We start from the raw sequence: 144,179 nt of genomic DNA on the forward strand, positions 1-144,179 counted from the left end.
CACACACACACACACACACACACACACACATTATATGTATTATTACACATTCAGAATTCCAAAAGAGTAGGAGTTGTCAACAGGATCATCACATTGGTGGTAAGTGGTGAAACATTTTTGTGGCTGAATACCTCCTTCTTGCTGTGCCACAATACCCCTTAGAGGTTGATAGTTGCATGATTTCTCTTTCTAGTATTATTTTTCTGAATGTTACTGTTGCTTAATAATTGTAATTTATTTTTGGAAAAAAACTTGATAAGAGAATAAATGTACTGTGACAACGTTGTCTGTACATGTATCTTTTTATAAAGTTCCCCATCAGAGGTTCTTGAGCAACTACAACACAATATTCTACTTACAGTCTTTTGTACAACAAAAACTTTCTTGCTGATTGAAGGGTTTCTTGAGAATATGATATCTTACAATATTTGTGAATAAGAATAGAAAATCCACTTTAAAATTTTCATTTGTAAAACCTAATATTATCTGCCATACATAACTTGTATGACCTATTCAGATTCTTATCAATATAAACACCCAAGAATTTAGAATATTTGATTTCATTGATTGATTTAATCTTATGCATTATTACAGTAGTGTGGCCAGGCCTCATGCAGTTTAAAGGTATTGGTGCTGTCATTTACCAAGCCTTGTGACAGTCCAGTTATTAATTTTTGAGAAAATTTCATTAACTTTTCAAATGTTGAAGTTCCTCCATTAAGAATGATGATTATCTATGTTTATAATAAGCAAAGGGTTTCTCTTCTTAGAGAGACTATCAATCAAAAGTATCCAGACACCTATTAGTGGACATTATTATTATGGGATGTGTCCACACTTTGCCTTTATTATGGCTTGAACTCCACTGGTGACACTTTCTCTTTGTCCTAATGTCTGTGGAGGAAGGTAGCCCATTGTTCTTCAAGAGCCAAAGCCAGAGATGGTAGTGATGTTGGATGTTGGGATCTGGAACAAAGTCTAAGTTATTTCCAAAGTGTTCTATTGGGTTCAGGTAGGGACTCTGAGCAGGCAAGTTAAAGTATGTAAGCTTACAGAACAAAACATTTCTTACAGATGCTGGTTTATGAAAAGGTGCATTGTTATGCTGATATGAACAATAATCACCTCCAAATTGTTCCTCTAGCACAGACTACAGAAATGTGTGACTTCTGAGGAGCCATTTGACCACTGAACCCCAACCCCTTATGCACAGTCATTGTACTAGATGAACTGCTGTAAGCACTTTGGAACTCACAAGTGATTCTTGCCACTGATTTCATGTGGTTTTTTACAGCTGCCCTCCACGGTGCTCGGCAGTCCTTGTTCATCAGTACATAAGGTCTACTTGGTCTTTGTTTAGCTGTGATTGTTCTTTCAGATTCCACTTACAGTCACATCACCAGCATCAGCTAGGGCAGCTTTAGAAGGGTTGAAATGTCTTCGTGGATGTGACACTCAGATTATAATCCCATGACTAGTCCACATTCAAAGTCATTGAGCTCTCCTGACCAATCAGTTCTGTTGTTACTGCTTCTCTGCAAGCAACATGATACTGTAATTGGATGCTCTCTTCTAATATTACCTTTTTTTTATATAGAAATAATACCATTTATACTATCAATTCTTGTATAGGTGGACATTATGTCAGTTGTTTAACTAAAAGAATTTAATTTGATTTTGTATACGACATATTATATTTCAGATTAAAATGTATAAAAAGAAATTAATTTGTTAGTACCCTGTACGTACAGTTAAAATTATTCTTTTTTAAAAAAATATTTGAAATTAAGAAATTGCTGGTACGCTTCAAATTCGTATTATTAATTGCACAATGTAACACTCATTATTAAATTTATTTTTGGACTAATTTGCAAAATAATGATATATTTTAGCTAAGATTGTACCCTTGTCTAGAAAGTATGTAAACTCTTTTTGCTTTGTAAACTCTTTGGAACATTGTGAGTACCACAGAATGTAAGTAGTAGAGTATGCTTCCAATGGAGACTGACGTATTTTTTTATGATCGACACTGCCAATGTAATTTGTAATATTAAGTGGAAATTGTAAATTTGGTGTGATTTAGAAGAATGGGACAAAATAAAAGAAAATAATAGTGACAGATATCACTTCATCAGTTATTAAGTCACCAAGGAACTCACAATGTTAAATGAAAATTTCAGCAGCAAGAATGTACCTCTAGGTGCACAACTTGGAGCCAGCAACAAGAGAAAATGAACATAAGTAAAAATATTTTCTTTTGTATATCTTACTTTAAGCTTTCAAAATTTGTGCAGAGAGAGAGAAATTTAATAGCGATGGGTGGGAGCGTAAGATTACAAGTGTGGGGGCTCGTCCAGGATCAGTTGACTGATAATGAAGTCTTGTCTGTTGTAGAGGAAGAAAGGACAGTGATTTGTATCATTTCCAGTTTTCATATACATAGGGAAACTCCAATCACTCGACGAAAGAGGATCCAAGAGCTGCCCAACAAAGGATCAACTGTGATGTGAGAATATCAACAACGAGGAACTAGATGTATTGAAAGAGGACTTTACAAATACAATGAGGGACATCAATAAGAAAAACAAGAGTACAAACCATTTTGTGAAATTAATTAAATAATTAATTAATTACTTTTATTTTTTTGACTCATGTAATTGCTAGGAAAATGAATAGAGACGATGGTAGTGGTGATGAAGTGAAAGCTATAGGGCATAGCCAAGACATGTTTGAACCAAATGAAAGTATAGTCAGCAAAGAAACAGTGAACTGATATTTAGCAGTTGATTTTAGTAAAATTAGAGGAAATGAAGATGGACAACTATAGCAAATTTAGTGCAGTTAATGATCAGTAACTGAAATACAAACTGAAAACATTGATAAAATGAACAGGGTACAAAAACAAATAGAACAACTTAGTAATCAAGGTTCGGAGCTAAAAATTGGGTTGTCAGATGGATTAAAAGAGTGAATGAAAAAGTCAATGTATTAGAAAATCAATTTATTGTTTTAAAAAATGAATTAGTTGCACAATCCGCAAGTCAGGAGAAGAATGTTAATGATGTCAGAGTTCAACAGGAGGCCGTAGAGGAAAAATCTGAAGAGAACTTCAGTAGTTTAGATCAAAAAATTGTAAATGTTGAAAATAGTATGCTAATGCAAACTTTTTAGATCAAAAAATTTCAGTGGTACAGAAAAATTGTATTCACAACAATATGTATTCAAACAATGGTATTGTGTGGTCCAACTATTCCAATAAAACGTTTTCCATCCAGTGGAATTTCTACACCACTGTAGAGATAGTTTTGTATCGGGTAAGAGTGATGACCGAAAGATCTAATTGGTTAAAAGATGTCTTGAAGGGGAAGCTCTGTCTTGGATAAATCTAAATTTAAGTCAGCGGGAAAAGTTTTTTTGAAATTTTGTTCAGAAGCTGAACAAGGGAGAATTAAAAGTGAATTTCTGAATGGTCCAAATCATAGGAATAGGGATGGTACACTGAAAGAATTTTGTAAGAATCAACTTAAGAAATTCTCACTCCTCGACAAGCCACTTGCTGAAATGACATTGATTGGTGCATTAAAAAGTAGATTACCAGAGAGGTTGCAGTGGGATTTAGCACATGGCCCTGACGATTGCCTTAAACAGTTTTTGTGATAGGTAGACAGGCTGGATAGGGCAGTAGAAAGGAACATGTACCATAACAATTGAAATGATAGAGATCACAATGGTAAAAACAACAGAAAAATTTCTATCCAGGTCAAAATGGTAATAGAGACAGAAATGTTGAACAACCCCAGCGGAATAGGAATTATGGGGGATAACCATGGGCAGTTTAATAGGAGAAATAATCACAGAGGTGGCCATTTGGGCAACTGTGATCTGCCTCAATGAAAGTCCACAGTTTTGGTGCGAGGAAACACAACAAGTACAATACCCCCAATTTATATTGGCGTTTAGACAATAACAACAGTATTAATAATGTGACACAGGTATATGAAGTTTGTCAGAAGAAACATCAGATTTCTCATTTCTGTTTTGATCAAATGTTTTGGAATACTATGTTTAATTATAGTGTTACATGTACTAATCACATGCCAGAATGTGAGATTAATGATTATTTTGAAGTAGTATGTACTAATGATTTCTTCTCTTTGTCAGAAACAGTGTTACTGAGGTATGTAAATCAGGCGATGACTGTATTGGATCTGAATTAGACAGTATTTTTTATTTAGATATGAATGAGAGCTGTGAAATCACTGACATTGGTAAGTGTGAGACGGGTAGCTTATTGCAAATGAATGTAGGTGAAGTGCTTGACTTTGACGGAAATGAAACTTGTGTTGTCAATGATGTTGTTGATTACATAATTTTGGAAGAATATGATGATAATATCAAGTATTTATGGAGTTTAAGAATAATGAAGTTTCAGAGTTATTTGTGAATACAGGTAAGTTAAGTGATGTTTGTGATGATGTAAGTGAGAGTCATAGAATACCCATCCAGTCAAAGCAGTTTTTCATTAACATCATGCAGAATAATGATCCAAACAGTAAAGGTGAGTAAGCTTAGAGAATAAAGTTGAAAACTTTTTGAAATTTGTTTGGGATCAAATTGATGATAACATGGATAAATTTGCATTCTGAAATAAGTAACCTGTGGTTAGTCAAAATTTGTATCCAAATTGGTCTAGTGAACTGAAAGTAGATCTAAGTAGGAAATGTAATTTTGACAGTGATATATTTGTGTTCCTTCTGTAATAAGTGATGTCAACTGTGCTATGGAATCCATTCGGTGTGTTCAATCTTTACCTGACAACATGTGTAACCAAAGTAATGCTATGATACCAGTAAAGTTGATAAAACCTTGCAAAAACAGTGTGGATGTAGCATTGGATGAAATTGAAAATGATCTCTTATGTGAAGTGTCTAATAATAGAGATGATGATTCAAATTTTGGATGTCCTCACATTAAGATTAAGATTTATCAGTGGGAAGACAACTGTTTGATTGATACATGTATCCAAATTTGTGGTACATCTGAACAATTTAGAGACAAAATCAGATATAGTAAGAACTTTGTGGAAATGCCCATTGTAGGTGTAAAGATAAGAGGAGCTACTTGTAAGCAAAGCAAGTATGTAAAATGTCAAGTACTGTTAACATTTAGTATAGAAGTCCACATATATAAACATGGATGGATAATGATACCTAGTCTAGAAGAAAACATACACTAGATTTGCAGATTAATAAGACTATGTAATTGTGTTTTGTTTGTCATGAATATAGTATGTAAAATCATGCAATTTCTAGAGTTCAGTCTTTTCTATTGACTAAGTTTCAATCTATTTGTAGATTTATATGACTGTATAATTGTGTTTGTTTGTCATGAATTTCGTATGTAATATGATGAGCACATGGTCATCGAAGGTGATGATCGACACATCGTCCATGCAGTGCTGTGGCACATTGCAGCAAATGTTGAATGTGGGAGAACAAGTCCCTGCAGGTAGTGAAGTGGTGGCAAAACCCGCATGTGGGGTGGATGGTGACATGCCTGGAAAACCTGCGAATGTGGGTTGGAGAAAACAGTGCCATGTGAAGAGACAAAGTATTTTCAGGATCCGTGGCAGAAAAGTCATCAGGAGGGTCCAACTGAGGTGGCAGAGGGGTGTTGGAGACCACGAAGGCAGGTTTGAGCCTGTGTAATGAAACAGTTTGAGGATCATCTTTAACCATCATGCTGAACGTTGCTTCGTCCCATTGGAGTGCTTTAAAGGGACTGAGGTAGGGTATTTACAGGGGCTGTCTAATGAAATCATCCCTGAGCATAACATGGGAGAAAGTGTTGAGTGTGATTGGCACGTAAGTGTCTGGTGGGGAATGCCTGATAGGCGGGTGTATGCATGAATATTTGAAGTGAGTGCGCATGTGACTAATGAAATCTAGGGAGGGGGAAAACCCTCAGGCACTTGAGGAAGTATAGGTTCCCCTGATAGGACTGGGTTCTCCCCAAAAATGAATTCAGAGATGGTTCCCTGTAAGTCTGGTTTAAAAATCGAACGGAGACCGAGTAACACCCATGGAAGTGCCTTGGACCAGAGGCATCATGGCACCTGAGAGAAGTATTGAGGAAATCCATGAGGGGGTGAAACACTTGGCCAAGGTTTCTATGGTGATGTTAGGTAAAGGAACAGCTTCCACCCTGCGAGACGTGTGGACAATTGTGGAGAGAATATATCTGTGGCCCTCCGACTGTGGTAGTACATGATGAAATCTTCCTTGCAGAATATCGAACTTGCCTAGTGGAGGGGAGGTGTGGTGGCTGATTTTGTTGTGTTGACAAGAGGCGCAGCTGTGTGCCCAGGTCTGACAGTCCCATTTTATATTTTTCCAAACAAAATGCTTGGATACAAGTCACATGGTGATGCGGATGCCAGGGTCAGTGAGGTGACGCAAAGTGTCGAAGGCTTGCCAGCGCAATGTGGGCAGGAGCATGGCTGCAGTCTGCCAGTAGAAGAATCAAATGTCACCTCTCTCAAAACGCCATTGAACTTGGCTTTGAGAAACACAACAGATGTTTGACAATCTGCGAGGGTCCCGTTTGACAGGAGATGCAGCTGTGCGCCCAGATCTGACAGTCCCATTTGATATTTTTTCAAACGAAACGCTTGAATACGTGCCATGTTGTGGTGCGGATGCCAGGGTGAGCAAGGGCATGCAAGGCATCAAAGGCTTGCTGGCGCAATGTGGGCGGGAGCAACACAAAGTCACTGCGCGTCCTTACCTGTTCTGCACTGCGTGCACAGCTGACCTCTCCGAACAAGCACACGTCACGTTCACATAAAAGGCATGTGACTTTCGTGCTTCCTTTTCCCATTCATGCTAACGGTTACACCTTATCGCACTCTACTTGTCCAAAAATTTCACGTCACGTTGTTGCTCAGTCTCATGTGCAATACTCAGTTTCTTCCATCACTGACAGAACGACACATAAGATACGTTACCACTGCCGGCCTCCTGTTAGGCACAAGTTTAGACAAATCAACCCCATTAAGTTGCACGTCGCCCGGCAGCAAATTGACGAACTTTTGGAGGCAGGTGTCCTGCAACCATCGAACAGCAACTGGTTTTCACCAAACACGACGGTTCTTCCTGAATGTGCAGTAACTACAGATGTTTAAACATTTGTCCCATCAAGGACAATTATCCAGTGCCGAACATACACAATTTCATTCATATTAAGTCAGGCGCCACAATCTTCAGAGTTATTGACTGTAAACATGCCTATCACCAGATTCCTGTAGCACCGGAAGACATTCCAAAGACAGCTATTATCACACTGCTCACTTTGTTCCAGTATAACTTCATGCTGTTTGGCCTGAAAAACGCGACACAAACATGGCAATGTTTCATCGACTCAATCTTATGACAGTTCGAGTTTTGCTTTGCATATCTGGATGACATACTTATTTTCAGCAACTTGTTTGAGGAACACGAAAATAATTTTTCCCAGGTCCTCCAGCCCTCAAACTCCAATGGCGTTGATGTTAACAAGGACAAATCCAATTGCACTAGTCTTATGTCACATTTTTGGGTTACAACGTATCCTCCAAAATCCCGCATGCAGGACATCACATCACTATCGCCTCCAGCTACTTACAAATAACTCCTACAATTCTTGGGTACAATAAATTACTACCATCAACATCTGCCTTCTTTCACCGCCATGGAGGCACCGCTGACAGACTCACTTTCGGGCAAACAGACTTCAGGCCTTAAACCACTTCGTTGGACTGATCCTATGCTGGAGGCCTTCAAGGCTCTAAAAAGTTCCTTAGCTCACGCCATGAGACTAGCCCATCCCCAACCGTCAGCCGAGTTGTTCATCACTATGGATGCCACCGACATCGTGGTGGGAGCAGTACTACAGCAAAGCAAAGGTGACATGGTTTCTCCCCTTCATTTCTTCTCTAAAACACTGTCCAAAGCTCAGAAGAAATATTCCGCTTTTGATAGGGAACTTCTGGTGGTCTATGAATCCATCAAATAACTTTAACCCCAATGTAGAGGGCCATTCTTTCTTCATCCTTACTGATCACAAACTTCCTGCAACCCTCCTGAGGACCCACCCCCTCATATTTACCACCACTTTGATTTAGTCTCTCAGTTCAGAACAGCATCAAAGGCACAGAAAACATGCCCTATGATTTTTCTCATGGATTAATACTGTCCCACATATCATCGACTTATTAATCCTGGCCACTCTCCAGGCCTCTGACAAGGAATCTCAAGCTCTCCTCGCAGATCATCAAACATCTCTTGTGTTTACCAAAGCCAAGTTCAATGACGTTTTGACAGAGGTATGGTTTGATTCTTCTACTGACAGACTGCGGCCGTTTCCCCCGCCCACATTGCACCAGCAAGCCTTCGACGCCTTGCATAACCTTGCTGACCCCGGCATCTGCATCACCACATGGCTCACATCTGAGTGTTTCATTTGGAAAAATAATCGAGACTGTCAGACCTTGACACGCAGCTGCATCCCCTGTCAACACAACAAAATCAGATGCCACACCTCCCCTCCAGTAGGCGAGTTCAACATTCCGCAAGCAAATTTCGTCATGTACGTATCAACCTTATCTGTCCACTACCACCATCGGAGGGCCACAGATATATTCTCTCCACAATCGACTGCTTGTCTCACAGGGTGGAAGCTGTTCCTTTACACAACATTACTGCTGAAACCGTGGCCAAGGGTTACATCTCCTCATGGATTGCCAGATTCGGTTGCCTTACCACCATCACCACCGACCAAAGTCGGCAGTTTGTGGCTGCCCTGTTCACCATTTTATGCAACATCTGTGGCTTTAAAAAAATTCATACAACAGCTTACCACCAGCAAAGCAACAGCTTAGTTGAACGGTGGCACTTCTCTCTCAAAACTGCCCTCAGGCACCATGACTGCCTGTGAACTGAGGTGCTTCCGTGGGTGTTACTCTGTCTCCATTCGATCTGTAAACCAGATTTGCAGGAAATCATCTCTGAATTCGTTTTCCCCCTTCCCAGACGTCATTAGTTGCATGCTCACTCACTTCAGACATGCACGGCTACACCTGCCTATCAGCCAGATTTACAGGAAATCATCTCTTAATTCGTTTTCGGGGAGAATCCAGTCCTACCAGGCTAACTTATCCTGCCTCAAGCACCTGAGGATTTTCCCCCATTCCCAGATGTTATTAGTCACAAGCTCACTCACTTCAATCATGCACGGCTACACCTGCCATCACCGCCGGACACTTACATGCCAGTCACACTCAACACTTGCTCCCACATTATGCTCAGGGATGATTCTGTTAGACAACCAGTGTAATCACCCTACCTCATCCCATTAAAGTACTCCAATGGGGTGAGATAATGTTTGACATGATGGTTATAGATCATCTTCAAAACATTTTATTGCACAGGTTCAGACCTGTTTCTGTGGTCTCCGACGTCCCCCTGCCATCTCAGTAGGACCCTCCTGACAACTTTGCCATCGCAGAGCCTGAAAATACTTTGTCTGATATCACGGCGCTGTTTTCCCCAACCCATGGTTGGTCGTCACCATTCACAGGTTTTTCAAGAACGTCCCCATCCACCTGCTGTGCGGGTTTCACCCCCACTTCACCAACTGTGGAGACTTGCTCCCCCACATTCAACCTGTGCAGCAACATTCCACCACACCACGTAGACGATGTGTCGATCATTACCTTCGATGACTGTGTGCTCGTGCTGCTAACAGACAACGTGCCATTGCCCTCCAACAGGCAGTTAAATGTCAGTGTAGTGCATAGCCTGTCCCTCCCCCGCATTGCGCATTCATCTCCTCGGTTGGGTCAACCTGCATTCAGGAGCTACACCACACCACAGGCTGTTGCACACATCTGCTCTTGGTCCGGCAGACCCATCGTCCGCCCCCGGTGATTGACTGACTACGGGATGGACCTACCGCCAATCACTCCTCCTCTGCACTCTGCCTCGACCGATATGGAAATCCAGGTTGTGTGTCTGCTGCCTCGACCAAAATGAACACCATCTTTGGATTCTTATTGCTCTCCCGAGCCTCCATGTTAGTTTTTAGTTATGTTCTGTATCTCAAGCTGTGTACTTCTTTATGACTGACTACGAAATATATCTGTATGTGGAATTTAATGGGGTTAGTTATTGCAATCGACTGACAATCGTATCCCTTTCCCTTACTGGTGACCCCGAAGTTTCTACGTCTTCCATAACTTCCACGCCGGGTGTTGTAAATCAACAGGTTATGCGTATGACACCATAGCTACCTCACCCAATGCTTTGTTCGAAGATTAGAAGCCCAACTACGACAACCAGGCCACTCCAATCCTTCACCAACAGCCAGCTCTCCACTAATCGACAGTAACTTGTGATCTCCAATCAAATTAACCTCAAACTTTGTTGTTCTACAATGGTCAAGTTCTACACCGTTAACTCAAACAATGGACTCAGGTTTCCTGTAGCCAGACTGTGCTTGCCAACACATGAAATGTGAAGCAGATAATTTTCAGAACTGTGTAACTACCAATCAATCATGTAATGTTCAAAGTGATCTACATTTGCACACATACTTTGACTCTCAATGGGCTGCAATGTTGGTTACAGTCATGCTGCATGCAGTGCCACCATTTGTGCAAAACGCACACGCTATTAACCACTATCAACCTATTGCGGTTTTGCCTCACTCACAAACTAACGATGGACATTTTCATGCACCCCCCCCCCCCCCTCTGCCCCCGCTCCCCCACACATAAGGCCGGGTGCTGATTCCGACTGTTCAGCCACTCGCCTCTCCCGCAGTTCCTCCTGTGCCTGCTGCGCCATCCATCCACATCATTTCCGAAGTGGACAATTTCAAATCTGTACCTCTAACCTCCAGTCCAGTTTATGGGACTGCAACACTTGTTGCCTGCTGCGCCATCCATCCACATCATTTCCGAGGTGAACAATTTCAAATCTGTACCTCTAACCTCCAGTCCAGTTTATGGGACTGCAACACTTGTTGCGCAACAGCTCATTCCTGTGGTACCGAACGTGCCAGCCGCGTCGTGTTTTTGCGGCCTGTCAAGGACAATGCAACCCTCCATTGCTTCAGATGTGCTTGCCAATAACACACTTATGCCTATGGTACTGGGGTGCAGTACAGACACTCCGACCATGGTCCATCAGACCTTCCAAGATACACGGAAGCCACCTTCACCCATCACCCTTGGCTGTATGTTGAAGCTGCCCCCTTTATACGAGGACAAACCTGTATCATGGTTTGCGTTTGTGGAGCATCTGTTTGAGTTACATGAGGTGTCCGCCGAGAGCTCTAAATTCCTATGTTTCATCATGCACCTCCATGATCACTCGGACTTAATTTGTGATCTACTCCTCTCGCCACTGCCCCCACCAAAGTATGAGTGCACAAAGAAAAGCATATTGGACCGACTCACCTGCTCACCACAAGTATTAATCATCAAGATATTGTACAAGGAGCACCTGGGGGACCGAACTCCATCACAACTCTGGCGCCGCCTTCGATTACTTCTGAGTGAACATACGGTGCTGGACTTTAGTCTGTGGGTGGTATGGTGTGCCAAGTTACCTAGCGACCTACGGATTCACCTGCTACCACACTCCTTCAATTCACTTGGCTCTCATATTTGTATCACAGACCAGCTGTATGCACTGCTCTGACAACACCAACCAGCACACCACTCACCACTGGTTGGCACAACTGCTCCTTTTTAATGGCCATCTGCGGACAGAGGCAGAGCTTGCTCCACCTCCATGTCGTCTACACTGCCTGGCAGTATCCATTCACTCTCTCCAATGTCCAAGCACTCAAGAATCGCCCACGCACCATTTGTGCCAGTATACATCTCGGAACAAATCAGTGAGGACAAGCCTTCACCTGCTGCCGCGGTCACCGCCACTACCACATCTGGCTCATCCGTAGTGTTGATATCACAAGATTTTTGGTGATGATGCCAAGAAGTGTCAATTACCTTGTCAGCACCCAAACGCTGACCGCAGGATCTAGAAGATGCTGAGTGCTGTGGAAAATCTTACAGGCATCCTCACACATTGCCCTCTGTCCACTCATCCACCTTGTCAAGCGGTTGTTTATACTTGACCAACATTTTGTCACGGCTCATCATCCTAGTCAACACAGCCACTGATCTGTCTATCATATCCACATTGTTGGCTCCTCCCTCTTTTCACTGATAGGATCACTTCTACGAGCTGTCAACGAATCAACATTACAAACCTCAGGCTCTGGCAAAGTTACGGTGCACCTATCTCCTTCTCTGTATTTTCCGTGGACTTCCTACATTGCCAACACCAATGAACCAATTCCCAGTATGGACTTTTTGTCACATTACAAACTCTCTTTGAACGTGGTTCAGGGCTCAGTGCTACATCATCTCACTAACACTCAGATACTGTGCTCCCGCACTTGTGTTCCATGTTCTGTTTCTCTTGCAACATGTGAATTAGTATGCAAGTGCTCTGCCCTCACAGGTGACACTGTGACCTGCGTCACTAACCTGCTGTCAGAATATGACTTGGTGGCACAACTCCATTGGGAAAATGATGAGCTGAAACACACTTACAACGAGCTCATCGCAGCTCATAACTCGCTGCTGAGACAGTAGTGCACAGTGCCACCACTTAATCATGTTTCTCCAGCAGACACCAGCTCATCTGGTAGACACTGCACCCCCGACACACTTGCCATATTCAGTGCCATGAGTTTCAAACAGTGCATCTAATGACAGTCACGCGCATGATACAACCATGTCCACCACACAGGCAGCCGCCCCAAGTGTTGATAAACATTCTACCAATCTCATGTGCCAGTCACGTGACTCAGCGGCCATCACTGTTCCCCGTGCAATGCCAGTGCCTCTGTCGGCCACACTGGTTACCCAAGGCACAGCTGCCAATGCTCTGAATACCATCTGTGATGCTTCAGTGGAGGTCATGTGGGCATCAGCATTGGTAGTAGTCATGCGAAGTGGCGGACGGGATTTCCATTATGGTTAAGGTGGCGAAACCTGCACAGGGGGTGGATGGCGACTTGCTTGAAAAACCTGCGAATGGTGATGACAAATCATGGGTTGGAGAAAACAACACTGTGGGATCAGACATAGTAGTTTCTGGCTCTGCAGCAAAAAAGACGTCAGGAGGATCCGACTGAGACGACAGAGGGGCGTCAGAGTCAACGAAAGTAGGTCTGAACGTGTGCAATGAAACAGTTTGAGGACAATCTTTAACCATTACATCAAACATAGTCTTGCCCCATTGGAGTACCTTAAAGGAACCAAGGTAGGGTGATTGCAGGGATTGTCTAATGGAATCATCTCTGAGCACAATATGGGAGCAAGTGTTGAGTGTGGTGGGGAATGGCTGATAGGTGGGTGTAACCATGCATGTTTGAAGTCAATGCTCATGCGACTAATGAAATCTGGGGAGGGGAGAAAATCCTCAGGTGCTTGAGGCAGGATAAGTTCCCCTGGCAGGAATGGGTTCTCCTCAAAAACGAATTTAGAGATGGTTCCCTGTAAGTCTGGTTTAAAGGTCGAACAGAGACTGAGTAACACTCATGGAAGCACCTCAGACCACAGGCAGTCATGGCACCTGAGAGCAGTTATGAGGGTGCAGTGCCACTGTTCAACTAACACGTTTCTTTGCGGGTGCTAGGCTGTTGTATGAATTTTTTAAAGCCGCATATGTTGCATAAAATGGTGAACAAGGCAGACTCAAAACGCCGACCTTGGTCGGTGGTGATGGTGGTCAGGCAACCAAACCTGGTAATCCATGAGGAGAAGAAATCCTTGGCCATGGTGTCAGCGGTGATGGTGTGTAAAGGAACTGCATTCGCCCAGCAAAACATGTGGTCAACTGTGGAAAGAATATATCTGTGGCCCCCTGACAGTGGTAGTGGACTGATAAGGTCGATATGTACAAGACGAAATCTTCCTTGCGGAATGTCGAATTTGCCTAGTGGAGGGGAGGTGTGGCGACTGGTTTTGTTGCATTTACAGGAGATGCAGCAGTGTGTCCAGGTCTGACAATCCCGATTAATATTTCTCCAAATGATATGCTCAGATGTGAGCCGTGTGGTGGCGTGGATGCCAGGATCAGCGAGGTTGCACAAGGCGTCGATGGCTTGGTGGCGGAACGTAGGCGGAGCAATGGCTGCAAAGTGCCAATAGAAGAATCACACCACACCTCATCCAAAACTCTGTTGAACTTGGCTTTGGTAAACACAAGAGATGTTTGATGATCTGCGAGGAGAGCTTGAGATTCCTTGTCAGAGGCCTGGAGAGCAGCCATGTTGGATAAGATGATGATGTATGAGACAGTATTGATTAGTGAGAAAAAATCAGTGGGAACATTTTCTGTGCCTTTGGTGTAGTGAGCGCCTGTTGTGAACTGAGAGACTGAATCAATGTGGCGCCAGATAACATATGAGTGAAGTCATTTATGTTCAGCGCTGGGTAATTGTCCTTGACGGTTTGAACATTTAAGTGTCTGTAGTCACCATACATTCAGAAAGAACTGTCGTGTTTGGTGATGAGGTGAATCGGTGAAGACCAGTTGCTGCCCAACAGTTGCATGATATCTGCCTCCAAAAGTTTGTTAATTTGCTGCTGGGCCACACACAATTTAATTGGGTTGAGGTGTCTAACCTTGTGCCTAATAGGAGGGCCAGCAGTGTTAAATATCATGTGTGTCATTCCGTCAGTGACAGAAGAAACTGAGAACTGCAAATGAGACTGAGCAATGTCCTGTCATGAAGTTTTTGGATGAGTGGGGCTCAAAGAGGCGTATCCGTTAGCACGATCGGGAAAAGGCAGCACTAAAGTCACATGCCTATTATGTGAGTGCGGCATGCACTTGCTTGGAGAGGTCAGCTGCATGGGCAGTGTGGAGCGGGTCAGAAAGTGCAGTGACTGTCTGTTGTCAGCCTTGCCTTGGGTAACTGGCGCGGGCGAGAGTGTCATTGACATCGCGTGATGAACAGTGATGGCCGTCGAGTCACGTGGCTGGTGAGTGAGAGAGGGGGGAATGTTTATCAACAAACGGGGTGGCTGCCTGCACAGTGGGCGCCGTCTTACCATGCATGCTACTGTCATTAGAAGCACTGTTTGAAACACATGCAATGAATGCGGTGAGAACGTCGGGGGTGCAGTGTCTACTGAACACAAATCGTCATACACAATTGATGTTTTTGGACTAACCTGCAGAGTGTCTGAACTGGTGTCTGCTGGAGAAACATGATTAGGTGGTGACACTGTGGTCTGCAGTTTGAACAGCAAGGTACGAGCTGTGACGAGCTCATTGTAAGTGTATGCTATTCTTTGTTTCAGCTGAAGATCCCATTGTTACAGTAAAATGTTCCTGGAAGGTGAGGCGCCGTAAGGTGTGCTGGAGCCCACATGGTTTAAAAACTGAGCAATAGGTCCAGTGGGTGAGAAAGGGGAATTTGGTGTATGAAAATGTCCATCATTAATTTGTGAGTAAGGCAAAACCGGAATAGGTTGATAGCAGTTGATAGCGTGTGCATTTTGCATGAATGGCAGTATTGTACATGGTACAACTGTAACCGACATTGCAGCCCATTGAGAGTCAAAGTACTTGTGCAAATGTAGATCACTTTGAACATTACACGATCGATTGGTAGTTACACAGTTCTGAAAATTATCTGCTTCACATTTCATGTGTTGGCGAGCACAGTCTGGCTACACAAAACCTGAGTCCATTGTTTGTGTTAACGGTGTAGCACTTGACCATTGTAGAACAACTAAGTTTGAGGTTAACTTCGTTGAAGATCACGAATCACTGTCAATTAGTGGTGAGCCGGCCGTTGGCAAAGGATTGGAGTTACTTGGTTGTCATAGTAAGCCTCCAAATATTTGAACAAAGCATTGGGTGAGGTAGCCATGGCGTCATGCACATAACCTGTTGATTTACAACATCCGGCACGGAAGTCGTGGAAGATGTAGAAACTTCGGGGTCACCTGTATGGGAACGCAATACAATTATTGGTCAAATGCAATAAATATCCCCATTAAATTTGACATATAGATATATTTCATAGTTAGTCATATGCGTGTACACAGCTTGAGATACAGAACAGAACAGAAAACTAACATGGAGACTCGGCACAGCAAATAAGAGTCCAAAGATGGTGTTAATCATCATCGATACAACCTATCAATGCCACAAATATTTTACGATGATGATGATGATGATGATGATGATGAGTATCAGGTATTTGTGGAGTTTAACAATAATGATTCACTGAAAAGTAAAAGCTCTTATGGAATTGATGGCATTTCCAGCAAGATACTTAAAGCTTGTTCCCCACAGATAAGTAGGATTCTCAGCCACGTATGTAATACCTCTTTGGAGCAGGGTGTTTTCCCCGATAGACTGAAATATGCCATTGTAAAACCATTGCATAAAAAGGGGGATATGTCGGATGTCAACAACTATCGCCCAATCTCTCTTCTGACAGCTCTATCAAAAATTTTTGAGAAAGTAATGTATTCAAGAGTAGCCTCCCATATATGTAAAAATAAAGTACTAACAAAATGTCAGTTTGGTTTTCAGAAAGGCTTTTCAACAGAAAATGCTATATACGCTTTCACTGATCAAATATTAAATGCTCTGAATAACCGGACATCACCCATTGGTATTTTTTGTGATCTCTCAAAGGCGTTTGACTGTGTAAATCATGGAATTCCTTTAGATAAGCTAAATCATTATGGTTTGAGGGGGGCAGTGCACAAATGGTTTAATTCATACTTAACTGGAAGAATGCAGAAAGTTGAAATAAGTGGTTCATGTAATGTTAATACAACAGCTGATTCCTCAAACTGGGGGGGCTATCAAGCACGGGGTCCCACAGGGTTCGGTCTTAGGTCCTTTACTGTTCTTGATATACATTAATGACTTACCATTCCATATTGATGAAGATGCAAAGTTAGTTCTTTTTGCTGATTATACAAGTATAGTAATAACATCCAAAAACCAAGAACTAAGTGATGTAATTGTAAATGATGTTTTTCACAAAATTATTAAGTGGTTCTCAGCAAACGGACTATCTTTTAATTTTGATAAAACACAGTACATACAGTTCTGTACAGTAAATGGCACAACTCCAGTAATAAATATAGACTTTGAACAGAAGTCTGTAGCTAAGGTAGAATTTTCAAAATTTTTAGGTGTATCCCTTGATGAGAGGTTAAACTGGAAGCAACACATTGATGGTCTGCTGAAACGTCTGAGTTCGGCTACGTATGCTATTAGGGTTATTGCAAATTTTGGTGATAAGAATCTCAGTAAATTAGCTTACTATGCCTACTTTCATTCACTGCTTTCGTATGGTATCATATTCTGGGGTAATTCATCGTTGAGTAGAAAAGTATTCATTGCTCAAAAACGTGTAATCAGAATAATTGCTGGAGCCCACCCAGTCATCTTGCAGACATCTATTTAAGGATCTAGGGATCCTCACAGTAACCTCACAGTATATATATTCACTTATGAAATTTGTTGTTAATAATCCAGCCCAATTCAAAAGTAATACCAGTGTGCATAGCTATAACACCAGGAGAAAGGATGATCTTCACTATGCAGTGTTAAATCTGACTTTGGCACAGAAGGGGGTAAATTATGCTGCCACAAAAGTCTTTGGTCACCTACCAAACAGCATCAAAAGCCTGACAGATAGTCAACCAACATTTAAAAATAAATTAAAGGAGTTTCTAGATGACAACTCCTTCTACGCATTGGCTGAATTTTTAGATATAAATTAAGGGAGGGAAAAAAACTAACTTAAGCATTAGTGTCATGCAATATTTTGTGTAATGGAATATCTTGTACAGACATCTTTCATTAACCTGACACGTTCCACATCATTACGAAATGTCGTATTCATGATCTATGGAACAAGTATTAATCTAATCTAATCTAATCTAATCTGATGTTTCAGATTTGTTTGTGAGATTGGTGATAACATAGATAAATGTGCATTGTATGTAAGTTAGCTGTGGTTAGTCAAAATTTGTATTTAAATTGGTGGAATGAAGTGAAAGAAGATCTAAGCAGGAAGTGTGATATTGACAGTAATATATTTTGTGTTCCTTTTGTAATAAGTGATGTTAGATGTGCTATGGAATCCATTCAGTCTGTTCAGTCTTTATCTGACAACATGTGTTACCAAAGTAATGCTATGATACCAGTAAAGTTGATAAAACCCTGCAAAAAGTGTGGATGTAGCATTTGACAAATTTGAAAGTGGTATCTTACATGAAGTGTCTAATAACAGAGATGATGATTCAGATTTTGGACGTCCTTACATTAAGATTGATCCTGGGAAGGGAACTGTTTTTTTCATTGCATTATTAATGTTTTATATGTGAACACTTTTTAATCTCACCTGACATAAATCCTACATAATTGCTTTTGGAACATGAATAAGGAGAGCATGTGCCATGTGATGTGAAGAAGGTATTGAACAGCATATTTAGTATTCAAAAGTGTTTCAGGATTTGAGGTGAATGCTAGACAGGAAGTTATCAATTCGTTGGAGCATGTGATGTCAACTCTATGAAGGAAACTGAAAGATGTGGGCAGATCCACTCTCCACACTGCTGTATGGCTGTTCCCTGCTGGATCAGTCGACTTACAAGAGATCATAGGTGGACTTACAAGAGATCATAGGTGGTGGGTAATGTACTCAAGCATCTGTCAACTATGTCAGTATTGTGACTGAAATTTGTAAATTGTTAGACTGCCAAAGACAGTGTTATTTCGCATAAATGTAAGTTTTTAACTTCCCAATACATTATGTACCTTGAAATCAGTACATATTTATAAATGAATCTTCTGGGTCTCTATGTATGTAGGTTAGTTTGTATGGACAATTAGCAAATATTGTGAAGACATATACTAATACAGACATTATAACAAGATGTACACATTTCTGCTCTCATACACTGATTTTGGTTTTCAAGCTACTGGATTATGTCATCATTCAAAGCTATTTATGTCTCTCTTTACCAGTATTTATCTTGATTTCTGCAATACTGTATCTGACTGGAACATAAGTTGTGGGCAGATTCACGCTTAACTCTGTTTTGGGTATCCCTAGTCATCGCAACTGTGTGTGTACTCAAGGAGAGTGTACAACCATTGATTGAGGCTAGATGATTCTTATAATTACTCTTTGCATCTAATTGAACTTATTGATATGATTATGAGCTTTACTCATTTTGTTGTGTCATTTTTTGATAGTTTGTACCAGGTGTCGTCTGGATTCATGGGTCGGTCCCCACATTGTAAGCTTAGGCCCTAACATTTTTAAAATTATTTTGTCCATTTATGAATCAGCATATCCTCAAATACTCTGGTTTATGTGGCTGATTGATTTTGTACTATAGTCCTGTACAAGATTAAATATATTCTTCTGGTCTGTACCCGTCGTCGTGAGTTTTTCAAGTTGGCTCACTAATCGTACACATAGGCTCTGAATTATTTTTTTTGTCTTCTCTTTTGAAGATCTTGAAGATATGTTTTTATGGAAGTAAACTTACAGTTTGTAATTCTAGTAATTTATCTTGTCTCTTTATTTATTTCTATAGTTTAGTGTTGCAGTATTGTGGTTTTGACTTTGTATCAATTGTCTTGTGACAAAATGTTCCACAGATCTGAAAATCTGAATGCTATATCCTGATATATGTATAGATTATGATTCGTATTTCTTTTCTTTTCTTTCTTTCTTTCTTTCTTCCTCTTTTTTTTTTTTTTTTTTTTTTTTTTTTTTTTTTTTTTTTTTTTTTTTAAAAGTATGTCATGTATCGGATACTCCTATACCTCTATATTATGTTTTTTTGGCATCACATTCTACACCGTATGGTAAACCTTATAGTCTGTCACAAAATATGGTTAACACACTGTTTCCAAATTTCGTGAGGGGGATATTGTAAAGGGACACCCTCCTCTAATATTACCTTTATTTAACAGAAGTAATCGACACCAAAAATATTTTTGAATCTTGTATAGGTTAATATTATCTCAGCTGTTATCCTAAGGGAATTTCATATGATTTTGTACACAATGTACTGAATTTCAGGCTAAAATGTATAAAAAGAAATTATTTCATTACTGTACTTTATTACAATCGATATGCATTAACTCTGTATGTAGGGCTAAAATTACTTTTCTTTTAGAAACATTTGAAATTATGAAATATCTGACATACTTAAAATCCCTTTTATTAATAGCAAAATCTAACATTGCAGAAATGCAGTAGAAAACAGATTTTTACTTTCAACCACCGGATGTTATAATATATGCTGTCAGTGTGATATTTCATCAGCTTGAAAGTGACCGTGAGCTTTTTGATTTTTTGTAAATTACTAAAATTAAGGACATGTCACCAGACATTCTAAGGGACAAGTGTTCCAAATTGTGTGACAGTTTTAGTAATGGATAGGCTAATGACACCAGTTTTGTCTATTTGAAAGGCAAACTTTAATTAGTCTCAGCATTGGGAAAGCCTGGCAGCACACCAAGTGAAACTTTGAAATGCATAGAAGAGTATTGCTTTGCACCCATTATAAGTGTAATCAAAAGAATTTTGCCAACACAGCCAGTGACAGTGGTAAGTGAGGAAAGAAGTTTTTTGAATGTTAAACTGATTAAAATATACTTGAGGTCAGCAATGGGCCAGATGTGACTGTGTGCTGACAACATTATTGACTGAACATGAGCTAACTAAATGCTTGGATTTCAATGAGGTCATATGGGAGGTTGCTGACATCAATGTAAGAGAAATATCTGCAACATAAGGTAAGTGTAAACATATGTTTATCATTAATTTCAGTTTTGATTTATTTATGAACGCTTTTGCATTCATTTACTTAATAACGATTTGTCACAGGGTAAGCCTGCATCTGTTTTTCTAATGGTGAAGTAGGTAGCCAAATGTCAGTTGCCTCTGCAAATGTGTTGTTGAAGGTGTTAGTTCACATACTATATGAGGTGTGATACAGAAGTAACAGGAACTTTTTAATTTCGCCAACTTTATAATCCAATTTTCAACTTTTTTATGTCTTTTTGGTACTCATGTTCCTGATGCATGTCTGCATTTTCAACTGCTTTTAATATGTAGTTTATTCTTAACAGTTGAAAAGTTTATACATGTTTTTTTGTGCCCAGTGAATGTTTATTTTCAAAAAAGATGAATAAAAGAATTTGCATGAAATTTTGCTCAAAAAATGGAATAAAGTGCAGCATCACATTCAAAACATTGACTGTGTCTTTTTTGGCAAATCTACTATGAGTAAGACAAGAGTTTACGAGTGATATAAATGTTTCAAAGAGGGTGGAGAATATGCTAAAGATGACGATCACAATGGACGCCCAGCACATCAGTTACTGATGACAATGTGAAAGAACCCAGGAAAATGATCCTAGAAAATTACAGAGGCTGCTGATGATGTTGGCATATCCTTTGGCTCAGGCCAAGCAATTTTTTTGGATGTTTTGCACATGAAATGTGCAGCATCATAGTTTGTTCCAAAATTGTTGAATTTTGACCAAAAACAACATTACTTAGACACTGTTCAGGAACTGCTGAATGAAGCTGACAATGATTCAGAACTTTTAAAGAAGATTATAACAGGTGACAAAACATAGGTATACAGTTATGACATAAAAAAAAAGACCCAATAGCCCCAATGGAAATTGTTCGAAGAGCCAGGACTGAAACAAATTCAACAAGTTTGACCACTGATGAAAGTTATTCTCACTGTTTTATCCAATTAACATGGGATAGTGCATATTACCCTTTGGTCATAAGGTCAATAAAGAATACTGCCCCAAAGTTATACAATGTTTTCATGAAACAATCCAAAGAAAACGACCAGAATTGTGAAAAAACAACTCATGGATATTGGATCATGAAAATGCTCCTGCTCACACATCAATGCTTGTTCACAACATTTTGACAAAACCAAACCTGTTATGTTGCCTCAGCCAGTATATTCACCAGATATGGCCCCTGCAACTTCTTTCTGTTCCTGAGGCTCAAGAGAACCATGAAAGGATGCTCTTTTGTTGCCATTAATGAGACAAAAACAGAATCATTGAAGGAGCTGAACACCATAATGAAAAGTGAGTTCCAGAAGTACTCCTGAGATTGGAAAAAGCACTGGCACAATTTTATTATATTGAGGGGGATTAGTTTAAATGGGAAAAAGTTGATGTTGATGAATAAATAAAGAGTCTTTAAGAAAAACAAAATCTTTTTGATCACACCTCATTTGTATCTGTTAAGTTCCTTGTTCCCAGAGACCCACATTTCTGCTCAGAACTCATTGACATAATCCAGAACTTTTTGTGCATTTTGCAATCCCTGCAAATGTATGTGATTAACGACTGTTCAGAACTGCAGTGAACAGTCATTTAGTGCACAGTGAGCAGGTGTGCCTTTGCTTCTCTGTCTTTGTGCTGTGCTATGAAAAAGTATCACAAGTGAAGATAAACACTTATGTAAATACATGCTTCCATAAAATGTGTCTCTCCTGTGCATCATTTACAACACAGTAAACAATCAATGCCATACACAAACTGTGGACTTCAGAAGTAACATAATAACTCTACTCGCCTCTGCGCCCAGCTTGTTACTTTCCCTGAGGTGGTCATTGTGCTCCTCCCTCCATGCTGCACACTTCTCTCTGCTCAGCAACCAAGAAAAAGTGAGCAGATTGTAGTTATATACACAGTACTCTGCAAATGACAATTTTGGTTGACACAATTAATTTGGAGTTGAAACTCAAAATGTATTACAATGTGAATGTTTAACTTCTGTTTCACTGATGGAGTCCCATACTTGGCTCTGGTCTTAAATACATATTCACATCCCAAAGACATATGAGTAAGAGTGATAAGTGATAATAAAACATTATGGATGAATGACATTGTGAAAAAGCTTGCCTATGTGTGAAAATGTGAGGAGGGAGTGGTGCTTGAAATTTTTGCATGGAGGCAAAATATGTGGAGTTGGCCCTCAGATCATATACATGAAAAGAAAATTACCGTTTGCTAGCAAATTACATAACCATTTCACAAGAACCTAAAAAAAGTATGAGTAAGCCTTACATCAAGTATGAATATGTTGGACAAGTTACATACATCAAAATTCGATATAATAAAATAGCACCAAAATTCAGTGGATGGAAGCAGTTGTTAAGGTCCAGATGATCTTGAAACCAAATCAAATTACTTAATTTTTCAACTTTCTGTAACTTCAAACTATAAGATTCATGTTGTTAATTTCTGTCAGGTTTTTCTAGTATTTTCCCATTTAATCAAGTGGATAACATCACATTTTACATTGAACATTGCTACTTGAAATCGTTAGCACAAATATAAAATTAGTGAAAAACAGTCTACATCAAGATGGGTATTTTATCAAAATGACTGGTTTTGGCCTAGTCTTAGGCCATCTTCAGACATCTTCACCATTAGCTGAAGCGGACATTGTGTAGAACAGTCTATTGACCTCAGTCACTGAAACTGCCCTTTGGCTCTGAATTGAGTGGAAGGACTGAATCACAGACTTCAAAGGTTGTGTGAAAAGCTAGGCTGTGACTTCTTGGACTTGTGCCATAGGCATATGAGCACTTTCAACAACTGAAGTCAGCTACTGTTCTACGCAATGTCGACTTCAGTTGATGGTGCTGTCTGAAGATGGCCAAATCCGAGGCTGAGACCAATCATTTTAATATAATGCCCATTATGATCTAAACTGTTTTTCATTGATTTTATATAGATTACAAGATCACTGTTCCCAAAAATACAACCAAAAACTTTTTTAGTACAAGTACAGTTCCATATCATAAAGGAGATAAAAATAATACTGTCCTGGGTTTTCTGTTGTTTGATTCATCCTGGAAACAAAATTCTCAGCAGTGTGTATCTAAATAAATTGTTGGACAAGTTGGGATTTCAAATAGTATCATCAAATAAATTACTACATTATTTCAATATTATCTCTATTTTAATAAAAGTAATAAACTTCTTTTAACCACAGTACCATACTTTTCAAATCAACTACCACACTGTCAAAGCACATTGATGTTTTACTACAGCAGAAACTATATCTTATATGTAGTCATATTTTACAACTTACTTATGTCATGTTGTTTACTTCCTTGGGATAATGAGATTGGAAAACGTTCTGGCACAAGTGTATTATATTTGATGGGGATTACTTTGAAGGGGACAAAGTTGCTGAATGAAGCTCAAAATTTGTAGCATTGGCCCCAGAACTGATCGTGGCTCTTGGTTCTGAATTGAATGGAAGGACTGAACCAGAGACTTCGAAGGTTCTGTGATAAGCTAGGGTGCAACTTCCTGGACTTGTGCCACAGTGTTGAGAACTGTAGGGCCCCCCTAAATCTGTCAGATATGCACTACACATCAGAAGCTGCTACTCAGATAGATGACTGTGTGTGAAGCACGCCAAAGGTTTTTTTAGTTTAGACAACTCTCTATCCATCCCAGATAATGATAGCTGTAGGAAACACAGAAGTATCAGTGCAAGACTGATAGAAATACAGCCCACAGAAGAGAGTATTAAAATCCAAATTGTTAACTGCTGAAGCATTCGCAACAAATTGCCAGAATGTGAAGCACTCATGAAAAGCAGTGAAGCTCATATAATACTAGGTACAGAAAGCTGGTTGAAACCTGAAATTGATATCGAAAGGATAGGTAATGGGAAATGGAGGTGGTGCATTTGTAGCAGCAGACAACAAACAAAAATCAACCGGGATATAAATTGAAGCTGCACATAGGATTGTTTGGGCAAGACTCAGTATCAGGGGTGGGTATAATTGGAGCCTTCTATCACCCACCAGACTCATCTCTTGATGTAACCAAAAACTTTAGAGAAAACTTCAGTTTACTTGTATGCAAGTTCGCCAGTGTACGCTTTAATCATCCAACAATCAAATGGGAAAAATTAGTTTTGTTAATGGTGGGCTTGATAAGACATCACATGAAACATTACTAAATGCCTTAATGCCTTCTCTGAAAACTACCTGCAACAGATAGAACTGAATCCCACTCATGATGGAAATAAGGCACATCTAATGGTAAGAAAGAGACCTGACATCTTTGAGAATGTTTAGATCGCAGATGGTATCAGTGACCATGATGTGGTTGTGGCAAACATGATTACCAAAATACAAATGCCAACTAAAATAGTAAAAAGATATACATATCCAGTAAACTAGTTAAAAATGAGTAGTGTCATATCTCAACGAGAAGCTTGAAACTTTTGGCACAGGGAAGGAGTACACATAGGAACTATGGCTCAAATTTAAAATAATAGTTGACCATATATATCCAGTAGAACAGTTCATAATGGGAGAGACCTTCCATGGTATACAGCCACTGTAAAGAAACTTCTAAGAAACAGTGATTACTGCATTATAGGTGGGGGAAAAAACCATAAGACTGTATATTGAGAGATGCTGAATGAAATGTGTTTATTTGTCACGAGAGCAATGCCTGAAACCTTCAATGACTACCATAGCAGAATATTGTTAAATGATCTTTCACAAAACCCAAATAAATTCTGGTCATTTGTAAAGGCTGTTTGTGGCAACAAAGTTAATGTCCAATCCCTAGCTAATGAGGCAGGGACTGAAAGTGAGGGGAGCAAAGCAAAAGCTGAAGTGCTTAACTCTGTTTTCAAATGTTTCTTTACAAATGAACACCCAGGATAACTGTCCAAGTTTAATAAGTATTAGTGTCAGTGGTGTTGAGAAACAGCTGAAATTGTTAAAATTGAACAAAGGTCCAGGTGCTGATGGAATCCCTATCAAATTCTATACTGAATTTGTGGCTGAATTAGCTCCTTTCCCAAATATAATTTGTTGTAGATTATTCAAACAAAAAACTATGCCCAGTTCTTGGAAAAAGCACAGGTCACATCTATCTACAAGAAGGATAGTAGAAGTGATCCACAAACTACTGTCCAATATCCTTGACATTAATTTTTTGCAGAATCTTAGAACATATTCTGTGCTCCAACATAATGAGATATTCCAGGCAGAATGACCTTTTCCATTCCAACCAGCATGGATTCCAAAAACATTGATCACATCACAACCAACATGGCATACTGAAAGCTTTGGATCAAGGCAGGCTGGTAGATGCAGTATTTCTTAATTTCTGAAAAGCATTTCACTCTGTATCACACTTACAGTTATTGGCAAAAGTACAGTCATATGAGGTATCAAGTGAAATTTGTGACTGAGCTGAAGACATTTTGGTAGGGAGGACACAGCCTGTTATCTTGGATGGAGCGTCATCGTCAGATGTGGAAGTAACTTCGGGCGTGCTCCATGGAAATGTGCTGAAGCCCTTGCTGTTCATGTTGTATATTAATGACCTTGCAGACAATATTAATGGTAACATTAGGGTTTTTGCAGAGGATGCAGTTATCTATAATGGAATACTGTATGAAAGAAGCTGCATAAATATTCAATCAGATCTTGATAAGATTTCAAAACGGTGCAAAGACTGGCAATTTGCTTTAGATGTTCAAAGATGTAAAACTGTGGGCTTCACAAAATGACAAAATGTAGCGTCCTATGGCTATCATATCTATGAGCCACTGTTGGAATTGACCAACTCATATAAATACCTGAGTGTAAATCTTTGTAGGTGTAGGAAATGGGATGATCACATAGGCTCAGTTGCGAATAAAGCAGGTGGCAGAGTACTGGGGAGATTCATTCATTCTGCAAAGGAGATTGCTTACAATGACTCATGTGATAGGGAATTGATTATTGCTCAAGTCTGTGGGACCCATACCAAATAGGACTAACAGGGGATTTTGAATGTATACAGAGTTGGGCAGCAGGAATGGTCATGGGTTTGTTTCATCCACTAAAAAGAGTCACAGAGATGCTGGAGAAACTGAACTGGCAGAGCCTTGAACATAGGTATAAACCATTCAGAGAAAGTCTACCAACAAAGTTTCAAGAGCCAGCTTTGAATGACCACTCTAGCAATATATTACAACCCCCTATTTATCACTCACACAAGGATCATGAGGATAAGATTAGTAGAATTACGGCATGCACGAAGACATTCAAATAATCATTCTTCCCGCACTCCAGCTGTGAATGGAATGGGAAGTAACCATAATACCTGGTACAACTACATGGTGGTTTGCAGAGTATAGATGTAGAAATAGAATACATAAAGATTCTACATAAAGACACAGATTCCTGTTACTTTTTGATCATACCTCATATGTATCTGTTTATTTTATTGTTCCTTGAGAACCATAGTTCTGCTCACTACTCACTGATATAACTTGAAACTTCTGTGCATTTTTCAGTGTCTGCAAATGTATATGAATTACCACAGTTCAGCAAAAATATGTGATTTATTATTGTTCAGCACTACAGTGAACTGTCATTGAGTGGACAGTGAACATATGTGCCTTTGCTTCTTCGTCTTTGAGGTGTGCTATGAACATATATCACATGTGAAGATAAACATTTATGTAAATACATGCTTCCATTAAATCTGCCTCTCCTGTGTGTCATTTACAACACAGCAAGCAACTGATGTGAAACACAAACTATGAGCTGTGGAAGTACCATGAGAACTCTACTTGCCTCAACTCCCTGCTTGTTGCTCTCCCTGAGGTTGTCATGGTGCTTCTCCCTCTCCACACCACAAACTCCCCTCCTCTCAGGAACAAGAAAAAGTGAACAGATTGTAGTTATATACACTGTACACTGCAAGTGACAATTTTCATTGGCGCAATTAATTTGGAGTTATAACTCAAAATGTATTACAATGTAAATGTTTAACTCCTGTTTCAGTGACAGTGTCTCACACTTGGCTCTGGTCTTAAATACATATTCACATTAAAAACACATGAGTGTGGTCACGTGTATTAAGTGAAAATAAGATGTTATGGATGAATGACATTGTGAAAAAAGCTTACCTAGGTGTAAAAATGTGAGGAAGGGGATGGGGAAGTGATGCCTGAAACTTTTGCATGGAGGCAAAATCTGTGGAGTTGGCCCTCAGCTCATATGCATGAAGAGAAAATTACTTTTGTTAGTAAATTACACAAACATTTCACTAGAACCTACAAAAAGTATGAGTCAGCCTTACATCAAGTATGAATACAAACGACAATTTGCATATTTAAAAATTCCATATAAGAAAGTAGCACTAAAATTCAGTGGATGGAAGCAGTTGTTTAGGTCCAAATGATATTGAAATTAAATCAAATTGCTTAATTTTTCAACTTTCTATAACTTCAGACTACAGGATTTATGTTGTCAATTTCTGTCAGGCTTTTCCTAATGATTTCCCATTTAATCAAGGTGATAACATCACATTTTGCATTGAACATCACTACTTTAAATCGTTAGCACAAAAACAGTTCTGATCATAAAGGAGATAAACATAAAACCATCCTAGAAACAAAATTCACAGCAGTATGTATCTAATGAACTGTTGGATAAGTTAGGATTTCAAGTAGTATCTTCAAATAAATTGTAACATTATTTCAGTATTATCTTTACTTTCCTGAAAACAGTGGAATATCTTTGTATCACAGTGTCATGCTTTTCACCTCCATTACTAAACTGTTGGTTCAAATCATGTAGATGTTTTACTACATCAGGAACTATACCTTACACATGGTCATACTTTGCTACTTACATATGTCATGTTATTTACTTTCTTACATACACATTTTTAATTGGAGAAGTGCATTCACAAAATAAACTACCACAAAGATATAGTACCTAACTACCTTCACCATTGCTGTGTTACGGAATTACTCTCATATTCAGTAATATTGCTTCATTACAACATATTAAATACACTTTACATTTCTCATTATATTCCATTGATTCATTATTACCCCTATATTTGATGTCATCACTAGAGCATCATTATTCCATTACATAAACTTATTCATTACCACATTATTAAACAACAGTTCCCTTCCTTGCTTTATTCACAAAACGACATTCTACAGCAGCTAACAACAGTATTATTGACATATCTTACCTTCCATTTCATAACAGACAGAACATCATTTTATTTTAAACGGTGTATGTTTTATTGGTACCTGAATGAATTCACTATGCCAGACTTTATTCTTGATAGATATTACTATAGGAAAGATACACTTCTCTCCTTTTCCACTCCACTCTCGCCCCCGCCCCCCCCCCCACCCCCTCTTTTCCCAGACCCACCAACTGCACTTAGCAGCCCAACCCTGTCCTTACAATGTCCATGTCTGCTCCCACAAACAGCAATATTCTCCCCTGCCCCCCCCCCCCCCCCCCACTTAACCTTCTATTCCTGCCCTTCCCCTCCTTACCCCAGCTTCCTCCTTACATCTATCACAATCGTGCACAGACTGCTTTTCCAGTATGCACAGTTGCTGTATGCAGCAGTCAGACGCAGTGGTCATGTGTGTGTGTGTGTTGTGTGTTTTTTGTGCTTGTGTGAATGTGTGTGTGTTTTCTACTTTAGAAGAATGTTGTTTGGCCAAAGGCTTGAATGCACAGCACTCTTTTTGTTGTGCCTGTCTCCAGCTCAACATTTCCTCAGTATAATGAGTAGCATTGTGAACTGTGAATTGTTGTTGTGAATTGTGGTTTATTAGTGTCATAACTTACATAAACTAAGTCATTTGATTCTTGTACAGGAGAAATGTCAAAACTGTTCTAAAATTTCACCAAAAACATAGAACAGCTGACATTAACAAACAGCATCATAATGAGATACAATTTTGTTATACAGGGTGTAGCAGCATTCACAGTAAGATATTAAAAATACACCATTAGGCAGTAACTGTAATTTATTACCTCTTATGTCAATTAATAGTTAAAGGAATGAGATTTACTAATGTGGAAGTCATTGTCCATTGCATGGATTCCTTTTTGAATATGGCTACTGTCAAATGATGCCCCCTCTCCACAACACATTTATCTAGGCGGTGTTGGAAGCTTTCCATAACTCAGTATAATGTATTCCCTGGGACATTGTTGATGGCAGTTCTGATGCAATCCTTCAACTCAGGAATGATGGCACAACGTGTTCTGAACACTTCTTGCTTCAGGAGCCCCAAAGGAGAAAGTCTGCACATGAAAGGTCAGGTGAGTGAGGCAGCCAGGTAATGCCACCAAAAGGGTATATTACTCTATCGGAAAATGTCTGTTGCTAGAAATACATGCAAATTCTGCCTGTATGTGAGGTTACTCCATCTTGTTGAAACCATAATTGTTCCACATCCACATTGACCATACCTAACTGGGGAAGAACGAAGTCTTGCAGCATCTTTAGTTGGCATTCACTGGTGACAGTTACAGCCACACTGCTATCATCCTCAAAGAAGTAAGGGCCAATAATCCCAAAGGAAGCAACTTCAAACCACACTGTGACACGGGAACTGAGCAAGGGCTTGATGTGCAGTTCATGTGGGTTTACATCACTCCAATAATGCATATTCTGTTTATTCACTGAACCACATAACTCGAAATGAGTTTCATCTGACATCTGGATGGTGTGCAACATTTGTGTGTTTTGACAAAGGAGATCACACATAATTAAGCAGAATGTTTCATGTGAACGCCAATGGCTAGGCCTAATTTCCTGAACAATCTGCAGCTTATATGGGTGAAAATGGAAATTGTGCAATATTCTCCTGAATGAGTGATCGGACATCTGCACAGTTTGCACATGACAACAAGGAGATCTTTTTGGGTTATGCAATAGTGCAACACGAATGTTTTCCATGGTTTTTGGTGTCCGCATAGTTCTTTCACTTCTTCCATGTTTGCCATTTCAAACAGAATCTGTTGTTCGAATTGCATGTATCCACCTCAGAATGGTCCATCCATCTGGAACTTTCCCATGATGTCCTGAGTTGAAATCTTGCTGATATAGGCACTGGGTAGTAATAAGAGTCATTATTCTTGAAATAACTTTCAACAGCAAAAGCATGATGCTGTGCACTCCACCACTCCATATCACTGTCACACTTGAAATGGCAGCTCATTAGTACACAAATGCAGCATGAGCTGGTGCACATTCCTGCAGTACGTTATTGTACTACGCAAGTCAAATTACACAATAAATGTTGCCACACCCTGTATATGCACACAATAAAATCTAACACTTAATTACCTCTTGCTCAAATTACATTTCATCCTCTATGAATTGTTCTATTGAATAGTAGCATGCCTCCCACAGAATCTTCTGTAGCCCCATTTTTAAAATCACTGGCTTCATATTAAATATGCTTTTGCCCATGAACTTGTAATGTATTGTCACCCCTATATACTGTGGAGTCTGTGCACATAATTTCAATTGGTGCATAGGTAGCATAAAATTATATTTATTTCTCATGTTAATGTGTGGCTAAAGTGGTTCTCCTCAGTCAATTTTTGTCTGCTGTGTAATTTCATAGATGCATATGGAGGCAACAGTTAGAATTTGTAGTTTCTGAAATAATGGGTGACAAGATTCTGTTTTCTGTGTAGTACACATGCATCTGATAATTTTCTTCTGCAGTTTCACTATTCAAGATACACTATTTGGACTTCCAAAACTTATGCCATATCTAATGCCAGATTCAAAATAACTATGATATGCTATTTTTTGTGTAATCAAGTCAGTGGAATTTGCCAGTATGCACATTGCAATTGCAAAATTAGTTAGTTTATTTGATAGGGAGTCAATATGTGTATTCCAGCTTAAGATTTTGTCCACATTTAGTCCTAGGAATTTGACTGTGTCAAATTCTTCCATAAGTTGATTGTTATGTTGTCAATTTGAATGTTTGGTTTTGAAATGTAAAAATGGGTTTTTGCAGTGCTCAGTTTCAACCCATTAAACTGGAACCAGTTTTCTAGTGTACCCAGTGTACTTATGACAGAGCTCAGATTTTTTTCTGCATTGTCATCTCAAATTAAAACAGAAATATTGTCTGCAAATAGAAATGATGAGGAATTTATATTTATGGGTAAGTCATTTATGTAGAATAGCAACAGGATTACTTATAATAATATCACTTTTTACAATAAGGTTTTTGATCTAGTTTGCATCTACTTTCTCTAATGCTTTTGAGAGGACTGGAAGAATAGAAATAGGGTAATAGTTTCCCGTGTCTTCCCTTGAGCCTTTGTTGAACAGCTGTCTGACTTTGGCATACTTCAAAACATCAAAAAAGCACACTTGTTTTAAAGACTGGTTGATTATTTTAGTTACGAAAGTGCTATCATGTCACACCCTGCTTTAATCAATTTAGTGGGTATCCCACCCAGCAGAGTGTTTATTTTCTAATGATAATACATTTTCCACATCCTTTATTGTGACTTTTTAAAAATCTGCAAGATACTAAACTTCTTGGTGGACTCCAAAGGGACTTACTTTACTCTGATACTCTGCTACATCAACATCTGACTTTGCCACATTTTTGAAGAATTCATTTAAACACTCTGGTATATGATTTATTTACATTATTCCTAGATATTTCATTACTAGTAATTCTAATGCCTAACTCCTTTTCAGGATACTGTCATTATACTATCCTGGATTTTCTATTGTTTCATTGTGCCTGTAGACAACATAATTTATCTCTTTTTGACTTTCTTTATTGTGGCCTGAAGAACAATACTGTGACATATTTTTATTGAAATTACTCTTTCATATAAGCAATTGAACCTAATTTCACTTTAAATCGAAAATGTGTGCTTAACATTATTCTCCAGTATTATACAAATGGCCCTCAATGCAGCATTCACAACAATTCTTCTCCTGCTGATGTACAAATTTTTATGGCTTTCACATATCTTCAGCTTTCCATAACTATTTTCAAATGTATTCCACATTCTTTTATATTCATGTCTTAATACAAATCTTAAAATATTTTTAACTGAAAGAGATTGATTATTTCAGACAAAATTTCACTATTACACTTTTGCTACATATCATTGGCCTGCACCTTTTTTAATGATTAATAAAAAAAATTAGTTACGGAAAAATCTTACTCGGGACGGCTCTACACGATGATAATAAAATCAGCTAATAAGATATACACCCTATATGCACCAGCTAACATCACTAACAAAAACAAAGTAGAATAATTCTAGAACCAATTAGATAATACTCTCCAAAATAATCCCAAATAACCATGTCAAAATCCTTATGGGTGATTTCAATGCACAAATTGGTAAAGAAAAGAAATAATGATATTGGGTAGGTAAATGGTCAGGGCATACACAGACCAACCAGAATCGTGTGCGACTCATTGAAATCTGCAAAAACCATGACCTATTTTTCAAATCAATGTTTTTCAAGAAAAGAGCCTCGAAAACCGGAACTTGGATCTCACCTAATCCATTACTAGGTGAATATCAGTTGGATCATGTAATGATCTTCCGTGAAAATACAGTAGAAATCATGAAACTTAAAAGTCTTTAATGGACTAGACCTACATTCTTCCTAGATGACATTTCAGAAAAAAGAAAATTTACTAAGAAATCTTCACACCATAAATATGATGTACAAAAGATAAATGGTAATGAACAATTTACAAAAGAAACACAACATTTAAAACCACAAAATTGGCAACAACTGCAAGCAGGACTTTTAAAAGCAGCTGAAACTGAAGCACCACAAACAAGAACACATAAACACCCATGGTGGACAGATGAGTGTGACCAACTGATAAATCTCAGACAACAGGCGTGGCAAAATTGGTTGTGCAACAAAAATCAAAAGACCCTGAAAGATATCAAAGATACCAGGAAAACAGTCACAAAAGCAGTACGAACGGTCCGTAAACAACACAAAGACAAAAAATTGCAAGACATAGAAAATGATTTCAGGAAAAACAATTCCCAAAATTTCTACAGAGTATTCAAACAAAAATTAATGAAGTACTCTCCTCCATCACTCCAATTCAAAAATGAACATGGGGAAATTGCCCATACCAACACAGAAAACTGTGAAATTCTTGCAAAATACTTTTCTAAATTACTGAATTGTGGAAAGCCTGTAGAAAAATTTGAGTTCCGTCATACACAACGAAACCCAGACTCAAAGCCACCAAGTTTACAGGAGATTAGAGATAATTCAGTCACTGAAAAATAACAAAGCTTCAGGAGAAGACCAAATCATCACAGAATTATGGGAAAATGCAGGAGAAAATCTTACTGCAAAACTCAAAGAGATTATACATGAAATCTGGAAAACTGAAAAAATCCCCACAGATTGAAAGACAGCAATCATACATCCTATGTACAAAAAAGGAAGTAATACAGACCCCAATCTCTTTATTGTCAATAACATACAAAATTCTGTCTAAAGCCCTACTAAACTGAGCAGAACCTCAGCTGGATCAAAAACTAGGGGAATACCAAGGTGGATTCAGATAAGGCCGATCATGCATAGAACAAATCCTTAACTTGAAAAACTCAATGAAATATTTACATAGTAATTCAAACAAAAGTTATGTCACCACATTTGTCGACTATGAAAAGTATATGACAGTATAAACTGAGAATCCCTTCTTGAAGTGTTAGCAGAATTTGTACTAGATCAAAAGACAACAAACATCATAAAAGAAACACTCATGGAGACCTAATCCAAAGTAAAATTTATGGGAGAACTGAGCACAGAATTTGAAATAGACACAGGAGTACGACAAGGGGATGGACTGTCCCCAGTGCTCTCCAATTGTGCTCTTGAAAAAGTTGTTCGAGAATGGAAAAAAGCAGGTGCACCAGCACACAGACTGGGACCAAAATGTAAGGGCATAGGATTAGACTGTTTAGCATTTGATGATGACATTTCACTGATTGCCCAAGACATTACTGATACACAGAAACAGCTAGAATTATTACAAGAGCAGGGAGCAAAAATAGGTACAAATTTCATTTTAAAAAACAAAATTTTTAACTGACATCAAACATGCACCTTCTTATCTCAAAATTGGTAATAACTATATCTCTCAAGTAAAAGAATTTAAATATTCAGGTGAATGGATTGCAGAAAATTGTAATAAAAAGAAATCTGTCAGATCAAGAATCCAGAAAATGGAGACAGCATTTCAGTTAACAAAAAATGTTTACAACGAAATGAGTCTCTTGTGGAACTGCAAAATATGACACTACACAACAGTAATTAAACCCGAAGTGCTCTATGCATCTGAGACACTAAACCTTCAACACTGAACACTAAAAGGGGAATTAGAAGTGAAAGAACATAAAATAGTGAGGAAAATCCTAGGACCAAGAACTAAAGATGGTACGCATTATCCAAAACCCAATGCAGAAATATATAAAAATATCTCCAAAATAACAGACACAATGCACATGAGAAGAATCCTATTCATGTGGCATTTAGAAAGAGTAGACTCAAACAGGTTAACGCACAAAATCCATACATTTTTAAAGAACAAAACTACAAGAGCAAACTGGTACAAACAAATGGAAAAAGACCTGAGAGAATTAGGGTCTCCAAATCTACATGACAGAAATGAAATCAGAAAAATCACAAACACACGGGGTTTTGAGGAAGAAGAGAGAAAACTAACCAACATACATGGTCTGCACAATGAAAGCTAGCCCATTCGTTGGTTATGAAGGAATACTGGGTGAAAAGGAAGGCCAACAAATGTTGATTACGCGTGGTCCTAAGTGATCCATCCGCAAAAAAGAAGAAGAAGAAGAAAGCATTGCTTACATTTCAAAAGAGAATAGTAGAAGATGATAGCATTTTTCTTGTAATCTGAAAAAAATTAAAGTTGTAATTGGATAGATAAAGCCTACTCACCAACCAACGGCAGAAGAACACACATATAAAAAGAAGGTTTTACATATGCAAGCATTATAAGCCAGAGGCTCCTTCTTCTGTTAGAAGGGTTGAGGGGGGAAAACAGGAATGAAGGAAAAGGACTAGGGAATTTTAGGAAAAGGGGGTAGGGTTCAGAAAAGTCACACAGAACCCTGGTTTAGGGGAGACTTACTGGACAGGGTGAGAAGGAAAGCTTTCTAGTTGTATTATTGTTTCTTGGAATCACGAAGACAGATGATCTGGCAAGTACTTACCTTCGGAAGACATAACTTCCAGTATAGAGTCTCAGGTTTTTTCTTCATGTGAGAACTGTAAATAGTTTGTTGTGAATGGGGCAGGGGTGGGGTTGTGGAGAGAACTTGTCACTCAGAATACACATTAACAAAGAGTGCTCAGGTATGAGGAGGAATTGAGTTAAACATGAGGACCTGCAGTTCAGTTCAGCTAAAAGAATTCTGTTTATTTTTCTTTCGCAGTTAATAAGATTAGTTTTATTTATACTTGATCAAAATATCATTTTAAGTGCAGAGATCAAGTTTTTCATAATTAACAATCATACAGTCATAAATGCATGATCCATCACCTGTTAATCCAAGTACAGGAAAAGAGCTAAGAAACAATACTATGTGTACGTAAAATTATACACAGTTTGGCTGTTTTCAAAATCAGAAATGTTGAAGTAATCAGTGGCAGTATGCTTCATGTTCACCATGAGCTTACCACTCTACTGCATGAACACCTGAATAAATTGACTTGCCTGTCAATTGACTATGATTTACACTAAATATTCACATGTATTTTATATGAAAACCACCTAAAGAGAGGTCAGGAAGGATACATGACATTCATAAACTACGACATAGTATTTATACATCTGGAACATGTGTATTGTATTTTACTACATCAGTATGCAAACTTTATGGCTAATTTTATGCTAGCATGTATTTTAAAGAAAAAAATGACATCATTCATCCAGCTTCACCAACATGCCCACAGTTTTTGCTGGTAGGAAGTGAAATAAATACTAATTAACGATTGCCAATTTTTGTGACAGTCAAGGCTGGTTAGGATCAGATAATGTCTTATACTATTACAACAAACAATGAAAAGCTTTTTGAATTGAAAATTTTTCTTTGTTTCAAGTATCAGTTTTTGCGTGAGAATACATGCAATCTTAAAATTTCATGCCTATCAACACCAGAACATCCTCATTTTCACTATATTTCATGAGCAGCTTTTTGAAGGTGTAGAAACTATATCACATTCAATCACTTTTTTCATCTTCCGTTTGTGTAGCCTCGCAAATAATTTGGTAAACCAACCATATTTGTGCTTTTTGACTTTTGTTTGTTGGTCTGTTCCCAGTGATTCTACTGATGCTTGTGAATCATTTTCTACAACTTGGGAATTCTCTGATGAAACAGAAGATTTAGGCTCAACTAAATCTTGCTTGGGTGGTGAGGTGACTGGAATAGTGCTTGTTTCTGTATGTTCCACACCTACATTTTTATAAGCAGAACTAGAAACAATTGGATCATCAGTTAATACCTGCTCTGTTTGTGTTGTATCTAAACCTAACTTACGTGCTGAACTTACACAAATTTCAATGTCTGAGACATCATTTATCTCACATCGAGTGTCAGTAAAATAGTGTGGCTCAGGCTTTCCACATACAGACTCATGATTGACTTTCTGAGACTCAGTTTTCACAGCTTCTTGTTTTTCATTATAAATTACATCACCTTCTGAGGGTTTCTGATTTATTTCTGTTAAAGTGTCTATCACTACAGAAAAACTTTTATAGTTAAATTTTTCTGCTGCTTGTAATGCTAGACATGTCTTACATATTGTTTCAGTGCTTTCTGCATTTGGTTCTTCATTGAGGCTCGATATTGTCATGTCTTTCTTGTTATAGACATTTTGATTTTCTGACTCCTCTGTTTGTTCATTTTCGACCATTGGTTGAACAGTTCCATCAGTTTGTCTTTGAATACCATATTTATCTTCTCTCGATGGATTTGTACTTTGAGAGAAAATTTCCTTACCAGAATTTTGTTTAACCTGAATATCATCCTTTTCTTGCTGAGATAGATATTCTGCTGACAAAACATTTTCCCCTTTAGCTTGCACTGTATCATTACAATTGTTGATGTTATTTCTATTTCTATTTGTAGTTTCTTCATGTTTTCTCATTTTTAAAGTGTTCTGTTTTAAAACATCTGGTTCATTTTGATTTCTCTGCCGGTCCCTTGCACTGAAAACAATTGCTTCTCTGTAAGGAGTGTCTGTCGTACTTGAACCAAATGAAAATTTCACAGCCTCTGTTTTAAGAGAACTTAGATTATCAGATGTTCTACCAAATATTCTGTTTTCATTAGGATCATTGCTTATGAGATTTTGGTCCTTTTCTTTGTTGGTTTCTAAAAACTGAGATTGTGGTCTACCTATTTTTTCACAAGTCTCAAAAGAATTTGTATCTGCTACAGTCATAAAATATTTCTTCATATCTGCTGGCTCAGGGCTGGCACACAGTCTCAATGCATCCTGCTTTGCTATGTCATGTTTGGTTTCAGTAGGTTTATCGCTACTGTCAGAAGATTTTACTTCTAATACATGAGCTTCAGAATGCTGCTCTGCTGATGTTATAGTGTTTGTCATGTCATTGTGCTGTAAATAATTTTGTGTTTCTGCGAAAGGAGGGCTCTTCCTGTGCTCCATAGTGTCTTCAAACTTCAAGCTTTCTTCTGTAATTGTCTTAGCAACCTGCAAAAGAAAAATAATATTTGAAAATACATTAATATTAGTAACTGAAAGCAGCAAAAATAGCTTGAAAAACCTAGTGCATGAGGATGAAATCTGGTTTTCAGCGTTTCCATTCAATAGAAGAAGAACAAAAATGTGTAGAAACATAAATAATGTTTATAATCCATAGCTACTTTTTATAGTGTTAATATGTTTTAGTCAGCAGCTGAAGGATTGTTGATAACAGAAACACACACTGCATATCAACCTGTACATGTTGTAATGTCAAAATAAGGAAGAAAGGAACAAAATAAATACTTCAAAGTTCAAAGCCTTAGATTAATCATCAAGTACAAAACCATGCGGCTTCACCTAAAAGGATGATGTTCTAAATAAGTAATGCAAGAAAATAGAAATTCCTGAATGGAGCAATATGTAAAACAAGGAAAAGGTAACTATTCATCTATAGCAGACCACTGCATGGAGCACAAAAACATGTAACAGGAAACAGCATTCACACAAGCTCTCAAGCTCTTGCACTTTTTCTAGAAAAAGTGCACATATTCTAAAGACAGCCACACAGACACCCAAACACACACTCCCATGGCCATGGTCAAATCTCCCATTTAACAAGTTTCACTGATAATAGTTTTTTTTCCATAATTCCTTTGGATTACAAATTAGGTTTCTGCATAAGTTCATGGTGTTTGTGTTTTGCATGTTAGTATTCTGGCTGCTATGGGTTTAAGTCAATTTTTTTATTTAGCATTGCTGTTTGAGTAGAGGTTTTCATTTTGTCATTTGGAGATAGTGAGCGGAGCTGTGGATGCTAGAAGTTCGAGTCCCAGTGGAGAAATTGGAAGTTTCTGACATATTCTTCTGTTGAGGTGTGACAGCAGCAGAGACAGCTAGAAACATTTGTTCCATGTAAGAAGATAATTTCATTGGATGGAGCATAGCAAGAAAATGGTTTTCTTGTTTTAATGAGGACTGTTTTGACATTAGTGCCTCTCAATGTTGTGGAAAACCTTAAGGATTTGATGCAGATCATTTACATTCATTAAGGCACAATGATCCACATCAGTGTACTCAGGAACTGTCAAATATGATGAACAATGATCATTCTGCCACCATGTGACATTGGCTTGCAATGGGGAAGGTTCAAAAATGGCTCTAAGCCAAAATCACAAAGATCAGTAGGTGGCCATAGGTGCATCACTGCTTGTCATCAATTGGTTCATGAACATCATCAACCATTCCCATCCTGAGTTGTCACTGGTGGTGATAAATGGTGTCTTTATGATAACATTGATAACATAAGGAAAAGAAAGGAATGCCTGAGATCAAACAAAGCAGCAACTCTCCGTACAAAGATCTGCGTGTATCCACAAAAGATAATGTTATACATCTGGTGCCACAGTAACAGTGTGATGTATTAAAAATTGCTTCCCAAAACTGACATTTATTGTGAAAACTGAGATATCTTGCAGACACAATAAAAGAACAATGACCAGGAAGACTCCATGAAGCAATGTTACTCCACAATAATGCTGGACTGACAAAAAATGCTACATGGGAGTTGGGTTGGGAAGTCATTCCACACAGAACTTATTCACCTGATCTTTTGCCCACAAATTTTCACCTTTTCCGGTCTCTAGAAAAAACCCTCAAGGAACTCCCTTTCTTTGTGAAAATGCACTGTGAACATGGCTGGATGAGTTCTTCGCCTCAAAAACTCACAGTTTCTCCAGCTACAGAATCAAAAATTTAGCCCAGCACTGGTAGACTATTGTAACCAGTGAAGCAGAATATACTATTGATGAATAAAGTGACTGTTATGTGTATCTGTTGAGATTATTAAACTCATGGAAAAATGCTACAAACTTATCCACCAAACCAATATTTAAGGATTGACTACCGATTGCTTGACAAACTTGATAGTTATCTGCAGCTAATATCTCTGGGAACTCTTTATACATTTTCATTGATGTAAACATTTTCTCCTGGAGTTTGTTTTACTTCATATGGCAGGTTCACATGGCTCTGGATATGTTTCCTTCTGGAACTATATTACACAAAAATGTTTCAAAGCAAAAGGGAATCAAGCCCAGTTTTGGTCGTTTTGAGCTTATTCCATTATTAACAAGGAGAACACATTGAGTGCCATAACTCAATTTCCTAGAAACCTTGCTAAGTGGAACAGTTAATATAAGCAAACATGTGTCTCGCATTATCTGTAGGCACATGACAGTTTCTAAGAAAATGATTGTCAAAGTTTTTCAATTACTTTTTGTGCCCTTTGGAAGATGAATTATTTGGTAACTACATGAATGTTTTCTGGTGTGTATTGAAGTAACTTTGACTTTATTTGTGTGCTAACTCTATGTCTGTTGAATGAAAATAAATAATGAATGAGCAAATTATTTGAAGTTGTTTTTGGTGAAATTCCTTTAGCTTATCTTGATTTACAATTGAGTACAAGAACCTGTTTTGGTACACTGATCTGTTACATGTAGTTTGTCACAAGATTATTTGCAACATATGAAATCTTCAGCAATGTTAATGATGTTTCTTTTCCCGGTGAGATTCATACGAAGAAATGTCACTGTGACAAATGTGCCTTCACATGATACCCCTAGTGTTCAGAATTTTTATGCTTGGGATGTTTCTATGACCAGGATTATTCTAGGTATGCACTTAATCTTCATAAAGAACAAAAAGAAGAAAAACATACGAATCAGTGTAAGAACGGATATAAAAATGAAATACATGAATATTAGAATTTAAAAAGATTATAACGCCTGATAATATCACACACACACACACACACACACACACACAAATTGTGAAACTCAATAGTAATTTTACAATTAATATAGTGCCCTTTATCCCCTAACCTGATGAGAAACATTCATGTAATAATCTTGTATGGAATTGGGTTTATAAACGAAAAATAAGTAAACAAATAAAATAAAATCCAGAAAACTACACACATCTAAAAATGTTTTGCATCACCTAGGTTCCAAGAATTACAGAAACTGTACAGAAAACTTGGATAGAGATCAACATAAACATCATTTCCACCCTTTTTCTTGCTCATGAAAACACATTGCATGTTGTACCACCATACAGTGAGATCTCCAGAGGTTGCGGTCCAGATTGCTGTACACACTAGTACCTCTAATACCCAGCAGCATGTCCTCTTGCATTTATGGATGCCTGTATTCATTGTGGCATACTATCCACAAGTTCATCAAAGCACTGTTGGTCCACATTGCCCCAATCCTCAATGGCGATTCAACATAGATCTCTCAGAATGGTTGGTGGGTCACATTGTCCATAAACAGCCCTTCTCAATCTATCTATGTTTGATAGGGTTCACGTCTGGAGAACATGCTGGACACTCTAGTCGAGTGATGTCATTATCCTGAAGGAAGTCATTCACAAGATGTGCATGATGGGGGTGTGAACTGTCGTCCATGACGACGAATGCCTTGACAGTATACTGCCAATATGGTAGCACTATTGGTCAGAGGATGGCATTCGCGTATTGTACAGCCATTTGGTGCCTTCCATGACCACCAGCGGCATACATCGGCCCCCCATAATGCCACCTCAAAACAGCAGGAAACCTCCACCTTGCTGCACTTGCTGGACAGTGTGTCTAAGGTGTTCAGCCTGACTGGATTGCCTCCAAACAAGTCTCCGACGATTGTCTGGTTGAAGGCATATGCGACACTCATAGGTGAAGAGAATATGATGCCAATCCTCAGTGGTCCAGTCAGCTTGTTGTTGGGCCCATCTGTACCACGCTGCATGATGTTGTGGTTACAAAGATGGACCTCGCCATGAACGTTGGAAGTGAAGTTGCGCATCATGCAGCCTATTGCACACAGCTTGAGTTGTAACATGACGTCCTGTGGCTTCACAATAAGCATTATTCAACACAGTGGCATTGCTGTCAGGGTTCCTCTGAGCCATAATCCATAGGTAGCAGTCATCCACTGTGGTAGTAGCCCTTGAGCAGCCTGAGCAACGCACGTCATCAACAGTTCCTGTCTTTCTGTATCTCCTCCATATCTGAACATCACTTTGGTTCACGCCGAGATGCCTGGACACACCCCTTGTTAAGAGCCCTTCCTGGCACAAAGTAACAATGCAGACATGATTGAACTACGGTATTGACCATCCAGGCTTGGCTGAACTACAGACAACATGAGCTGTGTACCTTCTTCCTGGTGGAATGACTGGGACTGATCAGCTGTCAGACCCCCTCTGTCTGATAGGTGCTGCTCATGCATGACTGTTTACATCTTTGGAGGGGTTTAGTGACCTCTCTGAACAGTCAAAGGGACTGTGTCTATGATACAATATCCACAGTCAATGTACGTCTTCAGGGGTTCTGGGAAGTGGGGTGATGCCAAATTTTTTTTGATGTGTGTATAATTGGGTTTTGGACACAGGGCACAAAAGTGAAAGGCTGGAGTCCTAGCCCCTCTGCAACCATTTCAGCTGAGAATAGTGTGCACCAAAAGGGCATCTAAATTACATCAGAAACTTTGACTGTCATTTCCTCAGAAATGGTCAAGTATCTATGGACAAGCCTAAACATGTGTTCGCATAGTTTGACTCCTCTTCCACTGGGGAAAGCTTCAGGGAAATCGAGTTATGGCATTGGCTGTGTTCTTCTTGTAAATATTATTTATGAAGCTGCTTTCAGAGCACAAAAGATTCATTTCCGGATATTGTAAATAACTGTCAAACTGTCATAGAACTGGCAACATTGCTGAGCATGGAGGGAAGCACTATTGTGTTCAGAACACTATGGAAAAATGTCCATTGTCATAGTTTACAAATTTTTCTTTGTCAGTGTGAGCTATAATTAAAATAGACTGATGATGAGTGATTTGTCTTTAGATATAGAAGATAACACATCAGAATACCAATGTTCTAGCACAGATAAGCTAATCATTACACTGTAAATATGATAAGTGAGAATTAACTAACATGTTAATAACCATACTGGGCTATTATGGTTACATGTAGAAGAGTAATATTACATTTTGCAATATTTCATACCTAAAATATAAGATACAATATTACATGGTACTTTCCAAGTCATTGTACATTATATTAGCACATTTCAGGTTGCAGACAGGCACAAAAGTCACTCACATATACCTTTCAGCCACAGCCTTCACCAGTAAAACACCCCCCCCCCCCCCCCCCCCCCCACACACACACACACAAGCAAGTACACCTCACATATGACCGCCAAATCGAGCATCTTGGGCTGGAATGCAGGTTATTCCAGCCCAAAATGCTGGAGATGGCTGTCATGTGTGCATGAGGTGTGCTTGTTTGTTTGTGTGTGTGTGTGTGTGTGTGTGTGTGTGTGTGTGTGTGTGTGTGTGTTTTACTGGCGAAGGCTGTGGCCAAAAGCTATATGTGAGTGTTTTTCATTGTGCAGAGGCTGTGGCCAAAAGCTACATGTAGTGTTTTTAACTGTGCCTGTCTACAATTTTACGTGTCGTCTTTAAGGTAAGTAGCAGTCTGTCTTCTCCTACACTGTTAATTTTCCTACCTGGAGTTTCCATTGTCTGATTTTGGCACTTTTTTTTCTTTGAACGGGGGGATGATACAGCTGCTGAAGATAGTTGTTGATAATAATGTCGTCAATCAGGATGGAGCAGAAAGCAGAGGAAGAAGATATTCTCAGCATCCTGAGATGTACCAAAGGAGTATTAGGCAACACCAACAGAACTGTGGGGCAGGATTACACTATGAGGAATGGTGTAAGAGTTCCAGCAAAAGCCTTCCTGTTAACACTGCCTGCTGCACTTGCAACTGCCACAATCACCTTCAATCAAAAGAGAGTGAAAATATATTTCATTCCTACTAGAAACTTAGTGATTACATATGGTAAATTGCGTACCTTCAGGAACTTGTTCAGTCAGTTCCAAATATGAGATCTCAGAACAAAGATTGTTCCAGAAATCATAAAGGTGGTAGCTTCAAATATTTCTTAAGGATTGGAGTGAGATCTGCAGGGTGCATTTTTTGAAAACCTTTGAAATTGTGGGAAAAGATTATGCATGTGTTTAAGTAAAGATGAAGTTTTTAATGTATTAGACGGCTGGAAACACTAATTCAGTTGATGGAGAAGCTTACATTTTTTCTGTTCTGTAGCTCAGTGAAGATTAGTTTGGTCTGAAAGAGACAGTAAACTGATTCCATTCACATCTCCAGCACACGTTTGACCTCTCCTGGGCCTACAAAAGATGATGTAGGCAACCAAGCACCTGGGATGTACAAAATACCCTGTGTGGGTGGGTAATTTTATGTCAGCTAGATTGCACACTAGTGAACAGTGCCATGTAGAAAAAGAGAGCTTTTCCTACCTATGGTATCCCAAGAAATTATTGGTAGCAGAACATGCACAGGGAAATGGGTCCCAAATTGCATTCAGTGACACATCTAATATATTACTGAACATAAATGGTTTCTGAGATAGCATAATAAAAGAAACAGTATAGATAAAAATATCTGAAAACATCCTCAGTAAAGACACATCTTGTAGCAAAGCACAACTTATGACCCAGCCATCAGAAGTATGGATAGGGTGTGGTGGCTGCACAATCAAAACATTAGCATGTATGACATCAGTGATGTCACAGATGGTAACAAATCTGTATAAGGGTGGAAGCTGTAACCATATAACAGTCACTAATTGACAAAGCCCAAGGATCGCTCATCCAAAAGTCCATGCATATTTAACCACTTTACACAGTTGTTAGCTTAAGAAAATTTTACTTGTTAATATCAACAAGAGAGCATTGTGTGTCCAGTTGGCACAGTATAGGTCTAAAAGCTACCACAGTTTTTATTCTCTTTTGTGTGTGCCTGTCAATGACTGAATGCTCCCAAATCCATGAAATCATGCATTCATACAGTTCTCCTATTATTCAGTATTCTGCATTTATCAATGGACTTTTACTAAACCATGACCAGTTTAAATGTAAACTGTCCTTAGCCAAGCAATTGTTACTTCAGAATTTATTTGGATTTATAAACACTGTACCTAGACTATTAAAGATTTAATTGATATCACAGTTAATTTTCTGCATATGTCATACACACCCAGATCTTTAGTAAACAGTGTCATTGACTGCAGTTCTCCATATTATTAGAGATTTTTGGTGGATAGAATTAAGTTTGTTCCCTTAATAATTTTGTCACTGCTGCTGCTTGAAGAGAATTACTACCTACATGGATGAACTAACTTTATAGAGCTTGCAAGATTTTCCTGTTGAACCATCCTGTGTAGTCAGTGTCTTATTGAAACATTTCTTTAATTGGTGTGTTCTGACCCTTGGGTGAACATCTGTTGTGGAACTTTGGACTACCAGATTTGCAGCAGAAAATGATCTATAACAATAAATTCTCCTTTTTCTTTCTGTTTTCCATTTCTGTGCGGTCTCATGTTCTTTTTATTGTCCGCTGCACTTATTTGCTTGTATTTATTTTCAGATTTTGAAATTTACATTGGAGTTTATAGGTACTTGCAACATACTTCATATATGACTGATCAAATGTGTCACTCTGCCTATTTAAGTGGTTCTCATCATGTATCACCTCAGTTTTACTACAAAAACATTTTTTAATGTTTTTGGTCACAGTTGTCTCATTAAAGCAATCATCGTCCTTCTTTTAGAGTGTCAATGTCACTTTGTAGCAGTTCAGTAATTTTTCTCTTGAGAACTCAAACTGGATGAAAGTGCAGGGATATCAACCTCAAATGTGATGGAACCTCTCTGACAAGGCAGTGAGGAAGGTCTTCAACTAACAGTTGAGTGACAGTGCAATGTAGATGATAGTATTCTGTGGATGTGTGTATTGTAGGTCTCGTAAGTAAAATGTAATTCACACAGCATACCATGCATTGATAGTGGTATCCTACTGATCCACAGTCTGATACTTCCTACACTGTGACCACACGTCTGTCGAGAACACACTTTCATTCAGCAATCACGAAACACCACCTCAGACTATTATGTTGCAATGACGTGGCCATCCTAAATCAATTTAACCATCACAATAATTCCTATGGACAACAACTCGAGGAATGCTGTGTCGTATGTGCAGTGTGCTAATTATGTGATTAAAATTGAGTGCAACTTTCAACAATGTGATGTTTCTTGGTTAACTCTGGCCTTGCAATGTCTCATCAATGGCCACCTCCTCCAAACCTATAATTAGACTTCGAGAACAATAGTGTGTATGGCCCTGCCTTGGTTCAGCAACACACCAAACTATGTACAATTCTGTGTTTGTGTCTCCCACATCCTTCATATCATGCATTGGATTCAAGCAACTGCTAACTGTTCTGCCACAACCAGTTGTGCACTTTGTAGATCCAGCAGCCATACTACTTAACATGACAAATGATATGACTGTTCACCAGCCTTTCTTGTCACCACAGTCAGGCATGCATTTAAAACTACACCCATCCAACACCACTCAATAGTTCATGACTGCAAAATGTATTTTTGGGACTATCAGAATTTCCAACAATGCCAAAAAGTATGTGCATCTACTCTGTTGTACAGAAATGCAGGCCAAACTCATTAGTGACTCTATCCTGACCTTGGTGTTTAGGAACAAGTGAATGGAAATATTCAGAAATCCTACATGTCCAAAAACAAAAATTTTCAAGAGATATAAAAAAATAATCCAGGTCTTAAAATATGATGAAATTCCAATTTTTTCCCATTTTGAATTAAAATCAATGTAGAGGGAAGAATGCCAATGAACTGTAGACAATCGTGACATACTTTCCTGATGTTAATTTAAAATTTATTTAAAGAACATGTGGACTTTCTCAATGTTTTGTAATACTCAAGCATAGTTCATTACTTACTTGTTACTTTATTGCTAACATGGACAAAAATTGAACAAATTATGTCATTTCAGATTCTCTTTGAAATTATTATTTGGTACACCCTTTGATGCATTAGCTAATTCTATGTGAAACTGAAAAAGTTCTGGATTATTTCTTCTTTCGGCTCAAGTGGTAGAAATCACCTTTAAGTCATGCATTTTATTGTCATTTATAGGCACATATCGATTATTGGATCTGTTTAAAACAGTGCTAACTACATAAAATTTAACTCTGTATCTCTTGTATTTCGGTTTAGATGACAGAATGGCAGCATAACAGCACAGAAAATGCCAGAATGTATGGCGTTTCTCTATATCATGGCCAGCCTACCTGTTTAAAGTACAAAATCATGGGTAACTAAATTTGTCAAAGAATGGACATGTGGGGTTTTTCAATATTCCCGTTCAAGTATGGTGCAGTGAGAATTGCACTGTTATAGACACTTTCACACTTTCCATAACAGCAACTTCAGGAGATCATATATGAGCATCCATGAGGACACACTATCACAATTTTGGTACTGACACCATGCTACCATCAATATCTCCCTTTCTCTAGATATGACATTTTGGACCCTACGGTTAGTGAAGTTATGGACTGAGCTACAACTCACAATGGTCGTCCGTGACTCAGTCCTTGTAGAAGATCAACTCAGGCTCATAGAAATAGGTCTTCAATGATCCTTTGCAAGATTAATAAGTGCAAGAAGTGCACACCTGCTGGCATAGGAGGTACACCTGAATCTGCCAGAACCATCCCGACTATTCACGAAGAGGACCTTACACCCCGATGACAGTTGACAATCCACCATGGCTCAGCTACCCAGCCTGCACCACATGGCAGCAGTGCACTAGTCACCATTTTCACCTCCTGACAGATGACTTGCTGATTTTACAGTTGATTTGGTGGTACTGCTTGTAAGTACCACGAGCTCTGTGATTACCCAAATGTTGCCAGCATTCTGATTAGGTGCATCAGACCATGAGGAAGAAACAAGTTGCCTACTGCTTTCATAGACTGCCCAGGTGCATGGTGCCATGATGACACCCATGAAACGACACCTCTTTGTGCCTGACCTCTTGACACATCTATACTTCTTCGTAGATACGGGATCAGACATCAGCTCCCTGCCGCGACTCAGCACACCAATGTTCACACCAGCAATGAGTTTATAGTCCCATTCAGTGAATGACTCAGAAATTATGGTCCACGGCACCACCCACCACACAGTGTATCTTTCTCTAACCTTGAAACACACTTGGACATTCTACATTACAGATATCATTGAGCCAGTCAATGGCATGGGCTTATTATGCTTTCGCCAGCTGTCACCAGATGTAATAAAATGGAACACCTAAAGCTGTTATTATGATGTTATTTATTATAAGGCTACCAGTTTTGGAGCTTCAGTGCACCACCTTCAGGTCTTAACGCTGACGGAGTTAACTCCAATCATATACATGATTCATCAGTGGCCAACATCTATGAACTGGTTTTTGCAGACTACCTTTAACAACAAAGTTGTGTCTCCCACTGTGATGTGGGTTGATGGTTGGAGACACACCACCATTGTTACCGGTAGTCTGTGAAAACTAGTTCAGAGATGTTGGCCACTGATGAATCATGTATATGATTGGAGTTAACTCCCTCAGCGTCAGTTAAGACCTGAAGGTGGTGCACTGAAGCTCCAAAACTGGTAGCCATATAATAAATAACATCATAAGCATGGCTGTATGTGTTAATTTTAGTATGTTAAGTAAATGGCTGACATCCCTCAAACCTCCAATGAAAACGATGAACACACAAAAACTCATCAGATGTTGTTTATTCTGCTCTCACCCATCAGCCCACCAGTGCTAGCATTCAGGGCCTCTTCCCCCCAACCATGTCTACACTGCTCACACCTGCCCCACGTCAACTTGAACAGCATTGTGTTGATGGCATGTGCTTTGATATGCTCTGGGAAAGTGTCACACTAGTGGATGATATACTGAGTACACATCAACACTACATTGGCTGTCACAAACGATGTCAGTGGCTTCGCAACAAGGAGCAAGACCTTAGGTGATGCATCAACGATGTAACTACTGAACTGCATATGGCCTGTGAACACCTCCACATGGCTCAGTGTCAACAACTGAGGACAGCAGGCCATGTGCTGGGTCCTGCCCTGTCCCCTCCAGCTAGCCTTGGCTTGCATGCAGCACATGCCCCACCATGCCAACTCCTGCTGCCTTATGAGCTGTTACATGTGCATTTGTACATACTTCTGACAGCTCTTGGGCTTCTCACATTAAACTGGTGCCCAAAAAAGACAGTTCCATCAGACTCTGCAGTGACTATTGGGTCTTGAGCTCCAGGACTGTACATGATACTTATCGTCCCAATGCATCCAGATGATATCCAAAAAAATAGTGATCACTATGTCGTTTGGGCTGTTAAAATATTCCTACATGCCTTGTGGTCTTAAGAACACAGCTCAGATATGGCAGCAGTTTTCGATTGTCTTTTTTCCATTATCCATTTAGTTATACATACCTGGATTCTCATTTTCTCCAAAAATCATAATGAATATCCAAGGCATCTAGAACTAGTTCTAGCCATATTCCAAGTTGGTCAGTAGTTATTAATGAATCCAATCCATGTCACAGTTATGTCCAACAGACGTCACATTCCTAGGTCCCTAGCTCAACACTTCTCGTATCAAGCTGAGAGGAGCGTATCTCTATGGTGAGCAATCCTCCTCTTCCTGAAATATAATACAACCTACAGTGCTTCCTGGGGATTGTAAATTTCTATCACCACCACCTGTCTCATGTGGCTGAGCTACAGGTACCTCTCATGAATGCTCTGGTGGACTGACAAACATGACAAGAAGAAAATTCAGTTGACTTTAGAGATGGCTGATGAATTTTCACATGCCAAGTGATACTTGACGTACACTGTCACCTTGGCACACCCAAAGCCTCATGCCCAATTGACCCTCATGACTGACATGAGCAATTTCATTATGGGCCATTTCTGCAACAAATCGACAGTGAATCTTAGCTGTGCTGTTTTTTCTCCAAGAAACTGTCACCCTACCAGGCCAAGTGGTATGTGTTTGAGTGGAATCTTCCAGTAGTCTATTCCACCATCTGGTACTTCCACAGAGACAAGGGCTGACAGGTTATCGTATATGCAAATCATAAGCCGCTAGTAGACATAAAAAAAACCATCACCAAACTCCAGCTCATGGCTATTACGGTATTTGGACCTTATAAAGCAGAACACCACAGACATCAAACAAGCACATGACACAGACAAAATTACTGCAGATTATCTTTCATGCATCAGTACAAAACAACTTTGCATGTGTAGCAAGGGAGCAAATGAAAGACACAAGTACCAGAGAGCTGCACAACAATTCAGACACTAGCCTCCACAATGAACATCGTCCAGTCCCCTCATCTAATGAACATTTGTTATGTGATGTGTCAAAAGACAGACCACATCCACTGGTGCCTTTAGTGATGCAGAAGGAGATATCTGACCTGCTACATAACTTGAGTCACCCCAGTATCTAATAACAGTATGCCTCGTCACAGATTTGTGTGGCTGAATGTGAAATGCGGTTGCTCTCACTGGGCTCCGCCTTGCAACCCCATGCCAAAGAGGCAAGATTGGTCACCTGGTTTAAGCCCACCTTGGATGCTTTCTGATCCTGAAAGCATGCTTTAAGCATGTGCATCTCGACATCATTGACCCCTGACTAGAACTATACGACTATTGCTAAATTCTTTCATTGAGTAGCCAAACCACATAGTAGGTCAAAGCAGAAACCCTAAATGACATTACAGCTGAGTGTACTGCACATGTGTACATCCACCTGTCACATGATTCAGTATCCCAGGGCAAGTTACTACTGATCAGGGCCATTTGTTTGAGTCATGCCTCCTTAACACCCTGGCTGCCTCTGCAGAATATTGCACATGTGCACCACCACCACAAAGTAATGGGCCCTGTGCATGGAGAGGTGGTACAGGACCATGAATGTGGCCCTGATGTGCCACAGCAAGTCCAGGTCTGAAGCCCTTCTGTGGGTTCTACTTGGCATATGTACAGCACACAAGGATCATACACAGACATCACTGGCAGAGGTACTATACAGTGACCTGCTCGCACTACCAGCACATTTTGCACAACCTTCTACGATCCCATTCAGGCATACCTCTCATCATTGGTTCATCAGGTATGGTAGCATATTTGCACAATTTGAGTGCCAGCACCACATTCAATACCTGTGGTCACTTTACAAAACTATCTGGCACAGTGCAATCACAGCATGTTGTGGGATGACTCTGTACAGGGTGCCTTGCAGCCTTCATACTTGGACCTGCACATAGTCATCGGCTGAGGACCACAGACCTTCAGCATCCTACTATGTGTTACATTGATGACCATTTCCATCACTCATCCACTCACCTGAAATGAGTGTGAGTACAGGACAACTAGATCTTGACCCAAGCCACTAACCAGGTGGTCCAAGACGATCAGTATGAGCCCTCCCAACCCTGTTCCACTATAGAATCCTTGAATGGCTCTATGGACAGTGGAGCAACCTCCTTCATACACACTTCACCTGCTGAGCCTCGAAATCACAGTACAGCCACCTTCATCTCCCTCCTGCACACTTGGCCCAATACCGGCTGTACAGCATTCAAATGACACCCACATTTTACTGAGAAACAGCCCAGTCACATCCCACATTTGCGCCAGCCATGACATGGCTGATCATGTGCATCTGCATGTGATGACACTCCCTGCCATCAGCTGCATCTTACTGAGAAAAGGTCCAGACACACCAAGCAGTTGGGCCATCCATGATGCTGCCAGTCACACTCACCTGCATGCATTGACACTCCCTGTTATCGTCCACCACAGTACTCCATGCTCCCAGAGGGGGACTGTGTGGGGATATTGGTCTAGCCACAATGGGAACTTCTCTGACAACACAGTGAGGGAGGTTTTTGGCTAACAGTGTAGCAGCAGTGCATTGTAAATGACAGTATGGGTATGTGTTGTAGCTCTCATAAATAAAGTGACATAAAGCATAGCGTACTGTGCATTATTGGTGGTATCCTACCAACCCACAGTCCAATAGTTTCTGCAAAAGCTTTTTGTATTAGCCCTGCAAACAGTATAGGCACGACTACAGAATATGGTTATTAAGATATTTTAGGTATATTTTTGCACGCAGTCAGAAGTAACATTTCATGCACAGAATTCCTTTTGCTACACACTTCAGACACTTTTTACTGAATGCACTATTAAATGTCCTGTAAAAATCTGCATAGAATGTTTCAAGGAACTGTATTAAGTGAAGAGCCTTGTAAATAATGCAGTCTCCCATGTATCACTCACAAAGGACTACCGAGACAAGATTTAGACTCATTACAGTGTGCTTCATTCTTCATGTCCTACATATGTGAAAGCAATGGGAATAATCTATAACCTGTTACACAATGGGAAGTGCCCTTTCCAAGTATTTCACAGTGCTTTGCAATGTATGGATGTTTGTAAATGTAGATTATCTTCTTGTTTTTCCAGAAATTGACACACACAGCTCACAGTAAAACAATGTTTGGAACCATCCCACTACTTCTTGTTTGAGAGCTTGTGCTGTCATATGTTTTAACTTTCCCATCTACATACGTTTCTCAATTAGTTTTGACTCAACAATTTTTACTGATGACATCCATACAATATTTATTGTCCACGGATGAATAAATAAATAAATAAATCTGCATCTGTCATATTAAATTAATGGAGAATCCCCCACCATGAACCCTCTGACTGATAAAACTCATCCCTCTGCTTCATGTTTGACCAATATACCTATATTAACATATTCCCAATTTGCTTACAGAGTCATTCAAACAGTCTTTTACATTTCACTGCTGCAGGATTAAGTATCAGCCATTAATCTACAAGGTGGACACTTGTAGGAAAGCATAATTGTGTTCTGTACTTATGTGATACTAACAGCCGATTTAAGACATATAAGCATCACTTGCACCTGGATCAAGTGATAAACTTGTAAGCAACATAAGAATTGTTTCAATCAATCTCGATAGGACCTATGATTTCTTGCCAATGTAAAGACACTACAATTCAAACAACAAGCAAACGCATATCTTTGGCAAAAAAGAAAAAATAATAATAATTTGCAAACATCAACTGAACCACATCCTTCACCAGGGCTATGATTATCTCTCATACTGCCCTAAAATGAGGGAAATCCTACCCAAGATGCTTCCCACCCTTCCTAAAGTGGTGTTCCATCACCCACCCAACCAACACAACATCCTACTCCTCCCTATGCCACTCCCACTTCCGGCAGACTGAGGTGCAAGGCCTGCCCAATCCACCCACCCAGCACTCCCAACCCCATTCTTGTCATAGGCTTATCTTACTCCATCAGAGGACGGGCCATCTGTAAAAACACCATGTCATATATCAACTCTGCTGCAAATACTGCACACACAACTTTTTATGTTGATATGACTACCAACTAACTGTCCACCAGCATGAACGGCCACTGCCAAACTGTTGTCAAGAACAAATCCGACCACTGAATGGCATAATCTGCAGCTTTTGCATAATTTCAATGGCAGATTCACAAGCCAAGCAATCTGGATCCTTTCAACCACCACCAGCTTCTTTATACTACATGGATGGGAGTCATCCTTACAACACATCCTCTGCTCCTGCAACCATCCCGACCTCAACTTCAGGTAACCCATTGTCCCCACACCCACCACCCAACAGTTTCCCCTTCCTCTGTACTGTCACCCCCTCCCAGTTCATGTCCTCATGTTGCCTTCAGCATGTGCTGTTTCCCACGAGCCACTATACTGTACCTACCACCACTCCCTACTGCATAGCTAGCTGGTAAATTGGCCTTCCTCAGAGCCATTAGCCACCAACCTTCAGTCCCTCTCCCTGCCTCCCAACTCTCTCTCACTCTGTCCACCACAACCAGCCCACTTGCTGCAAAACAGCACTGTCAGTCTAGTTGGTGCCAAGGAGGGGCAAAGACATATGTATGTGTGTGTGTGTGTTGTGTGTGTGTGTGTGTGTGTGTGTGTGTGTGTGTGTGTGTGTGTGTGTGTGTACGCTAGCTTGTCAAAAGATGGCTTTGAAAGCTAGAAGTTTTCCTTCTTTTGTATGTGCCTGTCAACAACTCAATGCTTCTGCTTTATAGTGAGTGGTCTCCTTCAATCGTAGAATATTTACATATTACAAGAACTTCCCTGCAACAAAAAATTATAAAACAGTAAGGTGAGTCACATAAGATGAAACACCCCTTCTATTTCATGAATGGTTACCCAAATTGAAACAAAGTTTTCAACAAATGTTACGAGTGTCAAGAGGCGTATACGTTTTTGTTTGGTTAATGTTTTTAGCATTGCTATCAACTGAGACATTAAAGTATGTCTTTTTAAATGGAACCATATACTTCTTATAATTGTATTTGATAGCTCTTGAGAAGACAATTACAGTGATATAGCATTTATTAATGTTGATGTTGAAACCTGCCTTTAAAAAAATTGAGAAATGTCCTAGAATGCATTAGCACAGTGGCAGAAACAGCATTTTCGGTGCAAAAACTGCCAAGCAGGCATCACAGACCAAGCTGCATAGTTGTGTACTGTAAGGTAGAACTGCAATATGAGAAATAAAGCTTTATTTCGCCTTGAGCCAATTTACAACCTAGGTGCAGATTCACCTATGAATGTTGTATATAGAAATACAACAAAGGCTAGAATCTACTGTATCGCAAAGGGCATAGGAAAACTATTTCACATTTGTGTATCCTCCCAGATTCATGTAAGGTGAAATACAGAAATCAACTGCTCATTCTTCAAAAGGAGATCTTATATGCTGTAAAAAGTGACTACTGTATTAAATACTTCCTGTACATGGCTGTGTGCCTCTTAGAGGTAAAATACAGGTTCTCAGACAACTGTCTCTACCTACACTGTTCTAAATTATATCATACTGGATACATTCATTGAAATAAACCTTTTATTGAAAATATTTTGGTGACCACCTGTACACAGCAAAATAAATATTCTTCTTCAACAAATGTCAGTTCATGTGGAATGTAACCATGTAATGACAGCGTTATCACTATGTGCAACACATGCTGTTGACTTATTTGACATAGGAATCCAATTTTGTACACACATAAATAAACAAACAACACATAAATGAAATAAACAATTTACTAACAATGATTTGGTAACTACCCAAATCACAAATATTAATTTTGTCATCCAAAAAAATAACTTTATCCTTAATCTAAGCATGTGTTCAACCTGTTGACCATTGACTGAAAAGCACATGTGCAATTTCCATTTAAAAGAATGATGACCAGATGTAATTACAATGAATGATATGGTACAGCATGCACTGGAGATCTGACAGCAAATATTGTCTCGCATAGTTTGGATTTCGTCATAGACTGCATCTTTGAGTGCTTCCCAAAGAAAGAAATTAAGAAAAGTCAAGTCAGGGGATCTCACAGGCCATTTGACAACAGAATTTCATCCTGTCCAGTGCCCAGGAAAGTCTCATTCAGTATTTGCATAGAAACATGGGATGAGTGAGTTGGAAAGCCATCATGTTGCAGTCAAATACATTGTCCAATATCCAATGGTACCTCTTCTAGAAGAACTGACAGATTGTTCGTCAGAAAGTGTGTGAATGAACGTCCATTTAGAAGACCTGAGATGAAGTAAGGTCCCACAACATAATTTCTTACGATGCGACACCATATGTTAATGCTCCACAGCCATTGACGTTGCACCTGATGAAGCCAGTGTAGATTTTTGGCTCCCCAGCAGTGCATGTTATATGAATTTACATTGGCATCGTTAATAAACATTGCTTCATCAGTAAAGAGCACACATTGGTTAAATGTAGGTTTGCCTCTTAGTTGCTTTGAAGGGCAATCTGACAAAATTCTGTACAATGTTCAAAATCATGCCTGACTCTGATGTAGTGACAGATGATAGGGATGAAAAATCTGTTGATGCAGGATGTGAATGACACTCGTCTGGCTGATTCCACATTCCTTGGCAATATGTCTCATACCACTAAGCAGATTCTTTAGCATCATAGCCAGGGTAGCTTCTTTGTGTTCTCTGTCAGGTACAGTCTTCTTTCTTGTCCTCTTTTAGACATTCAAGCAGCCTGTCCACTTTACTAGCATTTTAATAATTCCTGCATTTGCCTGGTGTATCAGATACTGGCAACCCAGATAGATAGCACAACACCACAGTACTGTTTTTACAGCATTTCTTCAACATTCACCACAAGTATTATATCCAACTTCTTCTCATTGGTGTACATGTCTGCATGCAACAAATGTTGAAAAAGAAGTGAGCAGCCTGCCATGCAGACACATAAACAGGCAAATGTGTTGACATTCTGACACAGAGTAGCATGAGAGATCAGCTTGGTGGTGTTAGCACTGCTAATGCTGATTCCGGCCACAATGCTCTCACATTCTAGGACATTTCTCAAATTTTGTAAGACAGGTTTCAACGTCAACATTAACTCTAATTGTCTTCTTGAAAGCTATTGAATGAATTTATACAAAGTAAATTGTTCCATATAAAAAATGTACTTGCTTCAATATACTCATAGACACAAACACAGGGTTGAGAAAAACTGTGTCACGAAATTTTATCGCTGGATAGTTGATCCCCGTAGGAACCAAAATTACTAATGTTGTGTAGGTTGACAATGTTCAATTTTTAAACTATGGAAACTTGGCACCACATGCTCTGATTGGACATGAGATTGCCATTTTGCTGTTTGCCAGTTGACAAGCAGTGCTATGTTTGTTGGTTCACACATACAAACATCCCTTGCCCTATCACTGTCCCAACATATCTTATCCTATAGCATGATGTGCTTCGCTGTACAAATTCTATGATCTACAGGACCAATAATAAATCAAATCAAATCAAATCAACATGATATGTACACATGTCAAATAGGTCTTGTTGTTTGTCTCCATCTCATGTCAAAGGCATTCACATGTAAACTTCGCTTCGGAGTACACGCACGTCACCTGCGATTTAGTCATACAGTAAGCATGGCACCATAGTATTCGTTTGACAAACAACAAGATATGGTTTTTGTTTATGGACTAGCCAATGATGATGTGAATGGAGCTTGATGGTTGTATAAGTAACAGTACCCAGCAAGATGTCACCCACACCCACAAATGTTTACAACAGTTCACCGTCGACATGGTGAAACAGGCTCGTTAGCAGGATATCATGGCGATGCTGGAAGACCTCGAACACAACAGGATGCTGCATTTGAAGAGACTGTTCTTGAGCACTTCGAGGAAGCACCTATGACAAGTACTCAAGCAGTTGGACATGACACAGGGGCTAGCAAACTGGATTCACATTCAGGAGGATGACGGTCCAATCCTGCATCTGGCCATCCTGATTTAGGTTTTTTGTGATTTCCCTAAATCGCTCCAGGCAAATGCCAGGATGGTTCCATTGAAAGGGCATTGCCGACTTCCTTCCCCATCCTTCCCTAATCCAATGAGAATGATGACCTCACCGTCTGGTCTCCTCCCCCAAACAACCCCCCACCTACCCCCACCCCCATCAATATGAAGCTTGATAAATATCCCCAACATTTTTTAATGCTCATTGGAAATGAGGCTACAATCCCAATCCTATCTTCACGATGGACAAAATCTGTCAACAGTCAAAGACCTTTGTTAGACAAGCCATTCCTAATACCAATATTGTCCAGTTATGTGGTAAATATATATAGGAATTTAGCCACTGATTATTCCTTTTCATTGCAGATATAATTTTAATAACACCAATTGGAAAAAGTTATTTCATCCCTGGATGAGCATTCTGGTCATATGTAAAGTATTTTAGCGGCAAGACAGATTCAATGCATTTTCTGCATGATAGCAATGGAAATACCATCAATGATAGTGCTGCCAAAGCAGAGTTACCAAACACAGCCTTCTGAAATTCCTTCACCAAAGAAGATGAAGTAAATATGCCATAATTTGAATCAAGAACAGCTACCAACATGGGTAACTTAGATGCAGATATCCTTGGAGTAGTGAAGCAACAAAAATCACTTAATAAGAGCAAGTCTTTCAGTCCAGACTATATATGAATTATGTTCCTTTCAGAGTATGCTGTTCAATAGCTCCATACTTAACAATCACATACTACCACTCGCTTAATGAAAGATTTGTACCAAAAGACTGGAAAGTTCCACAGGTAATATCAATATTCAAGAAAGGTAGTAGGAGTACTCCACTAAATTACACGCCCATATCTAACATCAATATGCAGCACAATTTTGGAACATATATTGCATGTGAACATTATGAATTACTTTAAAGAGAATGGTTTATTGATACACAGTCAACAGGGATTTAAAAAACATCATTCTTGTGAAGCTCTTTACTCACGTGAACTATTGAGTGCTATCAACAAGGGAAGTTAAACTGAGTCCATGTTTCTACATTTCCAAATCTCTTTGGACACCATACCTCACAAGTGACTTGTAATCAAATCTTGTGCTTATGGAAAATCGTCTCAGCTATACGACTGGGTTCATGATTTCCTGTCAGAGGGGTCACAGTTTGTAGTAACTTATGAACAGTCATTGAGTGAAACAGAAGTGATTTCTGGCGTTACTGTTGTAGAGCCTCTGCTGTTCCTCATCTATGTAAACAGTTTATGAGTCAATCTGAGCAGCCATCTTAGTTTGTTTGCAGATGATGTTAACATTAATTGTCTAGTAAAGTCATCAAAAAATCAAAACAAATTGCAAAACAATTAAGAGAAGATACCCATACGGTGAAAAGATTGGCAATCGACCCTAAATAATGAAAAAAGTGAAGTCATCCACATGAGTGCTAAAAGGAATCCATTAAACTTCAGTTACACAATAAATCAGTCAAATCTGAAGGCTGTAAATTCAAATAAATACCTAGAAATTACAATTATAAACAACTTAAATTGGAAAGAATACATAGAAAATGTAGTGAGGAAGGCAAACTAAGGACTGCAATTTACTGGCAGAACACTCGGAAGGTGCAACAGATCTACTAAAGAGACTGGCTACACTATGCTTGTTGGTCCTCTTTTGGAGTATCGATGCATGGTGTGAATCCTTACTAGTGGGATGAATGGAGTTCATAAAAAAAGTTCAATGAAGGGCAGCATGTTTATGTTGTCAAGAAATGGGGGAGAGAGTGTCATGGACATGATACAGGATTTGGGGTCGACATCATTAAAACAAAGGCATTTATGGTTGTGGCAGGACCATCTCACAAAATTTCAATCACAAACTTTCTTCTCCAAATGCAAAAATATTTTGCTGATATTGGCCTACATAGTGAGAAATAATCAAGGTGTTTGATTTTTCCGCATACTGTTTGAGAGTGGTATAATGGAGAATTATTGTGAGGATGGATTGATGAACCCTCTGCCAGGCATTTAAGTGTGATTTGCAGAATATCCATATAGATGTAGATCATGTTCACAATAAAATTAAAAAAAATATTAGGCTGCATGCTGGTTGCTTAAAGCTTTTTCTGTATAATTCATTGATTATTTTTGACAAAATAATTGAATTGCATAGATAATTATAATAAGGCAAGCTTTTGGAGCCTGTGACTCCTTCTTCATTCAGAGAGGTTTAAAGGGAAGGAAGAGGAGTGAAGGAAAAGAACTGGAGACGTCTAGGAAAAGGTGTAGATTTCAGGAAAGTCACCCAGAACCACAGGTCAGGGGAGACTTATCACACAGTTGTTGGGGAGTACACCAGTGAGATCTAAAAACCTGAGAGCTTAAAGAAGGAAGACAGGGTAATATGCAAGACAGAGATTACTGCTTAAACATTTTGCATGAGTTAATAAAGGTAAAAAGCTAAGTGCATTGTAAATAACATTGAAAACAATCAATTATTTGCCTCTGTTATGTACAATGCACTTAGCGTTTTACTCTTATTAACTCATGCATGATGTTTAAGTAGTAATCTCTGTCTTGCGTATTACCCTGTCTTCCACCTTTAAGCTCTCAGGTTTTCAAATCTCATCCAATCTAGTCCCCAACGATATCTTTCCTTCTCATCTCATACAGTAAGTCTCCCCCTGACCTGCAGTTCGCTGAGTGACTTTCCCAAAATCTACCCCTTTTCCTGGACCTCTCAAGTCCTTTTCCTTCACCATTCTTCCTTCAACTTCAATCCTTCTGCCTGCAGAAGGAGCCACTGGCTCTGTAAGCTTGCCAATGACAGCAGGCTTTTATGTGTATGTTTTGCCGCCACATCGTGAGCAGATTTTTTATCTAAGTGCATTCTACATTTGGAAGGTGGGTGGTGAAAAATAGATGGGTAAGACAATGAAAGATGCAGAAAACTACAATGGAGTGCAGAAAAGAGTAGCTACTGAGAAGAAATGATGAAATGGGAGAAATTAATGTAAATTAAGGCCAGGTGGGCAGTGAGAACCAAGGACATGTTGTAGTGCTAGTTACCACCTGCAGAGTTCTGAGAAACTGTTGTCTGGGGGAAAACCCAGATGGGGCATGTGGTGAAACAGGCATTGAGCTCACAACTGTCATGTTGTTGAGCATATTCTGCAACAGGATATTGCATGTTACCAGTATACACCATCTGCCTATGCTCATTCATTCTAATTGATAATTTGTTAGTAGTCATGCCTCGTTTCACACGTGGGTCTTCCTTTGATAGTATATGTTTTGCCACTTACAGGGCTGGTATATGTGGTGGTACAAGGGTGCATAGGGTAAGTCTTGCAGTGGGGACAGCCACAGAGGTAAATGCCATAGGGTAGGGAGAAGGGTGCAGAAGGAGCATAGGGTCTGACAAAGAGTATTGTGGAAATTGGGAGGGCGATGAAATGCTGTTCCAGGTGTGTTGGGCATAATTTCAGGGCATGATTTTAGGAAGTCATGGCCCTGTTAAAGTAGCTGATTAATACATTCCAGACTCAGGATAATACTGAGTGACCAGTGGTGTTCTCCAAAGTTGGTTTTTGGAGGGATCAACAGCACCAGGATTGGATGTGATGGCCCAGGAAATCTGCTTTTGAACTAGGCCGGTGGGGTAATTACATCCAGTGAAGGCTGAGTTGAGAATGGTGTGTACTGCTGTAAACGATCTGCATATGAACAAATATGTTTGCCTTGAAAACCAAGGCTGTATGGGAGGGAACGATTGACATGGAAAGGATGTCAACTGTCAATACTGTAAGAACTTTGTCTGTTAATAGATTTAATGTGGGCAGGAGTGTGCAGCTGGCCTTCAGTGAGGAAGAGATCAACATCAAGGGATTCATAATACAACCATGTGAAATCTAACTGGGGGAAGGTATTTGGAGATTCCAGGAATTTTAACAGGTCTGCCTCACCATGAGTCCATATGATAAAGATATCACTGTATCTAAACCAAACCAGGGGCTCAAGACTTATGGATCCCCGGAAAGTGCCATCCAAGCAATCCATGAAGGAGAGGTTGGCTTAGGAAGGAGCCATTGTGGTTGCCGTGGCTGTACCCCTGAGCTGTTTCTACGTCTGCCCTTCAAAGGTGAATTAGTTGTTGGTAAGTATAAAGTTGATTAAGGTGAGTAGGTAGGATGTCATAGGTTTGGAATCAGGTGGGCACTGACTGAGGAAATGTTCCACAGCAGACAGACCATGTACATGGAGAAAGTTGGTGTAGAGAGAGGTGGCATCAATGGTGACAAGCAAGGTGTGTGGCTGAAGTGGGATGGACACAGATTTTAGACACTCTAGGAAATGGTTGGTATCTTTGATATAGGAGGGAAGTCTTTGTACTATGGGTTGCAGGTGTTGATCAACTTAGGCAGATATTCATTCTGTGGGTGCTTTGAAACCAGAAACTATAGGACGGCCTATATGATTGGGTGTGTGGATCTTCCAAACCTATGAAATCCTCCCTACTCATCTTAATCAGCTTTATACCACCACTCAATTTTATCCTGAGTCTGGAATGTATTAACCAGCTACTTCAACAAGGCCATAACTTCCGAAAGTCATCAGATCAGTGCTGTCTGAAATTATGCCCACCACACCTCAAATAGCTTTTTGTCACCCTCCCAATTTCCACAATATTCTTGTCAAACCCTATGCTGCTTCCGCACCCATCTCCCTACCTTCGGCAACTACTCCTGTGAGTGTATACTGGCAACATGCAATATCCAGTTGCAGAGCATGTTCTTCAACATGTTAATCATGACCTCAGTGGCTGTTTGACCACACACCCCATCTGGATTCTTTGCCCATCACCAGTTTCTCAGAACTCCACAGGTGGGTACTAGCACTACAACATGTTCTTGGTTCTCACAACCCACATGGCCTTAATTTACAATAATTTCTTCAATCTCAGTATTTCTTCACAGTTCTTCCCTCTGTTCTAGTTTTCTATATCTTTCATTGTCTTACCCATCTATTTTTCACTGCTTCCCTCCCATCTCTGTTATGTACAATGCACTTAGCTTTTCTCTCTTATTATCTCATACACACTGTATAAGCAGTAATTATTGTCTTGCATATTTCCCTGTCTACCACCTTTAAGATCTCAGGTTTTCAAATCTCATCTGATGCAATCCCCAACAATTAGTCTTTCCTTCTCACCGTGTGCAGTAAGTCTTCCCTGACCTGAGGTTCTGGGTGACTTTCCAAAAATCTACCCCTTTTCCTAGACATCTCCAGTCCTTTTCCTTCACCCCTCTTGCTTCCCCTTAAACCCTTCTGCCAAAAGAAGGAGCCACAGTCTCTGAAAGCTTGCGTAATTATAACCTTTTATGTGTGTGTTCTGCTGCCACTTGGTGAGTAGATTTATCCATCCATCCAATAAAACTATTGTGAGTAATTATTTGAATTTAAGAATTCATCAGTGGTACAGATAAAGTTGTTAAGAAGAAACATCTTTAATCTATATTTCATAACACCTCTGATATTTGTCAAAGCTTCTACTTCTCTGGACAGATTATTAAAGAGTTTTATGGTTGCACATTCTGGCCCTTTCTGTGTGAAAGTTAGATTCATTAAATGGAAGTGCTGAATATTTTTCCTCCTGGTGTTGTACTTGTGAATATCTCTGTTACTCTCAAACTCAGATAGATTGTTGATAACAGATTTCATAAGTGAATGTAATGTACAGTGAGGCTGTGTACAATAATTCCAGCTGCTTAATGAGATGCTTGCAAGATGTATGCTTGTGAATCCTACATAAAAATTCTAATTACTTTCTTTTGTGTATTGAATACTTTTGCTTCAGTGAGGAGTTATACCAGAATATTATCCCATATGACATCAGTGAATGAAAATATGCAAAATATGTTAGCTTACTGACTTCTGTATCCCAAAAGATGACAATTATCCTTATGGCAAAGGTAGTCAAAGTTAAATATTTAGGTAGGTTTAATAAATAGTAGGTCAGTATGTGTGCGTAAAAAACTTAGACCTCTCTATGTTGGTTATTACTTCTTGTTGGCCTCGTACTAGGTTGACAGGAATTGGGGTATTTCTGACAATACAAAACTGTATTTTTTCAAAGTTTAAACTAGCTCATTTGTGTAAAGCCAGTCAATAACTTTTAAAAACCATAATTTACTATTTACCTTGTTTATGCTTCTTTGCTTGGGTTCACAACAATGCTAGTATCATCTACAAACAGGCCTAATTCTGCCTCCTGATTCAAGTAAAAAGGTAGAACATTAAAATGAAGTGAGAACAGTACGGACCAGTCATCAAACCCTGAGCGACTCCCATTGCAATACTTCCCCATGCAGATGATGTGGTGTCCCTCTCTGCATTACTCGCACAGCCTAGAGTAATGAGGATCGCAGCTGGAGGTATTTTATCATTTAAAGGCTTTATTATGTGCTCAATAAATGTATGAATAGTTGTCTCAGCAGTGTGCTCCTTCTGAAATGCAAACTGTGATTCATTAAGTATCCCAGTATTAGAGAGTATATTACCTACACAAAATAGAAAGAAACTTCCACATGGGAAAAATATATTAAAAACAAAGATTCCAAGACTTACGAAGCGGGAAAGTGCTGGCAGACAGGCACAATAAAATAATACACTAACACACACACAAAATTTCTAGCTTTCGCAACCAATGGTTGCTTCTTCAGGAAAGAGGGAAGGAGAGGGAAAGACGAAAGGATGTGGGTTTTATGGGAGAGGGTAAGGAGTCATTTGAATCCTGGGAGTGGAAAGACTTACCTTAGGGGGAAAAAAGGGTAGGTATATACTCGCACACACACAAACACTCACACACACACACACACACACACACACACACACACACACACACACACACATATCCATCCATACACATACAGACACAAGTAGACATATTTGAAGGCAAAGAGTTTGGGCAGAGATGTCAGTCGAGGTGGAAGTGCAGAGGCAAAGATGATGTTGAATGATAGGTGAGGTATGAGTGGCAGCAACTTGAAATTAGCGGAGATTGAGGCCTGATGGATAACGAGAAGAGAGGATATATTGAAGGGCAAGTTCCCATCTCCGGAGTTCGGATAGGTTGGTGTTGGTGGGAAGTATCCAGATAACCCGGACGGTGTAACACTGTGCCAAGATGTGCTGGCCGTGCACCAAGGCATGTTTGGCCAAAGGGTGCTCATCATTACCAACAAACACTGTCTGCCTGTGTCCATTCATGTGAATGGACAGTTTGTTGCTGGTCATTCCTACATAGAAAGCTTCACAGTGTAGGCAGGTCAGCTGGTAAATCACGTGGGTGCTTTCACACGTGGCTCTGCCTTTGATCGTGTACACCTTCCGGGTTACAGGACTGGAGTAGGTGGTGGTGGGAGGGTGCATAGGACAGGTTTTACACCGGCGGCGGTTACAAGGGTAGGAGCCAGAGGGTAGGGAAGATGGTTTGGGGATTTCATAGGAATGAACCAAGAGGTTACGAAGGTTAGGTGGACGGCGGAGAGACACTCTTGGTGGAGTGGGGAGGATTTTATGAAGGATGTATCTCATTTCCGGGCAGGATTTTAGGAAGTCGTATCTCTGCTGGAGAGCCACATTCAGAGTTTGATCCTGTCCCGGGAAGTATCCTGTCACAAGTGGGGCACTTTTGGGGTTTCTTCTGTGAGAGGTTCTGGGTTTAAGGATATGAGGAAGTGGCTCTGGTTATTTGCTTCTGTACCAGGTCGGGAGGGTAGTTGCGGGATGCGAAAGCTGTTTTCAGGTTGTTGGTGTAATGGTTCAGGGATTCAGAACTGGAGCAGATTCGTTTGAAACGAAGGCCTAGGCTGTAGGGAAGGGATCGTTTGATATGGAATGGGTGGCAGCTGTCATAATGGAGGTACTGTTGCTTGTTGGTGGGTTTGATGTGGACGGATTTGTGAAGCTGGCCATTGGACAGATGGAGGTCAACGTCAAGGAAAGTGGCATGGCATTTGGAGTAGGACCAGGTGAATCTGATGGAACCAAAGTAGTTGAGGTTGGAGAGGAAATTCTGGAGTTCTTCTTCACTGTGAGTCCAGATCATGAAGATGTCATCAATAAATCTGTTCCAAACTTTGGGTTGGCAGGCTTGGGTAACCAAGAAGGCTTCCTCTAAGCGACCCATAAATAGGTTGGCATACGAGGGGGCCATACTGGTCCCATGGCTGTTCCCTTTAATTGTTGGTATGTCTGGCCTTCAAAAGTGAAGAAGTTGTGGGTCAGGATGAAGCTGGCTAAGGTGATGAGGAAAGAGGTTTTAGGTAGGGTGGCAGGTGATCGGCGTTAAAGGAAGTGCTCCATTGCAGCGAGGCCCTGGACGGGCGGGATATTTGTGTATAGGGAAGTGGCATCAATGGTTACAAGGATGATTTCCGGGGGTAACAGACTGGGTAAGGATTCCAGGCGTTCGAGAAAGTGGTTGGTGTCTTTGATGAAGGATAGGAGACTGCATGTAATGGGTTGAAGGTGTTGATCTACGTAGGCACAGATACGTTCTGTGGGGGCTTGGTAACTAGCTACAATGGGGCGGCCGGGATGTTTGGGTTCATGAATTTTACGAAGTAGGTAGAAGGTAGGAGTGCGAGGTGTTGGTGGGGTCAGGAGTTTGATGGAGTCAGTTGAAAGGTTCTGTAGGGGGCCTAAGGTTCTGAAGCTCCGCCTGGGCATCAGGAATGGGATTACCTTGGCAAACTTTGTATGTAGAGTTGTCTGAAAGCTGACGCAGTCCCTCAGCCTCAGCCCGATGATCAAGTACCACGGTTGTGGAACCCTTGTCAGCTGGAAAAATGATGATGGATCGGTCAGCTTTCAGATCACGTACAGCCTGGGCTTCGGCTATGGTGATGTTGGGAGTAGGATTAAGGTTTTTCAAGAAAGATTGAGAGGCAAGGCTGGAAGTGAGAAATTCCTGGAAGGTTTAGAGAGGGTGATTTTGAGGAAGAGGAGGTGGGTCCCGCTGTGATGGAGGACGGAACTGTTCCAGGCAGGGTTCAATTTGGATAGTGTCTTGGGGAGTTGGATCATTAGGAGTGGGATCAGGATTATTTTTCTTCGTGGCAAAGTGATATTTCCAGCAGAGACTACGAGTGTAGGACAGTAAATCTTTGACAAGGGCAGTTTGGTTGAACCTGGGAGTGGGGCTGAAGGTGAGGCCTTTGGATAGGACAGAGGTTTCGGATTGGGAGAGAGGTTTGGAGGAAAGGTTAACTACTGAATTGGGGTGTTGTGGTTCCAGATTGTGTTGACTAGAATTTTGAGGTGTTGGAGGGAGTGGAGCTGGAAGTGGGAGATTGAGTAGATGGGAGAGACTGGGTCTGTCTGCAATGAGAGGAGGTTGAGGTTCGTTGGAAAGGTTACGGAGGGTGAGTGAGTTGCCTTTCCGGAGGTGGGAAATCAGGAGATTGGATAGTTTTTTGAGGAGGAGGGTGGCATGCTGTTCTAATTTGCAGTTGGCCTGTAGGAGGATGCTATGAACAGCCGGTGTAGATGTGGGAGAGGAAAGATTGAGGACTTTGATTTGGGATAGGATTGACGGGTGTGTTCATTGGCCGAGTCGATGTATAGGTGAAGGGTTAGGCGGGTGAGGGCTCTGGATTGTGCAGTTTGGAACTGGTATAAGGACTGATGGAAAGAAGGATTGCAGCCAGAGATGGGCACTTTAAGTGTGAGGCCTTTGGGGGTATCAGACAAGCCTGAGTAAATAAAATATGGGAGCGTAATCTGGCTAGGGTGAAGGCATGTTTGCGGAGGGAATGTAAATAAAATTTAGTGGGGTCGTTGTAGGGATGTTGTGAGATTGACATGGTATTAGAAGGTGGAAAGGGTAACATGAGGTTAATTATATGTAAAATAGAAAGAAACTTCCACATGGGAAAAATATATTAAAAAACAAAGATTCCAAGACTTACCAAGCGGGAAAGCGCCGGTAGATAGGCACAATGAATAAAACACACAAACACAAACACACACACACACACACACACACACACACACACACACACACACACACCTTTTGAAGGTGGAAAGGGTAATATGAGGTTAAAGTGAAAATAAATAGAAATATATATAGGGAGAGATAAAGGTGTGAAAAAAGTTGGAAAAGTGTTGGTTTGAGATGAGCTATGTTGATCCTGTGCTAAACTTAGGTTGGTGAACAACAATGGGTGCAAAGGTTAGGTAGTTGTGTTGTCTCCAAAACATGTTAAATGGTGGGGAAATTCAGGAAAATTTCGAAAGAAATGCATGTAAATGTATTCAAAGGACTGGTTATGTACTGGCAGGTTATGCTGTCTACACAAAAGTTTAAGAAAATGATGCAAGGAGTGACACTGGGTAGTAGTTATTGACATATGTAGAATCTGCCTTCTTACAGAGAGGCCTAACAGTAGCATATTTTAAACTGTCTGTGAAAATACCCTTTTGTCCATGTGACTAGTAGTGGTACTAGGTACCCTCTGCCAAGCACCACATGGTGACTGGAAGAGTATATATCTAGATGCAGAAACATATTCCCGATTGATAAAATGACTTTGTGGATATAATTAAAGACTGTTTGTGTATTGTAATTCCCTGAGTTTGCAGAAAACAGTATATAAAAGACTTACCATCAGTACCTGAAAAGCTACTGAGGGCAAATTCCATGTCACAGAAAACAATATGTAAAGGACTAATATCAGCCTCTGTAAAACTACTGAGCAACTATCTGAATCATTGCAATAAAAATATTTTCAGCAGTGAAACACTGCAAACTGAAGAACTAGCAGCAACATCCAAAGATTTATAAAACAAGACACCTGTGCTAACCTCTTCATATCAGAGTAGTAGCACTTGCAGACTATGTCCTCTATTATTGCTGGTGTATTCCAACCTCTGTCTGCCTCTACAGTTTTTTTGCCTTCTGCAGCTCCCTCTAGTACCATGCAAGTCATTCCCCCATGTCTTAACAGATGGCCTATCATCCTCTCCCTTCTCCTTATCAGTGTTTTCCACATATTACTTTCCTCTCCGATTCTGCACAGAACCTCCTCATTCCTTACTTATCAGTCCACCTAATTTTCAACCTTCAACTGTAGCACCACATCTCAAATGCTTCGACTCTCTTCTGTTCCCGTTTTCCCAAAGTCCATGTTTCACTGTACTCCAGACATACATTCTCAGAAATTTCTCCCTCAAATTAAGGCTCATATTTGATATTAGTAAACTTCTCTTGGCCAGGAATGATCTTTCTGCCATTGATTGTCTGCTTTTGATGTCCTCCTTGCTCCATCCATCACTTGTTATTTTACTGTCTAGGCAACATAATTCCTTAACTTCATCTACTTCGTGACCATCAATCCTGATATTAAAGCTCCATCCGTCACTTGTTATTTTACTGTCTAGGTAGCATAATTACTTAACTTCATCTACTTCGCGACCATCAATCCTGATATTAAGTTTCTCGCTGTTCTCGTTTCTACTACTTTTCATTACCTTCATCTTTCTTCAATTTACTCTCAATCCATACTCTGTACTTATTAGACTGTTCATCCCGTTCAGCAGATCTTGTAATTCATCTTCACTTTCACTCAGGACAGTAATGTCATCAGCAAATCATATCATTGATATCTTTTCACATTGAATTTTAATTCCACCTCTGAACCTTTGCTTTATTTTGATCATTGCTTCTTCGATGTACAGATTGAACAGTATGGGTGAAAGGCTACATCCTTGTTTTACACCCTTTTTAATAAGAGCACTTTGTTCTTGGTTATCCACTCTTATTATTTCCTCTTGGCTGTTGTTCATATTGTATCTGACCCATTTATCCGTATATCTTACCCCTACTTTTCTCAGAATTTCAAACATCTTGCACCATTTTACATCGTTGAATGCTTTTTCCAGGTCAAAAAAGCCTATGAACGTGTCTTGATTTTTCTATAGTCTTGCTACCATTATTAACCGCAACGCCAGAATTGCCTCTCCTCAATTTTCTTTTCCATTCTTCTGTATATTATTCTTGTCAGTCACTTGGATACATGAGCTGTTAAGTAAATTGTGTAGCAATTGTCACACTTGTCAGCTCTTGCCATCTTCAGAATTGTATTGATGATGCTCTTCCTAAAGTCAGATGGTATGTTGCCAGACTCATACATTCTACACACCAACATGAGTAGTCATTTTGTTGCCATTTCCCAAATATTTTAGAAATTCTGATGGAATGTTATCTATCCCTACTGCTTTATTTGATCTTAAGTCCTACAAAGCTCTGTTAAATTCTGATTCTAGTACTGGATCCCCTATCTCTTCTAAATCAACTCCTGTTTGTTCTATCACATCAGACAAATCTTTCCCCTCATAGAAACTTTCAATGTATTCTTTCTGTCTATTTGCTCTCCCTTCTGCATTCCTCTGCATTTAACAATGGAATTCCTGTTGCATTCTTAATGTTATCACCCTTGTTTTCAATGCCATGAAAGGGTTTTTGATTTTCCTGTATGCTGAGTCTGTCCTTCCGACAATAATTCCTTTTTCAATGTCTTCACATTTTTCCTGCAGCCATTTTGCCTTAGCTTCCCTGCATTTCCTATTTATTTCATTTCTCAGTGACTTGTATTTCTCTATTCCTGAGTTCCCTGAACGTTTTTATACTTTCTCCTTACATCGATCAATTGAAGTATTTCTTCTGTTACCCATGGTTTCTTCGTAGTTACCTTCTATGTACTTATGTTTTTTTTTCCCAACTTCTGTGATGGCCCTTTTTAGAGATGACCATTCCTCTTCAACTATACTGCCTAACCTCCTCCTTGGCAGTGCCCTCCCAGAGATCTGAATGGGGGTCTATCCCGGAATCTTTTGCCAATGGAGAGATCATCATGACACTTCTTCAATTACAGGCCACGTGTCCTGTGGATACACTTTATGTGTCTTTAAGGCAGTGGTTTCCATTGCCTTCTGCATCCTCATGTCATTGATCATTGCTGATTCCTCCACCTTTAGGGGCAGTTTCCCACCCCTAGGACAAGAGAGTGCCTTGAACCTCTGTCCGCTCCTCCACCCTCTTTGACAATGCCGTTGGCAGAAAGAGGGGTAACTTCTTATGCTGGAACTCTTCAGCCCCAATGCTGATTATTAATCAAAATTTAAGTAGCAGCAGGAGTCAAACCTGGGACCAAAGACATTTTGATTATGAATCAAAGACACTACCCCTAGACCACAGGTAGTACTACACTAACAAAGAAAGTATTTGGACTCAAACAAACACCTTTATGCATAATCCCCTGAGGGATCATTTAAAAGTTCTTTATTGCACTAGCAATATTTTGTTATCTGCAAACCTCTCTGCAGTTGTACATCAGAGGCCGCTGGGCATGTCTTGGCAAATTAGACCTTTGCCTTGCACTACACCAGTCAAGACCAGCAGAGATAGTGCAGTGTGTACGTTAAGTTGCATTTTGTGAAGTTTTTATGTAGTGACGTATCATACAGGTCACAATTCATAATAAACCCTGCTAATGCACTGCAATTCACTGAGATGAAATTATGATGAACTGTTCTTTGTGAAGATGTCACTGAGGTAGAAGAAGAATCATCCATGTGTTTTCTGTATCTATTATAGTGAAAAATATTATCACTTGTTAAAAATGGATACTGTTGTAGCACTGACACACATTTATGATGGTAGTGCTGATAATGAGGAAGACATCATTGCAAATGGTAGTGATATGGCAGGTTCAAAAAAAAGGCAATGGAAGCTGTCAAAGTGAATTCCAGCCTTCTCCTGATAAGAAGTTGAAAGTTGGAAGTGTCATCACAGTGTCCGATGACAACACATACAATGATCACCATATCAGGAGTTTCAACACACATGACAAATTGCTGAAGAGATACCCTAAACTGAAGGCTCAAAGCAATATTAAAAGTGTACCAGACTATGTGTCAAAGAAAGAGAAGGTAACACTGTTTTCAAAGGAAACCATATGTTGCAGTTCAATATCATCAGGCAGCATCTAATGGTGAAGTTCGATGAAGTGCACGAATGCAGTTCTTCCATTCAGTATTGGCATTTATAACATTGGGTATTGGGCATAGCCAGAAATCTTCGGTTCACAAACTATACAGTGTCACTGGGATTCATTTCTAATTGGAAGAAGGAGTTCAGAATAACATCACACCATATATCTATGTGCCAAGCACAAAAAGATAAGGATGATGAAGAAGAGATGATTCAATGAGTTCAGACATTTGTTGCTGAAGCCAAAATGTATATCATGATAGGAAACATCCAAGTGGGTTCTGTATGAAACTGTGATCATGGTCATTTCAACTACAAGCTTTTTTGTGAAAGAATGTTATCCATGAAAGGGGAAGGGAACATTACCTCAACATTGCAAGCAGTTAGAAATGCAACACAGTTACGTGGCTGATGTTACTATATCAATGGATGGATGGGTGGCATACAAACTCTATATACAAGAACTAAATGGAAAGTTTCAACCCCATGTGCAAAGGGCAACAAAAAAACTGTGCCCTCCAAATGTCTTCGTAGATGCTAGTTTGACAGGAAGATGACAAAAGAACACATGAAGACTTTCTTTCTGTCAGTTTTACATTTGCTGACAAAGTCACTAGTAATTTGTGACTCCTGGTCTGTGCATAAGGATGAACAAGTACTACTGTAAGCCTCTGGAGGAAATCATCCACCAAAAACTACAAAATATGCACAACTTTTGAACACTTATTTTTTCAGCAGTATAAAATATATGCCAAGATAATAACAGGTTTCCTTAGACAACATTTCAGGAATATGTAGTCAAAATTGCATATGATTGTTTATAATGAAAATGCATTCTGTCATTTACAATCGTCAGTGGAAGTATACAGACCAATGCTTTGTTAGGTGCAGCAGAACACTGGCTACAATATTCATAAACCTATGGGCAACTTCAAAAGTGTCACTGACCTGGTGTTAAGCTGTGATATTATAGAATGTGCAGTCATGACATGATCAACTTGCTTTCCTTCATTGTGCATTTTGTAGTCATTCATATTGTTTTGAGCATTACAGTTGCATTTATAGTTAAGATATCTGCATTACATTTGAGCTTCTAAAATGACAACTTATGTGACATCTACAGCATGTCTGTGGAGTCTTGTAGAAAAGTGACACTCAGCAGCACATTGGAGGTATGTAATGGTCCTGCGAACACAAATACTTTCCTGGTGAGCTAACTCATACACGGCAACGGCCTTGCCGCAGTGGATACACTGGTTCCCGTGAGATCACCGAATTTAAGTGCTGTCGGGCGTGGTCGGCACTTGAATGGCTAACCATCCAGCCGCATGTGCTGTTGCCGTTTTTTGGGGTGCACTCAGCCTCGTGATGCCAATTGAGAAGCTACTCTACCGAATAGTAGCAGCTCCGGTCAAAGACAACCATCATAACGACCGGGAGAGCAGTGTGCTGACCACACGCTCCTCCCATCCGCATCCTCAACTGAGGATCATACGGCGGTCGGATGGTCCCCATAGGCCACTTGTGGCCTGAAGACGGAGTGCTTTAACTCATACACACATCATTATTCTCATTTCTTGTAACCTACCAGGAATTATTTCATCTGCAGTTCGTTTTAGTTCTACATGCCATGTATAATGTCTTCTGCGTCAGTTTCTGTACAGTTTATCAAGTTGTTGTTTCAAACTTCTTGACAAGGCTGTTTTGATGGTTCCACTATTTTCTTTGCCAAAATGGAGGCCATATCAGGTGACTAAGGTGGGTGTGGCAATAATTCATACCTTAGTTTGTGTAATTTTTCTATGGCAATGGCACATGTGTGGGGGCGCACACTGTCTTGATGGAAGATGACTTTCTTTCTTGCTGAAGCAGGCCTTTTTTCACATATCTTCTGTTGCAATTTACCCAGGAGGTTTGCCCAGTGGGGAGATAATCTACAGTTAGTTAGTTAGTTAGTTAGTTTAGTTAGTTATATTACTTGTTCCATGGATCATGAACACGATTCTTTCGTAATGATGTGGAACGTGCCAAAGTACACAAGATTCATTTATCCCAAATAATCAGTGTTAGTCTTATATACGGTACAATTGTTAATGCTTACTGTATTTCTTTGGCCTATGTCTAAAAATTCATCTATGGAGTAGAAGGAGTTGTCATTCAGGAATTCCCTTAACTTACTTTTGAATGCCGATTGGTTGTCTGTCAGACTTTTGATATTGTTTGGCAATTGACCAAAAATCTTTGTGGCAGTATAATTCACCCCCTTTTGTGCCAATGTCAAATTCAATGAACACTGATGCCATGACCTTTCCCACTGAAGAAATTGCCTTTGCTTTCTTTGGTGGTGGAGAATCAGCAAGTTTCCACTGCTTTGACTGTTGTTTTGTCTCTGGGGTATAGTAGTGCACCCAAGTTTCATCTGTAGTCACAAGTTGTGGAACCCATCTTGTAGATAATTTCTTCATTTCTAATCCTTCAGTTAAAATGTGATATACCCATTCAGATTACATCTGGCAAGTGTGAGCAATTTCGCGCACTTTCAATCAGTGACTGTCCATGACCATTTTGTGCACTTTTGTAATGATTTCTGGAGTAGTGGCACATCTTGGCTCACCATTGTGCGGATCATCATCTAAGCTCTCCTGACCAAATTTAAATTCATTTGTCCACTTGGCAACAGTTGAATGTGAAGGAGCAGAATTCCCCAGTGTATTCTGGAAGTCAGCATGAATGTCCTTTGCTTCACTGCCACAGCTCTCTTCCAAGAGCACTGATGTGGCACATGTTTACAGGCAACAGTCCAATGAATATTGCATGAACAACTCATTGTACTAGTGCTGACCTCTCATGGGGATTCTGAGAACTTTTCAAACCACCCTTGTATGTATCTTAGTTATTGTTCAGTTCTGTATTGAAGAGAACATTGTGTTGCACTGTTTGTGAATTTCAAGTTGGCAGAGTTAGAGGAGCAATGTGTCTGCATTAAATTTTGTGTGAAACTCAAGAAAACCTTTACAGAGACACACCAAATGATACAGGAAGCCAACAGAAATGGGCACTAAAGCTGTACTTGGTGTTTTGAATGGTTCACATAGTTTAAAACGCACCAGGTGGATGTTAAAATGACCCTTTGATGTCTGCCAAGAACACTCATGTTAGGAATGTCAATGAAATTGTGCATGCCAATAGAAGACTGACTGTAAGAGAGATTGCAGAAGAATGTAACATTTCAGTTGGATCATGTCATGAAATCCTGACATAGCATCTTGGAATGCATTATGTTGCCACCAAGTTCATCCTAGGACTCAGAGTCAAGACCAGAAGGACTTTCACCTCACAAACACACAAATGAGAATGAGATGTTCCTTAAGAGAATTGTAACTGGTGATGAGATGTGGCTCTACAGTTATGTTGTTGAGACCATGGTTCAATCTTCACAATGGGTTGGCAAAAGGTTCTCCAACACCAAAAAAGTTTTTCAGGTAAGGTCAAATGTGAAAGCCATGCTAATTTTCTTGGACTTTGAAGGATTAATTCACCATTAATTCATGCAAATAAACTCTTAATTGACTGTACTACTGGGATGTGTTGCAACACTTGCGAGAAAATGGGAGTGTGGCCTGAAATGTGGTGAGACATTTCATGGCTCTTGCATCATGACAACGCACCTGCACATTCATCCCTCTTGATGCATGAGTATTGCACAAAAAATGAATCACTGTGTGGCCTCTTCCTCCATACTCTCCAGACATGGCCCCTGTGAACTTTTTTTATTTCCAAAGTTGAAAACCCCATTGAAAGGACATTTGCAACAATAGACGTGATACAAGAAAATCGTAGATGGTGCATTGTCCAATCCAACAAGAGACATTCCAAGACTGCTTATGGAAGTGGAAACAGCACTGGGAGCAGTGTATCAATTGTGGAGGAGAGTATTTCGAAGAAGACCTTGCACAATAAGCAAAAGGTAAGTGTAGAAAAATTTTGTGGACAAAGTTCAGGAATTTTTGGAACAGATGTTGTAGATGACATCAGAGCCAAACAGAAAATAAATTTAAGAAGGAAAGTGAGAGAATGGATCCTTGAGCTCTGTAATAGCTACCAAACAAAATCCTGTCCTAAAAATCTGAAGGAAATTATATGTAATATCCAAGTAAACTACCAGTATTGGATACTAAGACCTATAGACCAATACCCTCTCATTTCTATAAAATCTTTAAGAGACGGTTGCTGAATCACTTACAGCATGTGATGAAATTGGCATTAATTTGTCAACAAATAAGTTTCACACCAGGGAAGGAATGTACATTTCAGGTTCTTAGTCTAACTCAATACTCATACACTCCTGGAAATTGAAATAAGAACACCGTGAATTCATTGTCCCGGGAAGGGGAAACTTTATTGACACATTCCTGGGGTCAGATACATCACATGATCACACTGACAGAACCACAGGCACATAGACACAGGCAACAGAGCATGCACAATGTCGGCACTAGTACAGTGTATATCCACCTTTCGCAGCAATGCAGGCTGCTATTCTCCCATGGAGACGATCGTAGAGATGCTGGATGTAGTCCTGTGGAATGGCTTGTCATGCCATTTCCACCTGGCGCCTCAGTTGGACCAGCGTTCGTGCTGGACGTGCAGACCGCATGAGACGACGCTTCATCCAGTCCCAAACATGCTCAATGGGGGACAGATCTGGAGATCTTGCTGGCCAGGGTAGTTGACTTACACCTTCTAGAGCACGTTGGGTGGCACGGGATACATGCGGACGTGCATTGTCCTGTTGGAACAGCAAGTTCCCTTGCCGGTCTAGGAATGGTAGAACGATGGGTTCGATGACGGTTTGGATGTACCGTGCACTATTCAGTGTCCCCTCGACGATCACCAGAGGTGTACGGCCAGTGTAGGAGATCGCTCCCCACACCATGATGCCGGGTGTTGGCCCTGTGTGCCTCGGTCGTATGCAGTCCTGATTGTGGCGCTCACCTGCACGGTGCCAAACACGCATACGACCATCATTGGCACCAAGGCAGAAGCAACTCTCATCGCTGAAGATGACACTTCTCCATTCGTCCCTCCTTTCATGCCTGTCGCGACACCACTGGAGGCGGGCTGCACGATGTTGGGGCGTGAGCGGAAGATGGCCTAACGGTGTGCGGGACCGTAGCCCAGCTTCATGGAGACGGTTGCGAATGGTCCTCGCCGATACCCCAGGAGCAACAGTGTCCCTAATTTGCTGGGAAGTGGTGGTGCGGTCCCCTACAGCAGTGCATAGGATCCTACGGTCTTGACGTGCATCCGTGCGTCGCTGCGGTCCGGTCCCAGGTCGATGGGCACGTGCACCTTCCGCCAACCACTGGCGACAACATCGATGTACTGTGGAGACCTCACGCCCCATATGTTGAGCAATTCGGCGGTACGTCCACCCGGCCTCCCGCATGCCCACTATACGCCCTCGCTCAAAGTCCGTCAACTGCACATACGGTTCACGTCCACACTGTCACGGCATGCTACCAGTGTTAAAGATTGCGATGGAGCTCCGTATGCCACGGCAAACTGGCTGACACTGACAGTGACGGTGCACAAATGCTGTGCAGCTAGCGCCATTCGACAGCCAACACCACGGTTCCTGGTGTGTCCGCTGTGCCGTGCGTGTGATCATTGCTTGTACAGTCCTCTCGCAGTGTCCGGAGCAAGTATGGTGGGTCTGACACACCGGTGTCAATGTGTTCTTTTTTCCATTTCCAGGAGTGTATTTACTGATCAGGAAGAACATTATGACCACCAACCCAGTAGCTGGTATATCCATCTTTGGCACAGTTAACAATGACAATGCAGTATGACATGGAAGCGATGAGGCCTTAATAGGCTGCTGGAGGGAGATGGCGCCACATTAGCACAAATAAGTCACTTAATTCCCTTTAATTCTGGGGAGGGGGGCAATGAGCTCTGATACCAAATTCAATCACATTCCAGATGTGTTCCATCGGGCTCAGATCTGGTGAGTTGGTAGCCAGCACCATAATTAGAACTTGCCACTGTTTTCCTCAGACCAGTCCATCACACTCCTAGCCATGTGAAATGGTGCATTATCTTGTTGAAAAATTCCACTGAATTCTGGCATCATAATCAACATGAACAGGTTCGTGTGGTCTGTAACCAGTGTACAATACTCCTCAAGCATCATGGTGCCTTGTATGAGCTCCACTGGAACCGTGGATGCCCAGTTGAATGTTCCCCAGAGCATAATGGAGTCACTGCTGACTTGTCTTTGTCCCACAGTACAGTCCCCAGGAAGATGACCAAGTCACATACTCCCATCAGCATGATGAAGAAGGTATCAGGATTCATCAGACCAAGCAACACTCTGCTACTGTGTCAACATCCAGTGCTGAAGGTCACTTGCCCATTTCAGTCGTAGTTGCTCATGTCATGATCAGGCTCATAATTAGGAGTGTTTGGTGCACTGTGTTTTCTGACACACTTGTACTCTATCCAACATTAAAATCTGATGTTAGTTCCACTACAGTTCACAACCTATCAGTCTGCCCACCCTATGATATCTGACATCTGTAATGAGGGGTGGCAGCCCAACCCCATGGCATCTGGACAAGGTTTCAACTTGGTTTTGCCACATGTTGAAGACACTCACCATAGCAATTCTCAAACACCCGAGAAGTTGTGCAGTTTCTGAAATGTTTGTGCCGAATCTCAAGGCCATCACAATCTGCCCCCAGTCTACCTCAGATATATCATGTGCCTCCCAATTCTACACACAGACAGCACACTCACTGATGCTACATTCAGTGTGCATGTGTCTGACTAGCAGTCCTTCCACACCAGGTGATCGTGCTATCACCTGAATGGGTTTATATTGATAGTAGGTCAGCGATCATAATATTCTGGTTGATCAGTGTATTTAGGACAAATTATAAATACGCAACTTACAAGTGTAGCTTTTATCAATGGGACAACTGTTAATGAACCTGTCAGTCATTATATCTTAGTAAAGGAGATCTATAGACTTACCAAGGACTACAATTGCACAAACTCATTGAAGGATTATTTAAAAACAAAGGCTTTCAGACATAATACAGTACTTGGAAACATCAGAAAAATGGATTAATACATGGAAGATTATTGGTCTCTGTTCTTTGTCACCTCTATAATAATAATCAGGTATTATATCTTAGTAAAGGAGATCTATAGACTTACCAAGGACTACAATTGCACAAACTCATTGAAGGATTATTTAAAAACAAAGGCTTTCAGACACAATACAGTACTTGGAAACATCAGAAAAATGGATTAATACATGGAAAATTATTGGTCTCTGTTCTTTGTCACCTCTATAATAATAATCAGGGACTTACAGAGTGCAACAGATATTTTATTTATTCAAATGGTCTGGTTTCGGAATGAAACAAATATTTTAAAGAAGGAGGTTTACCTGACAAATGCTTTAAAGAAGATGAGTATTTGTTGCAACAACAATTGACTTCACTCAAATCCAGCTAAAGCCCAACCATGTGGATTCCATCTTAAACAGTGTCCCATGGCAAAAGTACAATTAGATGCCATACTACAGCCAAAACATTTAGGTGTCTTATTTGAACACACCTTGCCATAAAAGAGCTTTACAATAGCACTAGGCTGAAAGTGGAAACAAGAAATAAGATCATTATGAAGATATGTGATTCTACATTGGGCTCACAGCCACTAATTTTAAGAACAGTGACATAAATCTGCTACACTGTGGCTGAATATGTATGCTCTACCTGGTACAAGTCTGGTAATGGCAAAGAAGTCAAGAGGCTTATTACTGAATTTTTATGGCCTGACCATTACCTCAAGTAATATCTAATGTGAGGTTGTGCCAATATACAAAAAATGAAACTTGTCACTAGACCTAGGCATTCACTTCTTGGTTATGAACCAACTAACCAAAGATTGAGCTCTATGAAAAGATTTATACAAACCAGCAATATTTTGTAAACAACATCATCCATGCTCTCAATCAATGATGCTATGTAGTTAGAAGATGCAATATAATCTCCAAAAATGGGTATTCCTGCTTCTCACTACCAACTGAGGCTGTGAAGAAGTGCTACTCATGCTTACAAACTAAACGTGCTCTGTTTCTGATTCTGTCCCATGTCTCATGTCCAGCAGTAAGGAATATTTACAACATATGCCCCCAATGCTCTTGTGGTTGCCTGATTATGGTTGTCCTTGGTGTAATCTTCCATGTACCTGTACCTGAGCATGTTTACCTTAAATTACTTGCTTAATATATTATGTATTTTGTTTTGTTTCTTAGTATTGATGCTTTGGAATCAAAATAACCTCCACACACAGAGACATTCAGGATAAAATAAAACTAATAGTGCCACACACAGAGATGTATGGGCTGACATTCTTTGCACAACCTATGCCTGAGTTAAAGATAAGAGACCTAAAATTTGCTGCAATTAAAATTATCATTTTCCAAGCAGTTAATGCTGAATTACAGAGTAAGCAAAATTAAGAGAGCTTTGAGAATTTTAAGCAAACAAACAAAAAAAGCAGCAACAATAATAATGTAATTGAAGCATGTTGTCCTCAATGCTGCAAGAAAATACTGAAGCAAAATCATTACACCAAACCACAAAACCTAAAGAGCTGGTACACCCCACATCTAAGCAGAATAAGAATCATAATGCTACTCTATCATGATAGGTTTAAGCACAATAATGCTGACAAGACAATGTATATGAAAGTGAAAAAGATTTACAGGTCTGAAATCAAGGCAGGTAAGTGCAAAGAAAATGATGCATATATACTGAACACAGTGTATAAATGCAAAGCTGCATGGGAAATTATTAAAACTTAAACTGTGATGATAAAGTATACCAGACACCAAATCTGCCTGATATTCTAAATGCACATTTTGTTAGTCCTCAATCAGATAACAGCATAATGGAGGCAGATCTGAGTAAGGCAGAGGCATTGCTGCCAGAAATGATCATTAAGTAGACAGACAACTTTCACTGGATTCATGTAACTGAGAAGATGGTCAATGAAAAAATATCTAAGCTCAGAGGATTACTATGGTCTTTCAAATTATGTTATTAAACATATCAGAAATCAAATTTTTAATGCCAATGACTAAAATAATCAGCAAAATTTTAAATGAAGGTTATCATCTGGAATTTTAAAAATATCTGTATTTAAAAAAATACATAAGAAAGGAGATGTAGCATCTCCAAATAACTACTGACCAATATCACTTATACCCATAATATCAAAAATAATAGAATATTGAATGCATAAACAGATGAGTCAATATCGTGAACATAATTATATACTTACCTTCTCACAGTATGGTTTCAGATCCAACCTTTCTACAGTCAAAGCAGTTGAGAGCATGGTAACAAAAATATACACTTGTTTTGAAAATAAAGATATTATCTGTGCAACACTGTTGGACCTCAGGAAAGCTTTTGATATGGTCTTCCACAATATTCTCATAAAAAATTTCTACCACTACGGAGTGTGAGAGAATGTTCTATGCCTAATGCAATCTTACTTGGACAAAAGAAAATAGTTAAGGTAAATAGACAAATGTGAGAATGTCTCCTAGTTGTAAAGGATGTACCCCAAGGACCTGTTCTTGGACCTTTCCTTTTCATTATTTTTATAAATGCTTTATCTGCAGTTGAACCATGTGATGCAGTGCTACACGCTGATGACATGTAATACCAGCCTTCAAAATGTGCAACACAGCATGACAGTGACAATGGAGAGATGCACTACTTGCTTGAGGTAAATGTACTCTGAAGGAATGATAGTAAAACTGAAGCTATTGTATTCAATCTGAATGCTCCCAGTCATGATAACAAAACAGTAAAATTATTAGAATGTCATATAGATCAGAAGCTCAGCTGCAATATCCACACAGGGAAGGTATGTGGCAAATTGGCACATGTCACCTATTTGCTGTACAAGCAAAGGAGCGGTGCCAGTAAAGAACTTTTGCTATTTGCATATTTTGCATTCTTCCATTCTCACCTGAGTTATGGAATAATGTTATGGGGCAATTCCGTAGGCTCAAAATTTGTGTTTAAATGGCAAAAGAAAGCCATAAGGTGGATAGCAGAACTTAGCCCATATGAAGCATGTTAAGATGAAGAAATGAAAGTAACGACAGTGCCTGGCCTGTATATTTATAACTGCCTTGTCTTTGTTAAAAAGAATCTGAGTAAATTTGACTGAAGGAGGACAGTTCATGACCATAACATAAGAAATGGACATACAATTAACATACCATATGCTAGGCTTACAAAGACACATAACAGTTACAAATTTCTTGGTCCTATCTACTTCAACAAATGCCAGGCTTACAAAGACACATAACAGGTAAAAATTTCTTGGTCCTGTCTACTTCAACAAATGCCAGGCTTACAAAGACACATAACAGTTACAAATATCTTGGTCCTGTCTACTTCAACAAATTACCAGTAAATGCTTACATAGTGCCAGTAAATAAATTTAAAACTAGTCTTTCGGGGTGGATGAAAAGTAAAGTAATTTACTCTGCTCAAGAGTTCATGGAGTATGTGACAAATGACCCACTTTCCTTTTGAGAATAAACAATAAATTAACTGTAAACTATACATATGCCACACTGTGCAACTATTTTATCACTGTTCCATGTACTTATTGTTAATTATCTGTTTGATTATTTATTTGTCATGCACTGAACTATGTAGTTCATTTATCTTGTAATTGATCTGTTAGGAAACTTTTTGTTGTTATTGACATTTGCATAAATATGTATTGTATCTATCTTGGATTATTATATTTAGTTAATGATGTTTGTTCAATTTTATATTATTATTATTGTGGTAACACTGACGACACCAGCTGCTTGTAAATATGCTCAAAGGTGGAATAAAACAGTTGTATTTGTATTTGTAACAGTATGCACTCATTCTAAATAGCATGCTACTGTGTTGTATTGTTAAGAGTGAATAAGTTTATCTTATCCAAGAGATGCAAATGTGCTGAAATTTTAATCACCATTAAAGGCAGCTGACATGAATTACTGGGCAGTGGCACTTTCCGTATTTTCTTACATTTCAACAGGATTTAAAATAATGTGTGTAACATTTACCAGAAAAGCAAAGCTTCCAGGATGAGCTGCTGTTTTTTTTCTAATTATGTTGGCCTGGTGGACATCTGTTGTAACATGCTTAATAATTATGTATATATAAAAATTTCTGTTTTAAGTGTAATATTGACGCTGTACTGTATTAGTTGTGGATGATTTAAAATTAACTTTGTTTCTTATAGTGACACAGTATTTTCAAATCTAGAATGCTAATATTCAAATAACTTGTAGAAGAAGTATCTTGTAAGTAATGAATTTAATTTTGTTAATTTAATTTAGTTTCTTATATCAGAAATTTGTAAGCCCCGTCTCATGTTAGTGGATACCTTGTTCTAACTATTTTTGCTAGAATAAACATATATTCCCCATAGTCATGACATGTATGTAAGATCCATCTGAATTGAGATCTTATACATCACAGTACATTCAAAATTGCTTGATAATTAATGGTTGAACTTTCAATGGTTGATAGGCAATCATGTCATCAAACAATAAAGGGTTATTTTGCCCATGCAAGTTTAATGTTACATTTGTTTATGTTGAGATTCAACTGCCACTCCCTGCATCAGGTCTTACTACATTTTGCTACAATTTTATGGCACTACAACTTTCCCACATATGATAGTATCTTTCACTAACAGACTCATGGAGCTTTTGGTGAATTTTGTGAATTTTAAACCATAAAACATACATGACCAAAAGGAGTGCCAAAGATCTGACTCATCAATGTGTTGAGTATTTGATCAAATTGTTTAAAGTCAATCAAGAAAACTTTTGATCTTCTACCTGGGGAGGGAAGAAGGATAAAAACCAGTTACACATATAACTTACAAAGACATTACTTTCTTTTTGGGAAAAAATGTACCTGATAATTGTACAGTTGTTCTATTCCAGACAATTTCTACTCATCAGGAGTTATGAATCCTCTCTCCCTCTAGTGGCATTTGTTCATATTTTCAAATTCTTTCTCTGTAGTCATCATCTTAACCTACTGTTCTCCCTCTTTACGTTTGTACAGGAGATATTAGTCAGTTGAAAGTGTTTCACATAAATTTTACTGGAATGTAGAGTACTCTTAATACAATGAGAATGAACTCTCATTGCTTCACCTGACAAATGATAGCTGAACAAAGTGAAAAATTGCATAAGGAGAGCAATGTGAGCAGTACTCAGTGGCCTTAGAAGTACAGTTTTGTCAATTGATTTAAATAAAATCCGTAAGAGCTTTTTGTATTATGTGAAATCAATACACATTTCAAAATTCTCTATTCATTCACGCAATGGCTGTACAGTCACTGGGGCAGAAGATAACAGAGAGAAGGCTGAAATACTGAATTTGATCTTCTGAAACTGTTTGCCACTGAAGATCATAACAGTCCCGTTTACAAGAAGGGTCATAGGACAGGTGCATATAATTATAGGCCTACATCATTGATGTCAGTCTGTTGTAGAATTATGGAACATGTTTGTGTTCTTGATGTTTTTTGGAGAACAAAAATCCAGATTATAAAAATCAATGTGGATTCTGCAAACAGAGATCTTGCAAAGCTTAGCTCGCCTTGTTTCTCTATGAGATCCATAGCATTGTAGGCAAAAGCACTCAGGTTGATGCCACATTCCATGACTTCAGGAAGGCATTTGACACCATACCACATTGTTGTTTAGTGAAAAAAATGAGCTTTTTGAGTATTTGATCTTATTCAAGACTTCCTTACAGATAGAACTCAATACATCACTCTTAACAGAACAAAATTGATATAGATAAATGTGATTTCCACTGTACCCTAAGTAATAGTGATAGGACCATTACTGTTCCTATTGTATATAAATGATCTAGTAGAAAGCATTGTGAGCTCTTTAAGACTGGTAAAGATGAGGTGGTTATCTATAAGACAGTAGCAATGCCAGAAGATAGTACTGATTTGCAAAATGAACTGAGGGGACTATGATGGTGCAATCTCTGGCAGTTGACCCTGAAAATAAATAAATGTAAGATCTTGAGCAAACACTGGAAAAGGAATACACTACTGCAGAACTATACTATTGATGACAGATTGCTGGAAGCAGTATCTACTGTAAAATATATAGGAATAACTATTGAGAATGACTACATGAAGCAAATACTAGGAAAAGCAGATGTCAGACTGAGATTGATAAGAAGAATCTTAAGGAAATGTAGCTCATACATGAAGCAAGTAGCATACAAGGGACTCGTTTGACCGATTCTTGAGTCCTGTACATCTATCTGGGATCCTTGCCAAGTAGGACTGATAGAAGAGACAGAGAAGATCCAACAAAGAGTAGCATGTTTCATCATCATAGAATTGTTTAATTGACATCAGAGCATTACAGAGATGCTCAACAAACTCCAGTGGCAGACACTACAAGAGAATCATGCAGAGGTTTACTACTGAAATTTTGAGACAGTTCTTTCCTGGAAGAGCCTGACAACTTATTACCTTCCTCCCACATACATCTCATGAAATGACCATGATGAGAAAATTCAAGAAATTAGAGCAAATACAGAAGCTTACCAACAATCATTCTTCCCATGCACTATTTGTGAGTGGAACAGGAAATGAAGGGTCAGTTTGTGGTGCCAGAAGTACCCTCCACCACACACCATTGAGTGGCTTGTGGAGTATGATGTAGATGGTTGGAAGTTGTCTTAGAAAATAATGGGACATGCTTTCAGACAGTTTTGGACATTTACTTGTTTATAATTGACTCCACATGGCACTATGTAATATAAATATCTCCGTGTGACTGAAGAATGTAATAAACTAAGAAAATATTTTATTATTATTATTATTTTACCTATGATCTGTCTCCTATAAGTAACTAAATGTGTCACTTTATTGGGTACAGACACATACTTACTTGATAAGATGTCACTTCATCTTTCATGATTTCATTTTTGTCTTCACATTTACTTTCCTGTCCAGAGTTACCTTTTGTGACTAGGTTCTCTTCTTTTAAATGTATTCGTTTGTTTCTGTATCTCACGACAGTCTCACTTGTTTTCTGAATACTCCTCTTTCTTGTTTGTTGTTTAGTACATGTTATATTTGCTGCAGATTTATCAACATTGTATTCAGTTATTTTATTCAGAGGCAAAGAATTAGTATTATGTGGTCTTTTAAAAGTCATTACTGGCACATCACCTGATCTTTTAGTACTATATACATTTTGTGCAATATTATTATGTTTCTTCATCTTTTTCCATATGCCATCTCTTTCTTTCAGGTCATCTGAGGAGTCTAGAGCAAACCATGCATACCTAGTAGGCTGTCTTTCAAATATTAATGAACGGGGTTTATATACACTTTCTACAGGTTTCTCAGATGCTTCTGCCTGATACATCTGATCTTCAGAAACTTGTTTGTTTCTCTCATCTTCCATTAAATTTAACATCTACAACATAAATTGAACAGTTTGGTATAAGTATCATTGTTTAAGAGTGCTCATATATTTTAATGTCAAAATTATATTGATTTGTTCAGGCAAGTAGTTTGAATCTGTATATTTTTTAAAGTCTTTCAAATATATTTGTTTTCTTGCCACTAAATATTGTACTCTGTGTTGCCCTCTTTTTCAATGCTGTTTACTTGACTTTTTTATTTCTGAATTGGCCACCATGCATCATTTGATAAGACTGTTTCTATCACCAAGGTGTGAGTAAAATATTACATTTGATTCTTGATTGAATCATCCATAGTTATTGTTTATGACAATATATATATGGAAATTTAATGAGCAATGCACAATTGAAATCTTCTAGCCTTTCTCTTGCAGGAGTCAGAATTTATGGACAACTAAGTCCCTTTCATAAAATTCTGAAAATGCATAAAAGTTTCCAAAATGCATACATATTAAGTAAAATAATGAACCACGAACCATGGACCTTGCTGTTGATGGGTGTCTTGCAAGCCTCAGCAATACAGATAGCTGCTGTAGGTGCAACCACAATGGAGGGCTATCTGTTGAGAGACCACACAAACTTGTTGTTCTTGAAGAGGGGCAGCAGCTATTCAGTAGTAGCAGGGACAACAGTCTGGGTGACTGACTCACTGATCTAACCTTGTAACACCAAAAAACAGCTTTGTTGTGCTGATAATGCAAATGGCTGAAAGCAAGGGGAAACTACAGCTGCAATTTTTCCCATGGGCATGCAGCTCTACTTTATGGCTAAACGATGATGGTGTCCTCTTGGGTAAAATATTCCAGAAGTAAAATAGTTACCCATTTGGATTCCTCAGTGGGGACTACTCAAGAGAAACAAAACAGGCATTCTAGATTGGAGAGTGGAATGTTAGATCATTTAATGAGGTAAACAGTTTAGAAAATTTAAAAATGGAAATTGATAGGTTGAAGCTAGATGCAGCGGGAGTTAGTGAGGTTCAATGGGAGGAGGAACAGGGCTTCTGCTCAGCTGAATATGGGGTTATAAATACAAACTCATGTAGGGGTAATGCAGGAATGGGTTTAGTAACGAACACAAAAATAGGAATGCGGGTAAGCTATTATGAACAGTATAGTGAATGCATTATCACAGCCATGATAGACATGAAGTATATACCTACCACACCAGCTCTGTAGGTGATGAAGAGATTGAAGAAATGTATGATGAGATAAAAGAAATTATTCGGGTCATTAAGGGAGATGAAAATTTAATTGTAATGGAGACTGGAATTCAATAGTAGAAAAAGAAAGAGCAGAAAAATAGTTGGTGAATATGGACTGTGGGAGAGGAATTAAAGAGGAAGCATCTCTAACACTTGGTTTAAGAATCGCGAAAGGAAGTGGTATATGTGGAAGAGATCTGGAGACACCAGAACATTTGAGATTGATTATATAATGGTAAGGCAGGGATTTAGGAACCACGATTTAAATTGTAAGACATTTCAAAGGGTAGATGGGGACTCTGACCACAATTGGATGAACTGTAGATTAAAACAGAAGAAATTTCGAAAAAGTAGGAAATTAAGGAGATGGATAAACTGAAAGAACCAGAGGTTGTTGAACATTTCAGAGGGAGCATTAGGCAAATGTTGACTGGAACAGGGAAAAGGAATACAGTAGAAGACAAATGGGTAGCTTTAAGAGATGAAATAGTGAGGGAAGCACAGAATCAAATAGGTAAAAACGTAAAGCCTAGTTGAAATCCTTGGGTAACAGAAGAGATATTGAATTTAACTGATGAAAGGAGAAAATATAAAAATGCAGCAAATGAAGCAGACAAAAAGGAATACAAACATCTAAAAAATGAGATTGACAGGAAGCACAAAAAGACTAAGCAGGAATGGCTAGAGGACAAATGTAAGAATTTACAAGCACATTTCACTAGGGGAAAAATGGATACTGCCTACAAGAAAAACTTTTGGAGAAAAGAGATGTAGCTGTATGAACATCAAGAGCTCAGGTGGAAAACCAGTATTAAGCAAAGAAGGAAAAGTTGGAAGGTGTAAGGACAAGTGAGAGACAATATTACGGGAATGGAAGAGGACATAAGCGAAGATGAGATGGGAGATATGATAATGTGAGAAGGACAGGACCAACAAACCTAAGTCGAAGCAAGGCCCCTAGAGTCGACGACATACCGTCAGAACTACTCATAGCCTTGGGAGAGCCAGCCATGACAAAACTCTTCTATCTGATGTGTGAGATGTATGACTTCAAGAAGAATGTAATAATTCCAATTACAAAGTATTTGCTGACAGGAGTGAAAATTACCAAACCATCAGTTTAATAAGTCATGGTTACGAAACATTAACATAAATAATATTTACATAAAAACGGAAAAACAAGCAGAAGCAAACCTTTGGGAAAATCAGTTTGGATTTCAGAGAAATGTAGGAACACAAGATGCAATTCTGATCTTCTGACTCATCTTAGAAGATAGGTTAAGAAAAGGCAAACCTACATTTATAGTGTTTTTAGACTCAGAGAAAGCTTTTGACAAGGTTGACTGAAAAATTCTCTTTGAAATTTTGGAGATAGTGAGGCAATACTCCCTTTGATATTTTGAAAGAAGCCGATGCAAAATACAGGGAGCAAAAGACTATTTACTACTATCTTTTGTAGAAAGGACCATGAAAGGGAAGCAGTGGTTGAGAAGGGAGTGAGACAGGGCTGCAGGCTATCCCCAACATTATTCACTCTGTACATTGAGCAAGCAGTAAAGGAAGCCAAAGAAAAATCTGGAGTAGGAATTAAATTTCATGGAGAAAAATTAGAAACCTTGAGGTTTGCTGATGACATTCTAATTCTGTCAGAAATGGTGAAACACTTGGAAGAGTGATTGATTGAACAGAATAGTGTCCTGAAAGGAGGATATAATATCAACATCAATAAGAGCAACATATATATAATGGAATGCACTAAAACAGAATCAGATGATGCTGACGGAAATAGATTAGGGTCTAGGGGTAGCATCTTTCGTTCATCATCAAAACATCTTCAGTCTCAGGTGCGAATCCCACTGCTGCTTAAATTTTGATTAATAATCAGCAATGGCGGCTGAAGACTTCCAGCATAAGCAGTCACATTCATTCTGCCAACAGCCTTGTCAAAGAGGATGGAGGAGTGGACAGAGGTTTAGGGCATTCTCTTGTCCTAGCGGTGGGAAACTGCCCATAAAGGAGAAAGAATCGCAATGATCAACAGCATGAGGAATCAAAAGTCAATGGAAACCACTACATTAAAGACATATAATGTGTATCCACGTGACCTGTAATTGAAGAAGTGTCATGATGATCTCTCCATTGGCAAAAGATTCCAGAACAGTCCCCCATTCAGATCTCTGAGAAGGGACTGCCAAGGGGGAGGTTACCATGAGAAAAAGGTTGAATAATCAACAAAAGGATAACATTCTACGAGTAGGGGTGTGGAATGTCAGAAGCTTCAATGTGGTAGGAAACTAGATAATCTGAAAAGGGAAATGCAAAGGCTCAATCTAGATATAGTAGAGGTCAGTGAAGTGAAGTGGAAAGAAGACAAGGATTTCTGGTCAGATGAGTATAGGGTAATATTAACAGCAACAAAAAATGGTGTAATGGGAGTAGGAATCGTTATGAATCGGAAGGTATGGCATAGAGTGTGTTACTGTGAACAGTTCAGTGACAGGGTTGTTCTTATCAGAATCAACAGCAAACCAAAACCAACAATGATAGTTCAGGTATACATGGCAAGGCCGCAAGCTGAAGATGAGGAGATAGAGAAAGTGTATGAGGATATTGAAAGGGTAATACAGTATGTAAATGGATACGAAAATCTAATAGTCATGGGAGACTGGAATGCACTTGTAGGGGGAGGAGCAGAAGAAAATGTTACAGGAGAATATGGGCTTGGGTCAAGGAATGAGAGGAGAAAGACTACTTGAGTTCTGTAACAAGTTTCAGCTAGTAATAGTGAATACTGTGTTCAAGAATCACAAGCTGAGGATTTATAGTTGGAAAAGGCCAGGCAATACGGGAAGATTTCAGTTAGATTACATCATGGTCAGACAGAGATTCTGAAATCAGATACTGGATTGTAAGGCATACGCAGGAGCAGATAGACTCAGATCACAATGTAGTAGTGATGAAGACTAGCCTGAAGTTTCAGGCATTAGTCAGGAAGAATCAATATGCAAAGAAGTGGGGCACAGAACTACTAAGGAACGACGAGATATGGTTGAAGTTCTCAAAGGCTGTAGATACAGAAATAAGGGATAGCTTAGTAGACAGTACAGTTGAAGAGGAATGGACATCTCTAAAAGGGGCCATCACAGAAGTTGGTAAAGGAAGCATAGGTAGAAAGGAGGTATATGTGAAGTAACCATGGGTAACATAAGAAATACTTCAGTTGATTGATGAAAGGAGGAAGTGTAAAAATCTTTCAAAAAACTCAGGAATACAGAAATACAAGTTGCTGAGGAATGAAATAAACAGGAAGTGCAGGGAAGCTAAGATGAAATGGCTCCAGGAAAATGTGAAAACATCAAAAAAGAAATGACTGTCAGAAGGGCAGACTCAGCATACAGGAATGTCAAAACAACCTTCAGCGACCTTATAAACAAGGATGATAACATTAAGACTGCAACAGGAACTGTTAAAAGCAGAGGGGATAGCAGATAGGTGAAAAGAATACACTGAAAGCCTCTATGAGTGGAAAGATTTGTCTGATGTGATAGAAGAAGAAACAGGAGTTGATTTAGAAGAGATAGGGGGGGATCCAGTACTAGAATCAGAATTTAACAGAGCTTTGGAGGACTTAAGATCAAATAAAGCAGTAGGGATCTACATCTACATCTACATCTACATCTACATCCATACTCCACAAGTCATCTGACGGTGTGTGGCGGAGGGTACCTTGAGTACCTCTATCGGTTCTCCCTTGTATTCCGGTCTCGTATTGTTTGTGGAAAGAAGGATTGTCGGTATGCCTCTGTGTGGCCTCTAATCTCTCTGATTTTATCCTCATGGTCTCTTTGCAAGATATACATAGGAGGGAGCAAAATACTGCTTGACTCCTCGGTGAAGGTAAGTTCTCGAAACTTCAACAAAACCATTACCGAGCTACTGAGCGTCTCTCCTGCAGTCTTCCACTGCAGTTTATCTATCATCTCCGTAATGCTTTTGTGATTACTAAATGATCCTGTAACAAAGCACGCTGCTCTCTGTTGGATCTTCTCTATCTCTCCTATTAACCCTATCTAGTACGGATCCCACACTGCTGAGCAGTATTCAAGCAGTGGGCGAACAAGCGTACTGTAACCTACTTCCTTTGTTTCTGATTGCATTTCCTTAGGATTCTTCCAATGAATCTAAGTCTGGCATCTGCGTTACCGACAATCAACTTTATATAATCATCCCATTTTAAATCACTCCTAACGCGTACTCCCAGATAATTTATGGAATTAACTACTTCCAGTTGCTGACCTGCTATATTTTAGCTAAATGATATGGGATCTTTCTTTCTATGTATTCACAGCACATTACACTTGTCTACATTGAGATTCAATTGCCATTCCCTGCACCATGCATCAATTCGCTGCTGATCCTCCTGCAATTCAGTACAATTTTCCATTGTTACAACCTCTCGATACACTACAGCATCATCTGCAAAAAGCCTCAGTGAACTTCTGATGTCATCCGCAAGGTAATTTATGTATATTATGAATAGCAACGGTCCTACGACACTCCCCTGCGGCACACCTGAAATCACTCTTACTTCAGAAGACTCCTCTCCATTGAGAATGACATGCTGCATTCTGTTATCTAGGAACTCTTCAATCCAATCACACAATTGGTCTGATAGTCCATATGCTCTTACTTTGTTCATTAAACGACTGTGGGAAACTGTATCGAACGCCTTGTGGAAGTCAAGAAACACGGCATCTACCTCTGAGCCCGTGCCTATGGACCTCCGAGTTTCGTGGACGAATAGCGCGAGCTGGGTTTCACACGATCGTCTTTTTCGAAACCCATGCTGATTCCTGCAGAGTAGATTCCTAGTTTCCAAAAAAGTCATTATACTCGAACATAATACGTGTTCCAAAATTCTACAACTGATTGACGTTAGAGATATAGGTCTATAGTTCTGCACATCTAATCGGCGTCCCTTCTTGAAAACGGGGATGACCTGTGCCCTTTTCCAATCCTTTGGAACGCTACGCTCTTCTAGAGATCTACGGTACACCGCTGCAAGAAGGGGGGCAAGTTCCTTTGCATACTCTGTGTAAAATCTATCTGGTATCCCATCAGGTCCAGCAGCCTTTCCTCTTTTGAATGATTTTAATTGTTTCTCTATCCCTCTGTTGTCTATTTCGATATCTACCATTTCGTCATCTGTGCGACAATCTAGAGAAGGAACTACAGTACAGTCTTCCTCTGTGAAACAGCTTTGGAAAAATACAATTAATATTTTGGCCTTTAGTCTGTCATCCTCTGTTTCAGTACCACTTTGATCACAGAGTGGCTGGACATTTTGTTTTGATGCACCTACCACTTTGACATAAGACCAAAGTTTCTTAGGATAGCTAACATTCCACCAGAATTTCTAAAATTGTTGAGGGAAGTGGCAACAAAACAACTATTCATGTTGTTGTGTAGAATGTATGAGTCTCGCGATATACCATCTGACTTTCAGAAAAGCATCATCCACACAATTCCGAAGATGGCAAGAGCTGACAAGTGCAACAATTATTGCACAATCAGCTTAACAGCTCATGTATCCTAGTTGCTTACAAGAATAATATACAAAAGAAGGGAAAAGAAAATTGAGCATGTACTAGATGATGATCAGTTCAGCTTTAGGAAAGGTAAAGGCACGAGAGGCAATTCTGACATTGCAGTTAATAATGGAAGCAAAACTAAAGCAAAATCGAGACATATTCATATGATTTGTCAACCTGGAAAAAGCACTCGACAATGTACACTGATGCAAGATGTTTGAAATTCTGAAAAAAGTAGAGGTAAGCTATACGGAGAGATAGGTCATACACAATATGTACAACAGCCAACAGCGAATAATTAGAGTGGATGACCAGGAACAAAGTGCTCGTATTGAAAAGGATGTAAGACAAGGATGTAGCCTTTCCCCCTACTGTTCAATCTGTACATCAAGAAAGCAATGATGGAAATAAAAGAAAGGTTCAGGAGGGAAATTAAAATTCACGGTGAGAGGATATCAGTGATACTATTCGCTGATGACCTTGCTACTCTGAGTGAAAGTGAAGAAGAATTACATGATCTGCTGAATGGAACGAACAGTCTAATGAGTACAGAGTAAGGATTGAGAGTAAATCAAAGAAAGATGAAAGTAATGAGAAGTAGCAGAAATGAGAACAGCAAGAAACTTAACTGAAGTTAAGGAATTATGCTACCTAGGCAGTAAAATAACCAATGACAGACAGAGCAAGGAGGACATCAAAAGCAGACTAGCAATGGCAAAAAGGTCATTTCTGGCCATGAGTTGTCTACTAATATCAAATATTGGCCTTAATTTGAGGAAGAAATTTCTGGGAATGTATTCTGGAGTACAGCATTGTATGGTAGTGAAACATGGACTGTGGGAAAACCGGAACAGAAGAGAACTGAAGCATTTGAGATGTGGTGCTACAGATGAATGTTGAAAATTAGATGGACTGATAAGGTAAGGAATGAGGAGGCTCTGCACAGAATCAGAGAGAAAAGGAATATGTGGAAAACACTGACAAGGAGAAGGGAGAGGATGATAGGACATCTGTTAAGATGTGAGGGAATGACTTCCATGGTACTAGTGGGATCTGCATAGGGCAAAAACTGTAGATGAAGACAAGATTGGAATACATCCAGCAAATAATTGAGGACGTAGGTTGCATGTGCTACTTTGAGATGAAGAGGCTAGCACAGGAGAGGAATTTAGCAAAATAACTGATGATGGTTGAAGTAGAGTGGGTGTAAAATATATATTGGCAGTGGCAAAGAAAGTGCTTCTGATGAAGAGAAATTTATTAGCATCAAATGTAATGTCTTTTCTGAAGGAATTTGTCTGGAGTAAAGCCATATATGATAGTGAGACATGGGCGATAAACAGTTTAGAATAGAAGAATTTGAAATGTGGTGCTACAGAAGAATGCTGAAGACTAGATGGGTAGATCACATAACTAATGAGGAGGTAGTGAATAGAACTGGGGAGACAAGAAATCTGTGCCACAATTTGACTAAAAGAAGGGATCTACTGATAGGACACAATCTGAGACAGCAATAGATAGAGTGAAACATTGAGAACTGCATCAAACCAGTCTCTGGGCTGAAGATCACAATAACAACAATGAAAAATTTTGAAGTGAAGATAGGACATATCATCACTTACTGTATAGATGCCACACTTTACCACAGACAGGCACATATAATGGAACTGGGAATTGTTGGTCAACTTTTAATTTACAAGTTAGAGCATGCACACTAAGATTATACACAATCTCTCATCTCATATTGAAACCTAGTTGTGTTCAATAGTTGTTTCATATGGAATCAGTGGAGGAGCAGGCAGTGTTGTAGAAAGGGAGAATCTAGAAAGGTAAGAGAGAGAGAGAGAGAGAGAGAGAGAGAGAGAGAGATTTGGGAGGGGGGGGGGACAGTAAGGTTGGGGGAAATAAAGATATGTTAAACTAGTTTAGAAGATTCACAGGAAGAGAGAAGGTGGGTTCAAATAAGGATATGTTGTGACTAGAGAATCACAAACAAAAATAAAGTAAGTGGTAGGGAATAGCATGACACTAATGAAAGAGGATATTGGAGGAGAAAGGGGGGGGGGGGTCATGGGGAGTACATGCAACAGGTTGCACAGAACGGGAACAGTGGGAAGTGGGTGGTAGTAATTAGGAATAGCTCAGATTAGGAGGGCTGTAGGTTTGTATTATGTGTTGGGGCCAACTCCCACCTGTGTGGTTCAAAGAAGTTAGGACTTGAATAGAGAACCAAGATTAGAGGATTACATAAAATTATTAATCAATAAGTGTACTGAGCATTTAACACCAAACACTTTGCCCTGCAACTAGCACAATCAGTTAGTAACACTCTTAGCCATAAAGTCTTGAATGCTCTTTATGACCATTTAAGTTCAGAAAAGATGAATTATTACTCCCTTTGAACAAAATAATTTTTATGTTATTGTTTTCTCATGACTTGCTTTGGCCACATGATCATTTTTTGATCTGTTGTGCATGACACAAATTAGCATAACCCATGAATAACAGTTATTAAGTGAAACAGAAAGTAATAAAACTTACAACTATTGAGGGGAGTAAAAATGCTCATCTGCAACAAGCTTTTTATCACAGCGATAATTTTTCTGGCATCTCCTGCTGTAAATTAAAGTCAGAAACATTGATAGGCCATGCATTCACTGTCCCTGTGCATGCTGGACACTGAGTTTGTAGTGAAGCCACCTGACATTACTATGGAAACGAGTTAGCTGGTGCAACATCACTATGACCACTGTGACATCGCTACTCAGATGGGCTTGTCATCAGGCGTGGCCTCTGATGAATTCAGCATTCAAACCAGGCCAGAAATGGCCTCAGTCAGTTGTTGTGCAATCTGTGTGGTGTGTGAAGAGTGTGCAACCGATTTGGCTGATTTGGCTTAGGTGCTACTACCATTGACAATGTTTGTCATAAGCAGAACTTTGATACAGCATGGGCTAGATTTTGCTTTGGAACATGGAATTAAGTTAGCTTGCACTGAGGTATATCCTGCATGTATCACTTGTAAACAAACTTGGGTGAGTCCCCACTAGCTCATGTGTAACACCTCCCCCCTCTAAGCTCATGCATAACTTTACAAAAAAGGTCAAACTAAGTTTGGTCCTTTTGCTCTGTGTGAAGTTTTTGTCGTTGTGGGGATGGTTTAAGACATCAATATACATCTTTGACAGAGATATCACACTTGTCAAAATCAAGCATCTCGCAGTGTCCAAGAATTTGATTGTGCAAAGGTGTATGCATTTTTGTAACATGGGTAATAGAGAAGAGAGATGTAAACAAATTATAGAAATGTGAAATGAAGATCTTCGGAAGTAGGATAGGAGTAACAAGGAGAGATAGGACGAGGAATGAAAGGGTAATGGAAACAGTGAAAGAGGAATTCTTGCAGAGCAGGATAGAAACACCAAAGCTGTGATGATATGGGCACTTAAAGAGAATGGAAAACAAAGAGGAATCCCAAGGAGACAAATGAAACAGAAATGTGAAGGAAACAACCAAGAGGAAGACCAAGGGACAGAGGGCCAAAAGGTGTGGAGGAGTGTGTTGAAAAAAGGGACAAGGGCTGGACAAGAGTGAACGTGAAAGGATGATGGGAAAACAGAACTAGATGGTGAGGCTTATGTTCCAAACAGACCCAACCTGAGGCTGGACACTGTTCAAGATGATGATGATGATGATGAAGAAGAAGATGATGATGATGATGTGCAATGTGCACTCACATGCAATGATAGTGCAGAGACATGCAAAGAAACTCAGCAAAACTATATTTGTATTATAAGTCACATTGAGTAAATTGTATATGAACAAAGGGTTAAATGAATGAGACAGTGAAGTTGGACACTGACTTATTTGGGAGAATGGAGTTTGCTCTATCCAGCCATTTGGATTTACATTTTCTCTAGCCTTCCTAAGTAATTTTAGGCAAATGCCAGGTTCCTTCAGAAAGGGCACAGCCTACCACATGTCCTATCATTGTGCCTTGTGAAAACGTCCTTATACACTGACCAACAAAAACATTATGACCACAGCCCACTATGAGACTGAATGTTGCTTGGTGGCATTGTGTGTACACGTCAAGGTAAGGAAAATGAGAGCAGTCGAAGTAGACAGCAGTAAAAAGATAGGGACAGATCCCACAGAGTTGACCGAGTGCTGTGCCAAGCCTACACACAAGAGAGCAGAAAGGTAGGACAAAGCAAAATAGAAGCAAACCATTAAGTTACATGAGGAACCATTTGTGTGAGACCATGGACCACAAATGCGGGAATCAACTAACATAAGAAACTTTGTCAAAGGGCAGGTTGCCATGGACCTGCACATAGGAATGAACAACACAGAAATGACGAAGCTGGACAGATGCTCATGTACTACCATCATGAGCATTGTGGGAAGTGGTTGAAGGTAATTGAAACCAGAGGAGGTGCCAAGGTGCTGGATGTTTCTGTCTTATCACGGAACATAGAGCTCAGACAGCCACCTGCTGTGTAAAGCATGACAGGCAGCAGTCTATTGTAGAGCTGATGGCAGAGTAAATGCTAATGTAGGCTTAAGTGTTTCAGGGCACAATGTCCAACACTTATTGGTGACACATTACACTGGAGGCAGTGTTAAATCACCAAAGATTGGACTGTGGATCTACGGAAATGTGTCATCTGGTAAGATGAATCACGTTTCTTATTACATCAGGTGTATGGGTTTGACCACATACTCCATTATTCAACTGAATGGCTGCTTGAAACATGCACCCACTGCAGATGCTGACACGTGAGGACAGTATTTTGCTATGGGGTACATCACCTGGGCTTCCATGGGATCTCTGGTAGTACTGAAGGCCCCATGATAGATGTGGACTGCGTGAACATTAATTCAGATCACTTGCATTACTTTATGCCTGATATGTTCCCTAATAGTGATCACGTCCTCCTGCAGGATAGCTGTCCATGTTACAAGGCCATAACCATGCTATTGTAGTTTGAGAAGGATGATAGTGAACTGAAATTGACATACTGGCCACCAAATTCACCTGATCTGAATTCGATGGGTGCTAGTTCTGCACTCCCAAACCACTGGCCCATAATTTACGGAAATTGCATTATCTGTACACAGAAATCTCATGCAACATACCTCCAGAAATCTACCAAGGAATTCTTGAGCCGATGCCATGCAGAATTGCTGCTGTATTGTGTTGAAAAGGATGACGAATATGCAATTAAGCAGCTGGTCTTAATGTTTCAGCTCATCAGTGTATATTCTACTTATTTTCATAGTATTATGACAACAAACCCTATACCATTATAATTTATCAGGAATTATTAATATTATTAACAAGTGACACTTAGGTCTAGGTGAACTAAAGTTAATTATAGGATGTTTTCACTGACCATCTGTTAATACAATGACAGTTTTAGAATCAATGAAAGAAAGTCTATGCTCATTAACATAGAAATACCCAGACCATACAGTATTAGTTGGATGTAACTTTGACCTACCTAGTATAGACAGGGACATAAGTGCATTCATTGCATGTGGTACAGATAGGCAGTCTTGTGAAGTACTTTTGAACAGTTTTCTGAAAAAGTCTATAGTAGCTAATTCAAGAGCCCACACATAATGGAAACATTTTAGATCTTTTAGTTTTAAACAGTCCTGACCTTATCAATGGTATCGATAAAAAGGCAGGGATTAGTGACAGTGATGACATCACAGAACCAATGGTTGCTACAGTTAACAAAACCAACAAGGAGGCAGGAGAATATTTTGGCTAGAAAGAGCAGATATGCTCTTGTTAGTGTCCCTCTTAGGAAATAAATGGACAGCATTTAGTTACGTTATGATGGACATATAGGAATTTCGGGTAAAGTTTAAATGAATAGTAAATCATCCCCAGAAGAAGTATGTGCCGATAAGTGGATTAAGTACAGAAAAGATCCACTGAGGTTTAATAACAAAATTCAAAAATTTCTGAGGTAGCAGAGACTGTTTGTTGCACTTTTGGTTCAAATAATAACATGCAAATAATGACAGGCAAAGATAGTAGAAATTCATACAATGTTAAAAAGATTGATGCAAGAAGCATACAGTGGCTACCACCATTAACCATATAAGAAATCCTGCTGAGAACACAAAAAAATTCTTGTTCTATATAAAATCATTAAGTGGGTCAAAGATTTCTATCCAGTCACTCATTAACCAGTCTGGCGAGCAATAAAAAATATTTAAGAAACCACTCATGCAGGAAGATTGTATAAACATACCATCATTTGAACATCAACAGATTTTTATATGGAGACATCACTAAGATAGAGAAGCAGCTTAAAGAGTCGAGAACAAATAATTCACCTGGTAGGAATGGAACCACAATTTGGTTTTACAGAGAGTTTTCTATGGCACTGGGCCCTTACCTAGCTTGCATTTATAACAAATCTCTTGTCCAGTCCAAAAACATTAAAGACTGGAAAAAAGTGCAGGTGACTCCTGTATATAACAAGGATAAAGACTGGACCTGTAAAATTACAGACAAGTGTCTGTAACATCAGTTTGTTACACAATTCTTGAAATATTTTTAGTTTGAATATAATAAATTCCTTGATACAAAAGAGCTTCTGTCAAAAAATTAGCAAGAATTTAGAAAGGATCACTCATGCAAAATTCATCTTGACCTTTTCACACACGATATCATACAAACCATGGATGAAGGGCAACGGGCAGGTTCTGTATTCTTATATTTCTCGAAGTGTTTGACATGGTGACCCACTGCACAGTGTTAACAGAAGCATGAGTCTATGGAATAGGTTTCCAATTATTTGAATGGCTTGAAAATTTCTTAAATAATAGAACCCAGTACATTAGCCTCAGCACCGAGCCTCAGTTCATAGTACATTAAGCTCAGCAGCAAGTGTTCATCAGAGAAAAGGGTATCATCAGGAGTGCCCCATGGAAGTGTAATAGGACCACTCTTATTCTCTCATAAATGATCTGATGGACAGGGTGAATAGCAATCTATGGCCATTTGCAGACAAAACTGTGACATACAGGAAGGTGTCAACATTGAGTGCCAGTAGGAGGATACAAGATGACTTACACAAAATTTCTAGTTGGTGTGATAGATGCTCAAAATGCAGAAAAATGTAAGTTAATACAGATGAGTAGGAAAAAATCCCATCATGTTTGGGTACAGCATTAGTAGTGTACTGCTTGATACACACACGTTGATTAAATATCAAGGCATAACACTGCAAAGTAATATGAAATGGAACAAGCACATAAGGGTTGTGGTAGGGAAGGCAAATGATCGACTTCAGATCACTGTGAGAATTTTAGGACAGTGTGGTCCGTCAGTAAAGGAGACCATACGTAGAAAACTAGGGTGACTGATGCTTGAGTACTGCTTGAGTGTATTGGATTCCCAACAGATTGGATTAAAGGAAGATGCTGAAGCTTTTCAGAGGGGGGATTCTAGATTTGTTACTAGTAGGTTCTATTAACACACGAGTGCTTTGTGAACTCAAGAGGGAATCCATGGAAGGAAGATGGCATTCTTTTCATGGAAGAAACTTTAGGAGAACTGGCATTAAAGCTGACTGCAGAATGATTCTACCAATGGACATATCATGTAAAGATAAAAGGATAAGAGAAATTAGGGCTTGTACAGAGACATATAGACAGCCATTTTTCCCTTGCTCTATTTGCAAATGGAACAGGAAAGGAAGTGACAAATAATGGCACAATGTACCCTTCACCATGCACCACACAGGAGTTTGTAGAGTATGAATCTAGATGCAGAGGTAGGCTTTTACCCACATGTACTGCTTAGTGAAGACTGAAAATGAAGACATAGCACAGATGCAGTCCTAACACGCTTACCTTGAGGTCACCTTGACACTTGGTTGTCATGCTACAATATTTGCAACAATTCTATTACACTCAATTATCATTATCATTTCAAATTTCATTGCATTCTATGTCACTATCTGTTACTCAGAGGTTATGCCAATTTGTGTTGCATATCACAGACTAAACATGGCCAGCTGTACAAAGAGAATCATGTGGAAGTAATGAAAAAAATATTGTGATCAAGATATTGTAATTCATCTGTTCAGGATAAGAGTCTGTTTCAAGCCACAACTTTGTGATGGCCATTCATCTGAATAGACAGGCAATTAGTAGTGATTCCAGTAAAGCTGATTTATGATATGGCTACTTTCATAGGTAGTTCTACCTCAAATTATGGGATACCAATTGATAGCAATGAAATAGGAGGTAGTGGCTCCATGAATGGAGTTGGCCTTGTATGTAATGTTTCACACTGGCATGGATATGGGAACAGAAACATAAACAGCATGGGATTGTACAGGGTGGCCCATAGGAAATAGTACATTTTCTTTTGGTTATTATGAGGTCTAGTACATATTTATATCAATGTAACTTGTAGACAACAGTTCAAAACTCATTGCCATTATTGAAAAACCAAACAAAAGTTTATTTCTTGAAAAGCATGACACAAATGGCTTTCATCACTGTCAATGCGACCCTGAAGACATTTGCGTTAGCTCCTCATTACATCCTTAATCATTTCTTGAGAATGGCCTCTGTCCCTTCCCAGATTGCGCCTTTCGGCTCATGAGTATTGTGGTGTCACAGTAAAAAACCTTGGTCTTTGAGAAGATTCCACGTAAAAGAAATGAGGGACAGAGAGATCAGATGACTTTACTGGCCATCCTTTTTGTCCAAAAGGTATCAGAGGTTTTGTTCACATTATCATCTATATCTACATCGCACTCCACAAGCCACTTAATGGTGTGTGGCAGAGGGTATTTTTGGAAACACTATCTGATCTCTCCAACCCAGTGCCACTCGTGAACAGTGAATTGGGAAGAAGGACTGTTGGTAAGCTTCTATATTAGCTCTAATTTCTCGAATTTTCTGCTTGTGGTCAATATGCGAAATGTGTGTGTGTGTGTGTGTGGGGGGGGGGGGGGGGGGGGGGGGGGGGAGTTATATATTGTCCGACTCCTCCTGAAAAAAGCTGTCTCGAAATTTCAGTAGTAAATCTCTCCGTGATGCACAATGTTTCTCTTGTAACGTCTGCCAGTGGAGTTTGTTTAGCATCTCCATAACGCTCTCTCACCAGCTAAGCGATTCTGTGATGAAACACACCACTCTTCGTTGTATCTTCTCTATCTCTTCTATCAGTCCTACTTGATTCGGATCACAGATAGATGAACAATATTCCAGAATTGGGCAAACAAGTGCCTTATAAGTCACTTCTTTTGTGGATGGGTTACATTTCCTTAGGATTCTTCCGATGAATCTGAGTCTGGTATCTGCTCTTTCTACTATGTGTTTTAGGTGTTCATTCCATTTAAAGTTGCTCTGGATAGTTAACACAGATATTTTATGACAGATGCTGTATCCAGCTGTTTGTCACCACTAGTGTAGCTGTACAGTAGTGGATTTCTTTGACAAGCCCACTGATATGAAAGTTTGCCTCTTCAGGCATAACATTTGTCTGACATGTGTCATCCTGGTCAATTCTGCCCCATAATGTTAGGGAGAAATTGCCCCTACTCACTTTATCTCATGGCCATAACTGTTGAACCACTTGCAACAAGGGCGAAACTTTAGATTCTGTTTCACAATCATATCTGATTTAGGTTTTCCATGATTCTCCTAATTGCTTAAGGTGAATTCCAGGGTGGTTGCTTCGAAAGGGCATGGCCACTTTCCTCCAACACCCTTTCCTATTCTCTAATGACCTAATTGTCAATGGGACGTTAAACATTAATCTCCTCATTCATGGTCACCCACAAAGACCTGCAAGGGATTAGTAACGTTATGAAATGGCAACTGAGGGATAGCTACGGGCTTCGCTGCAGAGCTGCATGAACTCAACAGATATTTTCCAGCATTCAAAACGTCATTTCAGGCCTCTTATGCTACTCATTGATTAAAAAACCTGTCTCATGCCATTGTTTTATCCACCTGAACATTATCTTTCTGTCTGTAACAAAGAAATGGTGGTCCCTTCCAAGATGATTTGTGTGTTGGACAGCTGCTACAATGTCCATGTGACACAACTCTTCTACTGTCTCAATATGCAATTGTAATGGGCAAGTTTCATACTGAACTGAATAGCATGCTAAGGGGATCTAATAAGATGTGGTAGAAAGTGTGAGCTCATCTACATTTTAGTGCAGTGGCCAACCGAAAATATACTACTTCCCAAGGGACCCCATGTATTATGCAAGATGTCTTTCTGTGGTATAAAGAAAGGATTTTGTAAGATTTTAGTGAAAATGGGAGAAGTATCACTTATCACTGCAAAAGAGAAGCCCATGTGTAGAAAGTCTGTGGGGAAAGTGCCTCTACACCTCTTCTAAGCAACTGTGAATAGCCTTCATATTACCCACACTCACTTCATATGACCCATTCCTGACTTCTTATGATGACGTCTTCTGTCTACCCCTTTCCTCTTCTGCTCAACTGAGAATAACCAACACTTCTGACTCAACATCAGGAGAGAATGGGAGACATGCTGGTGATGCAGAATAGAAGTTTTATAGCTGCACAGTCATTGTTTCTGACTTCTTATGGGCCTCTTCATTATTTGATGTTTCCTCTGTATGACAAATGATATCTGTCCTGATATCATTATTGACAAGCACAAATGTAAGGATTTAGAGGCTTATCTCACTAGGAAAATTAAAGAGACCTTTGGAGAAAAGAGAACCACTTGTATGAATATCTAGAGCTCAGATGGAAACCCAGTTCTAAGCAAAGAAGGGAAAGCAGAAAGATGGAAAGAGTATATAGAGGGTCTATACAAGGGCGACGTACTTGAGGGTAATGTTATAGAAAGGGAAGAAGATGTAGATGAAGATGAAATGGGAGATGTGATACTGTGTGAAGAGTGATAGAGCACTGAAAGACCTAATCTGAAACAAGGTCCCAGGAGTAGACAACATTCCATTAGAACTACTGGCAGCCTTGGGAGAGCCACTCCTGACAAAACTCTACTATCTGGTGAGAAAAATGTATGAGATAGGCGAAATACCCTCAGACTTCAAGAAGAATATAATAATTCCAATCCCAAAGAAAGCAGGTGTTGACAGATGTCAAAATTACTTAACTATCAGTTTAATAAGTCATGGCTGCAAAATACTAACGCGAATTCTTTACAGACGAATGGAAAAACTGGTAGAAGCCGACCTCGGGGAAGATCAGTTCGGATTCCATAGAAATATGGGAACACGTGAGGCACTACTGACAATTACTGACCCTACAACTTATCTTAGAAAACAGATTAAAGATAGGCAAACATACGTTTCTAGCATTTGTAGACTTAGAGAAAGCTTTTGACAATGTTGACTGGAATACTCTCTTTCAAATTCTGAAGGTGGCAGGGGTAAAATTCAGGGAGCTGAGGGCTATTTACAATTTGTACAGAAACCAAATGGCAGTTATAAGACTCAAGGGACATGAAAGGGAAGCAGTGGTTGGGAATGGACTGAGACAGGGTTGTAGCCTCTCCCCGATGTTATTCAATCTGTATATTAAGCAAGCAGTAAAGGAAACAAAAGAAAAATTCGGAGTAGATATTAAAATCCATGGAGAAGAAGTAAAAACTTTAAGGTTTTTTGATGACATTGTAATTCTGTCAGAGTCAACAAAGGACTTGGAAGAGCAGTTGAACGAAATGGACAGTGCCTTGAAAGGAGGATATAAGATGAACATCAACAAAAGCAAAACGAGCATAATGGAATGTAGTCGAATTAAGTCGGGCAATGCTGAGGGAATTTGATTAGGAAATAAGACACTTAAAGCAGTAAAGGAGGTTTGTTATTTGGGGAGCAAAATAACTGATGATGGTCGAAGTAGAGAGGACATAAAATGTAGACTGGCAAGTATAGATTTAAGTGTCAGGAAGTCGTTTCTGAAACTATTTGTATTGTGTGTAGCCATGTATGGAAGTGAAACATGGACTATAAAGAGTTTGGACAAGAAGGGAATAGAAGCTTTTGAAATGTGGTGCTACAGTAGAATGCTGAAGATTAGATGGGTAGATCACATAACTAATGAGGAGGTATTGAATAGGATTGGGGAGAAAAGGAGTTTGCGGGACAACCTAACTAGAAGAAGGACGTGTTCTGAGGCATCAAGGGATCACCATTTTAGTATTGGAGGGCAGCGTGGGGGGTAAAAATAGCAGAGGGAAACCAAGAGATGAATACACTAAGCAGATTCAGAAGGATGTAGGCTGCAGTACGTACTGGGAGATAAAGAAGCTTGCACAGGATTGAGTAGCATGGAGAGCTGCTTGAAAAAAGTCTCAGGACTGAAGACCACAACAACAACAGCAACCATTATTGATATATAAAAATGTTATTCCACAATTGGCGCTGAATGACAAGGCTTTAGACAACACTAGAACTGTGATTACCTCCAGGTATTTCTAATGGATATTGATTACAATTAAATCTAATAGAGGGCCCCTGAAGAAAATGTATAACAGACTTATAGGGCTACAGTACTGAGACAACATAGCTGTGGTTTTTGTTTGTGTGTGTGTGGTTTTTATTTCTTTTTTTTTTGTGGTTTTTATTTCTTTTTTTTCTGGTCTGTTAGCTCTAAAGAAGAAAAGTGGCTAACAACGTAGTGATGGGTTCAGTCTTGCTTGGGTGCCTGTTGATCACTTAGAGTCTCAACAATGGTTACTTTCACTTTCCACCTACAGCCTTCTAGCATCTAATTAATGTCCTCATTGAACTACTAGCAAATTGTCAGAATAGGTGAAACATTGCAGGTTCATTGTGTGTTGGAGTGCTACCACTAAAGGAATAAGGAACTTCTTATCTCCATAAACACAAGTCTAATTTTTAATCTGAATGCCGTTTTGCAGCTCGATTATCATGAGATGTGCTCTTTCAAATTTAGCAGTGATATAGGACACACCTGAAATGTTAAGGAAGATGAGTTTCTGATTCCTCTGCCTGGATGCAGCATGAGCTATGATACAACAAGCTTTTAGTCTATGAACTAAATCAAACTATAAGTTTATAACCAGTCAATCCAAGGTTTTTAATGTTGCTGTGCTATCCAATACATCTACTCATAAATCGATTTAAAATCCATATGACTTACTAGACATTTCTTTATTTTTTCAATGAACTGTCATCTGAACCAAAATGAAGCCTTCAGTTTTGACAGTTATATTCGGCAAGTGAGCAACGCAGATTACAAATTAAGTAACAAGAAATATTAATATTAAATGCAACATTCACAGCAAAAAATAAAAACAAACACAATGAATCACTGTTAAATAGGGGAATTGGATATGTAATCATCACTAAAATTAGGACTACATAGAAATGAACTGACTGACATAATATTCCAAGCATTTAAAATTAGTCATTTTATTGATAATATTTAATATAGGTAGAATTAAAACGCTGACAAGCGTTACTAATATGAGACAGGGATACAAAAAAAATAGGAGTAATTGTAAATGTAAGACATAAGATTCAAGACATGGAACATCTATATGGGGTGATCAAAATGTTTTTATTCGATGGCTGTACAGTCGAGAATCAGCATGCCAACTAAGAAAAATCACTAGGTATAAGCACTGACACAATCATCCCACAGATGCACCAGGTTGAAGATGTCCATTTGGTAAAACACCGTGAAGCATTCCATAACTGCACATACTTGTCTGACGGGATTGTCAGTTATTCAAGGCTGTTTTTAAGGGACTGAAGGCATGATAATCACATGGGCAGATATCAAGCCTACAGGATGAGTGCTGGAGAGTCTCGCACTTCATAACATGTGTTGCGACATTTGCAATATGGGAACATGTGTTATCATAAAGCAGCAGCATAGAACTTGGCACACCAATCCACAATGATGGTTTTGAACAGACATGCTGCCCTATACACATTCTTCATTCTCCCATGGCTATTTACCACTGTCTGTGCTTTGGCAGCCAAGAAAAGAATAACTGCAAGTTGGTCCTGTTTAGAAGCATTTGTTAACAATGCTGCCACAGTTCACACTTCCACATTTACTGTATGCACACCAGAAATACAAGAATGCCATATTAATCCTTTATGTAAATGTCAGTGCTTCTATACCCACATTGGAATCATGCTACATTGCATATCCAGTGCAGCAACATCCTCAAATAGAAACTTTTTGGTCGCCCCTTATACAATCTGCAAAACATCCTAGTAAGAAACATAGGGACTGGACCATAGTTAGCAGTAACTACAAGCTATGGATAAAAAAGAAAAAAATAAAAGAAGTAAAAAAATAAAAAGCAACTGAAAAGATAACTTTACAAATATGAATAATTAATAATACCATAAATAATGTTTGAAAGAAACATACAGACAAGAGATGACAGAAACATAAGTAAATGAAAGAAAACTCCAAAGAGTAAATTAGAAATAAGAAGTGTAAATATCACAGTCAATAGCAAGAGGTAGGAGGGATGACAGGGATGAAATTTAGGATACTTAAACATATGAAGAAATAATAAGTTGAGTTGGGTGGAAAAAAATATTTATTTGCTAGTGTTGTTTTTTTTTGGGGGGGGGGGCAGATCTGGATGATTGAGCAAGGAAATAAGAAGAAAAAAATACTGTTGTGTTTGCTCTTATATTGCAGAACACATTCAGCAACAGAATGGTGGTGTAATCATAATACAAAAATTGCCAGTATCCAAAGGTAATTTGAGTTGCTCAACCTAAATGTAGGTCACTACAACCTAATGTGTTAGTAAGCTAAATCAGGTAGTGTTATAATTCAACAGATTATTTTCAGGTTGTACATCTGATCAAATGATTTTATTGCCCTGTTCCAGGACAGGCTCTCGGGTTGTTATTCTTCAAGTAATGTCATATTAGCAGACATGCATTAATAAAATGATAAACAGTGTAATGCATGAAAGTTTCATCTGATCATTACAGAGAATTTACAACTGCAGCAAAGCATCAGTTCCAATTTGTTACAAATTACAAATAATATGATTTATTCCAGATCCACTCACTATCATAACAGATTTAATTTTAGAGTTTATAATGATGAAGTACAAAAATAAATAAACTCTTATAAGCTGTAAACAAATGAATTCATCAGCTAATGTAATTATTTAAAAAATGATAAAGTATAAGTTATGAAACTCACTCCACTTTCCAAGCAAACAAGCAAGAACGGACATTAGCTATGAGAAAACATAAAAATTTATACTTGGTGCAATATTAGTGTAGAAAAGCAACAACTTACCTATTTGCAATTTTAGTTTGAATTTCTGAAAACAAAACCTTGTTGCTGTTTATTGCAGCAGCGAAGTTAGAAAAATTACTGGATTACAAATGTATGGCCACAAATGAGATCATTCAGAACTTCTGGTGTTAATTTACCTGCTTCAGTTTTTGGGTCCTTATTAACTTCAGTCCTATGGGAATATATGAGTATGCCACAGACATACTGAAAATTAGGTAAGGTAATATAGTGTAGGTAAGGTAATGTAGTGATCAATAAAGTTGAATGGCAAGAAAGAATTAAAAACATAAGTCTCCAGGTACTTGTAGTCTGGTATTAGATTTGTTGGCTATTCTGTTTTCAGTAATTATTACATCTAATGTAAAGCAAAGGATATCAAACAGTTCAAAAGCAGATTAAAAACATTCATCATGAATCACATATTCTACAAGTTATCTGAATAACTAGATTCATGGATTTAAAGGTTATGTTAATTGGTTGGCAACAGCAGTGTTTGTTATAAAAGTGTGCACAAGTAGTAATGTACTACACACAAAAATTAGTATTTAAAGACTTTTGTGTTGAATTAATATCATAGTCAGTCTTTCTTTAGAATTTGTATATTATGCTTTTAAATACATGTAACCAAAATTGCTCTGATTTTACACAACTATTGGATGCTATATAAATAAATAAATAAATAAATGTATCTGATTCTGTTTCCTGTTCAGACTGAGATAAATGAGTGCGTGGTAATCGGCTAGTGCAAAATTAATATACGTTGAGTTACACTGTTGTGAGCACATGTGTTGCTGTGCCACAATGTCTAGCTGTGAGCTCGAACTTACGTTCAGTAACACAGTGGAACCTCGCTTAACGAGCGCATACCTTAACATGAAATTCGAGCAAAACAAATTGTAGAAACGAAAATGACTCGCTTAATGAGCGATGTTTCAGATTACGAGTGACAACAATTTAATGTGACGTTATCAGCCGTTAGAGCTAGCAGGAAAAACGTTCAACAATACGAACAACATTCATTGTTGGCAGCAGTATATGAACAATATCTTTCGTACATACTGCAGTCTGAGTTTAGTGCTCTTTCTGCTACTATCTTAGTGCAGCTTGTGATCACACAGTTTTCTAAACTTGTGTTGAAACAATGATTTTTTGTGTGCAAATTGTAATAATCTTCATAGATATGTCCCCGAAGATAAAGCGGCAAGAAGACGACCATAAGAGAAAGACAATGACCTCAGAAATTAAAACAAATCATTGAAAAACGTGTGCGTTGCTGATTTAGCATGCACATGCAGTCAGTCTAGATCAACAATTTGCGCTACAGTATCCTCAAGTACAGAGACAAGATTAAGGAGACAGATGCTTCAAACGGAGTGACAAGAGTATTTAAACAACGGTTTAGTATTCTGGGCGATATCTAAAAGTTGCTCCTTCTATGGATAAATGAAAAGCAATTGCAAGATGACACTATTAATGAGAACATCATTTGTGAGAAGGCGAGAATGATTTTCGCCGACCTCGTTAAGAAAACTCCAGGATCATCAGCGGCCAAGTGTTTAAGGGAAGCTGTGGGTGGTTCGAGAAGTTTAAGAAAAGAACCGGCATCCACAGCATTTTGAGGCACAGCGAAGCAGCCAGCTCTTCATTTGAAACTTCAATATGCTCGTAGATTCTGAGGGTTGTCTAACGCTGCAGGTTTTTAGTTGTGACGAGACGGGTCTGTTATGAAAAAAGATGACGAGACATAGCTTTACAACAGCAGATGAAAATGCGTTGCCCAGTCACAAGCCAATGAAAGACCATCTCACCCTACCTACCATACTACTCTGTGCCAATGAAAGCAGCGATGAAAAATTAAACCACTGCTTGTTTACCAGTACCATTCAGAAACTCAGCGAGCCTTCAAAACGTGTAAAGTCCAAAACAGCGGGTCAAATGTGATGCTGACGTCAAACAACAAGGCTTGGGTGACGTGTAATATTTTTTGGGATTGAATCAATGAAGTGTTTGGTCCTTCAGTGAACAAATATTTGCTTGAGATGAATCTGCCACACCAAGTCGCTTGTTACGGACAATACCCCTGCTCATTCTCAAGCCCTACAATACCACCTCCTTGAAGAATTTCAATTCATCGAGATCCAATTTCTGTCTGCCAACGCCACTCCGTTAATCGAGCCTCTGGACGAACAGACTTCGAGCATTGCTTTGAGTTGATTGAAACTATCCTACCACTCTCCCTCTCGCAGTTGCGTGCGTCAAGATGTTCGAAAAGACGTGGGAAGGGGTTACCAAGAGAAATCTCACTTCTACATAGAAGAAGCATTCGCCATAGTGCGTTGTCGAATATGACTCTGAAGCATTTGAGTCAGTACCTGTGCAGCCTGTAGTCAACGAGACTGCGTCTTTGGCCAAGAACATGGTACTAGAAATGGATAACAATGACATTAATGAGCCTGTGGAAGATCACAGCTGAGAAATGACCGCCAAAGAGCTTATGGAGCTGCAGTGTGTTTCCCACCAGAATTCTGTGGAGAGGAGTTCAGAGGAGGAGGTGGCGGTAACACCAAAGCAGCAATCTTCTGGTGCAATAAGAGAAATACTGAAAGCATGGGAATCGGTTGTATCGTACAATGAAAATCATCATCCCAATAAAGCAGTGGCCTTGCTCACTACAAATGTATTCGACGATAATGCTGGTCGCATTTTCGCCAAGTGTTGAACCATCTGCTGAAACAAATGATTATAGATAGCTTCCTAGTAAAAACAATTAGTTATGTATCGTACATAATACTGTATTAATAATTTTCTTTGAATAAATGGCATGGATGAGATGAAACTTTTAGTATCTTTTCTGCATGGAAAACATCACCGTATTTTACATTAATTTATATGGGATAAATTGTTTTGCTTAACGAGTGTTGCGCAGTACAAGTAAGATTCTGGAACGAACTATGCCCACTATGCAAGGTCCCACTATATAAATAATGCAGTAGAAAGCAGTAACTAAAATTAATAAGCAGTGGCTTAATTAAACAAACATTAACACTGACGAATGATGGGCTTTTAAGACTGTACGTTTCTCTGCACCAGTACATCTTGACACCAACTATATCTTGATATTCACTAACCATTCCAAGCTACAACCTGATGCAAATTAAAGAAGTTTCAGAATGTGAAATCAACGTGCATGGTACATGTATATCTACATCTACAACCACTATGTGGTTTGTGGTTGTAGATGTAGATATACATGTACCACTACTACTCATTTGCTTTTTTGTTCCACTTATAAATAGACTGAGGGAAAAGCGACTGTCTCTATATCTCCATATGACCCGTAAATCCTCGCATTGTATCTTCACGGGCTTATGCGAAATGTATGTTGGCAGCACTAGAATCACTTTGCAGTCAGCTTCAAATGGCAGGTCTCTAAATTTTCTCAATAGTGTTATTTGAAAAGAATGTCCCCCTCCCTCCAGGGATTCCCATTCGAGTACCCAAAGCATATTCACAATACTTGCATGTAGCTCACATCAACCGGTCACAAATCTGGCAGGATGCCTCTGATTTGCTTCAGTGTCTTCCGGTGTGGATTCCAAAGACTCAAGAAGTACTGAAGAATACGTTATACTAGCGTCGTATATGCGGTCTCCTTTACAGATGAACCACACTTCCCTAAAATTCTCCAACGAGCTGAGGTGGACAATTTGCCTTCCCCACTGCAGTCCTCACATGCTTGTTCCATTCCATATCAATTTGCCATGGTACACGTAGATGTTTTTAGCGACACGACTGTGTCAAGCAGAACGCTACTACTAGTGCTGTATTTGAACATCGCTGTTATGTTTTTCATATTCATCTGCAGTAACATATATTTTTCTGCATTTAGAGCTAGGTGCCATTCATCACACCAACTAGAAATTTTATCTAACTTATCTTGTATCCTCCTTCAGGTACTCGACTTGAGCACTTTCCTGTACACCACAGTATCAACAAACAACCAGAGATTGCTGATCACTCTCTCTAGCTGATCTCAAATGTATGTAAAAAATAATAGCGTCCCTGGGGCACTCCTGGTGATACCCTAATTTCTGACGCACTCTCGTTGTCGAGGGCAACGTGCTGGGTTCTATTACACTCCTGGAAATTGAAATAAGAACACCGTGAATTCATTGTCCCAGGAAGGGGAAGCTTTATTGACACATTCCTGGGGTCAGATACATCACACGATCACACTGACAGAACCACAGGCACATAGACACAGGCAACAGAGCATGCACAATGTCGGCACTAGTACAGTGTATATCCACCTTTCGCAGCAATGCAGGCTGCTATTCTCCCATGGAGACGATCGTAGAGGTGCTGGATGTCGTCCTGTGGAACGGCTTGCCATGCCATTTCCACCTGGCGCCTCAGTTGGACCAGCGTTCGTGCTGGACGTGCAGACCGCATGAGACGACGCTTCATCCAGTCCCAAACATGCTCAATGGGGAACAGATCCGGAGATCTTGCTGGCCAGGGTAGTTGACTTACACCTTCTAGAGTACGTTGGGTGGATCGGGATACATGCGGACGTGCATTGTCCTGTTGGAACAGCAAGTTCCCTTGCCGGTCTAGGAATGGTAGAACGATGGGTTCGATGACGGTTTGGATGTACCGTGCACTATTCAGTGTCCCCTCGACGATCACCAGAGGTGTACGGCCAGTGTAGGATATCACTCCCCACACCATGATGCCGGGTGTTGGCCCTGTGTGCCTCGGTCATATGCAGTCCTGATTGTGGCGCTCACCTGCACGGCGCCAAACACGCATACGACCATCATTGGCACCGAGGCAGAAGCGACTCTCATCGCTGAAGACGACACGTCTCCATTCGTCCCTCCATTCACGCCTGTCGCGACACCACTGGAAGCGGGCTGCACGATGTTGGAGCGTGAGCAGCCAATGGTGACGATGTGTTCTATGACGCATCTTCAAGGACTGGTTTTGTGAGCACGAGGTTAAATTGTCGCATCTTCCCTGGTCACCACAATCACCAAGCGTCAATATTACTGCTCCTTTCTGGTCTACTTTGGAGATTGCGGTCCTCATGCCTCGGACAGCTTCTTGTTGTGTGCCTTCATCTAATTTTAGCAGGGTCATTGTCATTTGTCGCTGTTGAATGCCGATTGGTCTACACTTACTGCAAACAAGCTTCGGGCCTTGAAACCTCTCCCCACGGCTTGGACAACCTCTTCACGCCCTTCTCGGCGGGAAGAGGTCGTTTAGGCCCGGTTACGGATTGGACACTGCCGGTTCAGCCACCGCCATCTGCTGACGGCTGCGCCGGCGCAGTTCTGCCCATGTGGACAATTACTGACGGTACGCCAAATTTTCCTGTCCGAATTTTAATGCACTGCGCATTGATCTTGGCCTGCCATGTACTCTGGATGCAATTTTAGCGGATGACCCAGGAGCAGCTGCTCGCGTTCTTCGTTTTATCCACTTGACAAAGCTGCCTAAGGACATTTGATTATGCTGTTTTCTTTTAATCCCTTGCCTGTTAATGTGCCTTTTATAGTGTTGTCCTTTTTCGTTTCTGTTTTAACATTGTGCCTCGCAGTGCATTCATAATTTAGTCTGGGCGCTAATGACCACAGTAGTTGGACGCCCTAAAACCACAAAAAAATCTTTGGAGAGAAAGACACATGAAAGCTATTCAGCTCAATCACTGTGGCCTGGATTTGGCACTATTTTGCAGGAAGAATATTATAAGATTTCCTTGAAAATTATACAGGACCTATAGGCCTGTTTATCCATTCCGAGGCCACTAGAAGCTGTTTCACATGCCAATGTTTTTCCTACACCATATTAGCTACGGTAATGATTTGTGTTGGTGGAAGTCCTATATTTCTGTCCGCCTCCTGTATTTGGTGGTATTAATTTGTTTGTCTCTGGCAATGTTTGCATCAATCGTCAATTAACTGTTGTGTATATAACGATTGGCTATTTTACTATCTAAACTGTGCTTCCTTGCAATTTAATGGTACCACGGTATAGGATATGGACAGGGTATCTCACTGGTTGCCTTAAACGAATATTATTATCTGTGTCACTTGCGTGTTTAAAGTTTTTTATCATATTATTTTGACTCAAATGGCCAAACCGTACGACCGACTGATTTGCTACTTTAATATATTATAGCTTTCATTTATATTTAAATTTAAGGTTTCTGCAGGTGTACCATGAAGCAACTGCAGTCTCGCGCTGTGCGTTGTCTACCTGTTATTGTGAGGGAAAACTCACCAGCAGCTCAGTTCCCAGGCACTTCGAAACTGCCTGCTCTATCGGCAACCTAAGGTGAGACGGAAGTCACTTGCCTACGAAGGCGAGTGCAGCCTTTCACAGTGTCGCATTCTGCCCTATTTCCGAGCATAGCACTGACGCCCACTCATGAACGCAGGTGTTTTCGGGAAATCACATTATGAAAAATACAATTTAATAATTGGAGATAGTTCACGACTAAATAACTCAAGTGAAAAATAAAAAATAACAGTGGAAACATCGCTGGTCCTGGCTATCAGCTGAGTTAATATTCTATCTTCACATGATACTTCAGCAGCTTCCTTACAGTAGAGTCAGAGAAAGAATATCTGACAGGTGATAAAGCCGTTGCAACCTTCAACTGCAAAGCGCAAACGGTTGTAGGCAAAAACAAGTCGTGTATTATACATAGCTGCGATAACAACGGCGCTGCGATAAAAAAGCGTATAAAAACATGACATATGATTGGTCGAAGCAGACGCGCCTAGCCCATTGCAACTGTCAGGCATCTTCTTTCGCAGATACGAGAACAGTTGTCTCCACCAGGTGTCAAGTGCAGATTTTATTGTTTGCTGTTTGTGCTCCAACAAAATTGTGAACTGCATATGCTGCACATGCTGGCAATTGTTTCCTGGCACCGATAAACGTAAAACTGTTTACATACAATACTGGCCATTAAAATTGCTACACCACGAAGATGACGTACTACAGACGCGGAATTTAACCGTCAGGAAGAAGATGCTGTGATATGCAAATGATTAGCTTTTCAGAGCATTCACACAAGGTTGGCGCTGGTGGCGACATCTACAACGTGCTGACATGAGGAAAGTTTCCAACCGATTTCTCATACACAAACAGCAGTTAAACGGCGTTGCCTGGTGAAACGTCGTTGTGATGCTTCGTGTAAGGACGAGAAATGCGTACCATCACGTTTCCGACTTTAAAGGTCGGATTGTAGTCTATCGCGATTGCGGTTTATCGTATCGCGACATTGCTGCTCGCGCTGGTCGAGATCCAATGACTGTTAGCAGAATATGGAATCTGTGGTTTCAGGAGAGTAATACGGAACGCTGTACTGGATGCCAATGGCCTCGTACCACTAGCAGTCGAGATGACAGGCATCTTATTCCCTCGGCTGTAACGGATCGTGCAGACACGTCTCGGTCTATGAGTCAACAGATGGGGACGTTTGCAAAACAACAACCATCTGCACGAACAGTTCGACGACGTATGCAGCAGCATGGACTATCAGCTTGGAGACCATGGCTGCGGTTACCCTTGACGCTGCATCACAGACAGGAGCGCCTGCGATGATGTACTCGACGACGAACCTGGGTCCACGAATGGCAAAAAGGTCATTTTTTCGGATGAATCCAGGTTCTGTTTACAGCATCATGATGGTCGCATCCGTGTTTGGCGACATCGCGGTCAACGCACATTGGAAGCGTGTATTCGTCATCGCCATCCTGGCGTATCACCCGGCTTGATGGTATCGGGTGCCGTTGGTTACACGTCTCGGTCACCTCTTGTTCGCACTGACGGCACTTTGAACAGTGGATGTTACATTTCAGATGTGTTACGACCTGTGGCTCTACTCTTCATTCGATCCCTGCGAAACCCGACATTTCAGCAGGATAATGCACGACCGCATGTTGCAGGTCCTGTAAGGGCCTTTCTGGATACAGAAAATGTTCGACTGCTGCCCTGGCCACCACATTCTCCAGATCTCTCACCAATTGAAAACGTCTGGTCAATGGTGGCCGAGCAACTGGCTCGTCACAATACGTCAGTCACTACTCTTGAACTGTGGTATCATGTTGAAGCTGCATGGGCAGCTGTACCTGTACACGGCATCCAAACTCTGTTTGACTCAATTCCAGGCGTATCAAGGCCGTTATTATGGCCAGAGGTGGTTGTTCTGGGTACTGATTTCTAAGCATCTATGCACCCAAATTGCGTGAAAATGTAATCACATGTCAGTTCTAGTACAGTTTATTTGTCCAATGAATACCCGTTTATCATCTGCATTTCTTCTTGGTGTACCAATTTTAATGGCCAGTATTGTACATTCCCAACCAAGAGAACGGCTATGCGAAAAACGTTTAAAAAAGTCACAAGTTATCAAAACGTCGTAAGACCTTTAACTATAAACATCTTAACAGGACGTTATCTCTGAGCTACGAGAGAGCCTTGAGTTGTTTTCTGACGTGATTTAGGCAAACTGAGTGCTAGATTCCCTTCTTTACTTTTAGCTAAAGCCTCTGTCCCTCTTGATTACATTAACCTTATCCATCACCCTCATCTCAAGTGCCCCATTAACTGTTCTGTCGCAGAAATTCACTGCATGTCACATGTAGTCTACAAATTTCTTCGTATTCGATATCACTCTCACAGACCAGGCTGCGTTGGCCGACATATAATTTCGTTAGCTGCTTGAGTGTAACATCTGTATTCTATACATTTTTCTTCGATAGTTCTTAAAAAAAACTGTCCAGACTATGACATGCCACAGTTGCACCGTATGCCGTATAAAGTCATTTTTTGGAGCACTATACTACATCGCACACAACTCTATAGACCTTTTAATATCACTGGTGGGATCGAAATGTACGGTATATTGAAATGAAACATGTTTCCGAAGTTTTCTCTTTATCTTCCCGGAAATTGCACTGAGTGAGCCTGAAAAGTCATAGTGTTGATTCAGAGTGAGATACGATTATAGAGGAGTTACTGTCACAATTACCCACTTAACACCTTATGTCAAAAGTATGAGGCGGAACACTGTTTAGTTATTGGCTGTAAAATTTTAAATACATATTTTAAGATGGGATTTAGAGGAACGGTGGCACAAATGCCATGGCGTCAGGGAGGGGCAAATTGCTTATAAGAGCGTTGAGAGACATTACACAAATTGTAGAGGTGAAAATCCGACATATTCTTCTGTTTTTATGTGTTTGAGTACATGCCCATTTGTGAGCGTTTCGTGGAAACAAGGTGACTAATGGATAAAGCTACAGGTAGATGTATGATTGTTGGAATCTGTCGTCTGTGTATTTCGTTTCAAACTATGGACCTTGTCCGCCCCCGGTAGATGAGTGGTAAGCCGACACGGTAGCTCAGCGTGTTCGATCAGAGGGCTGTGTGCTCCCCGTAAAAAAAAAAAAAAAAAAAAAAAAAAAAAAAAAAAAAAAAAAAAAAAAACCTCAGTCAAGGAATTAACGATCAATGACGTCCGCCCAGACCAAACGCAACGAACTATATCGAACAAAATGAAAAAAAAATGTGGTCAGCGCGACAGAATGTCAATCCTAAGGGTCCGCGTTCGATTCCTGGATGGGTCGGTGATTTTCTCCGCTCGGGGATTGGGTGTTGTGTTGTCCTAATCATCATCATTTCATCCCCATCGACGCGCAAGTCGCCGAAGTGGCGTCCAATCGAAAGACTTGCTCCCAGCGCACGGTCTACCCTAGTCACACGACATTTACATTTTTACTATAGACCTGTTTTTGGTGTTCTTTCTGTTTGCGTAAATTGTAAGGCGGAAACGCGCATCTAGCCTTCCAGTGCCTTAACAGACAAATGCCTGATCAGCATGTTGAGACTGTCCAGCAAGATTGACGCGACGACCTAGGATCGAATCGAAACCACACTCGCTGCTTCCGCAATGTTACTGCGTAACTACCTCAGCTGATTTATTACTGGGAAGTGATACAGAACACTGGGCGATATCTAACTGTTTACTTCTCTTAACAGTAGTTCTATCGTTGCTATGTAAATGGCGTAGCTGATAAAAGTTAACTGTGAACTGCAGTCTTAGTGTCTTCGAGCTGTATTATGTAGGGCACATGACGTTCCAAAAATCTATGAGCTTAGCATCCGTCAATGCTTAAATTGCGCTCCGTCTTCAAGCCACAAATGGCCCATCGGGACCATCCGACCGCCGTGTCATCCTCGGTTGAGGAAGCGGATAGGAGGGGCGTGTGGTCAGCACACCGCTCCCCCTGTCGTTATGATGGTTTTCTTTGACCGGAGCCGCTACTATTCAGTCGAGTAGCTCCTCAATTGGCATCACGAGGCTGAGTGCACCCCGAAAAATGGCAACAGCACATGGCGGCCCAGATGGTCACCCATCCAAATGCCGGCCACGCCCGACAGCGCTCAACTTTGGTGATATGACGGGAACCGGTATATCCACTGTGGCAATGCCGTTACCAATGCTTAAATTACCCTCGCATATTACTGAGAAGTAAAATAATACATAAAAATGAGTACCGGTACTTGTTCATCAGTGTACGGACACTGCAAGACTTTAATCCGATCTTGCACACGCTCGACAAGAAAAGTTACCACCGCAAGTTCGCCAAATTTGAAGTATCGAAAATATTTAATCTTTTGCAAAATCAGCTGAAACTTCTGTTGTTATTCGGCACTTCAAAAGCAAGGAGTTCGTATTCCATATACATTTTCGATTTTATTTGACTTCCCTATAGATATCAATAAGGCTGTATAGAAGTGACGGGGGAAACGGCGGAATATCTTGAATATTGACTGTACAATACGAACACAAACACGGCTTCTAAGAGCCGGAGTATCCAATACAGTATAACATGTTAATTTCTGCACCATAATGATTGTTGCACGAGTTTTTAACAACTTTCATATATTAGCCACAGTATGCAGAGATTATTCCGAAAACTAGGATAATCAAGATATATATCGAGTCTGGTGGTGTATTCTGAGTGATGAAAACATAGGCCTACCTTTGCACAAAGTAACTTTTAATTTGACAGTAACAGCGCAGTTGATTACTGGCAGGAATCACAGCACAGACTATAGTATAAACGTAGTACTGTAGTATAAATGTGGTACAACAAACGCTTAAACTGATACTAACAGATGACAGATATTCCAGATTTATTATTAATTATTTTGATTAGCATATATAGATTATTTTGATGCAAAGAGGACGAAGAAACGGTTACTTACATTTTATGATTATAAAGAGGGCTTCATAACTGTAAACAAACCTGCCCGACTACATTATTTTACGAAATCCTTACGTATGAGATTAATTTCAAAGACACCGGAAACATAAATAAAATTTTTGGGTTGTCATGGAACTTTCACGGAGTTTACTCAGATACGTATCCATAGATCAAATTGCATCAGCATAGTGAAGAAAGTAACATTAAATACTCGGAATTAAGGGAAAAGAAAAGTAAAATGATGAAAATGATTCTAGAAGTGGGTGTACGACGTCTTTTACAGAACTCTCCAGACTTCATGATATTGCGACATTTAAAAATCTCCACGGAAAGTAAACGGTACTATCACAGCGACCAAGCCGTGGCGTATCATAGGAATGTTCGATACGTTCAATGTGCTACCAATTCAGCATTTTTTCCGCTCGCAGGTTATCGTCTTACGAACATTTACGTGACTGAAATTCTTGCACACAAGTTTGTTTTCACTACTTACTAGAAGCAGTGCGAAACGTTAAGCGTACAGAGATATTAACTAAAACAGAACTTGTATGGTCTTTTCGCAGTATATGACTACAGAGTCCATTCGCTGTTAACAATGTATGTTACGTTTAAACGTACGTTATTGTACTGTTGTTATAGGGGTATACCTACCCTTATTTTGAGATTTTTATGGTTTTTTTTTTAGCACTGGGCGGCTCTCAGCACTAGTGCTGTTGTATTCTGTTTGAAATTTATTGTTTCTAGAATTACATTATCCAGTATTTCTTTAAAGAAGGAGAGGGTATGTACGGAAAGTATAAATTGTCTGATACCTCATACAATAATACAGAAGTACTTTTTGTAATACATACCGGTATGCGAATAAGAAACATGAAGCGGGCAGGTTCTGCCTTTCAGAGAAAGAAGAGATAGCAAAAACTTTAGTTGGCTCTGAGCACTGTGGGACTTAACATCTATGGTCATCAGCCCCCTAGAACATAGAACTACTTAAACCTAACTAACCTAAGGACATCACGCAACACCCAGTCATCACGAGGCAGAGAAAATCCCTGAAGAGATAGCAATAGTTTCCAAATTTGCAGTGACTGAACCAGCTGAATGTATAATAAGCTGCTGCGTTAACTCCCCTGACAGAATGGCTACCGCAGTCACAATGATACTATGTCAACAGAAAGCCAAAGTATCACTTTGAAAGGGGTGACGGCACAGTGCCTCTTGTAACGTGTATATAGTGTGCTCAGATATAGTCCGAAAAGCTTGTAAGGCTGTTACTGGGTAGGATGTACTGAGAAATAGTTGTTAAAAAAAAAGCGATACGTTGGACCGATTCCGAGTTAAGTAGTATGGAAGTTAGCCTCAGGCGAGCCGCTTGAATTTGCGCGCGCAACGAATCACTCTTGGATGGTATACTCCCAACTACCAGGGTTTTTGATGCACTCCGCCGTGTTGTGACATGACTCTTCACGCAACCCTGTTTTCTGTGACAGAATTTACTGCATACTGGGTTATTGTTTATCCACGACTCACCAAGATACAATAATTCTCTGCCAGTTTCCCTAATATTCTTCATCCGCACAATGAAAAGAGATAGCCCATGTGGAATGTCTAGACACTCTAACAACACATTCGTTTTGTTTTCAACGTTACACCATATGAAGCCCATAGACATTAGTACTTTTCTCAGAGAGACAATACTCAATTTCCAGCCTATATTGTCGGATAGAACTGCAAGACAGTAAAATTCTGTTCCGAATCACATGTTGCGTTAAGTCATACAGCGTTACTTCGAGTTCTCTTCTTCTTTTCCTAAGTAAAAAGAGAGAGAAAATTGTATAGAAAATGCGTCCTACATTGCATGTATTTGACAGAATGTGCGACTAGACTGTTCTATGTGTTTCGAAATAACAAACAACGAGCACGCTTCCATAAAAGGATTAAAAAACAGAATGGCAGTAATGAAAGGTACATTATAAAGTAACTCGAACGAAAGAGAAAATTCCTTCAGTGATCTCGAGTGAAATATCTGGAATGGAAACTCACCTTTTCTTGCCAGGCGTTCTTGGTGATTCGACATCCCGATGCTACGCATGCTTTATGTTGTGTATGTAGCATCCCTCATGTAGATGGGGTGGTGCAATTTTATCTGCTCACTTTCCGTTTCGCAACATAGTTACACACAATATAATTTTGCGAGCATCGCTGCGAAGCAAAAATTTACATATAACAGTAGGCCCATCTGTAGGCGTTGTAGGTGGCTCACGAGGTCGGACAGGAACTACCTCATCACTCATTTTGATAACGTATTACACAATAGAAAGCGCTCAGAACAGTGATGTGCAAAACAATAACAAAGCAGACGACAATGGCCTTATTTACATATACATTAGGAGTGATAAGTATCCTTTCAAGGATATACTTCGGCTTTCTCGAAGGCACCAACTGATGTCTCCGTTGTTGAGGTATCGTGGTGATTCTGGTAGCTATTCTAACAAATGAATTAAAACAGCTGCTAATTAAATCTTCATTCTGTTCATTCATTGGAATTCTGGAAACTACTGCTATTCTTTCTTTTGTGGCGACGTCGGACAATAAGATCGACTTGTTGAAATAGTGTGTGCATGAAGGTCGAAGGATCTTTCTATCTTCGTTCTTACATAGTCAGGTTTGGCTCTATGTTTGCGTTGTACGATGAAGTTTATCCATGTGTTCAGTTAATGTGTATCTATTGTAAAAATAAAGTGTACAGTGCATTCACACCCAGAGTCCATCGTTTTATTGAAGAGGAAATGATAAATTTCCCACAGTGGAGATCCGGAAGTGGACGATTATCTTCTGCAAGTGTATTGCCACAAACCGTTCGTAATGTGGACTCCCGTAATTCCAATTCTGTGAAAGAAGAACCTCAAGCTCAACAGGAAGATTCTAACGCCTACGGCGAATGCAAGTAAAGAACACTCACATGGACAACACGATGCCTGGCCTACTGTCAGTACTATCTCTCAAATTGTTTTGGTTCCGTCGTTTGCCTCAGCATGTTCAGGCTGTTTTATCAGCCTTCACAGATCTGCCTATGAACTCCCACGCAGATCCGATGGTATTGCTATTATTTGTACAGACGTTAATATGAGTGCAATGGCATCAGAGGCAGCTCTGAATTACGCATAGCAGCGGCAGTTGCTTCGGATGGCCCCCACATCGTTCATTACGATGCCGCTGTCTCGCAGAAGCAGGAAGATGCAGCTCACGCGTTTGCGCACAAAAATTGAGGGCGCAATGATGTTGGTTTCACCGGCGTCTCAGTAAGGTTGCAAGAAGATGTCCCAACCCATGTGCCTACACAAAATCCAAAGAGGAGTGCCAGTAGGCTCATGCACTCAACTCGAGCAGGTGAATAACCATAGCCAATGTGAAAAGACACGGTTTCTGCAGTGACAGGTTCAGCTATACTTTTTGCAACATATAGCTCAACGGGTGACCTTTTCCTAATTGACACCGGGTTAGAGATAGGTGTGTACCCAAAATCACAAGCTGTACACTCTTCCGCCAGGCCAGTACCTATTCTCAAAGCGACCAACAACTTGCTGATTGCTACATTTGGAAGGATAAATCTGGCTCCCCCCTACATGCGCCATGTTAGCAGTGCTATCTTGGGTGCTGATTTCTTACGTTGTTTCTCTGTAATGCCTGATTTAGTGAGTCAGTGTCTAGTTAGAATGCCACGCTTTCCTGTTCACTCTACTGCCTATGGTCGCGTATTGTGTAGTGCCAGCGAGTAACATTGCACGAATATTTCTGCAACTTCCGTTTTCTAGCCAGCAGCGATCGCTATTGCATCTGCCTCCATGTGGAATGCATACAAATGCATTACGCGAGAAGAACCCGACATCTGTTGTTGTTGCCAAGTTACAGGAGAGTTGTCAGTTAATGACCTTACAAATCTTAGAGATCCAAACTCTCTGCAAGGAGGAATCGAGTGCCATTATGTTGTTACCTGAGGACAATACCTCTTTGTGTTGGTGGATCTCCACTATTTCCAAACAACTGGAAACAGCCTGCGCCCTCCTACATGACCTCTGCTGCGAGGCCCCTAAATGGGACCAGTATCCCGCCATCATCCCCTCTCCTCTGGCCGATGGCAGCATGGCGGACGATGACTCAAGCCTGAAGCTTCTATGGGAATTTCGTGCACTAGCAGACCTAGATGTAACCACTGCCATTCAACTCATTTCATTCCCACTAGTCCTGGCCATCCTGTCACTGTGAAGCCCAGATGCTTGCCTCCAGATGAACTGTCTGTGGCTCAGTCAGAATTTAATAAGATGCTTTCCGATGGTAAAATTGGTTCGATTTCACAGTGTGTGGGCTTCCTCACTACAAATGGTAAAAAAGTCTGGCTCCTGATGTTTCTGTGGTGATTTGCAGGAAGTTAACTGCCCATCCCATCCTGGACAGAGACCCTGTTTCAAACATGACTGATTTCAAGACCAATGCGGCTGACACATGTGTCTTCACATTTTGCGGCGTGCACTGCAGCTGTAGCGGATATGAGCTAAGTACTGACAAACTTATTTGTGCACTGTAATACAGTTATCAAATTTAATAGATTTCAACGGTGTTGCGTGCCGTTTGTGGCGAAATAACGACTCAATAAACTTTCGTAATCGTTCGATCGCTGTGTTTTATAGAGTTTTCAGTGTGTTGAAGTCGTTTAGTAAATTTCATGCTTTAGTTTTCAATTGACGTTTATTATTCTTTCCAGTGAAATATTTCAGTAAAATCTTCATTTAGTTTTTTAACTTCGCTTAGTGTTACAGTGCTCGTTTTAATTTTTTGGTTTTAGTTAATAATTTTGTGAAGTTTTGCCGGTATTTGTATCGGCTGTGTTGTAGTAGTATTAATACAAGTAGCTGCTTTTTTAGTAGGCAGAGAATTTCGAGACCATTATTGTTAGTTCTTAAATAGTTCTACTGGTGTAACTGGACTTTGGTAACATAGACGTATAGTTTTTTCAGTAACTGTAAAATGTTACCATGAGTGAAAAGTGTGGGCTCTGTCGTAGGTTTGTGATTAGTGGATTACGGTGTGGGAATTTTTCAAAGTATTTTCATTGGGGGGAATGCAGTGGGGAAGCCAGTGGTCATTTTAGGGAGATTATCTCCTGGGAATGTAGAATCTGTAGTAGAAACAAGTTAATAGAGGAGCAGGGGCGTAAGATCTGTGCCCTTCAGGTGCACTTACAATGCACAAAGGAGGAACTAAATAGGTTGAGGAGGGTGAAGGGTGGTGGGGAATGGGAACTGGCAGTTGGCAAGAAGGTAGCTAGGAAGAGGAGGTATTCAGACAGTTTTACTTTGCATACATGCAATAGATACGACCAACTGTCAGAGTTGAGTGGAGAGGAGGCTCGTGTAGCCGTAGATGTAGGTAACCTGTAGCAGTCCTCAGCAATTAGGAGGCCTAGGTTAGTTGCAATGTCTAGCAGAAAGGAGGTTCTGCTGCTACGTAGTTCCCACGGTAGAGGTGTAGGCCAGCCGTTGCAGGAAGTGTTGGGGAGTGAGTACCAGGTCAGCAGTATTGTGAAGCCTAGTGCAGGGTTGGCTCAGGTGACTGAAAGCATAGGGGAGTTATGTAAGAATTCTGTGAAAGAGGATCAGGTAGTGATAGTGGGTGGAGCAGGGAACAGTCTCGATAGGGACGGGGAATATGATGTCAGTGGTGACTTGAGCTACTCAAACTGGTGGTACTAATGTGCATTTCGTGCAATTGTTTCAGCGTCATGAGCGGCCTCACCTTAAGGCGGCTGTTAGGCGCGTTAATGTGGGGCTGGGGAGGGCACTGATGGCGGAGGACATGGATCACATCTCAGTGGTGCCAGCTGGGTCTATCAGTAGATGGGGTTTCACTAGGCATGGCCTGCACCTCAATAGGTATGGGGAGGGGAGGCTGGCTAAGCTTATAGGTGATAGTATAGTGTGTGGTGGTGGTGGTAGTGGTAGTGGTATCACTCATGGAAAAATTCCTGTAGTAGTTGGTGTTAGAGCTGCACCTTTGTTAGACTGAATTCAGCTGATAGGTATACCTGCTTAAAGGAAGTGCCTCTAACCAAGGGCTCATCTCCGGAGGATGTAATGTTTCCAAGTAGAGAAGGAATTAGCATATTTCATCAAAATATAAGAGGTAATAGAGATAAAGTTAGTGAACTGCTAATAAATGTTAACTCTGAAATTATTGGTATATCGGAGCACCACTTAAATAATTTGATAGTTCAGAGGCTTCCTTTACCAGGCTACAGATTAGCTGGCTGTTTTTCATGGAGTTCCTTGCGGGTTGGGGGAGTGGCTCTGTACGTAAAAAACAGTATTTCATTTGAGCACATAGATGTATCACGACACTGCACTGAACAGATATTTGAAAGCTGTGCAGCATTAGTTGAATTTAGTAAAACTAAACTTCTAATTGCTGTTGTTTATAGGTCCCCTAACTCCGACTTCAGAGCATTTTTGCTTAAGCTAGAGAGGATTCTTGATTCACTTTATAGGAAGTTCCAGAAAGTAGTTATACGTGGTGACTTCAATATTAATTTTGTACATGATTGTGCAAGAAAAAGGATGTTGGTAGGCCTCCTAAATTCATATGATCTGATGCAAACTGTGTTTTTTCCAACTAGGGTGCACGGGAACAGTAGCACAGTCATAGACAATATTTTCATTCATTCTTCATTACTAGATGGGCATTCTGTCAGTAAAATGGTGAATGGCCTTTCAGATCATGATGCATAAATTTTAACACTAAAAGGTTTTTGTACTCAAACCAATGTCGTATTTAATTACAAACTACGTAGGAAAGTTAATCCAACAGCAATAGAGAATTTTTCGAAACTTGTCAAGGAACAAGAGTGGCAAGATGTTTATAGTGCCAATAATATAGATGATAAATACAATGCTTTCCATAACACATTTCTCATGCTCTTTGAGAGCTGCTTTCCATTACAACATTCTAAACGGGGTACTAGCAGTAATGGACAGCCCGGTTGGCTGACTAGTGGGATAAGGATATCATGTAGAACAAAGCGAGAATTATATCAAAATGTAGGAAGTAGTCACAATCAAGCTACTGTAGCCCATTACAAACAGTATTGTAAGGTGCTTAAAAATGTTATTAACAAGGCAAAAAGTATGTTGTATGCAAATAGAATAGCTAATTCAAAGGATAAAATTAAAGCCATATGGTCAGTTGTGAAGGAAGTGCCTGGTCAGCAGCACAAGGTTGATGATATAAAGTCAGTTCGCAGTAATAATATTTCTGTTACTGATAAGTCAGATATATGTACAGTATTTAACAATCATTTTCTGAGCATTCCTGGTGAATTAAACAAAAATTTAGTTTCTACAGGAAATCATATAAATTTCTTAGCAAATGCCTTTCCGAGATTGACATCTGAAATACTCCTCTGTGATACAGACAAGAGGGAGATTGAGTCAATAATTAAATCACTGAAGACTAAGGACTCTCATGGTTATGATGGAGTGCCTAGCAGAATATTAAAGTACTGTGCTGCACATGTTAGCCCTGTATTTAGCCATATTTCTAATTTTTCCTTTCGGAATGGTCAGTTTCCTGAGCGATTAAAGTACTCAGTAGCAAAGCCGCTTTATAAAAAGGGAGAAAGGGATAATGTAGATAATTTTAGACCTATTTCTATGCCATCAGTGTTTGCAAAAGTTATCGAAAAGGCTGTGTATGTAAGGTCAATTGATCGTTTTATATTACACAATTTGCTATCAAATGTACAGTTCGGCTTTAGAAGTCGTTTGACAGCTGAAAATGCTATATTCTCTTTTATCTGAGAGGCACTGGATGGGCTAAACAAAAAGTTTCGAACGCTTGGCGTATGTTTTGATTTAACAAAGGCATTTGACTGTGTTGATCTCACAATATTGCTCCAGAAGTTGGACCATTACAGAATAAGGGGAGTAGCTCACAATTGGTTCACCTCTTACTTTGGCAACAGGCATCAAAAGGTCATTATTCACTATGTTGATAACGGCTGTGATGTGGGATCTGAGTGGGGTACTGTCAAGTGGGGGGGGGGGGGGGGGGGGGGCAGGGATCAGTGTTGGGGCCGCTCCTGTTCCTTATTTATATAAATGATAGGCCCTCTAGTATTATGGGTAACTCTAAAATATTTCTGTTTGTTTATGACACTAACTTGGTAGTAAAGGATGTTGTGTGCAACATTGCCTCGGTTTCAAGTAGAGCAGTACATGACCTCAGTTCATGGCTTGTAGAAAATAAATTAACGTTAAATCACAGTAAGTCTCAGTTTTTACAGTTTCTAACACACAATTCAACAAAACCTGACGTTTTAATCTCACAGAACGGGCATATGATTAATGGAACTGAACAGTTCAAATTTCTAGGTGTTCAGATAGATAGTAAGCTGTCATGGAAAGCCCACGTTCAGGAACTTGTTCAAAGACTTAATACTGCCATTTTCACTATTCGAACGGTATCTAAAGTGAGTGATACTTCGACACATAAATTAGTCTACTTTACTTATTTTCATTCACTTATGTCGTATGGTATTATGTTTTGGGGTAGCTCTTCCCATTCTAGAAGGATATTTTTGGCTCAGAAACGGGCGGTTCGGGCAATAAGTGGTGTGAGTTCACGAACCTCTTGTCGACATCTGTTCACAAGTCTGGGTATTTTGACATTGGCCTCTCAATATGTATAATCCTTATTGTCGTTTCTTGTTACCAATTTTAGTTTATTTCCAACAATAAGCAGCTTTCACTCGGTTAGTACTCGGCAGAAATCAAACCTGCATTTGGATCGGACTTCCTTAACTCTTGTGCAAAAAGGTGTGCAGTATACTGCTGCATCCATTTTCAATAAGCTGCCACTCGAATTAAAAAATCTTAGCAGTAATCCATGCGCTTTCAAATCGAAACTGAAGAGTTTCCTCATGGGTCACTCCTTCTATTCTGTCGAGGAGTTCCTTGAAAAATTAAGCTGATTCTCATTGTATTGCTGATAGCGTTTGCTTAAACTTATGGACTGATTTTCTTTCAGGTTCATGAACATTTATTTTTATCTGTTATTACTTTTATGTTGTAAGTTCATGTACTGACATGTTGCATAACCTTGGAGGTTTGCTCCTCAATTTGGTCCTACGGAACTTAACATGTAAATAAATAATAAATAAATAAATTCGGTGTTGTTGATAGTGCCAAACTTTTCCTCAGATTCCAGTGGCTAAGAAGGACAGACATAAAACTGCCATTACAACACTATTTGGACATTTTGAGCACAACACTATCCTGCAGACGTCCATAAGCGTAACTGCTTTCAACTCCATGAAGACTGTACTTGCTAATGCCACATTGCTTGCACATCCAGTTGTGACGGCACCCATCGTTTTATGGGTGACACATGCCAGACAGCCATCGATGCTGTTTTGCAGCAACATGTTTCCTCTTCCTCGCAACCTCTGGCATTTTTTTCAAAAGGTCTGTCCTCACACTAGCAACGTTGGAGCGCCTTTGATAGGGAGCTGTTGACCATGTGTTTGGCTGTCAAGCATTTCTGGCTATGGCTTGAGGAACACACTTTTACTGTGTTTGTGGTTCACAAGCCCCTTATGTTAAATTTTCATGGAGTGATGGAACCCAGCTTCTCACGTCAAAGTCAGCAGGCAGATTTCACTGCACAATTTGCAACTGACATTCGACACGTCTCTAGCCAGGACAAAGTCGTTGCTGGCTTTTTGTCTCCGGATTGTGTATCGATTGCAACTGTTGATTGGGACGCCCTGGCTGTTGGTCAAGATTTGGATCCCTTCCTTCTTCAATATCAGCATGATCCATCATCAGCTGATTTGCATCTTGAACTCCTTCCTCTGCAAGGCTCTCGTCGAAAGGTATAGTGTGATATGCCCTGAAATAAGATTCGCTCTTCTTCCGGCTAAATGACGCCGTCCCATTTTAACATTTTTCACAACTTCTCTGGCCTGGGTATCAAGACTAGTGCTAAATTAGTGGCTGATGAGGACGTCTGCGCCATGCTGCAAAGGGAAGTGCGTGAAGTATTGCCACAAATATCAATCTACAAAAATCACGCACTTTGTTTCTGTTCCTATCTCTTCTTCCCTCTCCCCTTCAGGGAGATTTTCATGTATCCACTTGGATATTGTTGTCCCCCTTCCGTCCTCTCGTGGCTTCCGCTACATTGTGTCAATAATATACAGATTCACAAGGTGTCCCGAGGCTGTTCCGGTTGCAGACATTTCTGCTCCCTCTGTCGCTCATGCTCTAGTTACTTCTTGGTTTCCATGATTTGGCATCTTTCAGATTGTTACTACCGACAGAGGTAGTCAATTTGAGTGCCTTTTGTTTCACGAGATTTTGTGTCTGTGTGGATGTAATCACATTCATACCACGACCTACCTTTTTGCAAGTAAAGGTATGGTGGAGCGCCTACACCTTACTTTGAAGGCAGCTAGGGCATACCATTCTGTTTATTGTTCTGGCACATTACCTGCGGTTCCTCTAGGCCTTCGCACTATTGTAAAAGGGAATATCAGGTGATTTATGGCCTAGCTTGTCACAGGAGAGATGTTGAGCGTCCCCACTCCTGTTCCTGACCTTCATACTGGAGACTTTGAACTTTTTTTTTTTACAAAAGCTACAATCGCACATGCAATTCCTTTCGCCGCAGAACCCTGTACATCACAGTACAAAACCTGTTTTCTGCTACAGAAATGTACGTACACGCCCTTTTTTCTGGCCGAGGGAGATGGCAGTTGAGCCTCCACTCTCTCCGTTATATAGGGACCCCTTTAAGGTGTTGCACCGTTTGGACAAGACCTTTGTCCTGGATGTCAATGGATGTCGAGATACTGTGTCGATTGACCGATTGAAGCTGCCTTATATGGAGGGGAGGAGTATTCAGGTTTTACAGTTACCCCGCGGTTGTCTCAAGTGTTTCTATCAGTCTCACCCCCTCCTCCTACCTCGCCTGCAAATCCACCAGTCGTTTTTTCGTGGTCAAGGAAGCAGATTTCTTGTCACTTTCTACATATTCTTGGGGCACCAGGTTTTTGTCACATATCTCAGCCAAGTAATGTGAAATGCCAAGACTCAAATTGAAGAATCTTTTTCCGAGCACCGCCCTTCAAAACATGAAAATGAAGGAGGTTGATGTGGCGATGTATGACAATAACAACGACTCAAGTCGAAACAGTGTGAGCATTAACGATTAAGAATCTTTTGTAAAAGTGTGTTATCTTTGTTCTTTGATAGTCGAATTACAAAACATAATTCCTCTGCAGCACTCCCCCCCCCCCCCCCTCTCTCTCTCTCTCAAACAAACACACACTCTAAGTCAAAATGTGTAGATTATACATAATGTTTGAAAATCATTTGACTGCTAGACTTCTTACTTATAAACAGTCAGAAACTAGAATACTTCGGTTTTTATCTGAACTATTGCCATAAACAACAAAAACAAAAACAATAATAATAATAATAATAATAACACATTGTAGACCCTTCAGCATTGTAATAGTCATTATATAATTACTGTTGTGTTCTGCTGCAATTACTTCGTTAACTGTTGCGAAGTGAATAATGAAACAATTTATGGTTCATTTCTCCACCTACTTACAACTTTAAGAGATTTTTAGGCATGTGTGATCTACAAGTCTCCATTTTATTATCATAGGTGTATGGAACAAAGTACTATATATGTAATAAATAAAAAAACACTGATTTACTTTTGTTCTGCTGTAGCACAAAAGCAAACTAGTGCTTTTCATTTATTATAATATTGTTCTACCAAGAACCGACGGATGATTCAGTTAAAATAATACAATATATATATGTGTAGCGGGTGGATTATGTGGGGAAGATGATGCTCACACATTCGTTTAACTGGCTGTAATTTCCTCGCATTGTGTCACACATTAATATTAGTATCTGAAAAAATGTTATTATTGGTAACTTATGTAATCAGTATTAGAGTCTTACAAAGCAGTGATTATAGTAATCCACTTTTAAAAATAATTTAGTTTCATAATCTAATCACGTTTGAACTCTTTCGTTTTTACCCCCTTTGAAAGTTACATATTTCCCTCAGGGGGCAATTACATGCAGGATGGCAACCACTGTGTTATTTATATCAAAACGACTTCAAATAAAATTCTTACCAGAATTAGCTGTTCTGGAAACAGAAGAGAAATGTCATGCGAAAATGACATTGAGAAACCCAAATGCTTCAGTATTCTTATCTTCGTCATAGCAGGTAAGTGTGAAAAAAAAAACTTATATTGCTAGTATACCAGTAAAGCCAGGTATTTAGTTGCGAATAAATGTTGTAAATCAGTGGAATGAAAGCTTTACTCTGAGACCATTTACTGTCTCCGTCAGACTCTTTGTGTTCGCAAAGCTCAATCGAAGTGCTTTTCTACTCACTTGTTTCGTTTGTTGAGCAATTTACATTCAGTGGCACATCTGTCATACACTCCTTTTCGTCTACTATTACACAGTCCAATCACATAAATGGGACCATCACATGTGTTTGTCGTCGACGTGCAACATCCACTCATAGACGGCAGTTGGCAGAACTAGCAGTGGAGGGAATATACACTACTGGCCATTAAAATTGCTACACCACGAAGATGACGTGCTACAGATGCGAAATTTAACCGACACGAAGAAGATGATGTGATATGTAAATGATTAGCTTTTCAGAGCATTCACACAAGGTTTACGCCGGTGGCGACACCTACAACGTGTTGGCATGAGGAAAGTTACCAAACGATTTCTCATACACAAATACCAGTTGTCCGGCGTTGCCTAGTGAAACGTTGTTGTGATGCCTCGAGTAAGGACGAGAAATGCGTACCATCACGTTTCCGACTTTGATAATGGTCGGATTGTAGCCAATCGCGATTGCGGTTTATCGTATCGCGACACTGCTGCTCGCGTTGATCGAGATCCAATGACTGTTAGCAGAATATGGAATCGGTGGGTTCAGGAGGGTAATACGGAACGCCGTGCTAGACCCCAACAGCTATCGTATCACTAGCAGTCGAGATGACAGGCATCTTATCCGCATAGCTGTAACGGATCGTGCAGCCACGTCTCGATACCTGAATCACCAGATGGGGACGTTTGCATGACAACAACCATCTGCACGAACAGTTCGACGACGTATGCAGGAGCGTGGACTATCAGCTCGGAGACCATGGCTGCGGTTACCCTTGACGCTTCATTACAGACAGGAACGCCTATGATGGTGTACTCAACGACGAACCTGGGTGCACGAATGGCAAAACGTCATTTTTTTTCGAATGAATCCAGGTTGTGTTTACAGCATCATGATGGTCGCATCCGTGTTTGGCGTCATCGCGGTGAATATCACCCGGCAAACAGACTGAGGAGGATGAGGGATGGGTCCATTGAAAAGAATACGGACAATTTTCTTACCCAAGCTTCCCCTACCCGCGTTTGCGTTCCGTTTCTGATGACCTCGCCCTCAACGGTACATTAAACCCTAATCTTCCACTTCTGTTCCTGACATCGCTATTCCTAAGAAGCCATATGGAACACCAGAGTTTGTACTCACACACTGCAGGTCCTTACATGGTGTGCATAATTTCTTTTTTATACTTTATACCGAATAAGGAAAGAGCAAGATTATGTTACTAAGATTTATTGTTGCACTTCGGCCGTTTTCTTTCTTACTTTTCTTTCGAATTATGTTTTTGTCAGAGCATTAAGAACGTCTATGAATCTATGTGTGTGTAAATGGTTTCTTATTTGTCAGCCCAACTTGTTGGATTTTTAAATCATGCCACCGTAATATTCTGTGACCAAAAAAATTTGTAGATGTTCTCAGCTGTACGAAATGCAGGTCTGATTCTTCATTAGCCTCTTAACCTGCAAAGTATCATTAAGGACTTAGTATGAGCTGCCGCATGATTCTTTTATGCACAGATTGCACACTAGTATTGTAATACGCCACTCATGACGAATGCTCCCTTCCGAAACGTTTGCTCACATATAGTCCCTTTCACTCTATATATTCAATTAATTGATGTTTTTGTTGTATTGAAAACTGATATTGGACATGGGTAAATGAGGTAAATAATTCACATATATTTACGTGAGAATGATTTTTCAACAATGCAGGGATCCCTGCATCGGCCCAAGCCGTAACTTATTGTTAGAATAAGACGCAGGGACTAGCGAGCAAAATGAAACGCAGTAGGAACTCGGAGCAACGATGCTCTCAATCGTGAGCCATTCAACAAAAAAAAAAAAAAAAAAAAAAAAAAAAAAAAAAAAAAAAAAAAAAAAAAAAAAAACACCACTTGCAAACCGTGGCACAAAGAAAACAGGCGTGTAATCGATTGCATTTTTCTGCGGACACATAATACCATTTCTCACAGGCAACTATACTTAGCTGCAGTTTGCATGAAAATGCTACGATAGCGTGGAGATCTTCGACACTGCAGTTATATAGAAGGTAGTTTGATTTTGTAGACCAGTCGCCCAAACTGTTTATTAAAATTTGTATAAAGCAGTTTGTGTTGGAGGAGAATTAATTTTACATATCTGCCATTCACAGGAAAATCGGAGTATTGCAAATTGTACATTCTACGAAGTTTATGTGTCAATTGATCTCTGTATTCGTTCGTATCGACACGGTTTAAGAAGTTCTCCATGCACGTTCTCTATGCACATGTAAGAAATAATATGTTTTTATAAGAAGTTGTAACGATTGCAGACAAATTTCAAGCATTAAGCTCTATTTTTGTCAGAAAAGCAATTTACCATTGAAATCATTCATGTCTTATGAACGGAATGAAATGCGATTCGAAATTGTTTCTGCTCACGTATAATTAAATAAGGCGGGTCAGCTTTCGATCCAAGTATATTGCATCCACATTTTCTTAACTTCACGTCATCTTAGTGCTGTATCGGTAGAGGTCGCTGGAACTGGCACTGCTAAATATTGATTTTTCTTGCCGTCTATAGCGATCAAATGATGTTACGTGCAGTAGGACTGGTACTTCAGTCGTCAGCGTTTAAAGCTGTGTTTTATTTCGGTAATTATGCCCAGAGCTGGTTCAAAGCACAAGCCGCCACTTGGACGCCAAGCTGAGATGGGCACCGGATGTGTTACAACTGTAAGATTTCCTAACAGCAGGATGTACAGTACCACAATACATAGTGGCCGAGTTTTGGGGCGCCACGGTGAGACGGGCGCCGGGAGATCGCAATCGCAAAATTTACAAGTCGAAGTTAAAATTGCCACGAGGGAAAAGGAAGGAAAAGGGAGGGCGCCAAATGATAAGCCGCTTGTGTGGAAAAATGTTCCCGAACCGGGACTGTTTAACACCACTAGGTGCCCATTATCTGGCACGACAAGTGCTTAATCTTCAGTGCGGAAAAATGACTGAAAATACATTAGGGGAAAAAAAACCAGAAATGAGTTAGGTAAGGAATAAATATGCTCTCCTGATAGGGCAACCTAAGCTGAGATGTAAATAATGCACCTTTACAAATTTCGGGCAGTTACTTTAACCTTCTTTCTGTTGCATACACTATGTGATCAAAAGTATCCGTACACCCCAAAAACAAACGTTTTTCATATTATGTGCATCGTGCTGCCACCTACTGCCAGGTACTCCATATCAGTGACCTAAGTAGCCATTAGACATCTTGAAAAAGCAGAATGGGGCGCTCCCCGGAACTCGTGGGCTTCGAACGTGGTCAGGTGATTGGTTGTCACTTGTGTCATACGCCAGATTTCATCACTCCTAAGCATCCGTTCGTCCACTGTTTACGTAGTGATAGTGAAGTGGAAACGTGAAGGGACACGTGCAGAACAAAAGCGTACAGGCCGACCTCGTCTGTTGACGGACAGAGACCGCCGACAATTGAAGAGTGTCGTAATGTGCAATAGGCAGACATGTATCCAGACCATCACTCACGAATTCCAAACTGCATCAGGATCCACTGCAAGTACTATGACAGTTAGGAAGGAGGTGAGAAAACTTGGATTTCATGGTCAAGAGGCTGCTCATAAGCCACACATCACGCCGGTAAATGCCAAACGACGCCTCGCTTGGTGTAAGGAGAGTAAACAATGGACGATTGAACAGTGTAAAAATGTTGTGTGCAGTGACGAATCACTGTACATAATGTGGCGATCCGATGGCATGGTGTGGGTATGGCGAATGCCCGGTGAATGTCATCTGCCAGCGTGTGTAGTGCCAACAGTAAAATTCTGAGGCGGTGGTGTTATGGTGTGGCCGTGTTTCTCCTGGAGGGAGCTTGCCCCCCTTGATCTTTTGCTTGGCATATCACAGCACATACCTACATTGATGTTTTAAGCACCTTCTTGCTACCCGCTGTTGAAGAGCAATTCGGGGGTGGCGATTGCATCTTTCAACACGATCGAGCACCTGTTCATAATGCACGGCCTGTGGCGGAGTGGTTACACGACAATAACATCCCTGTAATGGACTGGCCTGCACAGACCTGAATCCTATAGAACACCTTTGGGATGTTTTGGAACGCCGACTTCGTGCCAGGTCTCACCGACCCACATCGATACCTCTCCTCAGTGCAGCACTCCGTGAAGAATGGGCTGCCATTCCCCTAGAAACCTTCCAGCACCTGATTGAGCGTATGCCTGCCCGAGTGGAAGCTGTCGTCAAGGCTAAAGGTAGACCGACACCACATTGAATTCCAGCATTACCAATGGAGGGCACCACGAACTTGTAAGTCATTTTCAGCTAGGTGTCCGGATACTTCTGATCACATAGTGTATTTCTGCCTCTTTATTTTATGACACACATAGCAAACACCGCAAGCTTACAAGATGTTGTAATTATTGGTAATAACTTTGATTTGGACTCCGTATGTTGTGCTATTTACTTCAAGATAATTACTGCTACTGGTTATCCCATGTTAGTACTGCTTATCGCTTGTTAAACTCTAATAACAAAGACATTTCTCTAAAATGTTCATTTGCGCAGTTCTGCACTGAACTGAAATTTATTGGCCTCATATGTGTGCTGATGTAGGGCACTACAGAGTGCAGACTATACTCACCACCTTTCGATTCTACTGCTACACGGGCCAGTCATATTACTGTGAGCACTTGCCCGACGTCAACGCACAGTAACCACTAACAGAAAACATGTGAAAGCACTAACAGTGGAGGGCATACAAAGCGTGTCGGGAAGACGCAGAGCATTGCAGTCATTGTCCAATACGGAAACGTAGCAATCTATCTGAAGTCCAAAAGAGCATGGTCATTGGCTTTCGGGTCAAGGATCGAGACATTTCCGAAACGGCTAAGACTGTAACCTACTCATATGCCGCCATGATTAAAGTATACGATGCATGGCAAAATGACGCTATCCAAAATCAGCGCCGAGAAAGCTGTGGTACAAATACCAAGAATGCACCACGGGCCATACATGACAGGAGTGAAAGACAGCTGCGTAGGTGTGTTCAGGCAAATAGATATTCCTCAATCCACTGCCCAGATGAAACAACGGGTTACCATCGGTTCTCCTCACGTTCCGCGATCGTTACTGCGTATGGGCCTCTGCAGCAGGCGTCTAGTTCATGCAACCATGCTGACTACTGTTCAACGGCGACGAAGGCTGTAATTAGTACGCCAGTGCCAAAAATGGACGGTCACGTACCGGCGACAGGCGGCCTTTTCAGATGAATCACGTTTTATGCTCCATCGGTTAGATGGCAATTGACGTGAGCAAACAAGAAGGGTGCATTATGATCTGGGGAAAGCTTTTGTGGCATTCCCTGGGTGCTTTCGTAATTCTGGAAGTCTCATTGGATAAAGGCACTTACTGTTCGTTTTTTCTCGGCACCACGCCATCTAGAAGCAGGACAGTGGAACATGCCACACAGCCTGTAGTTTACACGCGTGGTTTGAAGAGCACCAGGATTAGTTTACCGTACTCCCCTGAACATCAGACTCCCAGGACTTAATTAAAACGAGACAATTCTTGAGACCACCTCAAGCGGACTGATAGCGCCATTGATCCTCATTCGAGAAACCTAGTGCAGCCGGCCAGAGTATTGGAGTCAGTATGGATCCACATCCTTGTCAGTACTTTCCAGAACCGTACTGACTATTGGTGCACGTCACGCAGCGGTCCACGATACAAACGATCGTTCTCAGGCCTTTGATAGGTGGCCCTATTTATGTGACTGGACAGTGTAGAATAATAAGCAGCCCGCAGTTTTACATACGATCGTCAACGAACAGTGGCGCTACGTCTCATTAACAAGCATTAAGCGCCTTTTTATGTGTAAGATGCTGTGTGTCTTAAAGATGTTCCGTTGGTAGTTTTCCTCACACGAATCTACGGCCATAACGTTTGATTACTTAATGGCTACAGACCGAAGTTTAATACTTCCAACACTACCGGTAAAAAGAATCAAACCACAAAGCATGTGCAGAAAAGACCAGACCATTATCGGAAAAGTTTTGAGGATTAATGTTTTTTTCTGTTACTTACGGCCTCCGACGCTTAAACTTACAATTCAGTTGCTCTCTAAACTGTGGCTGCTAGGAGTAACTGTTTCAATAGAAGTCGAAAGACTGTGATTACCAATCTTCGCTTTTAGTATTGAGTGCAAAGAGTACCTCCATTGAATCTATCAATAAATTTAAGCTGCTTCAAATTCAATTAAATATAACATTTGTATGCTCTATAACTCCTTGAGTTACGCCTGCTCTCGTTTACGGGTACATGGATGCACTCAACACAGCATCATCTGCTACCTGAAGGTGAATAAATGTTTCGCGTATCTTTTCATCAGAATGATTTCCAAAACCAACTTAACTATTTTAACATAGGCAACGACTTAAGCCAACTAATCGATTTTGTCAGTTTTTCCTTGATGTAATCTTTTTTTTTTTTTCTTCCAGAGCTCCATGGGCTCCGCATCTTCAACAGACCATGGCAATGCCTCGTTTTCCCCAGCACAGCCTTTGGCCCCGAGCCAGGACCTAATTTCGGATGGAACGCACACAAGCAGCGTTCCAGCGCCTCTCAAAGGCTTTTTTCTTTTCCTTTGTTTAACTCACTGGAAAATGTCGGCACCGGGGATTTAAAATACACTCCTGGAAATTGAAATAAGAACACCGTGAATCCATTGTCCCAGGAAGGGGAAACTTTATTGACACATTCCTGGGTTCAGATACATCACATGATCACACTGACAGAACCACAGGCACATAGACACAGGCAACAGAGCATGCACAATGTCGGCACTAGTACAGTGTATATCCACCTTTCGCAGCAATGCAGGCTGCTATTCTCCCATGGAGACGATCGTAGAGATGCTGGATGTAGTCCTGTGGAACGGCTTGCCATGCCATTTCCACCTGGCGCCTCAGTTGGACCAGCGTTCGTGCTGGACGTGCAGACCGCGTGAGACGACGCTTCATCCACTCCCAAACATGCTCAATGGGGGACAGATCCGGAGATCTTGCTGGCCAGGGTAGTTGACTTACACCTGCTAGAGCACGTTGGGTGGCACGGGATACATGCGGACGTGCATTGACCTGTTGGAACAGCAAGTTCCCTTGCCGGTCTAGGAATGGTAGAACGATGGGTTCGATGACGGTTTGGATGTACCGTGCACTATTCAGTGTCCCCTCGACGATCACCAGAGGTGTACGGCCAGTGTAGGAGATCGCTCCCCACACCATGATGCCGGGTGTTGGCCCTGTGTGCCTCGGTCGTATGCAGTCCTGATTGTGGCGCTCACCTGCACGGCGCCAAACATGCATACGACCATCATTGGCACCAAGGCAGAAGCGACTCTCATCGCTGAAGACGACACGTCTCCATTCGTCCCTCCATTCACGCCTGTCGCGACACCACTGGAGGTGGGCTGTACGATGTTGGGGCGTGAGCGGAAGACGGCCTAACGGTGTGCGGGACCGTAGACCAGCTTCATGGAGACGGTTGCGAATCGTCCTCGCCGATACCGCAGGAGCAACAGTGTCCCTAATTTGCTGGAAAGTGGCGGTGCGGTCCCCTACGGCACTGCGTAGGATCCTACGGTCTTGGCGTGCATCCGTGCGTCGCTGCGGTCCCGTCCCAGGTCGACGGGCACGTGCACCTTACGTCGACCACTGGCGACAACATCGATGTACTGTGGAGACCTCACGCCCCACGTGTTGAGCAATTCGGCGGTACGTCCACCCGGCCTCCCGCATGCCCACTATACGCCCTCGCTCAAAGTCCGTCAACTGCACATACGGTTCACGTCCACGCTGTCGCGGCGTGCTACCAGTGTTAAAGACTGCGATGGAGCTCCGTATGCCACGGCAAACTGTCTGACACTGACGGCGGCGGTGCACAAATGCTGCGCAACTAGCGCCATTCGACGGCCAACACCGCGGTTCCTGGTGTGTCCGCTGTGCCTTGCGTGTGATCATTGCTTGTACAGCCCTCTCGCAGTATCTGGAGCAAGTATGGTGGGTCTGACACACCGCTGTCAATGTGTTCTTTTTTCCATTTCCAGGAGTGTAGTACACGTATATTAAATCGCAACATAACTATAATTTGCCGTTGCGCCGGCACAAGCGAGCGTGACAATGGGTGACTAACATGGTACGATGGGCAGGGGTGTGGGCGAGTTACTGTGTGTGTGTGAGTGAATTAACGTTCCGTGAAGACGTATTGAAGGGATGTTCGTGTTCAAATTTCTAGTAATGAATCAATAAACAGAAGACAAATGACATTTAATGTATTTACTAATCATCTAGCTCTGTGTCTCGAATCACATCGTGTTTTGTTTTTCCTGTGGTGGCTCGGTGTGGTGGAGCGAGTACCGGTAAGACGCACGCGTGCTCGCAGCGAGGTCGCGGCATCAGGAATCGTTTCAGTGCACACACAGCGACACCGCAGCGATAATCGATCAGCAGTACTAGATTGGAAAAATGAAATGAGCGTATAGCATTGTTGGCCGGGAGGCCGCATCCGGGGAAGTTCGGCCGCCGAGTGCGGGTCGAAATAATCGACGCCACACTTAAGCCAACCAGTATACACGCACGCAGAAGCAAGCAGGCAGTGTTCGCTTATTTCGTTTTTGAATACGTTAAGAAACGCCATAGGAGGCTTTTTGACTCACCCAATGGTTAGTTCACTGCTACTGAAAGGACCGTTCATGGCACTTTTTATAGACTTAAGAGGAGATGAAAGTAAATTCCTTATTTTTGTATGGACCGTCCTTTGTTCGATTACCAGTGAAACAACAGCTGTAGTGTCCTGTTGGTGTTTTCCAGTCATCTGGAAATACAATATCGGCCTCACAACACTCTGTTAAATAGTAAGGGAAGTTTGTAAAACTGCGTGGTAAGCGTTACACAAAAAATGCATACCGAAATTCACAGAAAGAAGACGGCTAAAAAATGCGAGCATGCTACGTGATCCACCAAATGAAATCCATCAGCCCAAAAAGTAAGGTGTCTTAATAGTAGAAGAGATGTTTTCGCTGATTACTTTATAGACAATGCTACCAAAGTATCATGACAAGACAAATGTATCTAAGGACGGTAACAATTATGGAGAACCCAGCATCAGTTTATTCTCGAATGTGGAACACTATTCGGTTTATATCACAATTAAATGGTTCAAATGGCTCTGAGCACTATGGGACTCAAATACTGAGGTCATCAGTCCCCTAGAACTTAAAACTACTTAAACTTAACTAACCTAAGGACATCACACACATCCATGCCCTATATCACAATTAACTTTTCTGCAATTGTGGCTACAATATAATAAAGGATTGATTACAGTGAACCGGCTGATGTGACAGAACTTGTTTTAAGCTGTTATTATAAATTGAATATCAGTTCATTCAGATGAAATTGCTCTCACCAGGGAGCAAAACATTTGCTACTTAGCGCTATATCAAGTTTTAAATGGTCATGTTCCAGTAAAACCGCCAACTATAGGACACAAACAGAAATTAGTTTAACAGTGTTGGTTTCCTATAACATTTCTCTGCTGATTCGGTTTCGCAGCAAAATCTTAAAAAAAAAAAAAAAAAAAAAAAAAAAAAAAAACTTACACAAGCTCTCTTCTTAATCCTATCATGATACTCGTTGCTAGATGTGTCCCGTACTTCAGGATATGTTTTCACCCCTTCAGTGAACAGTACCACGCACTGCCACGACCAACGTATGTACTGATTGCGCCCATTCACTACAACGACCACTGCTTCGTGGTGAACGGCGAGGTTGCTGACATGCAGCAGTGGTTGAGGTATTGGCTGTTGACAGGCTATCGATATTTTTTCCAAAAAATAATGATATACATCGGCTATATATTTTACTCTATATATTGATATCGAAATGGAAGATCGAGACACAATTTTCTGCAAATATATGAAACAGTTCTTTTGAAATTTTAGCAGAACATAATTTTACTTTCACCCTGTGAAGGAGTCTTATTACTTTTTGGGCTACCATCACGTCTAGTCTTTCTCTTCGACTTTGTGAAACAAGCGTAGGTGGCACAAAGAAGAAGTCCGGCTGTACTAGGGAGTGGCAGTGTGAATGGAATAACAAAATTTCCAATTTAAAAAAGCAATTTTTGACACAACTACCTTGCTATTTCTTCACATAGGCATTCTTCAAAAACAGTTGCTGCAAAAGATTACCATTATCTAAATGAGCAGATCTGTCATTGCGGTGGGGTGTGACGTTGAGGAGGTATCCTGACGTAATTGGCGCTCGGCGCTGCCAGTAGAAACTTCACCTTCACCACGCAATTTTGACACTAGAACTGCGCTATGTCGGTGACGTTTGCAGAAATGAAAAAATACGGAAGTCAGCATGAAGTTTTGCAAACAGATCCGATTTGTGACGAAATTGCCATCTGGTTTCTGTACAAATTGTAAATAGCCTTTTGCTCCCTGTATTTTACCCCTGCCACCTTCAGAATTTGAAAGAGAGTATTCCAATCAACATTGTCAAAAGTGTTCTCTAAGTCTTCAAATGCTAGAAACGTAGGTTTACCTTTCCTTAATCTATTTTCTAAGATAAGTCGTAGAGTCAGTATTGCCTCACATGTTCCAACATTTCTACGGAATCCAAACCGATCTTCCCCGAGGTTGGCTTCTATCAGTTTTTCCATTCGTCTGTAAAGAATTCGCATTCATATTTTGCAGCCGTGTCTTATTAAACTGATAGTTCAGTAATTTTCACATCTGTCAACACCTGCTTTCTTTGGGATTGGAATTATTATATTCTTCTTGAAGTCTGAGGGTATTTTGCCTGTCTCATACATCTTGCTCACCAGATTGTAGGGTTTTGTCAGGACTGGCTCTCCCAAGGCTGTCAGTAGTTCTAATGGAATGTTGTCTACTCCGGGGGCCTTGTTTCGATTCAGGTCTTTCAGTGTTCTGTCAAACTCTTCACGCAGTATCATATCTCCCATTTCATCTTCATCTACATCCTCTTCCATTTCCATAATATTGTCCTGAAGTACATCGCCCATATATAGACCCTCTATATACTTCTTCCACCTTTCTGCTTTCCCTACTTTGCTTAGAACTGGGTTTCCATCAAAGATCTTGATTTTCATGCAAGTGGTTCTCCTTTCTCCAAAGGTCTCTTTAATTTTCCTGTAGGCAGTATCTATATTACCCCTAGTGAGATAAGCTTCTACATCCTTACATTTGTTCTCTAGCCCTCCCTGCTTAGCCATTTTACACTTCCTGTCAATATCATTTTTGAGACGTTTGTATTCCTTTTTGCCTGCTTCATTTACTGCACTTTTAGATTTTCTCCTTTCATCAATTAAATTCAATATTTCTTCTGTTACCCAAGGGTTTCTAATAGCCCTCATCTTTTTACCTACTTTATCCTCTGCCTTCACTAC

General features: G+C 40.1%; 1 protein-coding gene across 7 annotated transcripts; it reads right to left on the minus strand.

Annotated features, from left to right (window-relative positions):
- Positions 1 to 37,101: 37,101 nt before the first annotated feature.
- Positions 37,102 to 120,758, minus strand: LOC126270992 (uncharacterized). 7 transcript variants are annotated; one of them, XM_049974120.1, is made up of 5 exons: positions 120,222 to 120,362; positions 108,933 to 109,104; positions 86,578 to 86,827; positions 86,294 to 86,484; positions 37,102 to 38,753 (listed from the first exon to the last, which is right to left on the minus strand). In XM_049974120.1, the coding sequence occupies exons 3-5, from the start codon at positions 86,825 to 86,827 to the stop codon at positions 37,215 to 37,217; spliced, it is 1,980 nt and encodes a 659-aa protein (XP_049830077.1). In that variant the 5' UTR covers positions 108,933 to 109,104; positions 120,222 to 120,362; the 3' UTR covers positions 37,102 to 37,214. The 7 variants fall into 7 exon arrangements, with proteins under 7 accessions (XP_049830077.1, XP_049830076.1, XP_049830075.1 ...); XM_049974119.1 differs by having other exon boundaries at positions 108,933 to 109,136; positions 120,222 to 120,336; XM_049974118.1 differs by lacking the exon at positions 108,933 to 109,104 and having other exon boundaries at positions 120,222 to 120,758.
- Positions 120,759 to 144,179: the final 23,421 nt, after the last annotated feature.

The sequence above is a fragment of the Schistocerca gregaria genome, chromosome 1 (assembly GCF_023897955.1).
Source record: "Schistocerca gregaria isolate iqSchGreg1 chromosome 1, iqSchGreg1.2, whole genome shotgun sequence".
Taxonomy (NCBI): Eukaryota; Metazoa; Arthropoda; class Insecta; order Orthoptera; family Acrididae; genus Schistocerca; species Schistocerca gregaria.

Excerpts from the sequence above, each read along its gene's own strand:
- LOC126270992 (XM_049974115.1), bottom strand. The coding sequence starts at position 86,827 with ATGTTAAATTTAATGGAAGATGAGAGAAACAAACAAGTTTCTGAAGAT. Across the intron at positions 38,754-86,293 it reads ATGAAGTGACATCTTATCAA|GTTGCTAAGACAATTACAGA; the intron begins GTAAGTATGTGT and ends TTTCTTTTGCAG.